The 144,179-nt window shown below is 41.7% G+C and overlaps 7 protein-coding genes across 7 annotated transcripts in view; 5 read left to right on the forward strand and 2 right to left on the reverse strand.

Annotated features, from left to right (window-relative positions):
• Positions 1 to 4,891: 4,891 nt before the first annotated feature.
• Positions 4,892 to 7,036, reverse strand: LOC137297377 (toll-like receptor 3). The gene is given in 1 exon segment (XM_067829380.1): positions 4,892 to 7,036. A coding segment is annotated over 1 exon segment (2,145 nt).
• Positions 7,037 to 19,144: 12,108 nt separating this feature from the next.
• On the forward strand, positions 19,145 to 25,267 carry LOC137296003 (universal stress protein YxiE-like). Its single transcript, XM_067827628.1, has 4 exons — positions 19,145 to 19,280; positions 21,770 to 21,850; positions 22,116 to 22,222; positions 23,561 to 25,267. Exons 1-4 carry the CDS (start codon positions 19,208 to 19,210, stop codon positions 23,798 to 23,800), a joined length of 501 nt encoding a protein of 166 aa, XP_067683729.1. The 5' UTR covers positions 19,145 to 19,207; the 3' UTR covers positions 23,801 to 25,267.
• A 1,287-nt stretch (positions 25,268 to 26,554) lies between these two features.
• Positions 26,555 to 33,880, forward strand: LOC137296128 (universal stress protein YxiE-like). The gene is made up of 4 exons (XM_067827827.1): positions 26,555 to 26,727; positions 27,797 to 27,877; positions 31,352 to 31,458; positions 32,872 to 33,880. Exons 1-4 carry the CDS (start codon positions 26,655 to 26,657, stop codon positions 33,088 to 33,090), a joined length of 480 nt encoding a protein of 159 aa, XP_067683928.1. The 5' UTR covers positions 26,555 to 26,654; the 3' UTR covers positions 33,091 to 33,880.
• A 3,361-nt stretch (positions 33,881 to 37,241) lies between these two features.
• Positions 37,242 to 60,083, forward strand: LOC137296208 (TRAP-T-associated universal stress protein TeaD-like). The gene is made up of 4 exons (XM_067827942.1): positions 37,242 to 37,553; positions 51,283 to 51,372; positions 57,802 to 57,911; positions 59,014 to 60,083. The coding sequence occupies exons 1-4, from the start codon at positions 37,475 to 37,477 to the stop codon at positions 59,218 to 59,220; spliced, it is 486 nt and encodes a 161-aa protein (XP_067684043.1). The 5' UTR covers positions 37,242 to 37,474; the 3' UTR covers positions 59,221 to 60,083.
• A 3,060-nt stretch (positions 60,084 to 63,143) lies between these two features.
• On the forward strand, positions 63,144 to 74,353 carry LOC137295878 (universal stress protein YxiE-like). The gene is made up of 4 exons (XM_067827441.1): positions 63,144 to 63,613; positions 72,556 to 72,648; positions 73,313 to 73,410; positions 74,083 to 74,353. Exons 1-4 carry the CDS (start codon positions 63,547 to 63,549, stop codon positions 74,278 to 74,280), a joined length of 456 nt encoding a protein of 151 aa, XP_067683542.1. The 5' UTR covers positions 63,144 to 63,546; the 3' UTR covers positions 74,281 to 74,353.
• A 23,811-nt stretch (positions 74,354 to 98,164) lies between these two features.
• Positions 98,165 to 98,962, forward strand: LOC137297378 (alpha-1,6-mannosyl-glycoprotein 2-beta-N-acetylglucosaminyltransferase-like). Its single transcript, XM_067829381.1, has one exon. The coding sequence runs from the start codon at positions 98,165 to 98,167 to the stop codon at positions 98,960 to 98,962; it is 798 nt and encodes a 265-aa protein (XP_067685482.1).
• A 2,984-nt stretch (positions 98,963 to 101,946) lies between these two features.
• The window catches only part of LOC137296768 (uncharacterized), a 46,370-nt gene continuing 4,137 nt past the window's right edge, over positions 101,947 to 144,179 (reverse strand). The window contains exons 3-20 of the mRNA XM_067828614.1: positions 140,414 to 140,480; positions 139,767 to 139,842; positions 138,495 to 138,590; positions 130,322 to 130,397; positions 129,375 to 129,558; positions 128,090 to 128,156; positions 112,167 to 112,233; positions 111,423 to 111,503; positions 110,674 to 110,772; positions 110,318 to 110,420; positions 110,028 to 110,081; positions 109,096 to 109,163; positions 108,748 to 108,932; positions 107,943 to 107,996; positions 107,085 to 107,145; positions 106,451 to 106,675; positions 106,018 to 106,095; positions 101,947 to 105,609 (exon numbers count right to left, since the gene is read on the reverse strand). Of these exons, the coding sequence (XP_067684715.1) occupies positions 105,530 to 105,609; positions 106,018 to 106,095; positions 106,451 to 106,675; positions 107,085 to 107,145; positions 107,943 to 107,996; positions 108,748 to 108,932; positions 109,096 to 109,163; positions 110,028 to 110,081; positions 110,318 to 110,420; positions 110,674 to 110,772; positions 111,423 to 111,503; positions 112,167 to 112,233; positions 128,090 to 128,156; positions 129,375 to 129,558; positions 130,322 to 130,397; positions 138,495 to 138,590; positions 139,767 to 139,842; positions 140,414 to 140,480 (1,721 nt within the window). The 3' untranslated portion in view covers positions 101,947 to 105,529. The remainder of the gene's footprint in view (positions 105,610 to 106,017; positions 106,096 to 106,450; positions 106,676 to 107,084; positions 107,146 to 107,942; positions 107,997 to 108,747; positions 108,933 to 109,095; positions 109,164 to 110,027; positions 110,082 to 110,317; positions 110,421 to 110,673; positions 110,773 to 111,422; positions 111,504 to 112,166; positions 112,234 to 128,089; positions 128,157 to 129,374; positions 129,559 to 130,321; positions 130,398 to 138,494; positions 138,591 to 139,766; positions 139,843 to 140,413; positions 140,481 to 144,179) is intronic.

Here is a 144,179-nt window from a genome sequence, read left to right on the forward strand (position 1 = left end):
AGTGGTGGGTGGCATTTCTTTTGGCCGCTAGTTTACATACAGTGCAGTAGATACATACGATTTCACAGCTTACAGCAGTTCTATTTTAATCAATGGCGGTTTCCGGGTCATTAGAATGTGTAACTTTAACAGGAAAACTCCTAGGATACGATTGTTGGTCACGCATCTCCTCGAGAGAATCCAGACGGCCTAAGCCGTGGTTAAGGTAGATGTCGTGGTGGCGTGGCCTAACAGCGTATCTCGTTGTTTATCATTATGTGAACAAAACGTGATAGATATGTAGTAACGACGTCGACGGGTATCTTACTATCGTGAGCAGTGTGTAACAACAAACAAAGTTATACTAATGCATGAGTGCATTTCAAAACAATAATACAGGAAATGTTAATAACATAACTGAGTATTTAGAGAAGAATTTAAACACATCTATGTATAACAAATCGAACCAAAACGTCATAGCATTTCATGGATGTAGCATTTCGAAAGTTTCGTTTCGCAATTTCTTCCTTATCATTAGTATCTTCCTTCTATCTTGGGATTCGCGCAGCGTTATGTAAGCATAAGATCAGCATCAACACAGAGGTGAACACTGAAGAGATGACTGTGTGTGAGTTGGGATCTCAAGCAGTAAGAGGTGCACGATCCAACCCGAGGCGGGTGGAGTGAGGCACTGTAACCTGTAACGCGAACCTGCGTTACAGGCAGCCACCTACATGTACAAAGTATCGGACCGTCCCCTTAGTGCCCACATATCACTTCTCTGCTAATCGTCTTTATATTTGTTCGGTTTACATTTGTCGTCTGTTAACGGTAGAACTGTCAAGTCAAACGCTGTTATGTTGAAGGGGCCAGAAAATATGAAACTAGATTGCGACACAACCAAACGTGGTCAGTGGAGAAGCAATAAGCAGGGACCAAATCTGTACATCGAGAAAACCGTACGCTCGACACATCAACGTTCACAACATCGTGCTTACCTTTGTACTTTCACTTTAGGAAGAGTTCCACCCGTATCCCCCACCCCTATCAAAAGCAAAAATTACAATCAACTGCTTCATAACGGCTGTTTAATAGCAGAGAGCTGTTTGAGAGCTGATTTTGTTAATGGGTATAAACATAGGAGGGAAATGTATAAGTGGAATTTTATACCAGAAAGCAATCAAATCAATGACAAATTTTCATTTGCCAACGGCTGTAGTCACATATCGCTAGAACACAATTTCTCACTCAATCACACTTCACACCGTTGGAAATGTCATTTCTTTGCGTGTCCAGGTTTAGTATATATACATTATATAGCCTTGTTTTTGTCCCATTCGTGTAATTTTGGAGTGTCGGAGACGTTTTTAAGGTTTGGTACCATTGAGAAGAATTCAGATTATGTTTTCAGATCAGTCCCCATACGTTTTGTCCCTCTTTCATAGGTCGTGGTGTTAAAGCGAACCTCAAGCCAACCACAAATCTTGATAGATTCGGCAGTAGATCTATTATGGCTACATTGGCACCCTTGGTTATGTGCTCGGCCTTTTTCTTTCAAGACGAAAAGTATCGTGGTCGCCGTGCACAAATCATCACATCCGATTTCCAAGTACCCCTTGGTTCGTATTTAATAAGAGTACATATGTCATACACGAACACGCTGCCACAATCTCACATGCATGCGCATGGACAGAAATAAGTATCCACAGATTGCATATCTGCTATACGTCTTCATTATTAAGGTCTGTATTTCAAGAATAGTAAAGGTGAAAAGAGATAGGCTCTCTAAGGGTGGCTTATGCCATTCAAAGAGGTATGAGACTGATGGGAGCCAAACAACAGTCATAATGCAAGGGTACTGAACTGTACACGTGGTACCATCATCAGGCTGTTCCAGCATTGCTGGCAGTTTGGCAGCACACAAGACAGGTCATGATCAGACAGACCACGTGAGACGACCCCGCAAGGAGACAGCCATCTACGTACTCTTCATCTGTGGGATCGACTCATCACGGCAACGGAAACGACGGCAACGGCTCTAGGACATGTGATCAGTCGACGCACCTTGCTATGACGCCAACATGCAGCAGGCATCAGAGCTCGACGTTCTCTGGGTGGATAGGCACTGACACAGGAACAACGTCGTCCTAGGTTACGGATGGCAAGGACTGTAAGTGACAGACTGACACCAGTTGGTAGTGAGTCGTTCACCATGTTCCATAATGATGATCGGGTGCGAGTATACCGTCGTCATGGGGAGGAATTCAACGTACACGATTGCTTGTTATACGTGGAAACTTGGACGGTCAGGGATACAGTGATGACATTCTTCAACCCGTGGCAATACCATTTCTTCATAGGGAACAGGAAACACTTCTACAGCATGAACAACGCCAGCGCGAATTGTCAAGAACTTCTTGAACACCCAGAATACCCAAGTTCTTCCACGGCCAGCACGGTCACCCGAATCGCCAGGTGAGAAGACTACCACGACGCCCTAGCGAACCGACAAGAACTTGCAGAGGCACTCAGACACGAGTGGAATCGGATTCTGAATGACGTCATTCGTCGGCTGACGACATTGAAAAGACGGCGAATATTGCTGCTAGCAGTGGTTACTAAGGATGTGTATGCGAGGAGAGACTTGTAATGTTTGAGAAATTGCATGGTTGACTCTTGTATCTGTGAACTCTGCTATTCCTACCCCTCTGGCCATTACATGTCCATTTCTCATAAACACTGTAAATGCATTGTCCCATGGCTTCATCAAATGTACTGTAACTGGATGGTTTGCTTTGATTTTATCGATGATTAATAAGGGTGTTCACTTTCTTCTGCCCACTAGATCAACCATCAACCATTGATCCAACGTGGCCAATTTCTGAGACCCCATTGTATGTAGTTTGCACTCAGTTGAAAAGTACGGAATGTAATAAGACGAGTCTGGCCATCTATGGACTTTGCGTTGTGTATTTTTAAAAGGTGTTATATGGAAGCTCTAAAGACCAAGCTCGTACTACTGACCCAGGTTCTTTCCAATCTTTGTTCTGGGGTGAAGGACAACTGAACACAATATAATTCTGTAGTAAAGAGACTCACTTGTTCACTGACAATACACCAATCTGTCACAATGTCTCGCAGATAATATTCCAGAATTACGTCTGGTGCCAACTTGGATGCTACAAAACAGCAACATGCATCAACTCTCAAATTCTACATGTCACATACGATGCCAACCCGACTAGATTCTGCAGTAAATAACTAACAGCTACAACTCCATGTGAGACAAAACGACTCACAACTGCTACAAACTGTCACAACTGATGCTAACTCGACTAGGTTCTGCAGTAAACATCTAACTGCTACAACAGAGGGGGTGAACCTCAAATAAAGCCTAAGAACTGTGTCATACTCTCATGCCAACTCGACTAAACCATGTAATACTTGCAATGCACCATGTTACAAAAAGGTGCATAGCATCCTCCTGCAAAAAAACCAACAAGATCGGACTCTACATGCGACTTTCTCCAACCTCTACTGTTTTATATATGAAACTGAATGCATGGAGTCACCACGCCGGCAGAAAAGAATCCATTCACTCTGTTTGGACGTAACTGCCTCACACTATTACAAAAAAGGTTTCGTTCTGATACAGAACGTACGAAGCGGGAGGCATTCCCCACCAACCAGCTACTGGTCGTCACGGACTCCTTTAACTCACAGGCGCTACAGCGTTTATATACCCGGCCCAGTGACTCCCCGGATGACGAAAGTTAGGCTATCAGTGATTGGCCCGCAATGCTGATACCTCTCCAATCAGAGCACTCCTAGTATACGCTCAACTGGATAGCTAAAACATGTGGCATTTCACCACAACAGACGAGCTGATGGACTGGCTGACGGACTGACTGACTGAACTAGGAAATATCCGAAGCTCTCAACACCGCCACCGGAATACACACGAGCTGCAACTCTCATCAGTACATGTAAGTATTGACGAGTTACAGAAACCGAAAACCCCTGTGTTACCATAGAAACAATGGCAATAACTGTCTTAAACAAAGGCGTGACTAAAGCTGTTCAATCTTACCCCATAGCTACCCAAAGGCAGTTTAATAACACTAAAATTTAATTAAAGAAAAGTCGACCAGGAGCTTAATGGAAATCAAGACATATAAGACAGAATCTGTCTTGTTGCATTACAGTCAGTACTGTCGACGTTAGCATGATCGTGTGGATATAACCAGGCTAGGTTTCATTCCCATATCAATCAAATGAAATAATGTATGCCCACGTAACTGAACACATGTTCACCGTGAAGAGTGTAACCTGCTAAATTGCTGTGCGCGGTAATCTGTACATAATCGAACCTGGACAAACATTCACGAACTTCGATCTACGCACTACAATGACATTTATTACATACACAGCAAAATGCGTAAGGTAAATGGTACAGCGCACTAACAGGTAGATTAGTGGGTTTCAAGCGAGAGAATGCACATTTTGCTCGAGGCCGACTTTCTACAGCAGATATATCATAACCATTCATGTGTGTGTGTGTGTGTGTGAGAGAGAGAGAGAGAGAGTGATTGAGTGTGAATGTGAGTGTGTGTGTGTGTGTGTGTGTGTGTGTGTGCGTGTGTGTGTGTGCAGAACAATTGGAGGAAATCCACTGTACATGGAAACGGCAAATTCCGGTACAAAAATGGCCTATAATGTTTAAAAGACTTTTGGTTTCATGGGTAAGCGTTGTGGTTTAAGGGTCCAGTCGTCCCGTCATGTCTGGGAGCAGTGTGGGAAATCGAAACATCCTGCCCCGGACTATGTCTGCAGAGGCAAACTGCCATGGAACTGTACATACAAAAACTGACTTCCACATACCAACCCCCGTATAGAAACTGTCTGTTTTGTATCACACTTCTCCCTTCACCCGAGCAGCTACTCTCTGCCAGAAGAGTTCCCTAGCGTCCACATCTTGATCGTCTGCCGGCCACACTATGTACGTCTGCGGATCCAGCAGGACCCGGATGCTACTAGACATAAACCTACTTGGGATCTCCTCTTTAAGTATCACAATCAGATATTCTGGGCCTTTAACCAAGGATTTTCTGTGAGCATAGGAGATGGAAAACTGGCACCATTCACTTTGGATCGAGTTTAGAGACAGGGCAATCAGAACCTTCCTGCTGTCGTCCACACTTTCCACAATGTTGTCAACAATCGCCCCTCCAACATCGAAATCTCTCTCGTGGACACAAAGGACAAGGTCATGTTTGTCCTCAAGGTTTGGAAGCATATGTTGAATGATCCATGTTGTGTCATCAGGAGAGTACACCACATATCCGTCGTAGGTGTGACGTTGTTCGTCTAGTATTCGTTGATCATGACGTCGGAACAAGTACATGTAGTACCGTAGGTTCCAGCGCCATCTGTACAACAACGCGCACACCACGAACACGATGACCAATGGTACGGTTCCCCCAAGAACAGCAATGTAAACTGTTTTCTCCAACAAACAGAATTGTTCCGAGAAGGAAACTTCTTTCAACGATTTATGCAAGTAGTCCCCAGGAGAACTGCATTTGTAGAAATATGGGAATTGCTGAAACTTTCTCTGGTCCCGATTAACCCACGAGAGGAGCCAACGAATGGAACAAGTGCAAGAAAATGGGTTGTTGGCCAGATTTACACTTGTCAGCCGATTCTGTAGTTCCTTGGGAAATGTTTCTTCATCAAAGGCTGGTATTTTGTTACCATCAACATAGAAATGTGTAAGTTTCGTTAAGTTTTGAAACAGGTCATTGCGTAAGAAGGTAAGTCTGTTGTTAAAAAGTCTCAGGTAAACTAAATTGTGGAGCATTACCGGAATAGCATCTGGAACTGACACGAGATTACAGCCACCCAAAGACAAACTTTCTAGTCCTCGAAGATCCTTGAATAACTGCACGAAAAAACTTCCACTGACACCGTACATGTCACCGAATGATAAGTCCAAGCTTTTCATCCTTGTGCAACCACGGAACGAGTCCGGATGAACGCTATTCAGGCGGTATACAAACCTAGTCCCTTTCATACTGATGCGTTGGATATTGCTATTATTGAAGGCACAATGCTTGATGAAAAATGTCGATGTTTTAAGATTTAATAGGAAGATAGTTTTGAGTCTGGATAATTCCGAAAAGGTGTCAGTTTCAATCCCTGCTAGAGGGTTATCACTGAGTCCTAAAACGTTGATATATGGTAAACATCTGAACATATGTGGCCTTATTTCCGTCAAAAGGTTGTGGTCTAAGTACAATCTCTTTAACATAGGATAAAAGCTCGAGTTGAAACCACAAAAGGACGGAACCTCTGTGATTCTGTTGCCAGAAAGCGATAGACTACTGAGATGCGGAGCGTGGCCCCACTTCAAAGACATTATGTTGTTCCCCCCTAATTCTATAGCACGTATATTCCTGAGTACTAGAAACGATTCTTGGCTGTATTATTCTAGATGATTTTTTTGAAGTTCAAGATATTTAAGAGTGTTGTTTCTCATCCCATGAAACATGTCCACTGGTATATGTTTCAGCTTCATTCCACATAACGTCAGACTTTGGAGGGGTATATTATCGAGACCATGAAAAGCCGTCGCTAGATCTGTCGAGGTAAGAATATCATTTCCTGTGAGATCCAAATGTTTCAGCTCACGCAGCACAGATAAAGCGTCATCAGAAATGTTCCTTATTTTGTTCCAAGCAAGAGACAGGAAATTCAGTTTCAAATTGGTGATGTTGGTGAACGTAGCCCTCGATATCTGATGCAAGTTGTTGTCTGTGAAGTTCAGCTGAGTAATGTTGTCCCACAAAGTTGGAATAAACGTCAGATGACCAAACCCGCAGTTAGCCAATGACCCCGAACACTCACAGACGTGCAGGAAGCAGAATGAGCCATTTCTCCCACTATTCCATGCGTCTGACCTGCTACCCCGGACAATTATTCCGTCAGTGTTGGTCAATACACCGAAACATGCCGTCACACATAATGACCGCAACAACATGGGTGTAGAATACTTCATACTGGAATCTGTGGATCGCAAGAAAGAATGGTTATAACAATTGATATCTAATGCCATATGACCTAACACAATGTATTATAAGTTCCAGGTTACAATTTGCCAGATATACAAATGAAAAGAATGATAAGTGTCAATGCCCGGTCACCACAAATGCTGGTAGCGCAATACAACATTTCCTTTCCCACGTGCAACTATAATTTCACTCGTCAGGTGATTGGTGTTTCATACCATATTTTGTTGTGACTGCATATACATCCTTTTCTGCTAATTTGTGATTTAGAGAACCAGCTTAGACCAGCTTACATAGAAGGAAAATGCTATGACAGTCCAAGAAATAGTGAATCCATAGGGAGCAACCTTTAGGGTCGACACAACCATATGTTCGACACATCGGTGGTTATGTGTAGTGCAAATCTTCATATCTTTATCATTGCTGTGTATTGGCGACCTGTTGATGTCACGTATGTACAGTGCAGTAGAAACATACGATTTCAGAGCTTACAGCACCCATATGCATGCAATACCCACGAATAGATAGTTAGAAGGTACACTTGTTTCTACGGGCGATACTGTTTTGCAAAAATATAACTTACCAGTGTAATGAAATCTCCAGAAAGGTGCTTGCTTTTCTCTCTTTACTGGACGCCAGTGGCTTGAAACTCATGTGCGAATATATGACCAGTTCTATTTCGATCATTAATTACCGGGTCATTTGACACATGTGACTTTAACAGGAAATCGTATAGGATATGAAAATGAGACACGCATCCCCCGTAGTGGGTTAAGTGTCCAAAGTTCGGCCTTTGGATGGGTATAAAAACGAATTGGTCGGTTTGCATGGGTTTGTCTTTAAAGTCGACTGGTTCAAGACAATTGGCAGTCAACGTTTTTACAACGGTGCGCTTATTGCTATCAATCAATCAATCAATCAATTCAGTTTATTGTATTCACGGCCACAGGCCCATATACAAATAAACATAATGTCATTCATATATACGTTGGTAATGGAAATATAACACATTTAGCATACATAGTTTACATTTGCTCTTTCATCTTTTCGTATCTAATAGAAATGGCGTGTTTACAAAATTTACATAAGTTCCACACAGTTTCACTTTTACAATCAGACATAAATGTACAAAACATTACAAGAGTACAATTCTTGATGTATTTCTGAGGAATATATTATTGTCTAATTTCATTATACAGTGGGAATTTTAAAATAACATGGAATTCATCTCCTTTTTCATTTAAGTTGCAAAGTTTACAAATCCTATCCTCTTTAGGTATATTATATCTACGTCCTATATCCAGTTTTAGTAAAGCTAAGTATGGCCTCATTGCTGAAAGTTGAAAATTTGTAACATATTTTTCTGGGAACATATTGTGTTTATATAAAGAATAACAATATCATATTCAAAAATAATTGGCAATGGTCAACCTCTTAACGGAGAGCTACTGGACAAGAATCATGGTGTAAAATGTCATTTATATTCTAGCATTCAGAGGGAAGGTAATTCCTATTGACTACATTATAAATAAAACACATGAATGAAACACACACGACACACACACAGAGAGATATGTATGTATGTATGTATGTATGTATGTATGTATGTATGTATGTATGTATGTATGTATGTATGTATGTATGTATGTATGTATGTATGTATGCATGCATGCATGCATGTATGTATGTATACACACACACACACATACACACACATACACACACACAATAGTTTATAGCACTAAAAATAAATAAATGTTATGTTAAAGGTCATAACATACAATACATAATCTAACATTAGTGATATAAGAAAGGTTTCAGCGCTACCAGTGGCCACAAAAATGAATTAAATTTGTTAGGAGAGTGTATTTTCCGTGATATGAGTTGTTATTAATTATCATTGCGGTAGTTGCAATTGCGTCACAATATTTAAGGTTTAGTGTTAGTTATTGTGGGTCACATTTCCTACACCCGTAAAGGACCCGGGGTAGATTAGGCCTTCTGCAACCCATGCTTGACATAAGAGACGACTATGCTTGTCGTAAGAGGCGACTAACGGGATCGGGTGGTCAAGTCGCTGACTTGGTTGACACTTGTGATCGGTTCCCAATTGCAAAGAACGATGTTCATGTTGTTGATCACTGGATTGTCTAGTCCAGACTCGATTATTTCCAGACCGCCGCCATATAGCTGGAATATTGCTCAGGGCAGCGTAAATCTAAACTCACTCACATTTCCTACAGATAATTATTCAAGCGGCCCGCCTCTAAGGCAGTACTTTGAAGTTATCTGCCCTTTGCTTTCTATTTGGTGACTTCCGGGAGACTGTTCTGGAGCATTCCACGTTAGTGGCGATATCGTTAGTGGCGATGGTCGTATGTGCTCCAACTTTTAGGAAATGACTGAATGTATAACATAAATGCCAGTCGACGGGCACGGACATACACATTTACTAGAGCAGCATCATCAATCTCCGTCAGCGCTTGATCTACATAACCGCTGCCTGACCGCTCGCTGTGTTACATGTGTTACATGTCCGTTCTGAGCATTTTCTGATAAACTCACAAAGGAAAGGCTGCATATGGTGTTTTGCTAAACATAAGCAATATTTGTCACATTCAATCCAAAAAGATTACGTTATATTTTCCTGCAAAATAATCCCTTTTTCTTTTTGAATATCAAGGACCAAATACTAAAAAGAAAATCCTAAAGACGACAATGTAATGTGATCTCGCCATTAGGAATAAACTACCGGGCGAAAGAAAGTTAAATTTATCAACGACTTCACTCGACGTATATGAGATTGATTATAATTGTTTCACAAACAGAAATCATTTCCATGTACTTTGACTGAAAATTCACTATAATTCTGTCGAACCTCTGCAATTGTTTCTCAAAAGACGTACACCAACCACACCGCATGTCGTAGAAGGACTGTTCGTCTGCTGGTGACATATTCTAGTGGTGTCACCACTGTCGCCGTCGTTGACGTCGCTGTAACTAAATCTGTTCCTGATGTGGATCTGCCGGTCTTCGGTCATATCTTTAATCTTGGTCTTCTCGATCTTGGGCGGACTTGGGTCTGACCTGTTTTCTGGTACGGTTTATGAACTTGCTAATGGTTGCCTTGCTACAGCTGACATCATGAAACCCCCATGTTGGCCGTACCGAGCGATCTGCTTCGAGGCGCTTGTCATGGCATATTCATGTGTTTTAGTGGTTACTGCAAGCCTTTTCTAACATCGGTATTTATGCCACAGTCATGTATGTGTATACGGAGCAATATTTTTCACGTTTTGCTTGGATTCAAGCGCGTTTTTTTTATACAATTACTTTAAAAGTGATAACCTACATTAGCCCGATAGTCCAGCGTTGTAGTTTTAGAGGAGACAGTTACCGATTGAATTGATTATGACCCTCTTTAAGAGCACCGTAAAATGGTGCAAAGGTCAGATCAAGGTCAAATTCTAAAATATGACAAAAGCAAAGCTGAACAAACAACAAGCAAGCCCTACCAAACGCCGTGATTACAGAGTGAACTGAAATAGCCAAACACAATGCACAAATGTCTTTCGCAAAATCGGGTTTGGAACTTCTGGAACAAAGTCTGGAACATCGTTAGGAGCTAGCATGTGTAATTGCCGCTTTGGTCTGGTGGTTCTGAGTAGGAGGTATGTACAGACATTCTCCTCATCGGAAACATGAGGCTATGCACTGGGCTTTCAGTGAGGTGAGCTAAAACGCTCATGTTCTCATCCTGCCGATCGTGTTTGAACTAAGCAAACGTGTGATGAATATGATGAGAAATCTTCATACCGCAACGTTCATCGATCGACGTCAAGGGAATTGACCACCCGACCAGTTTTGTCGCTGTTTGTGACAGGCATAGGCTACCGTGATCAATCCTGACTCGCAAAACGGAGACAACCAACGGTTACTCGAGACTATTTTGTGTGCCCGAACCCGCACGAGGAAGAAAGCATAGGCTATTCTGAACCAACTTCACAGCGGATTACAATCTATCGAGGAAAGGAGTCATTTCCACAGTCTCCTGCTTTGTTCTCACAACTATGACTGACTAATGGATGTACGATAGTGTGAGGAAATGGGTATTGTGTATTCAAGCTTCACTTAATAACTCTATATATGTGGCTACAGACGGCTACAGCACTAAATCATTTTCAAATTCTGTCTGAGGAGCTCCTATTTGTGACGCTTCAGAAATTAATGATTATGATGGTCAAATTGGGTCAGTCAGATGACATTTAGGTCGGAGGAGATTTCAAGAATAAAGGACTTATAGTTAAAAATATCATCGGTATGCGATATTTCCTGTTTGAAGTCGGTGTATAGTGCACACACAGCAACCATGACGTCTTTTTCAGTAGTTTTGAAATCGGGTCAGTGAGGGGACGTGATTTTCTATATTTAAACTTGTCCTGTATTATTCAGAGGTCAGGAAGCTTCTACATTGTACAACAGCAGCGTTCGAAATAACCGCCGGCCTTGAGGCCCAGTGTGGGTTGTGATTGCATTGGGTCGGCAGTTTCAAATATGTGCAGGCACTTATAGCACTGGGATGTCAACACCAGTCTAACACATACAAACTCCTGTGTGTGCCATAGGCTTCACGTGGTGTTGTAGAAACCGTGTGAAACTATGTACAATGTAGTGTACTTTGGCTTTTTTGGTGTGACTTTAAGAAAATGTGCCTGTAGATTCTGAAGCCTACAGGTAGCTGCAGACCCTAATGGCGAGCTTGTAAATCAAACTATTGCAAACACTGTACTACAACCGTACGGGCATTTCCTCTACGTTCACGACCCAGGGAGTTTGAGAACAGCCTGGAGGCGCATTCGTAGGCGTATATTGTAGAACTAAGCCGTTTTTAAGAAATCAAAGATATCTTCAATTGCTTTGAAGATTTCTTGAATTTAATTGAAGATGTCCTGAACTGAGACAATCATAGATGTCTCCAATAAAATTCATGATATCTCTAAATGAATTAAGAAATTTCAGGCAACATGAACCAAGGTCTGAGTTTCAAATCGCCTACATATATTGGATATGAAATGTGTAGCCGTATCTAGATGTAATGCCTGCTTAGGCGTTCACTTTTCAGAAAAAGACCCTCGGCATTACAGGGTGTCATGTGACGCGTGCATTGCTTGATTCCTAATTCAGTTCCAGATATCTTCAATACAATTCACGATGTCTTTAAAACACATTTAAAAATTGTGATTGGAAAAAGGTGACATGGGAGGAACTTGTTTTCATTTTTTCCCCTCGGAAATACAGCTTAGGAACTTTAGCACACGTTAATGAGGTGTAGATTCAGTCAGACTCGCTCTTACAGACACTCATTCTCGTAGTGGACAAATGGATGATCGGGACGAAGCCAAGTCAGTTTTATTTTTTTCAAATGGCAATAACAAATTCTCACTCGCACAAATAAAAGTGACGCGCCGATGCCGAGAAATATCACACTTTTTATTTAGCCTTACAATTATGTACACCATAATCGTAAATATTTTACAGGTATCTTTAACCCATTTAGAGATATCACGAAATATATTCTGATATCTCTGTAACATTTTGAGATATCAGTAATTCTAATTTGTTTTAAACATGCTTCATTCATGAGAAAGGGATTGGGTACACGTTATAGAACCCTCTCCGTAGTATTTACATAATATTATTTACGTTCATTATAGATGGACAGACAAGAACGGAAAGATGGGAAAGAGTGGAACAATAGCAGTAATTAAGAAAATCGTTTTGATTGACAAGCATATGTATGAACAATTTTAAAAATGTTTTGCTGATATGAACAGTCAAATCTGCATTGCTTTGTAATAGTAACCCACTCATTCCATCCTTCACACGCATATTCGAAATGGGATCTGATGAACATTACATACATTCTGTTCAATACAGAGTGCGGTAATAAAAAACTGAGTTTACGCAGAGAAGATATTATTTTTGAAGCTGTTTTTACGATATCATCAATGGGGTCGGACTAATTACAGTCTCTTGAAATTAACCACAAGCGTTTATGATTATCAACTGTTTTGACAAGAACGTCGTTGAAGTACAGCTTAAGTGCCTGAACATTCTTATGCAGGGAGAAAAGAATTGCCTCAGTTTTATCAGGATTGTATGTTATACGCCACTGCTTTGCCCAAGCCAGCAGCCTTTTCAAGTTTGAATTCAGTTCTCTTTCAATGCACAGACGACCATGAGAAGGTAAGCCTAGAGACGAATCATCAGCAAATATTCGTGTCAAGCAATCTATATCATCAGCAAAACATTGACTGATGCAAAACAAAATCTTAGACATAAACAAGAAATAAGAAAGGATGAAGGACTGACCCTCGACGGACACCAGCTTGTAAATACCTCGGTTTGGATAGGGCTCCATTTACAAAGTCTCTATGTGAACGATTACTTATGTCATCCAATTTAACAATGAACCATGAATTCCGTAGTTTTCTAACTTCAACTATAAACCTCTATGCCACACACGATCCAAAGCTGTAGAGACATCAAACATACAACAGTGTTTTAAATCATCTAAAGCCTTTCATATTTGGTCATTTATTCCAATTAACTGATGGTCAATTGAAAGACCAGACTGAAATCCTGATTGGTGCTTACACAATAACTGATTTGCATGAAAATAGTTGTACAAGATGTTTAACATCACTCTCTCAAACATCTTGCCCACACAACTGATCAAGGATATAGGTCGATAATTGGAAACCACTGAGCGGTCACCTTTTTAAATAAGGGCATTACATTTGCTTCTTTCCACACACTTGGCTATATACGAGTCTTTAATGACTGATTAAATACAAATGCAATATGCATAGTGGGACACTTATTGAATGGACTACATTTAGACATATACCTGAGTCTGCCCGGACCAGAAACTTTTTTAAGATGTATACATCGAACACTTAATTGACATCAGTAGTTACACAATCTAAAATAAAATCAGTGCGTTTGTCAAAGAATGCCATATTTGTGTTTCCTTCGTCAATACCAGATACAGACTGAAAATACTGATTAAGTTTGTCTGATTTTCATCATTTTGTTTCAAGGCCGGAGTACACGTGACGGTTCCTGATTCTTTAATCAAAAACGAAGTAATTTCTGTTATTACTGGAATATAAACGTAACTGACATAAAAATAATCTTTTGAATAACATTTCATATTTTTTACTTTATTTGTTGGTTTCTTGTAAGCCGAGATATCTACCAGACGGTGTGTCCTCTTGACCTTTGCTCTCATTCTGTTTCTTTTTCGACATTCAATCCGAAGTTCTGAATTAAACCCAGGTTTATCAGTTGGTCGAAAGGAATACACACCGAAAGAAAGCAGTTGAGATGCTTATAAACTTGTGCACAGGCGTCATTAACATTCCTGTAACAACTAAAGACATTATTCCACTTTGTCCTATTATTCACAGCATTGAGTTTCTCATAGTCACCTCTGCCATAACATACTACGTGTGTCTTATATTCTAACTTGGTATTTACATGAGCATCAACGGTGATATATGTACCTTTGTGATCAGTGATACTTTGACATAAATCTATAACACACCTGTCCTTAACATCATCACCTTTAGATTTAGATATAACGATGGCATTAAGCATTGTGTTCGTTATTTCATTTACGCTCGTTGGCTCTTTTATAACATTTTTCAGATTTATTCCTGGTAATTAGATCATTTAGATGTTGTTATTCCATAATTGTTTTGCATCAGATCTCCAACAACGCGTACGGTAACTTTATCCGAGATATCTAATGCTATCAATACTACTGTCAAGTGCTGCTACTCCAGTATTCTAAACCTTGATATTGTGGTCTGTAAGGGACACATAACACTAGCGACCTTTGTGGGATAAATAATTTAACCCATATAGATTCATCACAGGTGTAATCAAGATGACGCAGTCTCGTCAAAAAGAGATCTGATCGAGTTCTGACTCATCGTGAATCACACGAGTACTTCCCTCGGTCTGTTCGAGAATGTGCACACGTCCATGTCTTGTCCATGTTGACTCGGTTTGTTTTGTTCTCTGGCTAGCTTGTATAGGTGACTTCTATGTCTAGTTCAGTCGCCATTTGATGTACATCATGTATTGCGAAGTTTCCTCCGATTGGGAATTCCTTTGTTCCTATCGTAATAGTTCACAAACTTGACAATAACATCCCCGTGCTTGTCCTTATATGTCCTCCTCACACGATGGCACCTATCTACGTCAGAAGGAGATAAAGTCTGGTGTGGCCCTCTTAATACATCCATGGCGATGTTCTCGGTGTCCGTGCCCTCCTCCTGTATGTCCTCCGGTAGACCACTGATCCTAGGGGAATTCCTACGATTGCATTGCTCCAGTTCGTCTGCGTTCATCCTCTGCTCTGTCCTCAGTTCTTCTATCTCCTTCTTCATGGGTTCGATGTCTTCCCCCAATTTGAACGACTTTCTTTGCCACTGACATCAGCACCTGTTTTAATTTCTCAGTAATTTAATTTTGGATATGTGAAATTAATGAAAGATGTCATTATTTACAAATATCTTTAAAGCGTTATTGACATTCTTGAATATACTGCGGATATCTTTAAAACAATTGAAGATATCTGTAAAACTGTCAATAAATGTGAAAGCGGGTTGCCATACCAACGTGTGGATCTCATCTCACATTGCACCTCATGTTACAAGAAGACACGTGCATTGCGATCACCCTCCAGTGAGACATTTCCATCTTTGTCTGTATTGCTGCAATCACTGCCTTCGAATTACAGTATGGTTCAAAATTATTGAGAATAGCTAAAGCATTTCATATTATTAAACGAGAACAAATCAGATGAAATTGAATGTATTGTGAAAGTGAACTGACCCTTTTCATGTTGTGTAGGTAACAATGTAATATTTTATCAAGTCTCCTTGAGCTTCACGGCACAGTCAAAGACGAGTAGGCATACTTCCTATCAGAGAGGTTAGTGTCTCGTGAGTTATGCTGTCCCAGTATCGGACCACTTCTCTCTTCATGTCTTCAATTTTTGTCAACCCCTTTTGATTCACACATTCCTTCATCATCCCCCAAATGTTCTCAATGGGATTTAAGTCAGGACTATATGCTGGAAATGGTAATGCAGTCACATTTTTCTCCTGAAACCACTGCTTGGCATGTTTTGCGGTGTGTTTAGGATCATTATCTTGCTGCAAAATCCAATCATTTCCATAAAACACAAGTGCACTTGGAAGGAGAAAATTATCTAATATGTTAGTGTAGCGTTGACTTGTCAGATTTCCCTCAAACACACACAGCGGGGTCGTTCCTAATAAGGATATCCCTCCCCATACATGAAACTTTGGGTTGTACTTAGGTCTTCGATACAACGGTGCTGACGCAGACTTTGTCCATATTTTCACATTATTGGGATATACCCATATTGAGCTTTCATCAGTAAAAATCACATTTTCCCAGTCAAAGTTTTCATGTGCCAAACACCACTCAACACGCCTGTCTTTATGTTCTTGTTTCATGAGAGGAGAAGGAATTCCAGTCTTTTTCTCCCATCCAAGATCAATCAAATTTCTTCTAACTGTAGATTTTGATACAACTGTTGATCCCCTTTCTATCATTTCATACCTGATGTTGGAGATGCTTGCCCTTTGCTTTTTAGACGCTAAAATTCCCAGCCGGACGCCGAAGTCCAATTTTCTGGGTCTCCCTGCTCCTTTCTGGTGCCCAAAATCCTTTCCCTCTTTAAAATTCTTCCTAATCCTATACACAGTAGAAAGAGGAGTTCCTGTTCTCTCTGCCAATGTATTTACATCATCAATTCCTTGATTACACAACTCAAAAATCAACCTTCTTTTATCTTCAGCAGACATTGTTGACAGTGCTGAGGAAAATGACGTCTGCTACAAATTCAGGGGAGGTAACTCTAATTGTACTATACTCAGTAGGCCAAGATGAGTTACCTCCCTTATACCATTACTTAGTTTTAAGTATCAGTGAATCAGTTGAGGTGTTAAGATAGCTCAAAGTAAGAAGAAAAATTCTCAAAAATTATGAACCAGACTATATAATGCCTGTGTTGTCACTGTATTGTCTTTGTAGTGATTTGTCTTAACCTGTAAGCTCAGTTAATTTTAGAACATAACTGTCGTTCACATTACATTGCTTTGTTGTGTGTTGGTTTTTAACTGAATGATTTTCGGTTAACCTTTAGTCTCAACATGTAACAATATGTCTCGCTCATTGACCAAAGAGAAATGGCCACATTGACTAGCATGTATGTCACCTACCACAGTGGTTCACAAGTGATATATTGTCAGAGTCGCCTCGTGTAATGGAGACCCGTGAAGGTCCGGAGCCTTCAGTAACCCATGCTTGTCGTAAAAGGCGACTGTGCTTGTCGTAAGAGGCGAAAAACGGGATCGGGTGGTCAGGCTTGTTGACTTGGTTGACACATATCACCGGTTAACAATTGCGCAGATCGATACTCATGTTGTTGATCACTGGGTTGTCTGGTCCAGATTCGATTATTTACAGACCGCTGCAATGTACCGGGACAAACGCTAAGTCCGTCGTAAAAAAACTAAACTCACTCACTCACTCGTGTAATGAACATTGTAGTTGAAAGAAGTTTTCTTTACTTGTCAGAGAACTGGAGATATGTAGCTCAGCATGATCATTTTGCATGCATTGTTTTCATGCATGATCATATAACTGCACAGATCTATAATTAAAAAAAACATCACCTTTATACATGTTTTGTGATGGATGTACATTTATGTGCATGTGTGTAATGCTAGACTTATATGACAGCAACGTTGGAGTAGCCAGACTCGGTCACTGTACCATATACCGTACCATATACCCCGCCCAACTGAAACAAGAAATGCAATCAAATCAGGTATCTGCCGTAGAACTGCTGAAGAGGAAGAGATCCAGTTCAAAAGACCTAAAAGCTATTTATGACATATGACCAGTTAGAAAATAGAACAACCAAATACTGTTGCTCTTTTTCAGTTTCTAAAAATCAGATATGAAATAACAAAAATACGACAATAGAAGTCTTATTGGCTTCTTAGAAGTACTAAAACTCACTATAGATGTGGGTACCCACCTCACACACGTATCCACAGAAAGGGGGAGGCAAGCCATTTATCCATGGCAGAAGGCGGCCCCTCAAACACAGCATGCTAAAACAACCGCAAGCTTACATATGAGTATAGTCGAATCTGGGTCAGACAATGCAGTGACTGACATTGCAACATCGATCTATACATTTGGGACAGAAACGAATGAAGGGTACTTCATTCTTGAAAAATTCATTCTTAACCGTTGTACGTCCACGAACATATGTTTAAACTACACACGATTTTGTTCCATTTTGTGAACATCATGTGACCGATCTTTGTTCCCAAACTTAATCAAACATCGTTATTTATTACACTTACTCGTCTATAAGTATGACTAATGTTTATGTGTTAAAAGGTGAGCCGCGTTTTTAATATATTCGTGAGACAACTGGGATAACAACTGAAACGGACATAAAATATTCAGAAAATGTCCACGAACGGTTCTCGCGGTCTCGGTCGCCTATCAATCAGCTTGCTTGTCACATGGTTCAGAGTCCAAGTTCACATACTTGTAAATTACAGATGAAACCATTCATGTTGAGATCATAACGAAAAGAGCAGGCGTGTTATTGTGAAGTATAATGACAGCATAATGTCGTTCCAAGCAGACAAAGAGGCAGCGAGATTCCCCAGAACTGTGACAGGGCTTACTCACCGGTGATGTTCTCTCAACTTCTCAACTTCCCCTGTACATACACGGCTTTCCCTACATTTATAGCTGTAGTTTGATTCTGCACTTACAATCGCACCAGTCCTAGTGCGTCTGCACGAGTACCATAAAGTATATACTTATTACAAATGATCGGCTAAATTATGCCCCCCCCCCCCCCCCCCCACACACACACACCTTCCCCAGAGGGATCTATAAATAAACTTTCGTTTCCCTCCATTCATCTTGTCAAAACAACCTTCCTTGTCAACTCTCATGACAGATCACGTGACCTGACCTGCATCGTCGGGTCCTCGTCGACACTCTCGTCATATACAACTCGGAATATGTCGGCCGAGCAGTGTTGTAAAGTTCTGATAGCCATGGATGGGAGCGACCATTCCAACTACGCGTTTGATTGTAAGTACCTCGAATGCAATAGGTTAAGACTACTATAGGAGTACAGAGACATCCACAGGACACTTGCATGTATCTTGCTTGCTCAAGGAGCTTTAAAACAACAGGTGGGCGGTTTCCGATAGCGTCTACGTCTGATTAATAGTTTGTTATCTTTGTGTTTCTAAGTAAGTCTTATGTACATCGCCATATGAAGATACTTACGTTCAGGAAACCTAAGCGTCAACAGTATTTCATCCTGTATGCTTCTGTTTTATGTATACACGTGTATGGAAGTGCAGGTTTGTGCGTGCGTGTGTGCGTGCGTGTGCATGAGTGATACTGTGGTATCAGAAATATCCCAGGGTCCTTACTACACATCCTAAACACACATCTAGATATATTCTACATACAAACAGGCTGCTGGTGATTTAGGGGCAAGTTTAACCTAACACTTAGTCTCTGGAGATATATCATTTTAGTAGCAAACAAACCCATTTAGATTGAAAAGGAACCCCAGGGAAACCAGAGATTCAGAGGAAAGCTAGATTTGATTCACTCAATTAGGGCTTTTGCATTGCAAAGAGGGCTAGGCAGTAGGGACAATAATGTGGTTTAGGGACTGTGAGACAGACTAGGGCAGATTAAATACAGAGACCGTTATTTTGGAAAAAATGCCTGTGTAACAGACCATGTGAAATGTGTGTGTATGTATCTTCTTGGCAAGATTCAGTTACGAGGATTGCCTCTTCGTCAGTTGCGGTTCTTTCTCTCTAAGAACACTGTTGACGTATGGATTCTGTCAGTTATCGCATTATCATATACCGTTAGTCTCTCCTTTTTGAATTTAGCGTTGGAGCAGCCCAGCTGTATAACTCGCTCAATTCCAAACATGGATGCAACGAATATTTTCATATTGGTATAGATCTGTTAGTACTGGTATCTGATTCGCAAAGCCACACTTGTGCTGTGGTGATCGGGGCTCCCATATCGTTCTTCATAGACTGTACTGTAAAGTGAATAACGAATTGATTGCTTTTGTATTTGGTGCCATGACATTTTCTGTTTTTAAATGATAGTGAAATGAAAGTACATGTTTTTGAAACAAAGGCTTAAGCTCTTTTGGACCATGGACTTAGAATGGTAATACATGCAAACGTGATCTCGTCACTGTATGGCTGCAATAATGCTGATGTGAGGTAAAACCCAGCTCAACTCAACTCTTCGTAGACTCAGGCAGATGTGACGCGTAGACTGCTTCGTGGAACGTCAGTGCCTTGCCCGTCACTTGTGGCCTGCACTTCCGTGTCCTATGGTACCGGCGTACACCTATGATATTCTGTGTATCTTGCCGAACGGGTATCACCAGGCAACGGTTCCGACTTCCACTGTTGTTCCTATTCAGCTTTATTTCATAGTTTAGTTTTACTTTGTCTTACGAATAAATGAACATGAATTTTAAAAGTTTTCACGTTTGCATGTCTATATTTTTCAATTCTACATGTTCATTCTAACTTCGTGCATTCCTCACAGCAACAGGATGAAGCGTCTCTCACAACACTACTTCAATATTACTTTTTACCGGAAACCTGTGGAGCATGAGTGGAACAAAATCATTCATCCGCAGTGACTGCTTTGTGGCTGGGATGAAAGGGGCACTCGCACTTGACATTGTTCAAAGTGGAATCGAACCCCAGTACGCTACTTGGTTTGACCACCTTCCCACATCAAGCTGATACGCCATGAGAGAAATAAAACATGCTTCACAACAGATTTACCCCTAACACGCAGACAGTCTCGATAGTGTCGATAATATCTAGAGTATACCTACCCTGGATGCATCTGCGGCTCGATAATGTTTTATTACGCCCCTTTGCTGGCTCTGCCTTCTCCCAGTAGCCAATCAGATAAAGCGTTACAATTGAGTTTGTAGTGTCAACAAAGATGTCAACCGCATCCCTGAGTTTTTGATTGCCGTGAGACTCAGAGCCCCCCCCCTCCCTCTTAACATTACCGAAGAAGCGGAAGGGAGTTATGATAGAAGCCTTTTCATTGATATGCTCAACTCCCCAGACACCTGATTGCATAAAACGTCAGCAGATGGAGGTAACAAAATTACCGTAGATGCATCAAGGGTACAAGTGGAAATTTATCGTTATCGTGAATGAAACAGACATTGCGTGACAGAGGTAACAGCGGTTTTAAACAAACCATTCAAGTCCACGTGTCATGGACTATTGGTTTATAGCCTCAACCTTTTACCAATAATAATTTCTATTGTAAATCTAACATTAGTGATTCTAAATATATAAACGTTACCTTTGATTTCGTGTACGTGTGCACCTGTACACCTTCTCTTGTACCGCCTGTGAAGGTGGTGTAGTGGTCATAGCGTTCGTTCGATTCACCATTAGTGCATTATGTGAAGCCCACCGATTGTTTCAAACAGCGAAAAACCACCCACTCCCTCTCTTGTACCACTTTCATGTGTTTATCGTGTTGTATATCTGCAGGGTACATGGACAAGCTTCACCGGAAGGGGAATGACGTAGTGGTGGCGCACTGCCCTGACTACAGCGCCATCTATCACACACGTGAGTAACAAAGGTCCACCATCTATCCAACGATTTTTATTACCCATAGCTGAATAACAAATAGAGCCTTTATTGCGGAAAATGGGTTTCCTCAATTTTAGCAATATTTCAGCAGTACGCTAGGAAAGACCTCAAACTTAAAGTGAACCCGGAATTCATTCCTTTCATGATTAGGAGAAAGATGCCGAGATAATTTAGTGTTTATTTTTAAATGGTTAACTGACTACGTATGTAACCATACGATACTGTCCATCCTCATCTGCAGCCGGTATTGGTGGCGATCCGTCCCTAGTTGCCGAGCTCGTGCGAGAAGAGGCTGTCAAAATCGGCGTCATTATCGACAAATTGCGTGAAAGACTGACTCAAACCGGGGTAAGATTGGTTCTCAAACTCTATCGATATTATCCATGCATTGACCTTGTGTGCACATTAGTATTGCTGAACGAGAGTTACGATCTTTGTTCGAATACTGCATTTCTAAAGTTCCAATCGTACTGTATTAATTTATTTGAATTCATTCTGTTAGTTATAAATGCAGAGATAAGCATGACTACGCCACAGAAGCTCGGACACCAAACATGTAATCAGTACATATTACTCTGATGACGTCTTCAAAATATATTGGACAGCAAAAGAAACGTAAGTTGAGGAAATAAAGTAAGCGTTAATATTTATGGAACTGTCATTTTGCCGTCAGTACACGACTTGCTCAACGTCATGAGCAAATAGGGGATGTTGCTGATCGTCCCCGTACCGGACGGCCACGAGTGACAGTTCATTCCAATGCTCGGTTCATCCGATTCACTCATCTCAGGAACAGAACACAAGCAGCAACAGCAACAGCAACAGCAGCCTAGTTCATGGGTCTTGGGTCCTCGGGCTGCTGGAAGGCTCCACCGACGGTCATATGTGGGACCAGTTTTAACCTGTCAACAACGCCAACGACGTTTACAGCCCTCACACAGCAATGCTGCCGATGGCAGATATTATCTGCCTCAGAACAACGTTAGCGTTGGAAGTTGTGCAGTTGTGTGGAACCACTTGCTTCAGGCATTCTTTCAGACTCTAGTGAACACAATGAGCCGACTTTGCACGGCCTGTGTGGAAGTTCAAGTTGGTTATACTGCAGCTAAAGAGACTTTCCGCGTTCAGGGGTATCACCATTTGACTCATTGTGATCAATTTGACTTTATTGCAATTCATTGTCAACAGTAACTTACTTTCAGCCTTTAAAGTGATAGTATTTTCTATAGAATAAATGATTAGTGTAATCCTGGTTGCTTTTTATTTAAAAACTTGACGAAAAGGCAGACTTGCGTTTCTCTTGCTGTTCAGTATATGTAAATTATTAATTTTGTAAGTTTTTGTTGTTATGCTGGGTGGACATGTATTAAACTGACAGTTTTTTGTAAATTCGGTTTAACTGACAAAATGGTTTGGTTTTGGTTAATATCCGTAAATCAGAATGACATTTAGCTAACAGACATAAAGATATATAGATACTGTGAAGATCAGATGCTGTATGAAAAGGGTCATTCATTATGACTGACTGTAAGATATGGGCTTGCATTATAGCTTTGTAGCTTTGTCCATGGTATAAATGCAGAAAGCAGTGCAAGACTAGAATGACTGTGCAAGCCTATATTACATATGCTTATTAATAGATGAAATTGACGTCATTTGTGGGACTAAATCGGCCAGTATGTGCAGGTACCGGGCCGTATTCTGCGTCTGAATGGTGATCCTGGCCCGTCTCTGGTGAAGGCAGCGGAGGAGGAAGAGGTTGATTATGTCGTGACGGGAACGCGCGGACGGGGGATGGTGAGCAGGAAGTTACTCGGCAGCGTCAGCGACTATGTCGTACATCACTCACACATGCCCGTCGTTGTTTGTCAGAGGCCAAAGCAACAGCAACAGCAACAGCAACAGCAAGAGCAAGAACAAGTGTGACTGAAGAAGAACAAGATTGTCTTTGTGATGAGGATCGCATTCGATGACCTTGTGGGATGACGTCATCAATCTACTGGGAAGAAGAGAGGGAGGGAAGAGGAAATCAACTATCCTGGGGTTAAGGACATCCGTAGTACAGACACCGAGACAATATCATGGATATTGGAAGCTGTGATGGCGTCACTGTTCCCTTCGGGGTGTCTGCTAACAGTAAAACTAAAATTCATTTGTGTTGCTTGCGTGTTGAAAAGGCGCGTAGATGTTTCTGATGCTTAATGGATCATAGTTCCACATGATATGCAAAGACCAGTTTCCTGTGTCCATCGCCATTCTGAATTGTGGTAGAATACTGAAATATTTCCAGAAACGACTCACTCAACGTCAGTAGAAGAACCCCACTTACTCATGTCAAAGGAATACATGCAGTGTGCCAAATAGCCATTGGCCCGCTAGTTCATGGCTATTAAAATTGCACTTGGGCTATTAAATCTCCACAGCCGTTGGCCCGACTGGTTAGTGAATTTTCATGGGCTCATTTTGAAAATATATCACTCTCTCGACATATTAAGGTTTTATACACTTTGAAATCAATCAGGTAACATTATGGCCTGATAAATATGTTCATCATATGAGGAAACCTGGGCCTACAGAAGTGAAAACTTTGTGGGCTTGTAAGGCACTGCTTGTCCGACTGGCTAGCAAAATGTGGAAACTATTTCGCACACTGCATGCAAGGCCTTGCGAACACTCATCACAGATGTGTCATTTCTTTTCTGTCATATATGTTACACACACCCTTTCACATTTACGACGACTCGCTAGCTTGTTAATAAGAAACGTATTAAAAGAGAAATGGCCAGTGGGAATGGGAAGAGTTGCGTCCCTCGGGTAGCCAGAATTCTGTGATTGTAACGCAACCTCACATTCGACCTCATTTTGTTCTTGGCGTAGCCAAACCGTTAGCGTTAGTTTCCTCTGAACCTGACAATCCAGTGACTGATGCAATGAGCAGCATCCCATATCACCACGATGACACAATACCAGCCAAGTCCGTGAGCCTCGTGTGATAAGGTTTCTTATAGTTCTTCTAGTGGGCCGTAGTTTGCTATACATGGCTGCCTTTGATAGACGTTATCAGAACCCATTGATCCTGGATTGACATGAAGTATTCAGCCTGATGGTGATTTACCACTGTTCAACACTATTTCCTCGTTGGACGTGCTCCTCATAATTTTATCCATGAGACAACAGTCATCCCGTTCCAGTGGCGTTCATGAGTTGAGAGTTCAGTCCCACATTGCGATTTCAGCAAACACCGATGTATTCAACATGCAGTTAACTTGCTCTGTTAACTTTGTGGAATGTGACTCAGGGAGAATATGAGAAACGAGATGGTTTTTGCTTTTACGTGATTTAATTGAATGTAAACTGATTTTTTCATAAAATATATTGTGAATTCAGCCAAGAGACACCATGTTTATGCAAACTAGTCCTTTGGAACGTCTTTGGCATTCACCGTGGGGGACATATGCTGAACGCGATAGCTGGGAGGTGAGGTTACATTGGGTGCATACCGTCCTTGGGGTGTCGCTGGTTTCTCAGTGATCTTCACTGAACGTAAGGTTCATTGGAAGGATGATAATATAGACCGTTCTGCATCTATGCATAATTTCAGCTTTGGGGTTGCTTTAAGAAAATGACTAATCCATTAGTGGTTGGTTTGCTTTCACCAACCTCTTCTAGACTCAAGCAAAGTTTTATAGTGGCGATGTCCTCAAGCATAATAACTGAGCCACCATATTACTATTGTCGTTTGATTGGACAAATTTGTCATCATTCCGAACGACACATTCAAGTGAGCGAACCGGAAGTAGAACCGGACGAAGATCTTTCTATTTTAGTGCCATGATACTGGCCGTAAAGAAAGAATCTTTCAAGTGTTGTTTAAGAAAGTCCATATTATCCATGATAAAATACGTACAATGAAATAACGATTATACAAGCTGCATGGATTCTACTGCAATGTTGGAACCTAAGCCGTAAGGAAAGAGTGAGTGAGTGAGTTTAGTTTTACGCCGCACAGAGCTGTATTCAAGCTATATGTCGGCGGTCTGTAAATAATCGAGTCTGGACCAGACAATCCAGTGACCAACAGCAGGAGTATCGGTCTGCGCTAATGGGAACCGATGACATGTGTCAACGAAGTCAGCGAGCCTGACCACCCGATCCCGTTAGTTGCCTCTTACGACAAGCACAGTCACCATGGGTTGCTGAAGACATATTGTACCACGGACCTTCATGTTCAGGACTTGGGATAGAATGTGTCTGAAACAGCTCTTCTGCTAGCAGGGATGCTCGCAATGGATCGGGTTGTCATGTTGGACAACTCGGATGCCAGATGCTATGGAACTATGACGGCTCCTGATCGATGTTCCTGGCATCAAGCACTGACAATTGGTACGTCAGTACTATACAACATTCACTCAATGCTAAAAAGTGTTTTCTCTAGGTAATTTTATCCTCGAAATGGTAAGATTTAAGGCTTCGGGACTAGGGATGTAGAAATGTTTGGTTAATCAGCACAGCGATGACTGAGGTAAATGATACTATTTACTCCTTCACCCGCAGTGAAGTTCCCTCTTAACCTGTCCAGATTATCTCTTGAAGCAACGCGAGCCTCATTCACCCATCAACTCGGGGACTCATCCACTCTAACAGCGTTCGAGGGAGAAGTTAACAAAGCCAGGCGCATTGTAGCTCGCTACACCATCTGTACCACGTTATCTTGACCGGTGAAGTAGCTCTCCACACATCGTACCCTCTACGTACGTCGGGCCACGTGATCTACGACAAGATGTCGGCAAAGGAACACAGGAAGGTTTTGGTAGCGATGGACGGGAGCGACCATTCCGTATTCGCCTTTGACTGTAAGTAAACCCGCAATAACAAGATATTCCACCAGCTAGTCTAGACACACTCCAGGTAGTTGGAACGCTTTTAGCACGCTTTATACACGAGCCGGTTGATCGTCGTTTGTATTTCTTCATTAGAGGAAACAGCGCATTATTGCCATCGGAATGTATTTTTAGATCTATGGTTTTAACCTCTAGGTAAATCAAAACGCAGGTTAATCTAATATATCGGGAGTTGCCGGGACGCATGTTAGAATTACACACAGATCTATTTCATGCGTATTTCAACACTCATAAGCGTGTTGTTTACACTCTTACAGTTGTCGTGCACTACTGGCGTTAGTATGCACAGATATCACGGATATAAGTTGCCTTATCAACACAGTGATGGCAATGTACAATGTGTCGTAATATTTCCCTACATCATTTATTTGATCAATAATAATTGATCAAGTTCCTGACCTGACTATATATTGATACGTGCTGAGCGTCATGTGGAAGCCATTTTGAACCACAGGCCGTGTGAACTGACCCATTATCGCCCGTCACGTGCAGAGATACTGGTCGCGGTAATGCTGATAATGCACTTTATAATTAGGTGCGCATGTGAACTCGCTTCCTGTTACTAAGGTGATTACTTCAGTAACGGGACAGGTGATTTGGAAGCTTTATTTCAATTAACTGGAAATAGCTGAAAGTAAATGGTGAAGAGATTCCGTTGAATGCCTATGAAAGCGGACAAGCAAGTTCGTACATTTAGAGGATAACATATATAAGATGAAACGCTATATATGCACTAAATACAGACATTGGGGGTTTGAGGATTTAAAGCATAGAGTGAGTGAGTGAGTGATTGTAGGTTTACACAGCATTAGTGCTATTTCAGCTATTCGGGTGTAGACACCAGAAATGGACTTCACACATTGTACCCATAAATCCCCGACATTAACCAGGTCTTGGGCGTGACAGGCGGACGCTGTAACCACTAGACAACCACATCGCCAGTATAACGCCACGAACAGTGGCATAGTCAGTAAATGATGGCTTTGTGGCGTGTACATTCAGTGACCTTACTTTGCTTCAGGGTACATGGATACTGTCCACAGGCCAGACAATGAGGTGATCATAGTTCACTGTCCGGACTACAGTGCACTGACACATTCCCGTGAGTACCGAACATGACTCATATTGTGAAAAGTTTAAAGATTTGAAATCGGTTTGATTTTTGTACATTAACGTAACATCTTCCAACAACAGAGCTATGGTTCTTTCTAAGGTTGTTAGTTCTTGTAGCCCCCGGCTAGTAGCTGGGGATGGTGGAGAAAGGACGGAAGACAGAAGGTGTGCACTTGGTGTATACAGCAGCCAAATTTATTGTGGTTATTAAAAAAATGGTAACCACATGACAGAACGTACATAGAGTGGCCAATGTTCCCAGTGCGGAGACCCATTATGATGTTTACACACATATCGTCTGATGACTGTTCTCTCTCGTCGATGTAGCCGTTGGTGAGTCGACTGGTTTTATCTGCACCAACATTTGCCTTGCGATGATCTGGGCCCATCTCCTTGACTGGAAACCGTCTCTCTGACCGATCCTATCATTCAGATTTTGTAGATAGAGATATTACGCCATGTAAGATCTGCAGACGTAAGTAGGTAATAAGTGACATTTACAGATTGCATTCAAGGGGTTTATGATAAGAATGAATACACCGAATGTTAGCTGAATGTAAACTCATGGGCAAAAGAAACTTATCACTTTAAAATTTCCATTTACGCTTCTAAACAAAACTGAACTAGGTAAAACATACTGAGAAAACATTCGCCAAAACACATTTTTAAGCTGAGTAGCAAGCAAAAAACCCGAGATATTGTGATTTTCGTGAAAGCACGAAAAACAGTGAAAAAGGTTTTTTGAGTGTAACCAAAAGTTCTCGTGCACATTGGTTGCATAAATACAGCTGTTCGACAGTGCAATCATGCATTATCAAAAAGCATATCAAAGTTATGCCACGACTGTCATCGGAGCAACGCAATAGGGCCATCGGTATGGCCCATATGGGGGCGTCACAACGTCAGATTGCCAGAACATTCCACTGCAGCCAGGCAACAATCAGCAACCTCCTGAGACGTTTTCAGCAGACAGGTCAGACCACTGACCGTCCAAGATCAGGTAGACCAAGGGTTACGACGCCCGCCGAAGACCGCCATATCCGTACGATACACCTACGGAACAGATTCGTCACAGCGACGTCAACGGCGACCACAGCCTTGGGACACCGCATCAGCAGACGAACCGTACTAAGACGTCTCCGTGCTGCTGGTATCAGAGCTCGCCGTCCATTCCGTGGAATGCCCTTGACCCGCCAACATTGTCAACGTCGGCTGCAGTGGGCACGAACAGTACGTCGGTGGCAGCGACGTGACTGGCAGAGAGTGCTCTTCACTGATGAAAGTCGTTTCAACTTGTACAGAAATGATGGCCGAGCCCGTGTATACCGACGTAGAGGTGAGCGATTGGCGAGGAACTGCATTCAAGAGGTGCACCCATTTGGAGGAGGTGGTATCATGGTGTGGGGTGGGATTTGTGCTGATCAGAGGACACAGCTTGTCATCCTGCATGGAAATCTGACAGCCCAAAGGTATAGGGACGAAGTCTTGAGGCCAGTTGTTTTGCCCTTTGTGCGTCAACAGCCAAGAGGTGTTCTTTTGCAACAGGACAATGCACGTCCGCATACTGCCAGAATCGTTGAAGATTACCTCAACAACGCCAACATCAACGTTTTGCCCTGGCCAGCACGTTCCCCAGACATGAATCCCATTGAACACCTCTGGGATCATCTCGACAGACAGCTAAGACAACGACAGCAACCACCAGCAAATCGCCAACAATTGGAGCAAGTTCTCTTGGAACTGTGGCAGAGGATTCCTCCTGACGTCATCAGGCGTTTGACGACATCAATGCGGAGACGTGTACTAGCGTGCATTGATTCAAGGGGTGGACACACTAGGTACTGAGTGCTCAGACACTTCCAAGATTCAGTTTTCCACACACTCTGTGAATGCAATCCTCTGTGTAAACTTTCACGTCCACCCCATGTGTCATCTACCTCACTTCCTGCATGCATGAACATTGACAGGGCATCAACAAATACAGTTTTTGCTGTGTAAATGGCTTATCTTTCTTATATAAACATTCTTTCTGACATTTTTTTGTTTTTGTCGTTTTTAACACAAATAATGTCGGGTGATAAGTTTCTTTTGCCCATGAGTTTATTAAACCGGCAAAGCTAAGGAGACAGACATTCTTTTCCCTGGACCTGTTTTCAACACGACTTAAGTCATTTGAAGAAATGAAGTATCAAAGAAACCTTTTGAAATAGTTTGCACTATACCGGTATCGAATGGATCCAGGGTATTCATTGCCAGAACGGACATATAATACTATGGATTTTCGAAGATACAAAGTGACATTCACTGACTAGAATACACCGTTGTGTCGAATTTGAAGTGACCGAGGTAAATGCTTAGTGTTACCTGAGGTTCGATATAACCGTAACATGCGGAATATGCTGGTATATGTTTTTTCGACTCATCAAAGTTCCACACAACGATGTTTGAAAGTAATGTTATCTGTTACCATTAGCATTTCTTCATTGTTTCTACGACAATGGTGTTTGTTCTTTACTGTACAGGGTCACAAAACACTCAGGTGATCGTAGCTCCATACTTACACACAGACTTACGACAGTCGTAGTGCTCCACCACATACAAGTAGCTGGACTATGTTGAATACGGCATTAAACATCAATCAATCAATCAGTCGTAGTGCTCCACCACATACAAGTAGCTGGACTATGTTGAATACGGAATTAAACAACAATCAATCAATCAGTCGTAGTGCTGCGATTGCTTCGAGGAAACGGATCCCTGGTTCGTAGACAACCATATTCTCAACTTTGCTTCTGTTAAAGAAAACACACAACCTGCATACTCCAGTGCCATGTTGCTATGGCTACCGTCAGCATATTGTCTTGTTTCCATGACTGCCGTGCTACGAGCACCATTCTATTTCTGTAGCAAGGACACAGTCGTGTTTATATAGCTTCTTTGTCATATTTTTGGATCAACTGTTCATTCCTGTTTCCAGGACTACCATATATCATTTACGACCCCCAAATTATCCCATCCACTATTTTGTTGCTACGACTACCATCGTTCCCGAGACAAATGTTTACTCAGTTGCCCTGTTTAGTCAACTGTTTAGTGTTGTGCAGAGTTGTGTACTCTGATTATTTGACTATCAGTACAAGTTTAGTCTTAGGTAAGCAATTACAGTTACTTTCAAAATTACCGCCAGCACCGGTACGACATTGCTATGAGAAGGTTTGATAGTGTGTTTACGTGTTCTCATTTCGCGTCCACATGTGGACGTAATCAACACCGCTTATGATGTTGCACACTGGATTGTCAGGTCGAGACTGGATTATTTACAGACGGCCTCTATGTAGCTGGAATGTTGTTGGGTGCAGCGTTAAACACCAAATATAGAAACACATGTATGTGAATGTTTGTAAACTCTTACAAGCACATGAGTTGTACTTCAGCGTTTCCGTTACGTCGTCGTCTGTTGCAGCTGTGATGTCCAGCGATCCGTCCCTGGTGGCGCAGCTCATAAAGAAGGAGGAGCAGCAGATCAACGTCATCATCGCCAAGCTGAAGGAGAAACTCGCAGGATCCGGGGTGGGCTCTCTCACACGCTCACACTTTATTAAGTTAGCTAGAGTAGTCTCCCTTTCCATTGACAATCTTCCAGTCGACGTTCGGTACATACGGGTACAGTAAGTCAATGGAGAGACAATGACTGCAAAATGGCGGCTTGCTTGGGTAACTGATTTCAACCGAAAGTGATTCAGCACTCAGATTTGTAGACAATGTAGGAAAATATAAACTATATTTGTTAAGACAAATATGTTATTCGTCAAATATAAATGTGTGTTTTGTGTTTGCTTAGAAACGACACAACTTGTAACATCTGCAGACTTTGAACAACTATTTTAATCCTGTTTTTGTTCGGGCGTAGTTAGGATTTAATGTTGCATTTCCATCATTTTCACTACTGTAAGTTAGTATTCTTATAACTTTCCAACGCTGATGTCATTTAAACTCGAAATTATTTCTAATAAACTTGTCATGCCCAAGGGGGGTAAACGTTGTCTATACTCAACCGGAAGTTGGCGATCGTCAACTACCATTTCCCCAGTTACTCCGAGTGAGTCACAAACTTTATGAAATTTTAATATTTCCAAGTAGTAAATGTTTATAAAATCGACTTGTCTGATAAGCTGAATGGTCGTGGATTATAACTCTCATGTCATTTGGTCATGCCACTTGACAAATCAACCATTTCTTGACACGTCTGTCAACCCAGAATCAGAAAAGACAAGAAATCGGCAACTTGGGACGTATTTACACCATTATCAATTGAAATCATGTGACATACTGTGCTTTTTAGGCTAAATGGTTATGTAGCCATTGTGTTGAGGTGTTAGATTCTGTCAATACATACAACTGAGATATTCAGAAAAGCAGTGGTAGTTCAACTGTACGCGTTGTTGGAAAGGTACTGTACGGGTTGTTGGTGTTGTCTGATTTTTCAACCTATGATTGGATATTGGTTTGATGCATGCAAGTGTGTACTGTATTTTGTAAATGAATATTTGATCAGTTCATTTTCACCCGAGTTTCACTGCTTATTTAATAAAATGTCAGGACAAAAGGAGATTCATACCTCTGTAACAACCCCCCCCCCCCTCCCCGGATCCGCCCGCCAATGGTTAGCATCATTCCCTGGAAAGTAGGTTTCACCAAATTAGCTGATATTATAGCAAGGACGTATATAAATACCTCAGCCCACGTTAGCTGTTGAATGAAAATAATTAACCTGAAGTACTTATCTGCGCAAAGAATAAGGCGTTTAACAAGTTGGTATAGTGTCCACTACACCTCCTGCCTGAGTTATTGACGCAGACTCATTAATGTCTGACCTTAAAATCTGATACGACAGATCTTGGCCAAACTCCCTTTAAGATGGCCTGCCACATATACTGGTTTACCTCAAAAGCTCGTTCGTTTATCATTTGTATTTTTCCCCAGATCAAGGGCCGCATTCTCCGCTTGACTGGCGACGCAGGGCACGCCATCGTCAAGGCGGCATTAGCGGAGCACGTGGACGTCATAGTGACCGGGACGAGAGGTCAGGGCAAGGTCAGGAGGACACTTCTCGGCAGCGTCAGTGACTACATCATACATCACTCAAACGTCCCTGTGCTCATCTGTAAGAAACCACACGACGGGACAGAGGAGAAGCAATAGGGTGTTTAATGGGTATCGTTATACAACTGCTTCAGCGCATACAACGGCGGCAATAAACACCAGCGTGAGCAACAAGTTCAACAAAGAGAAACAAAAATATCTTGAGGATACAGACGCGTCTGCTACATCCAACGACGTCAGTGACATGAAACTACGTCAGCGATATCCAGCAGTGTAGCTAGATACCACCCCCAGCAACCAACACTAAAGAGTCAGCAATAAGTTGTCGTAACATACGCCACGGTCAGCCACAATTATCTTGGCTGGCATCAAACAACACTGTTAGTAAGTTTACACGTGTAGCAGTGTAAGCAATATAAACCAGCCACAGAAACACACAACAACATTAGCAATGATCAAGGGTACACCGACTTCATTACATGTACAAGTGTTTCCTTGTCCCTGAATATTCTGCACTGAAACTGTATGCTTGCCGATGATATAATCTTAGTTCAATATGGGCATACTTGATTAATTATGTAATCTGTGAAAATTGTCACCCATGAGGGTCGTAAAATACGTGATTTTCATTGTCAGTGTGTGCAGCAAATGAGCGAACCAGCCGATACAACAACGTAAAAGAGAGTAACAAACCGTGCCGGCTCTATAATCTGGCACAGTGTGTAAACCGGAGTATTTATGCAGTACCGACGAGTTACATCGTCGGTCCACTCTTATACTGTTTCTCGAACAGTTTATATCCATGTATTTGAATGTTTACTACTTGGCGTTGGTTTACCTTTCAAACCACGGCTTTATAGTTCTTTGTCATAATAAATGTAAATCTGTCCAGAAGGGTATTGTTCTCTGTACATTAGACAAGAGGCGTCATCATGACCCGATGATCACATCTCTTCTCGCCATTAACTACATACGAAATATCTGAATCTCACTACGATTGGATGGTAAATACACCATAACCTGTCATCAGAATTGAATACATTCTGGGGAACGACCATGGTATCACAAATGGGTGCTGGGTTTCTAAGAAATGCACTAAACCCATGTTATATCCTAAAATGGTTTCGAAACAGATACATATTCCATTGATCAATTCATAACAAAGGATCTTCATCGGTCACCGATCTGTGGTTCATTCAGAGACTAAGGCCAAACTTGGTTCTTTGAATAGTTTGGCACATTGGCAGATGCAGCTATACTGCAATAAACAGAGCAGTTTCATCTCCTCTGAAGTCTTTAGTTACATGAAAATAGTCTTTGAGCAACTTGACAAGACACAATCTATTGTCTAAATATCCAGGGATGGATATCTTCCGTGGGTGGTGACCAGGCCTTGTTTGTTTTAATAAATCCAACACTATATTGTCTACAATATCTACAGTCTATCAAATGGGAGGATGGAACACGTTGTCCGAGCAATAATAACAGTAACACAATCAACTTTGTACTAAAATCTTTCAAAACTTTGTCCGATTGTGCTTTCAGATATTGCAAAAACAACAGATACGTTCCATGTAACATTACATCTGTGAAAGCTTGACCTCAGATAGAATATACCCTTCATAAATCGTATGACAAGGTGATGCTGTCCACATTTGCACATAATCTACTTTTACTACGCATGATAACGCATAGCAGAATAAGTCAGCCCTTTCTAATAAAGAGACTCCAAAAGGCTCAAACCATTATTTAACGATGGTGAGATGGACTTAATACCCTTTCCCAACACAACTGCAGCCATCTTCAGAGATATGTCTTATACTAATTCTTTGTGGTACCTTTCCATGAATGAAAGATGATGTCTGCAGTAGAGTCCTGAATTCCTTAACGCTGTAGACCTTCCCTGAGAAGCGGATTGCTGCCAGTTTCAACTTGCCTTGTTTAAGGAGCGGATGTGATTTCAGTGCTAGGCGGCTGAGTATCAGGAGATGTTTGGACTTGGGCAGCAACCGGGCGCAGTCGATTGACAATTCGAGAAGCAAAATGAACCAGCTTTGTGTTGGCCGTAGAGGTGCGATCACGAGAGCTCCTGCTGCATGGTTTTCTAAATGAGCGGGAAACATAATTATAGCAACTTGCCCATGATAATATGAAAGCATCTTTTGCTGCTGCCCCTGGATCTAGGGGCCATGCCACATATCTCTCAACCTGATTATTTAACCCTGATGCAAATACGTCTCTTTCCAGAACACCAAATAGTTTAGCTAGTGTCACAAACACATCAATATCCAAGTATTGGAATTCTTCCCTAGTCTCTGGACCTAGTACTTGGAAGTTTTTAACCTGTGGCTACATTTGGGAGCTCAGTGTCATTCTCTCATTGGCGTATCGTGCCAGGTCTCTCAACGACTCTGGAGTATCGTCGTCTTCTTCAAAGAGCTCGTGAAAATCCGTATTGTCCTATTTGGTTTCGAACCAGTTTGACTGGAGGGAATCAAAACAATCCGACTCCGAATTGTCTCCAATAAGTCAGTCATCGTCACTGTTTACAGCATGGTTCCTGCCATCCTGGTTATCCCGGAAGTTGCATTCGCACGAATTCGGAAATCTCTGGCCATCACCACAGCTCGAAGTCGAAGCCATGATCGGTGAACATCGGGTCTGCTCGGTGCCGGCCGAGTCACCTTCTTGAGAAAATACTTTCCAAAACTAGAAACTGGCGTTCCAATATTTTTCTCCATGGAAGCACACTGAAACTCATACATTGTTACCATGAGTCTGATCGTCCACGGCACCTGTGGCTTCAGTCACTTATTAGTACCTTCCACCCCTTGGGTTGTCCAGTGCCCCAGGGACTAGAGTGTTGTTCACAATTAGATATACCCAAATCAGGAGAGGCTGAACTGATCAATGTTCCTCTCATACGACCACAACCAGGGCCCCTCTTGTTAAAACAACCGAGCCAGTTTCATCCTGGATACTGTATGTTTACCTCAGAAGGCTCGAGATTATTCACTACTAGGACCACACTCGTATTGTTCACTGGATTTCTTCCTACAAAAAACTCTTTTATCTCGAGCGCTGAGAGATAATATCAGAGAGCGAAGTAAATCCTTCTGAACTTAACAAGCGCGAGCGTACTGAAGCAATTGACCAAACATCTCATGGGATTCCGAAAGTACGGAAAAGGAACGTGGAATTAAATCTTCTCCATTTCTTCATGTCTGTATCTGAAGATGACAAGGACATCGACAATTTTAATTCAGCTTTATTGTGACTTTTTAGGAGTAGATGTCTGAAATTTGCATCTGGACAGGAGAAAATACCTGTTCCAAATATAGTACATTCTCTTCCTTTGGTATTTGGGAAATGAAAATATACAATGAAAATCACTTTTCAGATTTACGAATCCATAACATAGACTGCACTCAAGCAGTAGCAGTCGAGAACAATGAAGAGAAGCAGCCTAGAACATCAAAATTAATTGAATCAGATGCTAATGTCATAACTTTAGATAACTTTACCTAGGAAAACAACTCCAGAAGAGTCTCTGGGGCAGGACGCGGAAAAATTCATAAAGTAGTGTAATGTAGCCTATAGCAGCTCGCAGAACTCTGTTTAAATACATCACACGACTGAATATAGCGCACCCACCCCCACCCCCTAACCCCATTACAGTACCGTGTTATACACTTTGAACATTGTTGCACAGAGAACATACGCTTTAAGGCCAAGCGTCAGCAAGGGTAACAACAAGTATCTTCTTTTAACGTCTTTAGTTACACACGGCTGGGGACACTGTATCCACTAGACTGTACTTACAATCAAACTATGAGATTATTTGTTACTGACTGTGTTGTGTATTCATGTATTGATTATCATCACTGTGATTGCATAACCACAAGACTCCTCTTGTAACTGGTGAGATTAAACATTGAGAAAGTGGCATTACGACCTGTGGGTTGTCGCGAGCAATAATAATACGTATGTGTGATGTGCCGAAATACCAGAACTATCTGAATTTGAAAAATAGATCGATCTTTTCACAAACTGTGCCTGACCTTCGTTCAATCTGTAAGGCACGCGTGTGCGTGTGCGTCTTCGTGTTCGTGTGCGTGTGTGTTTAACTGTTAGTAATGGTGAGTGATATGTCTGATAATATATATATATGGCTAATGATCTGCGCGTGACAGACACCAGAAGCGTTTAATTAATGACATTCATATTCTGCACATCACCTCATAGCGAGCATATTTACACGCGAATACACCAGATTAGCGTCCTCTTCGTCTACCAGCAGTTTATCAAATTGAGTCATTCAGTTGCTCTGGCACTATCCATTGATACCGAACATTCCCCGTTAGACTGACGACGTCAGTCTGCACGGACTGCAGAACTCTTATCTCGGACAGTACACAGACGTTATCGCACCGTGGATTATTCAGGTCAGTTTGAAGGAAGCAGACGACATTTACCGTGAAACATGGCGGCACACCCACATCCAGCTCGGCGAGTTGTGATAGCTATGGATGGAAGCGAATACTCCGTGAGGGCATTTGAATGTGAGTACATGCTAGTCTGAATTCACCTGTTCTGTCTAGTGCTATACACATCTAGAGCAGTGGGTGTCCCGACCAGAACGTCAGTGTACACCTGCCTCGTCTACCTGTCTTCACGTGGTAATTATGTTTACGCTGTGAACTTGCTGCACGTAACAAGAGAAAGATGCACATTTGTGATGATGACACAAGGGTATCGAATTGCGGCGTGTGGTGGTGCTACCTTCAGACACCTTTACATTTATCGCGAACACCTGGTGTTATCACACATATTGACAGTCATCCATTCACAGATTAACCTTTGTTTTTTCTTTCACGAATGAATGCAGACAAGTACAAAAATATCATAGTGGTTGTACAAGTTATGCAGTCTGTTTTCCGGTTGTATTCTGGTGTTGACATTATATGTTTATGAATCATGCCCGGACTGAAATAGTTCATATTCTCTCGTGAGATTAGCCTGTAGCTGATTCAGTAGTTGACTCCCCTTTGGTGTGAGGAGGCCCCCCCATGCAGCAGTGTAGTATATATGTTGTGTATCAACATGGAACAAACATGCACTGTCTGGACCAGTCCCAGCGTTGAGGTAGTGTGTACGTTCGTGAAGATTTTGTCCCCTCGGTGGGATGCAGTACGTTTGGAATATAACACCCTACACGGGATGCAGTAATTACACCGTGTGAGGGTACTGTCAATGATACATGGTTGCAGAATATGTTTGAATGGGTAAGTGTGTTTAGCACCGCATTTAGCAATACTCCAGCGATATCATGACGGGGGCACCAGAAATCAGCTCACACATTGTACCTATGTAGGGAATAGAACCCGGGTCTTTAGTGTGAGGAACGAACGCTCTAACCACTAGTCTACGCCACCTCACGCCTCCAGATATCCTTTGAAAAACACAGGTGCAGCACAGTTGTATTTACAACAAATGAAAGAATGGACACCACCTGTAGGCTATGTCTATGCAAGAACACACACACACACACACACACACACACACACACACACACACACACACACACACACACACAAACACACACACACACACACACACACACAAACACACACACAACACACACTGTCCACTAAGTTTATTCCACTATTGGGCGGGTGAGATGTAGCTAGGCCTCGTGTAGAAGGGCACCTAGCACGTAGGGGGTACAGGCTAGCACGTAGGGGGCACAGGTCTAGTAAGAAAGGATTGCCTATGTATGGACGTACAGACATCTGTCAAGGTGCAGTATTCAGTCTCTGCTCTCTCTTTAACAATGATTGTCCTCCAGCTTGATTTGTTGTATAGCGCCTGGAACTAATGCATCAATATATCTTGTTAATATGTGGGCCACACTGCCTGTTATTTCCCAGCTTATCGATGTATTGTCTGCTCTATGAAGCATGTATGCTGATTCACAGCGAGCCTAATTGAACTGGATTCAGTCGTAACGGTTTGTAGCTTTCTGTTCGTGAAATCTCTTTTTTCCTGTCTGATGTGGAGATGGTTCGATAGTGTAGTGTGTTTATTAATCAAACGTTATGTCATACCGTGAGATCACACACCGTGACTGCGGTAATCCATAACTATATCACAAAACATTCTTTGTCTGCAATATCGACAGGAACGTTACGTAACGCTTGTAGTGAGCACTGCGGTTGAGCTGTTGCTCACTCATTATGGGTCACAATGACTTCTCTTGAAGAGTAAGGGGCGTGGGGTAGTTCGGTGGTTAAAGCGTTTTTCCGTCACACCAAGACCAGGTTCGATTACCCACATGGGTACAATGCATGAAACCTATTTCAGTGGGCCCGCTGCGATAATGCTTGAACGTTGCTTAAAGCGGCATAAAACCCAACTCACTCATTTACTTGGAGTATCTACCTGGCCTGGTTGTTTCCTGGTCTGGCAATCGGCGATACGTGAGTGACTTTGGCTTTACTCCGCTTTTAGCAATATCCCAGCAACATCACGACGGCGGACACCAGAAACGTTCTTCACACATTTTACCCATAAACAGAATCGAACGCGTCCGGATCCGAACCCGCTCAATCACTCTCACACGCAACCATGCACACAAGCACGCACTGAGCAATAATTCATTTCGTCCCACCTGACCCACATCTATGGAAGCTCAAGTTTCATATTTCCGCTGAGAAGTCCGGTTCACTTCTAATACAGCCTCAGACAAATTGATTCAAATCCAAAGTAGCCACATCGCCAACATTTTCTATGTGGTGGATGGAAACTTGTTTGGGAAAGGATGCTTAATTCTGTGGTCGATACACAATCAATATCCTGACGCCATGACACAGTGACGGGAACACAACAATAGACAAGCAGCTACACAACATGGCACAGGCGTTCCTGTCTCCTGTCGCTCATCACAGGTCTGTCACATCCTGGAAAGATCGCCATAGTACAGACAAGTGAGAGGGGCAGTGGGACAGTCAAGTAATTAAAACGTCCGATTATAACGAGGAAGACGCGGGTACGACAGCTCACATGGGTACAATGTGAGACGCCCATTTCTGGTGTCCCCTGTTTTGATATTACTGGAATATTGCGGCGTACAGTTCAATTCACGCACTCACTGACCAGAGATATATTCCCCCCTACTATCTAACCCTTTAGACAGGTTTTTCGGTTCTTCTATGCCTGAGCATGTACACAACAACGGTTTTGAACATGTTCTTTAACGCATTTGGTGTTTATTTTTTAAATAACTGTGCACCGGCTATACAAGCCCGACTTACAAAATCAATTTCCTGTATGTCCCACACTGCCAGTTGCAAGTGGAGGTGAGATGGTTTTCAGTAATAAAAAGATTTCTTTTTCGCAGCTTTGAACAACAATCCAATTATCTCCAGGCTGCTAAGCGTGTGTTTTCAACTGTATTTATTCAATCTATCGGGTTGACTTGTTTCACATGAATAAATGATTGTGTTGAAACACAGGGCAACTGTAGCTGTACAACAACTGAATGTCAGTGTTGATTACAAGCTGGCTATATGCTTGTTGTATGGAAGCTCTTTCCTGTGAAGAGCTATAGGTTCCATTAGGAGTAATAGGGGCATATTGATGGAAATAACATGATTGACAACTGCTCTTCGCTCGCGAGGTATACGTAGTGGTAAAGCAACTCAGCCAGACGAAGCTGAGACTCCACATATTGTCGTGTCCTGTTTTCTGCCTGGATGTCTCAATAAAGAGACTGATCCTGTTAAACGGGTCTAGAATATGACCAGAAGGAGTTGCAAAATGTTGTTTGTGGCTGACGGAGGCTCTGATTGACATTACGAATTGTTGTCATAGTAACACGAAAGCATGTATATTCTTCATACTAACTGTCATGATAAATTACATTGTTCTTGATATTCCATTTCCTGCTTGCGTGAAGGCACTCGTAAGGAAATGCATTTCATACTGTGTGAAGGCTGTGTCTTTAATCTATTTATAAATGCAAATCATATCTGTTTGATACCATGGAAAAAGCCAATTTTTATACGACTGTGAAATTTGGCAATGTGAAAATTGTAAAGTGATTAAATCTATTCATTTTAGAAGTTTGCCACAATAAGTTCTTTTTATAGGAAGTGTTTGGACATACATGTTATATTAAGAAATTGGGAGGGATTCCCTCTATCAAATGTCGTATGCTATGTTTTGGGGTGACCCCTTTCTTGGCAAAGAACAGAAGGTGTCAAGAATTCTCCATCAAATGTTATAGAACGAAGTCCGTGTAATCAAAACGCTTAAAAAGTGTATGCATTTCGCGGAGGCCATTTTAATTGCTCTTACTACAGCACTGTCGGAAACAGAACATTTATGTAGTTGATATTGAAGGTGTGCCATATCTGTTAAACTAAGTTCCGCCTAACCACAGCTCCAGTGGTAGAGACAGGAAACGTGAAAAAGTGACTTTACTGAAGAGAGATTAGTGCAGAAATGAGCAATGAGCAAAGCGACTTATTTGGAAGAGATCATGGCTTCATGCAAATTAGTGTGAAATAATATTGCATTATAAAGGGCACTGTTTAAATGCATACTTTAAAATTAGACTTAGTTTCATTATAAACGATAGCAGTCGTAAAAAATAGCAAATTTCATGCCACAACTAATAAGGATGTAGCTACCATGGAGTCTCGCTGTCTCGCTTCTATTTCCGACATTACTTTACGTAAAGGTCACATGCAACCAAAAAATCAAACCTAATTAAAACACATTCATCACTTATTCATGACATATAATATACATTGCTGCTTTTAAAAAAGCAAATAAACAAAGTTATAAGCGTGCAATCGCTATTCAAAAGTGCAATAATTTGTACTTACTTCCCCCGTAACGAAGCCCTCGGGAGACCGAACCCAGTCATAGCGGGTGGATATGCACTCAAGTGTAACGACGGCTTCCGATTGGCTGTTTCATTTGATGATATGCTGAGGGTTCATTGTGTGTACAGAAAGATGATCTGTTTGCTTGGCATTTTAGAAGTATAGCCAGTCACAAGAAAGTAAGATTCTTTATGGATAACAACTTCTTTTTGTGTACTTGATGCGTCGTTTCAGTATGGATTCATATACTGTTGTCAAACAAAATCATATACACTAAAAGAAGTCGTTATCCATGAAGAATGTATATAGAGATGTTGGGTTTGGAAAATACCTGTTCTCTGAATTTGCGCTCGATCCAATCAAAAATCATGTCAGTAGAGATGGTAAATTACTGCGTGGCTGGAATCTGTCATTCGTCCAAGTACAAAGCGGGACTTGAAACTGACAAGAGTTTGCACCAGTTTCCATCAGATCCAGTCATCCGAAAAAAATGAATGTAGTTTGTTTGCAACCCACAGACATAAAAACATGTCATGTGTATCACACGTGCCTAATTACATGATGTGACAGACACGGGACTCGGATGCACGAGTCATAAATCAACTTATTTTCTTTATGTCGTATAGTCTCATAGGTGTTAAGTTCAAATTGCACGTGGTCAATGATTGAAGCTGTGTACTGCATGTTGTCTTTAGCAGATAGGTAGACAGACATATAGGTGTGAATAAACCAGACACTGAGCTTTCTCTGTGACAGAGACTGCTTACCACAATCAACAAGCTTTTTTACGTAACGAGTTACTGTAGATTAATTACTTGTTAGTGTACACAACCAGGATTAGACTACTGCTCACGACCTCAGACGCTGGGCATGCATACTGTTTCAAGCTCCGCGAACCTATTCACTGCGCATGCGTTATGGACGCAGCGCAGCACAGCTGTTGAAACCAGTTTCCCTCCAGCGCTGGGGGGATTTAGCTAAACGTTTGAACTCCGATTTCGCGGGCTTTTTTATCATCGCGTTTTTTCAACTTTATAGGTTGAACTGGCATTTTTTATGATCTGTTTCGGTAAGTGCATACCGAAAGGTACCAGAATCTTCAAAGTTGTGTTTTACGTTGCATGTGACCTTTAATGTACAAGGCTGACTCTCCAAAGTAGCTTATTCTGTTATTCCCGTAACATTACCTGATATCGGTGCATCAACTCAACCACGACGAGCTGAGACTTTAAAAGGTACCACGCGCATATTCCCCTGAACTTGTGCTTGGAAATTCCTTAACATCCATGTACATCCCTTGTCTTTTTTGGTTGTTAAATTCCAAATTTTGTCTTCGTTGAGCTTTAGAACTAGGCGAGTGTTACCCCGACCCAGCCAATTTAAAGGGGCACTGATGCGGAGCAATTTCCGTGGACTGGTGTAAACTTTTGTTATTGTTTTTTTCCCGTGAGTACCCGGATGATATCCCAGAATTCGTGACTGGTTCGTGACCTCTGCTGCGCAGTCCCGTAAGCGCAATTGATAGTATGATTATAGACAGATCAACTGAGGTGAAGTCATTTGTACTTCATTACAAATGTATTATGAAAACAAATGAAACACTTTGAAGGTTAATCATCTGCCAGTGGTAGAAATGGTAAAAAACTATTAGGACGGAAAAATAACGAAGCCAATGTACGTCTCTATATTTTGTCTCATAACCCTAATTAGTTTATTGTCATATTTGTATGATTCTGAAAATTATTAAAAGAACACACGATTTGCTTATACTCATAGTAAATTTCTAACATAACAGCAACATTTATACATTGTATAGATTGCCAATGTGGATCCTATTTCACACACATACGCGATCTAGTGTGTGTTTTCTGTCATACAGATTCTGCTGAATGCTACAACAAATAAATTAAAACAAAATGCAAATAATGAATGTAAAACAGACTAATTTTATAGCAACAGTGTCAGGCTACTACCTTGTTCAGGAATGTATCCATCAATATCCACGTAAAAGAAATCGTATTCCATTCATCTGCAGCTGGTAAATCATCCTGCTCTGTGTCGCGTGTCTTACAACTGTCTCATTTGCGAAAAAGTAACACATCGTTTCACGTCTTTCGTTGGTGAAAACTAGATAAACCTCTCATTGGTCTCCCAAGATAGCACACCTGGCAACTAATTGCATGATGTCCACTATTCTAAGTAATTTAATTGACCAATATTGAGCAATCAATCAATCAACGCATGGGTGGTTAATTCTTTGAAGGGAGGATGTTGTTTTTGCACTCACACTTTACGACAGGGTGTAGTCATCTACACACACTGCCTTTTGACAAATCCGCTAGAAGATAAAAGTAATTAATCAATCAGTGTGTTATCGGTTAATCCTTTGATCGATGTTTGTTTTTGTAACTCAGCCGATAGACCCTCTTGCATCACTTACATGCACATATTACATAACATACAATACATTTGCCATTACAGACCTTAATTTATAATGTTGAGTATTTACTCCAGACAGGAGAAATGCCAAATGGGAACCTTTGTTGAGTAACCGAGTGGTGTTGCTACTAATTATACCTGCTATAAATTCATGAATTGACCATCCAGAGAATGATGACAAATAACACGTGTAGGTTTACACCATCAAACGCGAGTTACAGCAAGGAAGATGTAATCTCTGTGTCGCATGCAGCCTGAAAACACTTATGGGCCGAAACTGTTTTGAGGATACCGACGGAATTTCGTTACATAAGGAATACACACAGGCATTTGCTGTGTACTTTGGTAAATAAGTGAAATAAGGTGTTTTTTACGTAAGACAATTTTCAGATTTCTCTACCAAAGCCAAGGTCATCGTTTTTTTGTTTACGAATTCAAATAAATCAACTGTGTGTTTTATTATCATAAATAATAAACCATTGTAGCTACCATAGCTACCAAAATTTACGTATGCTATTTGCTATCACAGCTGAACCAACACTCAAAACTACCTAAATATAAAGCTTTGCAATCTTCCGTACTGAAACAAATGGCTTGCTACGTGCCTGTAGACATCATATTTTCATGTAACATGATTAAATATCGAGGTTAAAAACACAGAAATAGGATCAAATTGGATCAGTAAGTATACCATCCAAGCATCCGAAAAGAACTACACTGCTGGGATATATGGTTACGATCAGACAAGGAATACCATGAATATTTTTAAACAAATGGCATGTGATGGGCATCCGGCCTCCTGACTGTTTGAGTGAAGAAATTTTGCTAATATGGACAGGAGCCCAGTTCCTTTGTCCGTCACGGTCGAAGGAGTGGGCGCTGACCAATTTGCGGTCTGCTTTCGTAATTAGACCGTTGGCGAGAAGCATTATTCGCTCCGCATCAGTGCCCCTTTAACAGTTCGTGGTTCCTTGTTCGTGACGTCACTACCTATTTGAGATGTCGTTGGTGCAGAAGCTGTTGGAACGGTTGTCTCCACAAATAGAAAACGCTGCATGTCCGATATTTTAAAGTAAAAAGAATAATGTTGCTTCTCTTAATTGAATAATACATTCTTCTAGAAAATTCAGGTAGTTTTTGATGTCATGTCATACACGCATATCCAAATAACTCCTCGATGGGTGTGGCATATTTGCGTTCGAGGGTGTTCAAAAGTATTTAAAATATTCGTACTGTGAAAGTGTCTGCAATGACGGGTTTATGGAGCTGTCATGACGTCATCTGGCCTTGGAAGTGTATTCTGTGATGGATGAGATTCACCGATATGTAGAACGTGTGTAAAAAAGGCAACTGAAATGTCATTGTGCCATTTCCTTAAAGTGTTAGACATGACTCATGCCTAATGAAAAAATCTTGTAAGTCCTTATCTGAGTTGAGTGTTGGTAATGTGTCGTTCTTCCCTCCTTAAAGTGTGGTAATTAACTGTATGTGGATAACACAGTCGAATTGCTGTGCGTTCTCGTTATAACGAGGTTGTTGGATGATGTATGGGTGCTGTTTCACCCTGTGTAGATTTACCTGAGGACGACGTAAAAGCGTAAGGCATGCTTGTTATATCTGTCTGGATTGCCACAGAGCATATTTCCGACACAGCACGTTGGTATTCCTGGACAGATGCATCCTTAACCTCGTTAAAACACACAATATCCCTTCTTCGCACATCATATTTCTAGTGCCACTCATATAATTAACCAGTTTTGAACATAATTGTAAAACGTAAATAACTTTTCTCACGTTCCCCTGACTCTATATTTCCTGACCCTAGTGGAAACGATGTGAAGACAGTTTAATATTCCTAACCCATTTGATAAAGATATAAGAAATAAATCAACATCAACACTAAACATTACCAGATGTGCCTGGAAAACCAGTCGTCGAAACGCTTAAGGTCCCACACCGACACTATCGTACCAGTTCATCCCTATGGAAGAACCATTTGCTTTCTGTTTCATATTTGGCCACGGTCATAAAATCTGTACTTCTTTTTCCCGTCAGTTTCTAAGTATTTTCGATGACTGACCGCCAGGCCTGATGTGTCGACCATTCATCAGTGGGCTTTGAGCAATACATTTAGGTTCCCCATGAAAATGGGTAGATACAGTTCATGTATCAAGTTGCACATTATCTATTTGGGCATCAAGGCAACATGTAAAGACTCGCCCGAGTGCCCTTTGATACTTCAAGATCTCCTTCAGTTCTTGGCCAGAATAGATACATTTTTATTACCAATTACCTCGACTATCCTGAATGATATCACCCACTTGCAGAGGCTTGAGTTTCAGGTAATTCAATGCCCTCAAACATCGTTCTTTCGTATAGTACCATGTATTAAAGGGTAAGGTATGTTGAATGTACAATTTTGTTTCTGGAAACAGTTTTCCACGGTAACCGAAGTAAATGCAACATTTTCATCGGCTGAAGAACGCCTGTGGTATTCTGCGTGAAAACGTTTGCAATCAGTTGCGTAATAACTGAACAAAATATTGCTTAACTCTGTAACTGAGAATTTTAAAAATACGTTCGTGCCTGGTGTTGATATATAGTTCAGAAGAGGGGTGGTCAGCTAGTTACAGTGTTTGCTCGTCTTGTACTTGGCACATGTTTGCTGTTCCACGTATGTGCAGCCTTCGTGCCCTCAACACCTGCTTTCTGATTCCAAAGTACAGTGATAAATAATGACACAAATCGTAACCAGAGTTCCCAACACGAAATGAGTTCGTTGTACGCCGCTTTCCTTGCTTTTATACCCACCTTTGAATGATTGGAGTAAAATGTACGAGCTCACGTGATCTACCCTACAGCTCCAACGGCAGTAGTTAGGGAGAATATATACCATTCAAGAAACGTAGGGAATATTCCATTTAGCGATCATACCCCGAGCTAATGCCAATGCATATGAGAAGCGGTGATATATATCCAAACATTTCCAAAGGGAATGAACTAAATTGTCACATTTTCCCTTAATTTCTCTTCATGATCTGTTTCCTCTTTGGCTTCGTCATTTGCATTTCATCAGACGTGTAAATCCAATACCCCCTACTTTGTATAGCATACGGCATTGTATAAAGTAATCCTGAACTGCAGGGCAAGAAAACGTAGAAGGTATGTTTGATGGTAGGGTGAAAAGGATTGTCGGGATGAATTGTAAACGGATATTATAGTTTTGAGCATGAAGTTGTTGGCATTTAACACCTATTGCCATCTTATCAACAATCTGATAACATTTGTTAGTTTTGTAGGTAATCCATTTTTGATGAGTATATGTTCTCTTGACCGACATTGTAAACCAAAAGTTACTGTGTTCTGTAATCTGATTGGTTGAATAACATGATTAAATGGTATTAGATTCCCGAAAACTGAAAGACTATTCACCGCGTATTGACACGTAAACAATTGTTTTGTTGTGTCATCAACAGTGGTGACGTCATTCAAATCATATTGTGACGTAAAGTTAGAATGACGTCACAAATGAGCAACTCCAGATGCTACCATGAGAACCAGCTGAAACGGCCAGCTGATGACACTTCACTGCTGTGTCCGTATTCGATGTAAACGAGTGCAGACACTAAAACCCCTTTGGTTTACTTTTGTGTTTACAATGTCGATAAACATCATGTGTTGGCCAATTTCCGGGTGTTGTTGAGTATTTGAAGCACGGGAATATTTCATTTGAAACCTCCCGCTGACGCCGTCGGTTCCAAATGCATTCAGGTGCTTCAAATACTCAATAACACCCGGAAATTGGCCAACACATGATGTTTATCTCCTAAATGTGTACCAGTGATACTATCTTATAACGACAGTAAAGTCTCGAATCAGTGAGTGAATTAATATTTAACGTCATACCGTCAACATTTCAGCCATATCGTGACGAGGATGAATGGATGAATGGGACGATGCTGATGGATCATCAGTTGACAATATGTATATATAGACACACACACACACACACACACACACACGCACGCACACACACACACGCACGCACGCACACACACACACACGCACACACACATACACACAGACACACAGAGTTCGTATCAGGGAGATTCCAGTTGTATCATGGCAGTAGAAGAAAACTCCAAGTTCCGAATAACCAAAGTTATCACCCTACTCAAATATGACTCGGGGTCCTGATACATAAACGACATAGAATTCAAAGTCATTGTCATAGGCGTCTCTGTGCATTTCGGTTCCTACGATGACAACTCCTCCCTGACAAATTAATATAGGATGAAAATTATCTTCCAACTGACAGACCCCCATTTGACAGACAGGCGATTGGCAGACACTGAACAGGAAGGTTAACGGCTTCAGGTATAACGGAACAGCCCACTGTCACGTGATTGAGTAGGATGAGCCTGTAACAGGTTCGTTACTGAGAAGTAACTTCTTCACTTCTCAAAATTGTTTTTATGTAGTATCAATTACTGTCTAATATAGAAACAGGTCTACCACTCAGAGGTTTGATTGTCTTTTTGACTAAAACATATTTTATTCATTCAAGGAAAGGGTTGGGCACAACTTACGAAAGCCCTCTCCCATTCAAGGAAGTAATGAAAAACATTCTCACATCCATAGCCATATTGATACGATGCGGCACTTTTTTCATATTTATTCAAAATAAATCACATTTAAGCGAACTCATTAATCTTCTGTGGAAAACATTTAACTTCCTTAGTCCATATGTATACTGTTTAGTTTCACAATTTCTTTCACGTAGATATAAGATTTATGTAATGCAACAGCCATTTCTAACAAGTAAGGGAATATTATTCCACACTTCAACTGTTGGTGAGTCTTGTACGTGACTGGCTGAAATTATTGGAGTTTCTAAACTCACATAGCTTGTCTGGTTGCCTGCTACAGGTGGGAGTAAATCCTGAAGAAAAGCTTGTGTTGTTTGTTTAGTGTCCAGTCATTTTAGAAGTCTTTTTCACGAGAGGGATAAACCCAACTGCTTATGGAAATCAACTGTTTTTATATTACAGCAAGATCCTTCAAAGAAAGCAATTTAGCTTCAGTTTCTGTCTTGTGTTATTATTGGGACTATTCTATTATAATGTGTAGGTAACAGGTAGCAACTTATCTGTTCATTGAACCGTAAATCCTGTTGTTCTAAGACGCCTGCGAACTGCCTGTCGGCGTAATGGGGGGGGGGGGGGGACACCAGGATGGACAGCCGTAAGGTTAAACCATGTTCGCAAACATGTAATTGCATAATACCATCTTTTTACCAGCGAATGTAGAGATGGCAGATGCTGTGACGGACGTATATGAAAATCAAAATACGAAAACGAACACAGTTAATCGGTCAAGAGGACTTCTTTTTAGGTATATATTTGACTTTAAAACGTCGCTTGTATTTCTGAATGTCAACATAATGTAAGGTAAATCACAACATAACAAAGTCTGATGTAATTGAGGAGGGTTTAAACAGTGATTATTCCAAAATCAACGTGAAATCATGTTATATGACGAGAGACAACTTGAAGTTGTGAGCTTTTTGTCTCTTAAAACAGGACATGAATTTTGAAATGCGCCACTAATCACACAGTTTTATGCACTAATTCCACTGCTTGCTTTGCTGAGCTACAGTGTAAACTCAACTTTACCGTTTTTTATTCTCTCTTTAGAAATTTGGGTCTTTTTCTGACATTTAATTCACGACACACTTCAGTCAGTCGCGTTAACATATATACATTTGGGAACTGATAACAGATTACAGCTTTCACTCACTTACAAAATGGTAAAACTCAGTATCGAAAAATGCGACTACATTCAAGGCAAAGTATGCAGTGTTGATTCAAGCAAGCGAGAGAACAACCACAAATCAATTTGCAGAATCCATCTAAACAGATCCTAATCGAGAGCCTATAACAGTCACTTGACACTTGCCAGCCTCGAGGACGGTTTGGTGGGCGTAATTCAATAAATTATACATCGGCTGACACTGCCTCAGTGGACGTAGGTCGCTGACCGTGTAGTCGAGGTCAACGGGGAGTGAAGAATATACCAGCAGTCCATGTACTTGGCAGAAAATGTTCATATATTACCATGCTCCATCCATCATGAGACGACGACAGTCTGTAGTTAGTGGTCCGTCAACATCCCATGTGGCATTCAGGTTTATACCAGGGTTGTTATTTCTTCTACTAGTGGCATGTATGTATGTATCTTGAAGGAGAAAAGAACGTGTGTAGAAAGTGGTAACTTTTTGCAATTTTCTTTTCGACAAGTTTTCACCGCTGCTTTCACTTTCAAGTCTGTCCATGCAGATGGTTTCCATCTGAATAATTTTTGTCTAGGAGGTTGCATATAATACTAGAAATTATGCACTTTAATCTGATTATTTGCTAGTGTTTGACCAGTGTGTACGTGTGTGCTTGTTTACGCCAAGGTTGACAATACTCTACCATGACGTTTAGTATTCGAACCTGGCGAAGCAAGTCATAGGTATTGGGAACGTGATACATTCCACATGCGCGTTTGTTGAAAGTCGCGCGTGCTGAACGTGAAGCGAACGTTGATATGTTATAAAGAGTATTCACTACCAAGGTAGGCATACTCAACAAAGATGTAACGACACAGATCGTAATAGAGAGACGCATGAAATGTGGCGCTCGGAGCTACGTGTCCACGGATGCGGACTGTGCCATCGCGTATTCCTCTGTTTCCGTTGCGAACCTGTAAATCACCATCAGTCATCCCTCTGTTTACAGGGTACGTGGCTAAATGACAATTGACAATCATCAGCAGTTATTCCTCTGTTTACAGGGTACATGTCTGTACTCTAAATGACAAATGACAATCACCATGAGTTATTTCTCTGTTTACAGGGTACGTGTCTATACTCTAAATGACAAATGACAATCACCATGAGTTATGTCTCTGTTTACAGGGTACGTGGCCAACCTCCACACAACTAATGACGAGTACGAAGCAGTGATTGGCTACTGTCCGGAGTACGGACACTTCCTGCACTCTTCACGTGAGTAGATATCTACATGACACTGTAACCAATGATAGATTACAACTCCCATATGTATCCGTGTACTGGCCATGGGGCACTCAGTGTAATAAATCTCCTATCGCTATCACATATATCTCCACTCGTTAAAATTCAAATGAGACAATATTCCTACAACATACTGTAACCAATGAGGGAATACAACCAATGTGGGAATACAACCAATGTGGGAATACAACCAATGTGGGAATACAACCAATGAGGGAATACAACTCTCATAGTGTTCTGGTTATGGGGAAGTCAGTGTAATAAATCGCCTATCGCTATCATATCTGGTCAAATTTCAAATGAGACAATACTCCCATCTCTGCCGCGTTACGACATGTTCATATTGCACTCTCCATAGTGAGTGATGACGTGATCACAACAAACTAACCATCTCACAGTGTATCAACTCACAACAATGACATATTCTCAGTACATGCATATTAACGTTTTAATGACTGTGTTGATAATTAAACCTGTTGAAGCGATATGTTTGAACATCGCTGGCTTCAGTGTTGCGAACAATATGGCGTTATTACCACATATTATGAACACTGCAACCTGAAGAAGAAGCTGACTGTCGTGGAAAGTCTCTGTCGGGATTATGGATGCTCTCCTTCACCTGCAATGCTGCAAATGAATACTATGTATAATAACCTACTCGAAACGGTTAACCTATCCTTGCTGCTGTATATGTGTGTTGCTGATAAGCAAAAGGCCCCAAACTCTGTGGTTTCTATTCAACCACACGGTGGATTCGGGAGGGGATCAAGTATAACTCTCCCATTATTCCATTCCTCTCGCAAATCCGACATCTTGCTGTAAGAGAAAGGCAGAAGGGAACGTATTCTGGTTCAGGCAAAGTGAGAGAAACTACCTAAGAGCTATCTCCTGACATTAAGTCTAATCTAAGATCAAACAACTCTTCAAGTTTAGCATTTTGTCTGACTCTGTTATTGTCATGTAATGAGAGCTGTAGTCCTTCTACATGTGCCAGAGCGGAGTGGAATGTACGGATCTGCAGATCGCGGATCGTGACACAAGTGCGACTCTCATGCCGCGCGCAGAACATTTAACAGAACATTATAACACGACAAAAACCAAACGTAAATATCATGACATTCCATCAGTTCGCCGTGATGGCACACACCTGATATAACTGTGTTTTCTGGGTACTCATGTCTTCGTGAATGCAACATGAGTTTGCAAACACCGGCTAGCTAATTCCACATCGTTTCCAAAGACATTATTGTTAGTGTTCCTTACTTACCACCCACTCTTCACAAACAGCGAGATTACATTTGCACCAAGCACAAGCAAAACAATGGTCCCCATGGTATCTGCCCAGTTGTAGTCAAATGTTTGATATTAGTTACATATGGGGCCTCATGTCTATCGTACAGGTCTGGAACTAGTATTGTCACAGGTATAATTCCTCCAGGGATTCGAACCCAAACTCTCCGATCGGACCACCTGCCCAACAACACACAAAAACAGCGACCTAAGGGACTCAGCCAGCACGGCTACCACACTTACAACCTGTAGTCTAGCTGGCCCCTTCCCATACATGAAGAGAGCATTTTTTTGCAAGTGATAGTGAAGCAATGCCTGCTGTGGGCGAACACCATGAAGAATTCTTCAATACAAGTGGGATCTATCTAATGCAGTCCAGGTTCTGGAAATTAATCAGCAGACACTCCTTGAACGCATTCCATACTAGCCAGGGGGACCCAGAAGGAAAATGCAAGACCATATACTGTTTTAATGATGCAGCGGTAATGTAACTGAGATTCCGATAATTTAACGCCTGATACATAGTAACCAAAGAGATAGTGCATTCGCATCAGACAGGAATTTCCAGTTAAGTTTCATATTTCAGTGTATACCAAGTGCATTTGCTAAAAACACATAAAGACTAGTGAAAAACAGAGTTTTAAGCATGGATGCATACCACACTATGGCAAGCCGCACTTAAAGTTCAGTTCGTAAGGTGTTTACGGCTCATTAATGTTTCTCCATAGCAACAGTTACAACACTGCCGCTGAATAGTCGGATATGTCTGGATGCTGGATGATTTCGTGTTATGAACTGGTCCATGTTTATTTTATTCGCGCTCAAACGAACATTCAGCTGTGTGCATTTCATTTCAGATCTTGCTTTTCTGCTTATTTTTACGCATTTGAAAATATAACTTACTGGAAAAAAATGTACAGTTTTTTTGTTATTTATTTGGGTTGATAACCCACGTAAACTGAAAATGGCGATTTCGTGATTGAAATATTTCCTGGTGAAGATGTAGACGTATGTTCAGAAGAGGCAGAACCAGCGCGTGTTCAGAGTGATTGAACAAATATCGGCAATTTGAAAAAATATCAGAAGTATATATACTGATAGAAATACCAGTATGAAAAGCAAAATCCATGTCTAAATTATACAGGTGCATATATCCTACCATGCTGTGTTTTTATACCTATCACTACATGCACAATTATGTCACAAGATGCCTACGACATTTATTACCCATGTGGTCAACGTATGGGTAGTTGCATACTAATCTCGTACGTCACACGAGTGTCATATCGCGTTGACCTGTGCCGTAACTACTTGACCTGAGATGCTAACGATTTGATTGGATAACCGATGACCTCCCAATACGTCACGTTGGAACGGAACTACTTTTTCATTCATAACAAACACGCGAATTATTCATTGTATATGCATTGTGGGAATGTAAACATTACGAACGTTGCCGTGTCACTATTTAATTGTGTGTCTCAGACATTATAGCCGTTGAAAAAACATAAACGCAAGGTTTCCACCAGTGATGTTAGTCGAATGAAGCAACTGGAAACCAAGAAACGGGGTGCTACGGAGTGGTGTACTGTGGGAGGCTGTTTGAGGCGATGACAACTGGCATGCATCGTGACGTGACATAATTACAGTGTGGCGTCATGCAAAAGATGTACTACAGTACGAAATACTTCTGCAACATCTTTATGAAACCAGTTTCAGTTTAAAACCCCAAATATAGCAACAAATACATTAATTAATGCATGTAAGTCGTGGGTAATAAATAAACTATCACACTCGGCCTCATTACATACGGATTATACCAAACGAGTGTCATTCGTATAGTACCTGGCCGCGAGAAAGGGACCTCGTATAGTATTCTCTATTTATGCAACGGACGTGTACAGGAAGGTGGTAGTGGTTTGGTATTAAACTCAGATGTTGAGGTGACAAGTGGAGACGGAGACAAAATGTCGCGAAGGGAATTCGAAACTGAACTTTGTTGTGAACCATAAAGTGGTAATTATAAATTAAATTTTGAAATTAGCACATGACCAAATATGATCAAAGAATAATCAATGAAAACATTCAAAGGCGTTGTTTAAGGTTTGATCACTCCCCTGTGTCTTACACATAGTTACAGCCAGTTTTCTAAAAAAGGTCATCTAGATCGATTAAGGTACCTTTTTAACCGAATAAGAATCTGTCAATTAACGAGCAGATTTCGTAAGAGCTATCAGAGTAGGTTAAATCATCTGGTAGCTCTGGAAAGATATTTTTTTAAAAACGTTTTCTGATGGTGATGGTGTTTTGTGCGGAGCTGGGATTGGTGTGTTACTGTCCTTGGATAAAAATACTGAATTAACTAATCATGATTTATACTTTACAACTGAGGGTCTGTGTACACATGTACATGTAACATAACGTTACTAAGTCTGCTGGAAAACGCTTGCATTGTGAACTTGAGTAAGTTCAAACCTGCCATTTTCGCGACAAAACACCAGGATAACTCTATATGACGCTTCCTGCTCCACCATCACTCGACATTTGACAAGACAGCATAGGTTTTATCACTTCTAGCTGCTGACTGTGACTTAACATGTATTAATGACTGCCCTCACTGCCACATTACACCATCGAGTACAGGCAATGGTTACCATAGAGAGGGCAAATACCGATAAACAGATATATAATGTTTAGACATCGCATCGTGTCATTTACAACCATGCACCCCTGCTGCTGTGTTCAGCATTCGCTGTAAGCCTGCCTGCATCAGTTCTTGTTAATGTGTAATTTGAAGGAATTATTGATCACCCGCCCCATTAACTAAATTATTCACGGTTTATCTCAGTTTCACACGCCTAATATTCACTATACAGCCCTTTCTTTTACAAGCATAATCTGCTTGATTGTATGGGTTTCCTCAGACAAGACCCAGTGGTTAAAGAGTTTGCTTGTCACGTCGAAGACCCGTGCTAGATTCTCCACATGAGACACTGTACATCATTCATTCCCAATTCTGCTGTCTCAGTAAACGATATCACGAGTGGTATCAGCGAGTGGGAGGATGAGTGCGGTAGTGGTGGTGGTACAGGTCGATGTGACCCGTGAAGGTCCCGGGGTAGAATAGGCCTTGAGCAACCTATGCTTGTCATAAGAGGTGACTAACGGGATCGGGTGGTCAGGCTCGCTGAGTTGGTTGACGCATGTCATCGGTTCCCAATTGCCCAGATCGATGCTTATGCTGTTGATCACTGGATTGTCTGGTCCAGAGTCTATTATTTACAGACCGCCGAGTGCGGGGTGATACTAAACTCAGTCACTCACTCACTCACTCACTCAGTCACAGTCAGTGTGGCGGTACAGGTGATGATTCACAGAAGGGAAATGCTAACACGAAGACATAAATAATCACTGTTTAGCTGTTAACGGGATAATATCGAATTCCATATGATTTGACTCTAGGCATCGTGACATGCCCTTGAAGAGATGTCACTTTACAAATTCAATATCGTGTATGTCCACCATTGCCGAACAAATCAAGCTTGACAACGACGACGCACAGACGACACTAAGCGATTGAAGAGAGCCTGTAGGCTTACTGGGGAATGTTGTTCCATGTCTTGTCCAAATTCAGATAATGTCAATTGCTGATTCTGGGCTTGACGCAAATGTCTCTTCATTTCATCCCAATCGTGCTCGATAGGGGACAGATCCGGAGAAACAGCTGGCCACGGCAGTACCGGAACGTCACAAGACGATCGACAAGTGGGCAGGCATTATCTTGCTGAAGCGCGAACGTACGTCTCTGTCACTGAATGAACGGCTGCACATAATACTCATTGATCTCATCACTGTATTGTAGACTTGTCCGATTACCATTGACAATGACAAATTGTGTCCGGCCATACCATGTGACGATATCCTATAACATAACGCTTGCGCAATCACAATGTCCACGTTGAGCAACAGACGTACAGCTTACCGTTCCTTGCCCTGACATCGAGCTGTCCAAATAAAGACTCGTCTGTGAAAAAACATCACGTCTGCTGTACGGTAGATGCTGACTTCACCAGGCAAGACGTGTCTGTCGATGAAGTTGGGGCAAAATTGGACGTATCGCAGGCCTTCGTGGTCGGTCGGATGTTTAGCACACTCCGTCGGCACAGCACAGTCCTGAAACTGACTGGGTGTAAGCCGGGAATGACCCTGGAAGTCTGAAACCGACGTCTTGGATGGGTCAGCCGATTGTCGTTCTTTCTGACATGCTGTGTGGACGGCCTCTCTCTACGCGTATGCATAGTAACTTTTTTCGGTACAGTAAGTGTATTTCAAAAAGTTCTTCATATTCTCTCATATTTGCTGGACATCACAATACTGAATTATTTGTTGTTAATATTCAGAGAACAAAGATTGAATATTGGAAAGAAACAATTTGTTGGCATAGACAAGATCGAGTTGTTTGTAACCACCAGGAAATACTTGAGGACGTGTATAAACTGGTTCTGGGAGGGTTTCTGTTATCATGCATGTGTTTGGACGTCAACGTAAGTCGTAATGTAATGAAACGCATGTATTGTGATAAAGGAGTTCAAGTCGATCTACTGTATCGTGAATGTCGTATTGTGGCACAATACTAATACCACCATAGCTACTAACCACTATAATGACAGAGAGGGAGGTCATTGTGAGAGACAATGTGGGCGGTGATGCTGGCTAATGGTTGTTGGTGGTGAGTGATTAGTAATGCCCATCCAAACGCTGACATGACCACATTGTGCCTGAACGCATCGGGACAGCGACTGTAATCAGATGTTCGGGCAGCGTTGACTCCTATGGTCTATGTAATCCGCAGCCATATCTGCTGGCCGCCGCTCTGTACAACGATGTAAGACTTACGAGCATAAGATGATTATGTACTAGCAAGATATTTTCATTCCGGGTTGACATACGTTGACCAATGTCCACCATGACGGACTCGGCTTGTGTCCTCCTAATCCCAAAGGATGTAAGCTCCTTACATCAAGCTGGTATTCTGTGATTCAAATCAAACATTCCTATTTCTAGGCATCACACAGGATAGGTTCACTAACGATTTTCTTGTTCAATTTTCAGTATTTTCATTCCACACAGACGCCACGGAAATTGCCGAACAGTTCCGGAAGGAGGAGGAGCACATACAGAGCATCTGCGCGAGTCTGAATACCTGTCTGGAGGAGTCTGGGGTAGGCGGGTCAGATAGATCAGATAGAATACCTGTCTGGAGGAGTGTGGGGTAGGCGGGATTGATAGATCAGATAGAATACCTGTCTGGAGGAGTCTGGGGTAGGCGGGTCAGATAGATCAGATAGAATACCTGTCTGGAGGAGCGTGGGGTAGGCGGGATTGATAGATCAGATAGAATACCTGTCTGGAGGAGTGTGGGGTAGGCGGAATTGATAGATCAGATAGAACACCTGTCTGGAGGAGTGTGGGGTAGGCGGGATTGATAGATCAGATAGAATATCTGTCTGGAGGAGTGTGGGGTAGGCGGGTCAGATAGATCAGACAGAACACCTGTCTGGAGGAGTGTGGGGTAGGCGGGATTGATAGTTCAGATAGAATACCTGTCTGGAGGAGTGTGGGGTAGGCGGATCAGGTAGATGCGACTGTTTTCCAAGTGCTCTTATCAGATTGAGGGATGGTGGGGTAACCTCCTGGTGAAGCGTTCGATCGTCACGCCGAAGACCCGGGTTCGATTCCCAACGTGGGTACAATGTGTGATGTGAAGCCTATTTCGGGGGTTCCCCGCTGATATTGCTGGAATATTGCTGGAATATTGCTGGAATATTGCTGGAATGTTGCTGGAATATTGCTAAAAGGCGGCGTAAAACCATACTCGCGCTTTCTAAAATCGTTCAGGGATAATAAAAATTACAAATATATGTTTGGTTATTGAGAATCATTTGAGATCTATGACTCTTGTCTTGGATAGCCCGTTCATATTGCTGGGTGCCGATCACGGACCTGTCGTGGTAAAGTGACATAACGTTTGACTTTAAGTTATTTAATATGGTTTCATGTTTATTGAACTTATGTCGCCACGTGCGTGTACTAGTCCTGACTAATGCCGGTTTTAAAGTGGCCATCGACTGAGACACCATGCTGCAGATTAACACAGATATCCACTAAGACACATTAACTGTATTCCGCTCCGACTAGTTACTGTAATAGCCACCAGACATTGTGAAAACCTTCGCTTTTCTAAATGAGGCTGCACCAAACACAGATCCATTTCCCAACATATTCACGTTTCACGATGAACCGAACTGTGCCTTTGTCCTTCAGGTTCATGGGCGAGTGGTGAGGCTGGCAGACAAAAGTCCCGGGAACGCCATTGTGCGTCTGGCGGCGGAGGAGGAAGCTGAGTGTATCGTGACGGGTACCCGGGGACACAGCAAGCTGAGACAGACGTTGCTTGGCAGCGTCAGTCAGTATATCTTGCATCACGCGCACATTCCCGTATTTGTTTGCAAAGACAAGAAGGGAAAATAGATGATGAACATTTGGATTGCATTACATATAAACTGGGGACCGTCATGCCATCGTGGCTATATACGAGTCACGTCTCTCATTTACAAGACAACAGAGAATACCGTTATGTTTATGAAATTAATTATTTATATATATCATGTATGTTGTGTGTATTTTACTTGTGTAGATATCACCACTCACCTTTGACTATTTTCTGAGAAAGTGTCTGAACTCACGACTTCCACATTTTGAAAAGATATATACATTCTGGTAGTGTACACAAACTGAATCAACTACAACTTGTCCGCCAGTTCCGTCTAGTGGACAGAACATCTGTCTCGAGAGCCTCATTAAGTCCCAACTAGTATTTTTCCCGAATTTTTTTCCGGAACCGCTTTGATATGATTTTATTAAATCTCTGACTATACCTAAAACTGTTAACAGTCAAATACAAATATAACCATGTATTTATTGGCTGAGCAGCTATACTCCTCCGTCAGATAACACCCGTGAACAACCGTGATTGGAATTATTGATCTTCGGTACCCTATGCTTGTTGTAAGAGACGAATAACGTGATCAGGTAGGTGGTCAGGGTTGCTGACTTGGTTGACACATGTCATCGTATCATAACTGCGTAAATCGATGCTTGTGCTGTTGATCACATTATTCTCTGAACTCTGTGATTTATAAGCCCCTTCATGTAGCAGGAATATTGCTGAGGGCGACGTAAAACTAAACTCACTCACCCCATCAGGTAACAGTAAATATCAGCTCCGCTTTGTTTTACAGATATGTTGTTATTGTTGTTTGTTACGGTCTAGAGATTCACGACTATGTGCTGTCCTCTTCATATGTATATAATAAATATTTTCTCAATTTTAACATTTTGTTTTGTGAATACGTGGATAATCATTGCATGGTTCGCGACGTTTAGAATGGTCATCAGGTGGATTTTACAGACGCTTCACACAGATGTCCAAGATCTGTCACACCCGCCTGTACATGATTCAGCTATGATAGTGCTACAGTCCATAGCCAACTCATTCCAAGTTCGCTGAGATACAATGATTACAAAACTGCGTGTCTAACCAGGACCAACCATATTGTAGCCTATACCAAGCTGACAATTATCTTGTAACAACGTCCCCATATCTCTCTCACCTGCCTACTCTTAACGGAAACAAACACTGCCTTCGATTATCGCATCAAGTGCTTCTGTTTCTTCTCGAGTCAGGTCAAGTTGGTAAAATATATGGTACAAATACTAAATGATACACTGTAGGCACTTTGGTGGGATATTGGTTTTAACATTGAGTAAAGATTTGTTAGTATATTCCACGAGTTAAGTTAAAGTTGTGTATCGGACAGTGGCTAGTGGGCTGACGATCGCCGGTATGATGGTGCCTGGCAGTTGACTGTTGACATCTGTGTAATTGTACAAGAAGATCTCCAATAAAGCATTGTGGACTCATGGACAGACTCCGGCATGTGAAGAGACTGAGAACTCACAACACATGCAAGGTATTCCAGCAGCATCCGACTTTCAGTAATTGTTCTGTGTTTCCAGTTGTCCCACGCTACAGGGAAGTGTCCGATAAGTGTTTGTGCATTATATTACGTCTACCCTGGAGAGTCAGCTACTCGCTCTACCGCTACTCGCTCAGTCAGGAAATTTCAGAAAATTGTTTCAATTCAAAATTTTGCTGGTGAACATAGCCCCCTCCCCACTCCCACTCCCATCCCCACCCCCCAGACACAAACGCAAATCCAAGTGTATCATTTGCACAGACACCACTACAAATGTACCCGCTGTAGGTTTATATCATCTCAATGCTGCCATCACCCCATCATGCAGTTAGTTCTCAACACCACCCTGAAATGCGTTAAGGACGTGGGTCACGACTCATCCAAAAAAGGTACGTTTGACTGTGAATGTCACGAGTGTACTATGAGCAAAACCTTGTTCACACATGGACCTTGACCTCCAGGGTTTGGTAGTTAAACTGCGGTCACGCGTCACGCTCGGGAGGTCCTGATACAAACACCGTGTGCCAAGGAGGCGTCGTACCATAACGAGGTCAGGGTTAGGTGATCGGTATCCAAGTCACTAACACGACCTCTCGCCAAATGGATGACCGAGTTCTTTTCACCTCTTTGATTCATCATCAGTTTCATGAATAAGTGAAAGACTTAATGCCAGAAAGATATGCATACCAACTGACACCTTTATCTCCACAAAACGACTTTAATAAAATACATTAAGTATTTTGGACATATCTTTCATTTTTAGACCTGAATGTGTGAAGTTACTGTGGTTTTGTGGTGCTATTGCAAGACTGACACCCATCTACAGGCTGTTCGACTTCTTTGCTGGGATACACATTTATTCAGACTAAAGTTCTCCCTCACCCACTAGCCTACAATGCAAGAATAGTTTTACGGTGTGTATATTTGTATTTAAGGAAACTGACATTGACGGAACTGTTCTTCGTGAAACCACCAGTGTTATGGGATGTTATAGGTGTCAGTCACTGGTACGTAGTATTGTAGTTCCCCGGCGCAATCACGGGAAGGACGCAGTGTCGGGATTGTCAGTGTCCGGACTCTCAAGGTTTCACTGTAGGTATTCAGCATATCTAATACATTCAAAAGAAGACCTGCAAATAGGAAAACGTCTCCGAGCTGCTCACGCCATCGTCGAAACACACATATGTGCTTTTTGTTGTTGAACGTCAACATATGCCACTCACAAGCCGTCAGTCTGTGTATAATTGAGTCTGGACCAGACAATCCAGTGATTGACACGAAGCGAGCGTGACCAGTCAGTTCATGTCAATGATTAACTCTCCAGATATTTGTCTGACAACTGTAATGATATTAACATTCCACATTTAAACCCCTTGGCGTCACATTACGTGGTTATTGGGGTAGGGTGTGAATCGAGGAGTGTTGTGCGACAATTTCTCGAAGGTTTTTGATGAGATACAATATTCAAGGCATTGGTAAAGTTTTAAAAATATGACAGTCATGTTTGCATTTCCTAGTTTGACGGGATTCCATGTTGTTTTCAGATGAACATTTGACCTACCATCATGGCTATGTGTCTGTTATCCTTCTACATACGCTGTTATCCGTCTACATAAGATGCTATCCTCCTACGTACGCTGTTAGCCTCCTACTGACGCCTATAGTGTAGCTGGAATGGGCCTTGACACTGGCATCAATGTTCATCATTATCGAAAGGATTTTGTTCGGTATTTGGGTAGTCTGTTATGCGATGGAGATTAATTGAGTTACCGCGTGGGTTCCACGTGTCAGCAATACATAATATAACTTTTCACTGTACGAATCCCGCGGGCTGAAGTTCTGCAAGCTTATGGAGTTCAACAACAATGCATCATCTGGCTCTCTGAGTACAACCACACTCCATTTGCAATTATCAGCCAGATCGATCATCTTATCATTGATGGATTGATACAGCGGGAATGATTCACAATACATCGGAGTTTCCCAATGGAGTTCAGATTGATATTACGACGTGCCGATGAGACTGACATCCAGTGATTGGAGGGAAAACAAATACGGGTTTAAGATGAGCAGGATATCGACGCGGTACAAATGATCGTATAATATTATACTGATACTACAGCTGTCAAATACTGCAAGTTCAGACACAACAGTGACCCAAGCATGGTGGAAGGGCTGTCAGGTAGATCGCCTCATCTTTGGTATACGATTAAATAAATACAGGCTCAGTTAGTTAAACAATGTCATGTTTTTTTTCACCTAGAAAACATCATTATACTATCAGCTCATAAGCTGGATAGAATACTTTGGATGGCACTGTTTGCATGAAATGAATACTTATTACATCAAAATGTTTGAAATCCCTCATGGTTATCTTTACACACCTGGTTATTTCAACAGGTCAGTGTGACCAATACAAAACCGCGTGTTACTGCAACATAATGACAGCAGCCTAGTTTTATCGTCCTCCCATGCAGCGATCGTTGTAAATGTCTTTCGATTAGCCTAATAGACTGGACCCAGCTACTGAACCAGACATACGATGGCAGTCACGCGACTGCTTCCAGCAGCACAGCACAGACCGTGAGGATCTGTGTAGTGATGTTGGCATAATTATTTTTCAGAACCATCTACCGTAACCACACAACGTCCCGGGACAGTATTCCACACAAACACGCCATTACCATCAGTTTCCGCTCTAACGTCCATACAACCTTCAACCTTCACAAGGTCTCCGAAGGTCAAGGTCTGATTTCCTTGCGTCTGTGTGTTGATTCCTGGCTGTGAGTCTCGGACAGTCCGACACCTGGGAAATACAATGAGTGGACACAAGACGGTACTGATCGCCGTGGATGGGAGTGTGCACTCTGAACGTGCGTTTGACTGTGAGTATCAGTTGTTTCAAATGAAATGTTGTCAGTAGTGACCAGCTGCGATCAATGCAGGAGTAATGTGAGGAGTTATTTCACTGATGATCTATTAGTGGTCCGTTAACTGTTCTCAGCATTGACAGGTTGTTACAATGCAACACGGGTAATGTACCTGTTTTGTTGTTAGATCTCATTTATATGTGCAGTACTGTGTGCAAGGTATCACGCCATGTTCAGAAATTTTATTTTGTTTGTAGCATGCGTGTTAACGCGAGTCTAGTTTAACATTAGTCAATACAGTCCTTGCCTTGCCTTGCTTGTGGCATCCTGAATGGAAAATAGTTCTGATTATACCACGGTAATCCGAGCGTAGTCTCGTTTATGTGACGGTGGCCGAACAAAGTGCTCTTATGTCAAGATGGACAGAGTCTCGGGTGTGTAATGCCACAGTCTCGGGTGTCCAATGTCACAGTCTCGGGTGTGTAATGTCACAGTCTCGAGTCTGTAATATCACAGCCTTGAGTCTGTTATGTCACAGTCTCGGGTGTATAATGTCCCGGTCTCGGGTCTGTGATGTCCCGGTCTCGAGTCTGTAATGTCCCGAGACGGGACTCGGGTCTGTAATGTCCCGGTCTCGAGTCTGTAATGTCCCGAGACGGGACTCGGGTCTGTAATGTCCCGGTCTCGGGTCTGTAATGTCCCGGTCTCGAGTCTGTAATGTCACGGTCTTGGGTTTGTAATGTCATAGTTTCTCGGCTGTAATGTCACAGTTTCGGATTTGTAATGTCACAGTCTCGGGTCTGTAATGTCACGGTCTCGGTCTGTAATGTTGCAGTCTCGAGTCTGTAATGTCACGGTCTCGGGTCTGTAATGTCACGGTCTCGGGTCTGTAATGTCATAGTTTCTCGGCTGTAATGTCACAGTTTCGTATTTGTAATGCCACAGTCTCTGGTCTGTAATATCACAGTCTAGAGTCTGTAATGTCACAGTCTCGGGTCTGTAATGTCACAGTCTCGGGTCTGTAATGTCTGTTATGTCATAGTTTCTTGGCTGTCGTGTCACAGTTTCGGATTTGTAATGGCACCGTCTGTCTATAAAGCTGAACCGAGCATACTTCCGGTTGTGCCATGTGACGTGCGGACTCACAAAGTACGAACTAAATCGAGCACTGGCACCAAGTGCGCGGCGATTTTTTCTTGGACTTGTTTCTTCTTCAGGTATAAGAAGCCTGGAGTTGTAGAAGACTTTGTAGACGGCCTGGCATCCTCATGATGTTGACTGCTGAGAAATACGTGTGCGTCCAGCACCAAAAATGTTCAAAACACATAAGACAACAGCACGACTATGTTGCGTTACCACGAGCGTTGAAAGTGGGAGAACCGGAAGGATAACTCCCGTGCGTCGCACGTTCACCGAGCGGTGCTTGCTACTGTTGTGTCCTATGCGTGTCTGTCGCACGTTCACCGAGCGGTGCTTGCTACTGTTATGTCCTATGCGTGTCTGTGGCACGCTCACCGAGCGGTGCTTGCTACTGTTATGTCCTATGCGTGTCTGTCACACGTTCACCGATCGGTGCTTGCTACTGTTATGTCCTATGCGTGTCTGTGGCACGCTCACCGAGCGGTGCTTGCTACTGTTATGTCCTATGCGTGTCTGTCGCACGTTCACCGAGCGGTGCTTGCTACTGTTATGTCCTATGCGTGTCTGTGGCACGCTCACCGAGCGGTGCTTGCTACTGTTATGTCCTATGCGTGTCTGTCGCACGTTCACCGAGCGGTACTTGCTACTGTTATGTCCTATGCGTGTCTGTCACACGTTCACCGAGCGGTGCTTGCTACTGTTATGTCCTATGCGTGTCTGTCGCACGCTCACCGAGCGGTGCTTGCTACTGTTATGTCCTATGCGTGTCTGTCGCACGTTCACCGAGCGGTGCTTGCTACTGCTGTGTCCTATGCGTGTCTGTGGCACGTTCACCGAGCGGTGCTTGCTACTGTTATGTCCTATGCGTGTCTGTCGCACGTTCACCGAGCGGTGCTTGCTACTGTTATGTCCTATGCGTGTCTGTGGCACGCTCACCGAGCGGTGCTTGCTACTGTTATGTCCTATGCGTGTCTGTGGCACGCTCACCGAGCGGTGCTTGCTACTGTTATGTCCTATGCGTGTCTGTGGCACGTTCACCGATCGGTGCTTGCTACTGTTGTGTCCTATGCGTGTCTGTTGCACGTTCACCGAGCGGTGCTTGCTACTGCTGTGTCCTATGCGTGTCTGTGGCACGTTCACCGATCGGTGCTTGCTACTGTTATGTCCTATGCGTGTCTGTCGCACGTTCACCGAGCGGTGCTTGCTACCGTTATGTCCTATGCGTGTCTGTGGCACGCTCACCGAGCGGTGCTTGCTACTGTTATGTCCTATGCGTGTCTGTGGCACGCTCACCGAGCGGTGCTTGCTACCGTTTTGTCTTATGCGTGTCTGTGGCACGTTCACCGATCGGTGCTTGCTACTGTTATGTCCTATGCGTGTCTGTAGCACGTTCACCGAGCGGTGCTTGCTACGGTTATGTCCTATGCGTGTTTGTCGCACGTTCACCGAGCGGTGCTTGCTACTGCTGTGTCCCATGCGTGTCTGTGCTGAAGATTGCCATGCCCCCCATACCACCTCTATGAAGCACCAAGTGTAAACTGCCAGAAATGTTGCTGACAACTACTTACGTCAGTCTTGAGGGCAGCACTACACTCTTAAGTCGTTCCTACTCCCACATTCTGACTTGGACTTGTTTCTGCCTCTACAGCCTGAACGACCCTCACCTGTGGCAAAAATAAATAAATAAATAAATAAATAAATAAATAAATAAATAAATAAATAGAAGAAAATAACAAAATACTAACATGAAAAATGGCAACCCACAGAGGACGCAAGATTAAAAATTCTTGCTTCCTTTGTGGGCGAGATATGGTGCATCTAGACATGCTCATGTATATATGGCAGTAAGTAATCTTGAACATATACGTTTCCATATGTGCGTTCATATTATACGTACATATTATACCATGAACGAGACATTGTGCCTCGCTGTGCTTCAGGACATGAATTCATATCAAATGTCACGTCGTTCATATCCGCCTGCAGCAGGGAGTTGTACATGCAGATGTTCGTCCCAGTGCAAGCCATTAGGTCTCCCAGAAGATGCGAGCATAGCAGACAAAAATCGATACAAAAATCATGAAAGTGGCAATCTTCATATGCACATGTGTTTCTTGCACGCACAGTGTACCTGTCAGCAAACACAACACTTGTCTGGACTAGGACTTGGAGAGATGAGGGAGGGCCAAAATGGTGGCTAGAGATAGAGGAGTTTTGTCCTCTGTCTCTTTTTGTCTGCGACGGCGGTAGGTGTGTGACTGTCAGTGATTGGTTTGCTTCTTAACCTTGATTATTCATGAAACATCTTAGGATATCTTTGACTCAATGACTTCCCCAACTAAGGACTTCATTTGACGCGAAGGGGACTATGTATATTTTTGCGGTAATTCTACATCAATCAAAAGCCTTATATCTGAATATCGCTTATCGGTCTGCGGTCTACAGCTCTCGGTCTGTGATTGTTTTAATAAATCATGTACGCCTTATCATTGCCGAGGTGATTTAAGACTCATTGCGGTGTTAACCGACCAGAAGAGGCTGAGAAAGGGCAGATCAATCTACTGCAAGATCACGGAAGGAATTAATCTGACTTTTTCAGTCTTTTAAATGTCGAAGGTACATATTACATAGGGTGTAGATTTGGAACAATTTATTTGATTTTCCTGTCTCCGTACTGCAAATATCCTCCACGATCACCACACCAGTGTCTCTCAAAGTTGCAGATGACGTTCGTTTCTGTTTCTGGATCTGAGAATATTCTATTTCATGAGATAATGAATGACATCATCTGCCGACTCTAAATTTGAGATGTGTGAACTGACCGCCATTTTCCACTCCAGCTAACAAAATTCATAAATTGAAAAACTGCATCACAAGTATTGGTTTTGAAAGAGAGGAAATTCAATTTTTGTTAAACAAATAGGCCAGCTATCACGCTTCTTTAATTTCATTATCTCGATCCCTTGTTATTACATGCAAAAATAAATGAATCGCGGCATGTCAACAATCAAGTACAGCGCACTTAGAACATGCAGATGAGCCACTCTACAAAAGGTGCATTAGCGTGACTTGTTCACCCACATCAGAAGCGAAAGTGTGGCATTGGTGCACATGACTGAACGTTCAATGTCGTCCCGACATTTCGACATTCAGGTGCGCCTTAACAAAATAATCATTGGGTTCTTTGCTGCAGTCGTAAAAAAACAAAACAAAAAACACATGAGAACGCGCTCTGCCATCAGCACTGCGAAGAAGCAAACGTGACATATCGGCAAAGAGAACTCTTCTCTATCTACAGTATGGTTCAAAATTATTGAGAATAGCTAAAGCATTTCATATTATTAAACGAGAACAAATCAGATAAAATTGAATGTATTGTGAAAGTGAACTGACCTTTTCATGTTTTGTAGGTAACAATTTAATATTTTATCAAGTCTCCTTAAGCTTCACGGCACAGTCTAAGACGGGTAGGCATACTTCCTATCAGAGAGGTTAGTGTCTCGTGAGTTATGCTGTCCCAGTATCGGACCACTTCTCTCTTCATGTCTTCAATTTTTGTCAACCCCTTTTGATTCACACATTCCTTCATCATCCCCCAAATGTTCTCAATGGGATTTAAGTCAGGACTATATGCAGGAAATGGTAATGCAGTCACATTTTTCTCCTGAAACCACTGCTTGGCATGTTTTGCGGTGTGTTTAGGATCATTATCTTGCTGCAAAATCCAGTCATTTCCAAAAAACACATGTGCACTTGGAAGGAGAATATATCTAATATGTTACTGTAGCGTTGATTTGTCGGATTTCCCTCAAACACACACAGCGGGGTCGTTCCTAATAAGGATATCCCTCCCCATACATGAAACTTTGGGCTGTATTTAGGTCGTCGATACAACGGTGCTGACGCAGACTTTGTCCATATTTTCACATTATTGGGATATACCCATATTGAGCTTTCATCAGTAAAAATCACATTTTCCCAGTCAAAGTTTTCATGTGCCAAACACCACTTAACACGCCTGTCTTTATGTTCTTGTTTCATGAGAGGAGAAGGAATTCCAGTCTTTTTCTCCCATCCAAGATCAATCAAATTTCTTCTAACTGTAGATTTTGATACAACTGTTGATCCCCTTTCTATCATTTCATACCTGATGTTGGAGATGCTTGGCCTTTGCTTTTTAGACGCTAAAATTCCCAGCCGGACGCGATCTGAGAAGTCCAATTTTCTGGGTCTCCCTGCTCCTTTCCGGTGCCCAAAATCCTTTCCCTCTTTAAAATCCTTCCTAATCCTATACACAGTAGAAAGAGGAGTTCCTGTTCTCTCTGCCAATGTATTTACATCATCAATTCCTTGATTACACAACTCAAAAATCAACCTTCTTTTATCTTCAGCAGACATTGTTGACAGTGCTGAGGAAAATGACGTCTGCGACAAATTCAGGGGAGGTAACTCTAATTGTACTATACCCAGTAGGCCAAGATGAGTTACCTCCCTTATACCATTACTTAGTTTTAAGTATCAGTGAATCAGTTGAGGTGTTAGGATAGCTCAAAGTAAGAAGAAAAATTCTCAATAATTATGAACCAGACTATATATGCTGTTATCGCAAGTGTCCGCTGGAGACGCCGCCGTCTGGCGTCAGAACTGACCGTCGGGATAGGCGTCTTGGTCGGATGTTGTAGTCGCGTAGAAGTTTCCACACACATCTCTGTTGCCCAGAATGAGACGGACAGGAACGGTTGGCTTGCTGAAACTTGTGGTGCGTGGGTTGAATCCCGTGTCCTTCACGTTCGGTCTCTATTATGGTCGGTCACTATGCGGATGGTCTATAACTTGATTGTTTTGGTGGAAACAGCATCATAAGTTCCAAAATATGTTTCTACTGACGTTGAATCATCAGGCAACGCCACATTGTGAGGTTGCAAACTAAATATACCTCTCCATCCGTCATATTCCCCGAGGCATAGTTTGTCGGGCTTGTTGTAGTTCGGTTTTTGGTAATGAGTGGGTGATAAGCGTCTTGTTGTCTGGCCTTTGAACATTGCTTGCCATATGTCTCTAATAAACCTTGCATATTTCGTGCACTTCGAACGATCACTGCTGCGTAGCGTCACAATGCCACACTAAGGTCGCCTCTGAGATTGTAATTAGAACAACGCTGGCACAAGATACTGGAGAATTTACGCTGCAGGGCTGATATTCTGTTGCGCGCGAGAAATGCATTCAATTAAACTTCATGCTTTGAAAACTGCAACAGCCTGTTACATGATTGACTGACAGATTGTATTATAGTTGTTGCAGCTGGTGAAAAGTAATTTTCATGATAATATTCTTGACACAATGATACGTTTCAGTTTGGGACTTATCATCATGCTATGCATAGGACGACTACGCAACTGCCGAGGACAGTTCGCCTCGTAATGTTGCTGCCGCGATACAACCGAATCGTTGCTGAGTACAGCCAGCAACAATATGACTGTAATGTTGCTGTTGGGATATCACTGAATGATTGCTGAGTACAGACAGCAACAATATGACTGTGATGTTGCCACCGGGATACAACTGAATGGTTGCTGAGTACAAACAGCAACAATATGACTGTAATGTTGCTGTCGAGATATAACTGAATGATTGCTGAGTACAGACAGCAACAATATGGCGGCGATGTTGCTGTCGGGATGTAACTGAATTGTTGTTCAGTATAGAGCGCCAGAATATTGTTGCCACCAAGGTATTACGGAATTGGTACAGACAGCGATAATGTCACTAGTATTGTGATGTTGCCGCTGGGATATTACTGAATTGTTGCTGAGCACAGACAGCGATAATGTCATGATTGTATTGTGATGTTGCCGGTGGGATATTACTGAATTGTTGCTGAGCACAGACAGCGATAATGTCACTAGTATTGTGATGTTGCCGCTGGGATATTACTGAATTGTTGCTGAGCACAGACAGCGATAATATCACTAGTATCGTAATGTTGCCGCTGGGATATTACTGAATTGTTGCTGAGCACAGACAGCGATAATATCACTAGTATCGTAATGTTGCCGCTGGGATATTACTGAATTGTTGCTGAGCACAGACAGCGATAATGTCACTAGTATTGTGATGTTGCCGCTGGGATATTACTGAATTGTTGCTGAGCACAGACAGCGATAATATCACTAGTATCGTGATGTTGCCGCTGGGATATTACTGAATTGTTGCTGAGCACAGACAGCGATAATGTCACTAGTATTGTGATGTTGCCGCTGGGATATTACTGAATTGTTGCTGAGCACAGACAGCGATAATGTCACTAGTATTGTGATGTTGCCGCTGGGATATTACTGAATTGTTGCTGAGCACAGACAGCGATAATATCACTAGTATTGTAATGTTGCCGCTGGGATATTACTGAATTGTTGCTGAGCACAGACAGCGATAATATCACTAGTATCGTAATGTTGCCGCTGGGATATTACTGAATTGTTGCTGAGCACAGACAGCGATAATATCACGACTGTTGTAATGTTGCGACCGGGATATTACTGAATTGTTGCTGAGCACAGACAGCGATAATATCACTAGTATCGTAATGTTGCCGCTGGGATATTACTGAATTGTTGCTGAGTACAGACAGCGATAATATCTCTACTGTTGTAATGTTGCGACCGGGATATTACTGAATTGTTGCTGAGCACAGACAGCGATAATATCACTAGTATCGTAATGTTGCCGCTGGGATATTACTGAATTGTTGCTGAGTACAGACAGCGATAATATCACTACTGTTGTAATGTTGCGACCGGGATATTACTGAATTGTTGCTGAGTACAGACTCCAACAATATGACTGTAATTTTGATGCCGGGACACAGCTGATTAGAGATAGTTGGCACTGAACGGATTCTTTCTTAGTACAAACTGTATGATACAACTATTATGCTGTTGAGTACAGGCGACGTCGCAGTATTGCTGCAAGTACAGCCTGCCGTCAAATAGTGTTTCTCACTGCATGTGTATAACAGAGTTGCTGGTCAGTCAAAACCCCCAGGATATAACGGAACTGACTCTCCGTACTGATCGCAGGGATATAACTGTAACGTTGATGACTTCGACGTCAGACTCTCTCCACCTCTCCCTTTTTTGTAGCTACTGAAACGATGCAATCCTGGCATAACTTCGGAAGATAGTCTGCTGCCGCCAGGAATCTGATTCCTTCTGACTTGAAGCACTGGGTGTATGGGTGTGACTGTATCCCATACTAGGGCTGCTGTAACTGTGTCGTGTTCAGGGTGGAGAAGTGTTCACTGATTATCTGGAACTCCCTCCATGTAGCAGACATCAAGCAGACCCATGAATGTCCGGGGTAAAATATTGGCCTTCAGTAACCCATGCTTGTCAGAGGCGACTAACGGGATCGGGTGATCAGGCTCGCTGACTTGGTTGACACATCATCGTATCCCAATTGCGTAGATCGATGCTCATGATGTTCGTCACTGGATTGTCTGTTCTCGATTATTAGTATTTCATTTTATTTAAAACAAACTGACTCACCCAGACATCAAGCAAAGAAAATCTGTTCTCCCGTCATGATGTTGATACCAATCTGGAACAGTTGGCGCATTGTGGATCTATTTAGGTTACAGATTGGTTGTGTTACCTGTTTGATAACAGATCTGTCTGTAAAATGTCTCTTCTGTGATGGGACAGGAATCTAGAAGTGTGTTGTATTTAGGGACGGTAAACGATATGTAAACGTATCATATATAATCTGTGTATAAGTACAGAAATGAATTCACACTACGTTCACCAAATTGTATGTTTCAGGGTACGTGGCAAACCTATACAGGGAGGGAGATGAGGTGATTGGCCTGGTTTGTCCACAGATCGCCAACAGATTGTCGTCCATAGCAGAGGAAGGTATATCCTTGTGCCATGCGCTCAAACTTGTGAAGATCCGGGTTAGGATTGGTCTCCTCCACCCCGTGCGAGTCCTAAGAGGATGCTCGCAGGATCGGGTAGTCAGGGGACGTATTTGACTTATCGGCAAAGAAGCAATCGGCTCCCAATTGCGTAGGTCGATGCTCATCCTGCTGATCACCGGATTGTCTGGCCCGGAGTCGGTTTTATATAGACCGCCTCCATATAACTGGGATATTGCTGAGTGCGACTTCAACAAACGAACAAACCTTGTGTCTCTCCCTGGAGAGCTACACCCTATGAAGTACCATAAAATCTTCCTATCTGAGTGCAGTCACTGAACCTACGATTTGATGTTTTCACCGCATTGTTTTTCATTTATCACAGCGTGAAACCTATGCAAAGCAATTGTTTCTCTCCGTGTAAGCTCTGCATCACGTTCAAGTAAAGTCAATGTTAACATGCATTAGACGAAGCTGCTTCGGTGTAAGGAGATTACGGAATCCGTGTTCTTGTTCGTTTTGTTGTATTCTTCCTCTGTGCGTGAGAATGAAGGCGTGCTATACAACTCTGATGCGTTTTAAAAGTTATGTTTTACATGTGAGGTAAGACGAAACGATCCCCTAGATACGCCCTATTAATTAATCCGGTTTGCTTGTTCCAGAAAAAAACCCAGACGGCATCATGAGAATTATTGAGGATGAGCACAAACGCATCCAAGAAACAATAGATCGTTTTACAAAGCGCATAGAGGCTACTCAGGTGAGCTTCACCAATTCAACAGACAATGTACTGTGGACTCCCCTTGTATCGAACTTCGAGATTGTGAGACGTATTTCGAGTTAACTTAGTGTGTACGCACTGGATTACATTATCAGCTTGTATACCAATAGTTTTACAGACAGCCAGCTTGTATACCAATAGTTTTACAGACAGCCAGCTTGTATACCAATAGTTTTACAGACATCCAGCTTGTATACCAATAGTTTTACAGACATCCAGCTTGTATACCAATAGTTTTACAGACAGCCAGCTTGTATACCAATAGTTTTACAGCCAGCCAGCTTGTATACCAATAGTTTTACAGACAGCCAGCTTGTATACCAATAGTTTTACAGACAGCCAGCTTGTATACCAATAGTTTTACAGCCAGCCAGCTTGTATACCAATAGTTTTACAGACAGCCAGCTTGTATACCAATAGTTTTACAGCCAGCCAGCTTGTATACCAATAGTTTTACAGACAGCCCCATGACACTCAGCCTTAAAGAGCTTCTAACCCACCCTGACGTTTTTCCGGTCGCCTTTGAAACATATCTGGGCTTTCTGTGTCCCCTCTTATTATTTAGAGCGGGATGACGGACTTCCTGTTAAATGCTTTCACCAGACAATTATTGTTATCACTACTGTTGATCACATGGGTACTCTGTTTCAGGTCAAAGGAGAGGTAATCACAGCTAACGGGATATCTCCCGGGCAAACAATTGTGGAGATGGCGGCGTCTAGGGGTATCAGCTTCATCGTGATTGGTTCACGTGGTCGAGGTGTCGAGAGACGCACTCCCATTGGCCACGTGTGTGACTTCGTTATGAACAACGCCACAGTGCCTGTCATGATCTGCAAGGACGCATAGAGACAGTGCTGTAACTTGCAGGATGACTCAATTTGCTTTCACGTGTAAAATGGTTTATTACTAGCCATGAAAAGTGTGTTATGTCCAACAAAGATACCACCGACCATAGGGATAAGTCATCTGTTACAAGGGTTGTGTAATAGTCTAGTGGTTAAAGCTCCCGCCCGTCACGCTGAAGATCAGGTTTCGATTCCCCATATGGGTACACTGTTTGAAACCAATTTCTGGTATTCATCCCCGTGATAGTGCTGAAATACTGCTAAAAGCGACTTAAACACCATACTCACGAAGCCCCCTGTTATGAGCACATGAGGCGTCAGACAAATCCTGATGCCACCCAGGATTATATTATCACGCGTATAAACCACGCTCACTTCTCCCCAAATACATGTAACAAGTTTGTATATCCCCTCCTTGCTATAACAGATGTCCAGTCCCTCGATAATGGACAAAATTGAAACAAATACAATTGAAAAAAATAGAATACTGTCATTCTTTTATGTACCCAAAGTGTGTTCATCATCAGGATGTCAATAGAGGAATACTATGTTACCCCGCATACAGGCGATACCAATATAGCAATACTATGTTAATACGCGTGCACGGGATGTCAATATAAGAATACTGTCAGGCATTCAGAGGATATCAACATAGGAATACTATGTCAACACGCATACAGAGGATATCAGTATAGGAATACCATCTTACCTCGCATAACAGACGATTTCAAACAATAATACTATGTTATCACACATACAGAGGATGTCAATATAGGAATACCATGTTGCCCCGGATACATACGGTGTCAATATAGGAATACCATGTTGCCCCGGATACATACGGTGTCAATATAGGAATACCATGTTGCCCCGCATACATACGGTGTCAATATAGGAATACCATGTTGCCCCGCATACATACGGTGTCAATATAGGAATACCATGTTGCCCCGCATACATACGGTGTCAATATAGGAATACCATGTTGCCCCGCATACATACGGTGTCAATATAGGAATACCATGTTGCCCCGCATACATACGGTGTCAATGTAGGAATACCATGTTGCCCCGGATACATACGGTGTCAATGTAGGAATACCATGTTGCCCCGGATACATACGGTGTCAATGTAGGAATACCATGTTGCCCCGGATACATACGGTGTCAATGTAGGAATACCATGTTGCCCCGCATACATACGGTGTCAATCAATATAGGAATACCATGTTGCCCGGGATACATACGGTGTCAATATAGGAATACCATGTTGCCCCGCATGCATACGGTGTCAATATAGGAATACCATGTTGCCCTGGATACATACGGTGTCAATATAGGAATACCATGTTGCCCCGGATACATACGGTGTCAATATAGGAATACCATGTTGCCCCGCATACATACGGTGTCAATATAGGAATACCATGTTGCCCTGGATACATACGGTGTCAATATAGGAACACCATGTTGCCCTGGATACATACGGTGTCAATATAGGAATACCATGTTGCCCCGGATACATACGGTGTCAATATAGGAATACCATGTTGCCCCGGATACACACGGTCTCAATATAGGAATACCATGTTGCCCTGGATACATACGGTGTCAATATAGGAATACCATGTTGCCCTGAATACATACGGTGTCAATATAGGAATACCATGTTGCCCCGGATACACACGGTATCAATATAGGAATACCATGTTGCCCCGCATACATACGGTGTCAATATAGGAATACCATGTTGCCCCGGATACATACGGTGTCAATATAGGAATACTGTCACCACGTATACGGAACATCTGAATGTATAAAATCCAGCCATGAACACAGGACATCAGCAAGAAATTTACTTTCACCACAGCTGCTCTAAGACCGCTCCAAGTTCTAATCAATAACACGGCTAGGTTAAGCTTTAAGGTCTAGCGTAATAGATGCAGTTGAATTTGCAAACAAAGACGTGTAGATCTATTTAGAACCAATATGTTTGATGCTGGACAAAGAACAGTTAATCGAATTTTCGATGAATATTCAAAACACTGTACTCTTGGTCTCGAGTAATGCGTTATCACGAGTGCGAAGTGAACCCTTGTTCGTGAGCCTGTGTGCGCGCGCGCGCGCGTGTGTGTGTGCGTGCGTGCGTGTGTGTGTGTGAGAGAGAGAGAGAGAGAGAGAGAGAGAGAGTATGTGTGTGGGGAGGGGGGGAGGGGGGGTGTTCATGCGTGCGTGCACAACTGGTTTTGCTTCAAACAAGGACGGCTGGAACAGACTTATGTACAAAGTCTAGGTGTGGTGTCCTTACCCTGATGTTGCTTGAATATTACTAAAAGCGGTATATGATCCACAGCAAAGTATATCTATTACTTGTTTGACAGTGTGGAATATGGGGAAGGCATTATTTCATCATTGTGCTGAGGTGAGATTTGGACGTGAGACTGCCAGTGTAACAGTACTTACGCACCCCGTTTTTCCAACGTTCGTCAAGTCATTAGGGAAATGTGACTAAAATGATCTGTCACCGACTTGATCAGTGCTACCGTTGCCTCTCATCCTGTTACACTGACATGACACGGGTCTTCTTTTTCCATTCTGGTTAGGTCGATTACCACACGTATAGTGACACTTCAAGGACGATTCTCGCCCTCTGTCGCATTTTCCATATTCAGCAATAAAACATAATTACTATGTTTCTTGAGGTCAACGCATTTAGAAAAGTGCCTTACTGTAGACACACTCATCCAAGCCACACCATTAGATCCAGATTAATAGCTACACATGGCCAGTCCTTTGGACCATATAGGTTCTGTCCGCCATGGTTTCTGTAGTACGTGTCGACGTCAGGGCGTGATCGACTGCTTAAATACTCTTCAAAAGAAGGGAAAGCACAGGCCCAAAAAAAAAAAAATACGGAAATGTATCAAACCTATACAATTGTAGATAAGTAGATTTATCTTGAACGTAAATGAAGGAAATGCGACACAAAGATGAACAAATGCAATGTTGTCATTGTCAGCATTGATTCAGTTCACTCCTACACAAGGGGGCGTTCAGGTCAGTGCCTGGTGACAACACCCGAACATTGCCTTAAACCAGCATTGGTTCTCATCTTGCAGGAGGAAACTCGATTCATCCTAAACAAGTCCGCGTCACCTGTTTCTCGGGTTCCATGCCTATACTCTGTTGCAGCACTGGGCGCACCGTTTTCGGTGTAGTCGTGTCATGACAGATCCAACTTTGGTCGATATGCTCGAATGCCCACTTTTCTCAGACGGTTTCTGGTGGTTTGGACTGAAATTCCCCGAAGACCAACCAACTGTCCTGCAGTGTCCTTTGCTGAAGCAAATCGGTGAGACTGATGAAACACCCGGATAAATCGTTCCTGAGCAGGAGTGGTCACTCTTGGTCTTCCACTTGTGCGACGATCTTGGGTCAACTCGAATCGCTTCTATACATCTGAAAAACGTATTGCAACACCAAAATAATTAAAGGCTGGAATTTCTTTGATTTTGATAGTGATCTAGTTGTAGAGGAAAACTCGTACTTTTTCATCTCCTACATCTGTTGCATCTCCCAAATACACCCATGCAAGAAGCATGCAGGAAAAAATGCACGTTTAAGTCATGCACCAAGAACCCTATAAAACGACACTTTAAAAACTTGATCAGTTCAGTACCGAATTCAAAGAGAAGAACATTTCTGGGCACACGGGTGAAGAAAATGGGTCCTCCACAATTGTCGACAGCATAGAGATGGCAGGTAATTGGAATAACGAACGCTGGTATGTCACTGCGCCAAATTGGTGTTCAAATTGGTCATCACCCATCAACCATCAGCCGCATTTTGAAAAAGCATCGGGAAACTAATGATGTGAAGGACAGAAGGCGTTCTGGCAGACCTCGATGCACTTCTTACAGGGAAGACAGATCCCTTCTGAGGCATGTGCGGCGAAATCCTTTTGCGCAGAGTAATGTTTTAAAACGGGAATGGCTGCCCCATCGACGAATTTCCGACAGAACTGTCCGGAATCGACTGAAAGCAGCAGGTCCTCGTGCTAGACGGCCTGTTAAGCGTCCGCTGCTGACAACTGCTCACAAAGCTGATCGTCTGGGCTGGTGTAGGGACCGCAGGAACTGAAACTTGGCATCGTGGAGAAAGGTCCATTGGTCCGATGAGAGTAGGTTTTTACTCTTCATGACAGATGGCAGAGCCCGTGTTTGGCGACGGAGAGGCACCGCTTACACACAGAGGAACATTACGGAACAGGTCCCATTCGGCGGTGGATCTTTCATGGTATGGGGATGTTTCTCCTACGATTGCAAACTGCCTCTGGTGACTGTAAGGGGGAACCTCAATGGCGTTAAGTATCAACGACCTGTTCCACACTTTGACAACCATCCTTTCCGTACAAGGCCTGTTTTATGGATGATAACGCTAGACCTCACAGATCTGCCCTGGTTCGCAATTATCTTCGCCAGGAAGCCATTACAACATTACAGTGGCCTGCACGAAGCCCGGACATGAATCCAATTGAGCATGTGTGGGACATTTTAGGGCGTAGGATACGACAAAGACAACCTCCAGTTCAAAATCTCGCACAGCTTGATGTGGCTCTCCATCAGGAATGGAACCAATAGCCTCAAAGGCAAATCCAACGCCTTGTTCTGTCAATGAGGACGCGTGTTGCTGCAGTTGCTGCTGCTGACGGAGTTACACCAGATATTGATATTCTTGTCTGATTTAAGGACTTCAACAGTACTTCTAGTGACCTTAGTGTTCCATTAACTTCTGACCAATAGTACCTTACTGCTATGACTATAGTTATTCTGCAAACCGATTTTGTGTGTTTCGTGCGATTGTTTTCAAATGACAAGAATAGATTGAAAATATGACAGAATACATGCAGTTTTGTTCTCATTTTATTGTCAATAGTCTATTTATGTCACGATGATGGGTTTTAGTTCATTTTTTTGCACAACCATATCCTACAATTCGTATATGTCACAGCAGATTTCCAAAATCCTAGTGTTGCAATACTTTTTCCAGATGTATATAACCCGTATGTAGTGTTGTGGTGGACTTTGAATTGTCTTGCAACGGAGTCCCTGCTTCCAAACCTCAAATGGCCATATTTCGGTCAGTAGCATTCAATCCTGGCACATTTTTTTTTATCTTCGTTTACCTCGCAAATTTCGTAATGAAATGATGAATTTGGTTTGGTCTTTCATGGCACATTGCACGTGCATTGCAAAAGCTTTTCTGTATGCATTTTTTAACGTATCGTTTTCATTTTTCATGACAAACTTTTAACAAGCACATGTGTTGGTTCATATACAGGACTTGTTTAATGACGATTGCTGTCAAAATATATCAAAATAAACATCTGAAAACCCCTATCCGTTCGTTTTTGTAAGGAGAGTATTATCAACATGGGAGAAATGAACCAAGTCTAGAAATAGTACTCAAGTTATATTATGTTGTAAGTTGTAGAATTTAATATACTGAGTCAATAAAATAGAAACTTCATAAAATGTAATTTTAAAAATAATGAATAATTTTTCTTTGATGATACATCCATGTATCCGATATGGGATCACTATCTTTCGACTGTAGAAAAACGTTAGCAAAACCCACTCAAACCCATCCATTCGTCGTACAGATGACGTCAGTGCCAAATCAGGTTTTCCACGTGCAGTTTTCTTCATTTGCACGTGTTTGCATTGGACTCAGGAAATGAAAGAAAAAAAAACGCTTTTAAACCACAGTTCTAATGGTACTTTAAATGCCTCGATTGTCAAATGTGCAATGTGAACGTGCCGTTGGCATGTTGCAAGCGGGAAGATCAGTTATTGACGTCGCAAGAGCAATTGGATGCAGGAATTTCATCAACGTCAACGTCTTCTGTGGGCCCAACGTCACCTCCGATGGACCCAGAGAGACTGGAATCGAATCGTCTTTAGCGATGAATCCATGTTTATCCTCAGATTCGCGGACTGCAGGCCTACCTAGAGTCTGGAGACGACGTCGTGAACGGTATGCCCAATCTTGTGTACAGGAAGTCGACACATTCGGGGGCGGAGGTTGTATGGTGTTGGGTGCTTTCTGTGGGAACAACCGTGCTTACCGAGACCAGGTGCTCACCCCTAAATTCGTTCCTTTCATGGCGGCTCATGGCCCATGTCGACAGTTCCAGCATGATAATGCTCGGTCGCATACCGGGATGTTGACACGAAATGTCCTTCAAAAAGCTGGAATCAACGTCATGGACTGGACATCGATGTCCCCTCACCTTTATCCAATAGAACAAGTTTGGGATGCACGTGGGAGAAGGATTCGTGGTCAGAATTTGCATGAACTTGGCGCTGCCTTGCTACAGCAGTGGCACAGAATCCCCAACCACGTGTTCACAAGCATCAGGCAGTCGAATGTTTATTCTTGTGACTTGACATTCCGTATACCCATGTTTTGGAACGGCGGTGTAGCCTAATGGAACTGATTGTGGCACTGTCATTGTATCGAGTACATCACACAGATCTCATCAATGAAATAATAAGAATTTAACCATCTCACCATCTCCTGTTCTTTAATAGTGCCCTGAAGGAAGAATGTGAAGTTTATTTTTTGACTCGGTATATTATAGTCAAACCGACCATGTTCCACCTGGTTATATCTGCTGTTGGTCACATTGTTAAGAAGCATCGGACACATCCTGGACCAGTGTCTCTCATGAGATACAGTTCAGCAAACAGATCCAAGGTGTAATACATAAAATCTGAGTTTGCGGCTATGCTTGTATTCTATGTTGGTCAAAACACGCATATATACGTGAGTTACACACTCAAAACTGGTGATCCAGTGTACACCTTCATCGTCAATGCTTCGGTCAAACTAAATGATATAATTCTGTCGTGATAACGCACTTATGGTCATCGTAGGAGCTGTATCTGAATAGCAACTGAATATCATTTCATGTATACACAAGAGGACACATGAAACAGCTGCAATTACTGTTAAAACTGCATCATTTATACAAATACATTCTCACACCCAACCGTCACACCTTGTCACATCTAGTTACATAAGCTATACATACAACTGGCTACCTTGCCATACTTCACTTTGCTTCATCCAGCCCAAGATGAATGCATACCTGGTAGTCCTGACTGCTCTACTCCTCATGTCCCTTCCTCGAGTGGAGGGATTAAGGTGTGTCCGATGCAGTTTGTTGAGGGTCAGGTGTAAGCCCCTCCCCAGTTCCTGCCAAGCTACTCGGGCGCCCTGTGGATGCTGCGACATCTGTGCAAGGAAGACCGGTTAGGAATGCTCCCATTTCAAACCGTATGTTTCACTTTTATGTTTTCTTGAAAGGCAGAATTTTCTGATCCAAGTTTTGACACATGACCTCTTTGGCGATTTTCCTTCAGATACACCAAAACACCGATATTATATACGGGTGGGGCGATGTGGTAGCCAAGTGGTTACAGCGTTCGCTGGTCACACCTAAGACCCGGGTTCGATTCCCCAAATGGGTACAATGTGTGAAGCCGTGTCCTTTCAGTATGGCAGCATAATACAGAGTGGGGATACAAACCCAAAGGTAATGGAAAATATGGCAAAAAGAGACAACGTTGGGAATATTCACCATTTAGTAACAGTAATCAAACTTCTGAGATTTAGGTCTCGCCACGTGTATATCAGGGAAGAGAGGTATCACACAAAACGCTGGCCTTGGTTGAAGTGCAGTGTGAGTCAGAATAAGGTGGAAGGGCTTAAAACTCTTTCTCAATATAGCACAAGTCTAAATATTGCAGAGAGCAGCCCCTTACTGAAAGCAATATAACGTTAAAACAATGACAGAACATAACGTTAACATTCAACACTGATGTTGCGGCAGGACATCCCTGCTTGCCAATAACTTGCTCATTACGGCAAACAGTAGGAATCACACTACAGAACAAGAAGACAAAGTCATCAATGCACCCCGCAATGGCAAGATATTCTTCGTGAATATGTCTGTTAGTTATGATTATGTCAAATGTTTTTGTGTGTGCATAGTAAGTGGAAGGAAAGCACTGAAAAGTTTCAAGGTTCTGCTCCAGAAAGGAGCACGGCTACTAAATTCAGTTGAAGCCAAAATTGTTGTTATAGAAACACACAAAAAACAATTTATTCAGACATCCCAAACTACCAAAAGGCCAGACCTACCTATGCATGAAACTTGGTGTTGAAATCGTGAAGAGTTCTGCTCCGGAAAAGAAAAGAGCAAGAAAACAGATGTGCACAAACTGAAATTTCTATCCCTGAATTGGCACCCATAGCTTTTCAGATATTGTGCGATGCACTTGATTTACGTGTGAATCCCAGCATGTTTGAACATGATCGCTGCTTTGAATATATATTGGCTAAGCTCTCCTCTAATATTTTCAATGAACCTGGGTGTTGATCAGGTACAAAACGATTACTTATAGATTCGGTCGAAATCTTGGCACCGGTTTATGTTGAATTCCGTAATTTGATACTTGTAACAGGCACTTGCTCTAGATGTTGCCAAATGGGGATATATAAACAAATACAGGTGATACCAAAGATCCAAGCAATTACAGACCTATCACAATTTTAAGCTGCTTAGGGAAATTTACACGAGTACTTAATACGCGACTTTCAAACTTTCTTGACAAAAACGCGATTTTATCCTCTGCCCAGGCTGGATTTCGTAAACGTTTCAGGACAGCCAACAACATATAGGTTCTGCACTCACTTACGCAGTTCTTAAAGTTATCGAAAAGAAAAATAGTTTTGTGCCTTCATTGACTTCTCCAAGGCCTTTGACACAGTTTGGAGAGTAGGATTGTGGTAAAAAATGCAGAAAAAATGGTATTAAAGGTAAAATCCTAACATTGATAATAAACATGTATAAAGACATCATATCTCAAGTCCAGGTAAATAATACTTATTCAAATTACTTCCCATGTCTCACTGGAGTAAGACAATGAGAGAATCTTTCCCCGTTGCTGTTCTCTATATTATGTAATGATTTGGAATCATACTTGTTATCGAAAGGTTGTGCGGGAGTAAATTCCGTATCAAGTGTCTACATAACCCCGATGTCATTATGTGGATACAGTTCATTGCATTGCTAATGCTGATGACGCATGAGGCAAAATGTAAAGATCAGTAAAACTAAAATAGTCATAGTCATTGCTAACTCCTCGAAACTAACATTCTCTTACGGTAGGAAACTTTTAGAAATTCTTGATACCTATATGTACCTTGGGATGGACATTCATAGAAAGAGACGATTTAAAAGCGGAATAAAAACATTAATATGTAATAATGCACTAAAAGCAATGTATGCATTGCCCAAGAAAGCCCGCAACCTAAACCTACCTTTGGATATGGTATAGTTTTATTTGATACTCTAGTTGTTTCTATCCTGCCATAAAGCTCAGAGGTGTCGGATTTAAAAGCACTGACTTAACTGAACGGATTCACCTTAAATTTTCTTAAAGAAGCTCTATGGTATATTTCGAACTTGTAAGACAGCCGTTATATATTAAGATATACAAACGTATGATATCTTTCTGGGATAAGTTTAATATCCCAAATGAAGTGAGAAAACCAGGTAATATATAATTTTATCACAATAGATTCTAAAATCAACTGTAATGATTATCCCTGGCTTTATTTCATCAGGAGTACCCTAAATAATTTTGGACTAAACAATCCATTTTGGTACTCTGCTCCATGGCTAGTCTCAAATGTTGAGTGAATCCTTAAGGACCTGTTTATTCAAAATTGGAGAGAAAATACCACGGCAAGCTCAAACGGTATCTATTATCGACGATGCAAACACTCCCCGGATTTTGAAATATATCTTCTCCTGCCTAAAGTTATATGAGACTGACCGCTGGAGTGGAACACCCACAGAAGAGCGACTTTGTCCTTTCTGCAGATCACCAGCAGTCGCAGATGAATTTCCTTATCTTTTTAAATGGGAAGCCTTCATTTCCGAAGGACCCATTCTTATCCAAAATCAATTTCTAGAATGGCTGAATCTCTCAAAAAATGGCAAACCTTCTCAAATCTAAAAGAATAAACACTTTATAAAACCTAGCAAAATATATTAGAGGTGTTTTCAAAAGGCTCCAAATAAAATCCAATCTGCAACATCTACTCCAGCTCCAAATAAAATCAAATAAAATCCAATCTGCAACATCTACTCGTTTTCAGTTAGTTGTAACATATATTTGTATATGTATTATCAGCGTCGATGTACATCCCCAATATCTTGATATTTATTTCCATTAATTTGTCTCATGTACTATCGTTGGTGGGTTGTTGATAATAAACATGGCGCTGATGATGAAAGGGATTTACACCAGGCGACTATACTGACATCCCATAGTACCTGCCGGAAGAACAAAAGATTCGACACGTTTAATTCACACAGGTTGGCTGAAGTGTACGATCCGATACCAATGCTTGAAACAGTTCATAATTAACATTGAGGCGTTCGGTAAGATAAATAGGTTGTTCACTGTTCCCTCTGGGCACACGTTCCCCTCACCTCGTGTATTCTTGTATCCGGATACACACGCTGATGTGTCACCGGGTTGAGCGAGGTGAAGGCAACATCTGTACCCACTTCAATCATGTGTTACATCACAAAAACTTGTTGCTCGTTCTACAGCTCCCATGTGGCATCCTGGAGAGTACATGTGTCCACCGAAAGTGATTTTCTTTATATGAACAGGAAACGTTGAGCAGGCTAAAGTATCACAGCACTGTAGGAATCGTATCCACTAGTCAAGCACTCTGAAACTTCTTAGTGTAGTAAATAGCAACCTCGCCTAAGGTTGATATCAACCTAGTGGGAGGTTGCTATTTGCCACACACACAGGTAAGGAGGACTGTTTTGTTAAAATACACGCAGGTAAAATGGAGGATTGTGTTACCTAAATGAATCTAAAATTATGTAAATAAATGCAATATTGTTTCGAAAAAAAGGAGGTAAGGTCACTAAGTCACAAAATCTCGCAAACACCCCTCCAAATAAAGTGAGATCGTCCCACGGGAAAGTGCATATGCACAGACCAGAACGCAGGACTCGGTATCAGTTGCTGATACCTCGCCGCGGGTATCCTTTTCAAACATGGGATGTTCGCGAACGCTCATATACATACTGGGAGTTTTTCGCTTGACCGAACGCAAAACTGTATTGTTTGAGCGCTGCATGAACACGTGCCATGTCATTTGAAGTTACGATGTTGACAGAGTCGGACGAACAGTCGTCGCAAGTCAGGAAATAGAGGCCCTCACTGCTGTCCTTGGACCTGAGAAGGTATTCAACACTGATTTACCTCATTATTCTGATACTAGCGACGACGATGAAGGTAATTCTGCAAACAGCGAGGTGGACGTGCGTTTATTTCGTCTAAAACTGACATCAAAGACAGAGCCCGCACTGCTGTACCCGTGAACACCCGTCGTAGAAACAAATGGACACTTATAACACATGGGCAATATGGCGAAATAACAACAGACTCAACGAGGAGAAAATTATGAAAACTCTGGATAATATGGATACGGAAGAACTAACATTCTGGTTGAGTAGATTTGTACTGGAAGTAAGAAAGAGGAATGGAGAGACATACCCGCCGTCTTCACTTGTCTCTCTTGTTATGCGACTTCAGTCTCACATTCCACTTACCTCTAAGCGAGATCTGGACATTCTCAACTCTCAATAATTCGAGGAATTCGGGTAAGTGTTTGATGGTGAACTTAAGAGAATTACTAGTACTGGGTTGGGACAAAAGAAGAAACAAGCCGAACCTATTAGGGACGATGAAGAGAACCAACTGTGGAAACTAAAACTTCTTGGAGGTCACAACACCAGAGGGTCTCTAAGGGTCACTACATCATCGCAGCTGTATGAGAAAAGAATACCTGAACAACTGATTATGGAGTGAACGGGACACCGCAGTGTTGAGGGTGAGTTTTACACACTGTCTAACTTCTAAAATTAAACCTGAAATCTGAAAATACGACATGACGGCGGTTGTAACATGTACATAAAAACAATGGTAATTGGAAACACTATTGAATGACGTCTTTGGTAGGTCCAAAAGTTTTTTCTGCCAGCGTTGGTTTTACAAGTCGATCTGTTTTCCATCTTGCGCCATCGTCAAAAAACAGTAACATCTCTAGGGCTCCTTCATAATTTATGGCTAGGGGAGGGGGTGGTTTTGATGGAGCTGCATGTACAATGTGAATGACACCCCCCAATTAATCTTTAAACTAAGTGACCCCGCCCTGGTTGTCAATGCCCCCACCCCACCCAGTACATGTGTGCAAAACCGATGGCCCCCTACCTCCTCAGAACAAAGTGGGTGACCCCCTCCCTTAAAATCATCATCACACTCCTCCCCCGCCCACACCCAACCACACACACACCACCACCCCTAGTCATAAGTTATGAACGGTCCCCTATAGTGAAAGATTTCAGAGTGGTATGGTTCACATGTGGTGCACTAGTTCCTGGCGATGCTCGAAGGTTTCATCCCATCAGAAACCAGGCACATTGATGGTCCAGCCTTTCTTCCTCCAACAATAACAGGTGCGATATGAGTGAAACACTCTTGAAAGCTGCGGTAAAGTTCAGCTCACTCATTCACTGTTGTGAACACAATAGTTTTTTGCACGTGACAAATATACACAATGTTTACAAATCAAACATTCTGTTTTCAGGTGTGAGGACCTCTAAACGAACCTCGGAAGAGAGCATCAGCTCCATATTGAATGGAACAGAAGATGCGACTGTGGATGCTTCAGACGTTTGCAACACAACTGCACATGAGACTGTGCTCCTTGCAACCTCTTCTGGCGCAATTATCCCTACGAACTGTGTCATTCGTGTTGTGGTTAAAAAGTAATAAAAAGTATACTTTCTTATTTATTTTGGCATTTTGACAGAGGTAATTCTTGAATATTTCTCGTGACGTAAGTCGAGAGAAATCTTCAAGAAATGCCGATGTCGTTTTTTCACGAGGGAGAATATAGATAATCGAGCTCTAAGCATGGCCGAGGTTTTCCATATTCGCCCAAGTAAACAGTGTTATTGTAAGTCCCTTGGAGGACAAGATAATGCCCAAGGGGAATATCCGAAAACAACCTCTGGCATAAGAGGTTGATGTGAGGATAAACCAATACAAAGTGAATGGGAACATATCGCACCGAGGTGTGTATAGAAATGGTGAATATGTCTGTTTGATGTAAGGGCAATTCACGAATTAATGAAGGTCATGGAGAATCATTTGTTTAAACGTACGACGCGGAAACATGGCGCCTCAGTCCCGGCGTTCTCTGTCAGAATTATGATGTGTATTTTACAAAAACTTCTATAAATTCATGCTGCTGTACAAAAAAAACAAAAACGTCACAGACATGCTGACCAACGTGGGCGGACTCTGGGTAGGATGCAGATAGGATATCGTATCCCAGTCGATATCAGTCCCAGACTCGCTTATTTACAGACATCTGTCACAAAGCTGGAATATTTATTAGACCTGAGCCAATAATGTCTTCAGCCGTACAACCTCGCTTTCCCCCATGCTGCCCTGACTTAATGTATGTGATCGTTATCAAATCCATTAGCGAACCGACAAGAACTGATCCAGACACTACGAGAAGAATGGCGACGTATCCCAGATGACGTCAAATAACGTCAACAGACGACTAACTTTTTTTCCTGTGCAGCAGAGACTTTGAGGTTCCTGCTCCTGCCATGTCAATAATCAGTTGTTGATTGATTAACGCCACTCTCAGCAATATTCCAGCCATGTTGCGGCGGTCTGTAAATAGTCGAGTCTGGCCCAGTGATACGATGACGTCTGTCAACCAAGTTAGCTAGCCTAGCCACCCAAACCCGTTAGTCGTCTCTTACCAGTAAACTATACTGAAAGCCATTAAAAACGCAATTGGACCTTCATACTTCCTTTACTCACACAAATATCAATATATATAGATATAACTGGCAGATATGTTTTAAATAAACATCTGTGGATAACGTATTCGGAAAATGTCCAATCAACAACAACGTCAGTGACGCAACAACGACATCAAACAAGGGAGGGGTCACTTTGCAGTCAATATCGTGTGTGTTCACCGTGCACTGCAAGACAGTTTCCGGGGGCATTGGAAGAAACAGCTTTCTCAGAAACAGATGTGGGATGGTCTACCAGTGATGTTGAAGGACCGGTGTCAATTCAGCACTTGCCGTTGGTCATGACACCAGCCCTTCCAAAAGGATCATGTTCCAAAAAGGTTTGGAGCAAGTCTTTCTTCTCGACGTCGATAAATCAGTTGACGTCCATCTGCAAAGGGAACGTTAACCCTGCGTTAGCTGTCTTCCTACTCTTTGGGCGCAGACATGGCGGTGTCTTGTCCCAGTTGTCCCATTTGAAGTATCGGCAGCTGTTTTAAACACTTCGCAAGTGTGAGACACGGGTATTGCGGTCCTCTCGAGCTGTCGTCAAACGTGATGCACCAGGTCGTGGGCAAATGCATCACTTTGGGTGGTCCGAAAACAATATCTGAGTTGACTTATGGTGCATGGATGCTCATTACAGTGCCTGACAATAACCACATCTGAGGAAACGCCGCTAACCATAGCGAGAACCTAATTCTCGTCGTCTTGTGTCAAGCGTGGCATTTTCTCAACGTAATTCAGTTTCAAAATTCCCTGTGGCTTTATAGGGCCTGAGTGCAAGTAATGCACTTGCACAACGTGTTTCATTAATGTGGCTGTGTTCACGAGTAATGTCAAAGGTCCAGTTTTAAGCATCGACGATCATAAATGATGAAAGCTGTGGGACTCAAACTCGAAATGGGCAATAATATCAGACTTTTCTCCCTACATCCTCTGTATCTCAGGGAATACAATCTTCAACATAAATTTTGAGTTTTTAATGTCTTTCAGTATAAATTGATACGATCAAGGAATCAACATTGAAATGAATTCTTACGAAAACAGCGTTGAACCGTGACAATATTTCAATGAACGTTCAAGTCACATCTTCAATTACTTGTAACCGTTGTTCCTATGACGATTCTTTCTGATTTATAGACCCGTGAAGATCAACGTTAGAACTGATCTCCAGTAATCGATGCTTGTCGTAAGAGTCATACATCTTTCTGTTGTTTGTAGGCTAGGTTGATTTAAAATGTGTTAAAGATACTTCGATCGCCACTTTATTTAACAAGTGTTGGTAGTCATTGAAGAATGTTACAGAGGGAGTCAGTGTGATGTGTGCCAACCTATGTACAGTTGAGGGTGCGTGATTAACGTCGTCATACATTGTGGTGACACAAGATGACACATGGTGCAGCTGTCATGGCTAAACCCAATCATACATAAATGGATTCTCACACCCAAGCGTCACACCTCCTCCTACGTCACATCTAGTCACCCATTGCTATAGATACAGCTGGCTACCTTGCCATACTTCAGATCGCCTCATCCAGTCCAAGATGAATGCATACCTGGTAGTCCTGGTTGTAGGGGTCAGCGCCGTTCTACTCCTTATGTCCCTTCCACTGGTGGAAGGACTGACCTGTGCCCCGTGCAGTAAGGTGAGGGTCAGGTGTAAGCCCCTCCCCAGTTCCTGCCAAGGTACTCGAGCGCCCTGTGGATGCTGCGACATCTGTGGTCAGAAGGCCGGTCAGGAATGCTCCTATTTCAAACCGTATGTTTCACTGTTCTTGAACGGCAGAAGCTTCCTTCTTAGTCTGTCAGCTTTGGGCACTGTGATCACAGGGGATCTCCATAAATCATAAGCACTCTGGTCGTCTCAGACGCTTAAATACTTAAGGGAATACCGTTAAGCATAAGTGTTTTGGTCTTCTGAGTGCTCGAACTTGCATAAGTGGCTTGAAAGTTGGGTTTGTGCTTTTAGCGACCTTGGTTTGTCAGTACCTATGCTAGCGAGGTGGATTTCTCTGACATATCATGCGTCAATCCGAACAGCGGAAAATCGGTTTTTCGATCACCAAGATCACCAAACTCATCAGGTCTAATACAGACAATATCCGACATGATGTTTGTATCCTGTTACGGAGAAATGAAACGGAATTCTTAACTGATGTTGGCTATATTATGAAACATTACTTACAGCGTCAATGCTTTTGTTCTAGGTGTGAGAAAGGCCTAGTCTGCAAATCAAAGAAGCGGGTTGGGTGGTTTCCGTGGTGGCGAAAAGGAACTTGCCAGACGTTTGTGAGTATCACTGCATATTGCTATTATCTTTTTAGGCTGGTGTGACAGACCCATGGCATTCTCCCTTCAGTCAGACACGCTTTCTTTACACAAGCCCATTAGACGACCGCATTAGACACGTAACTTAAATTTAGACGCCAGCATCAAACAGGTCCATCAGAAACCCACATTACACAGATTTATTTGACGCCCACATTAGACGGGTTGATCTGATGCCCACGTTAGTCATTTTGATCTGATGTCCAAATTAGACAAGTTCATCTGACACCCACATTACTGAAGTTGATCTGACGCCCATATTACACAAATTTGTCTGACATCTTCATTATGTTGATCTGAAGCTCACAGTACACCAGTATAAGTAAACTTAGCCTCAGTGTTTTTCGTTAACTCCACTACTGAGTCTAACAAAACATGGGAGGTCGCGTCAGGTAACCTTCTAGACTGACCAATCAGGACGCAGCTTACCAAATCGCGAAAGTAGACATTCGCACATATCTTTTGAACTTTTTATCCCGAAAAGGTTCGTACCCGAACGATTCCGAATGCTATTTAGCCATTCGTAACTACTTGTGTCATTCCGGCAAGCCGTATGGCGGGTTACGGAAAAAGGCGAGTAGTTACGAATGAAGTTGCGGATTTTTGTTTGTGGAGATATCTGTGTGTTGAGAGCCCATCCGATCCCCAAGTAGTAGCCGTTGTCTGATCGGTTAAATCTATTTAACCGTCTCGCTATTGATAGGCCGCTCAAAGGTTACCTGATGCGACCTTCTACTAGGTTTTGTTAGACTCAGTGGTGGAGTATAACGAATAACACTGAGATTAAGTTTACTTAGACTGACATTCCACAAGAACCATGAAGGTCCGGGGTAGAATAGGCCTTCAGCAAGCCATGTTTGCTATAAAAGGCGACTATGCTTGCAGTAGGAGGCGATTAACGGGATCGGGTGGTCAGGCTCGCTGGCTGACACATGTCATCGGTTCCGAATTGCGCAGATCGATGATCATGCTGCTGAGCACTGGATTGTCTGGTCAAGACTCGATTATTTATAGATCGCCACCACATAGCGGCGTAAAACTAAACTCCTCTCACATCACAAGTTGATCTAACGACCATATTACACAAGTTCATCCGTTCGGCATTTTAGACGTTGATGTGATGCAAGTCAAGTGAAAATAAGTCATTATATTCAAATCTTACGACCCAAATACGAATATACATTTGCAAACAACATACAACATAGAAATAATATGTAGTAAATACCATGGACAGAGCAAAATGACAGGTAACTGTAACATTATGTTTTAAAATAGCATTGTAATTTTTACGCAGTTCACACTATGCTTGGTACTTAACCGCTTATGCAAGTTTTGTGCATCAACCTAACCTCTTGTACAAACAATGCATCCCCAGTTTATTGTAATAACAACTCATTAATATATCCTCTCTTATGTATCCTTTCTCATGTATCATTTGTTTTATAGCTCCACTAGAAACGCTGCCTTTCACAGAATAAAGAAATTGTATAACTTTTTTTATTATCTTTTAAATTATCATCATTCGACAAGTTGATCTGATGGTCACACTAGACAGCCAGACACGTACATTAGTATATCACTTCCCCTGAGGCCACCATTAGAAAGGTTAATCAAGTTGATCTGAAGCTCACATTAGACAAGTTGATCTGAAGCTCACTTTAGACAAGTTGATCTGAAGCTCACATTAGACAAGTTCATCTGACGTTCACATTAGACAAGTGAGAAACTCCAACAGAATGAAGCATCTAAGCGTTGGATGTGTGTGCCAACAATTACATATATAAAACGTTTCAACTACCCATGGAAGACATGCGACCAAATGCCCAACTCTCCAGCTGATTGCATGCAGTCCCCCTGTTACCTAGTTACTGATAACATAAAACACTGACATTGTTCCCTGTTGCAGATGAGGGGCTAGGTCTGGAGCATCGATCGCAAGTGTCCACCTCTCGGTACAAACGTGAACTGTACGAAGAATAAATTCAATGCCGAAAAACTCCGTTGTTCTTACTTACAACAACGAACGACATTGAATCCTAATAGTATAAAAAGCTACACTTTAGGTAGGTACGTGTTTGTACAACCAAACTGTGATGCGAGTGTTCAGTAAATGTATGATCAGCACCTGTGAACAGCCTGGGTGGTGCTGAATAGGTGTGCACAGAGTTTGATCTCTTAGACGTTCCAATTAAGATCCGAACTTAGTAGACTAGTCGAATATCTTTACATACTGTTAATGTGATTACACAATGCCATTTTGAAAGTTTTGAAATGTGTCATATGTCATATTTGGGATTGCCCTTTCTTAGTAAAGTACAAATTCTAGTATTTTTTTGGTCGAGGCCCATCTGGGATTCGAACCCGCACCCTCACAGTCAGACACCTAATCGGCAGCACACAAGATCAGCCGCCTAATTCCACTTTGATAAGAATGTGTAATCCCAAATATTACATATGGAGTTATCTGGAAAGCATACCATGGGAACCATAACTTAGAAAATGCATTCACCAAACCTTGTGATTCAACATTCTTATGAATTAATTATTGAACATATTAATGCAGATGGTACATGCGAATGCTTCTCTGAGACGCCATACTTTCGCTAAACAGAGTTGTGTCCCTTGAACAAGTCACCGCTCTTAAGCTTATCAGCATAGGTCAAACAATCGCTGCTCCCGAATCCATCTTAGAGTATTAAACGGCTGTGGCATACGCCACTAAGGGCACTAGTCCCGTACTAGCCCGTACTAGCCAGACACATTTAAGGTGAAGTCAAACCACTCAGTCAATGACTCGCTTATTCAAACAATGAATGTCCTACTGTCGGACATAAAAAAAACTGTGTTTCTTTATTTTATCTCTAAGAACTAAGCAGTTGATTTGAGAAAGTGTGCAATATCTGTTAAACTATATTCCGCATAACTACAGCTACAGTGGTAGAGGGATAGGGAACATGAAAAAAGGACTTTACTGAGGAGGGATTAGTGCAGAAATGAGCAATGCGGGCGTCCAAAGCGACTTATTTGGAATAGACTATGGCTTTATGCAAATTAGTGTGCGACGATATTGTATTACAAAGGGCACAAAATGCCCATTTTGAAGTTAGACTTAGCTTCATCATAAACGATAGCTGACGCAAAAATAGTAACTTTAATGTTGAAACTGTTAAAGGTGTAGCTACCATAGAGTCTCACTATCACTATAAACGTCTAAAAGCAAAACCATACCGGGTGAAGCATACAGTGGTTGGGGTTGGGCTGGTGGATAGAGATATCACCAAAGATATGATAACTGCACCGGGGGATCAAAGTAGGCAAGTACACGGCATGTCCTAACATATATATATTATACAACAATATCCAGTACTGTCGATCTTAGGGTAGTCACGCCACCTGTATATTTCGAGACGTTTAATACGATGCTTTTCTGTGGGTGTCAGATATCATACTATTTTACATATCCTAACATAAACTTCATGAAAGGATGAGGTGTAAGCCGACTTTCCGGCTGAGCGACCTAATTGCCATCTGTAGTGTGATTTATTATTGTCAGCAGTTATTCGTAATTTTTTACTGATCGTTTTTTCGATTTTACGTGTAAACATGTTTTTTCTGGATATCCTCTTACGCATTCGACTGAATGCCCAATTAGGCCAAAGTGAGTTATTACGACATATCCTATTTGCACTTTTGCAAATTTTAGGGACACAGAGAAAGAGCCTAAACAACTTTGTTTCAATTTCTTGAGAGTACTTTAATATCATAATCAGCGAACCATAGCCAATCGTATTATCTTGTGAACTATCAGACGGAATCGAATACATGAGATGCAACTAGTCCCCAGCGTGGACCACGGCGACACCTGACATATCATCCTCACAATCAAGGTAACCTAGTGGTAAAAGCGTTCGCTCGTAACGCCTTAGACCCGGGTTCTATTTCCATCGTGGACAATCTATGAATCCCATTTCTGGTGTCCCCCAGTCTAAGTAAACTTAGTCTCAGTGTATTTCGTTACACTCCACCACTGAGTCTAACAAAACCTAGTAGAAGGTCGCGTCAGGTAACCTTTGAGCAACCAATGACCTTCCTGTCAATAACGAGACGGTTAAATAAATTTAACCAACCAGACAACGGCCACTATTTAGGGATCGGGGGGACTTATTCAGGTCACTGACACAGATCTCTCCACAAACAAAAATCCGCATATAACACAGTTTTTTGATCTGCAGTATATACGCTTTTGGGTTTCTGTTGACATGGTTATCATTAGCTAATATTTCCGCAAGATAACACCCTTGAGTATTGCCAAAAACTCTATTTTCTGCGACTGTTTACTCACCGTTGTTATGGCTGTACGTACGCCGTGTGCATCACGGAAGCGTACGCTAAATAGCATTCGGAATCGTTCGGGTACCAACCTTTTCGGGATGAAAAGTTCAAAAGGTATGTGCGAATGAGCACTTTCGCGATTTGGTAAGCTGTGTTCTGATTGGTCAATCTCAAAGTTTACCTGACACGACCTCCCATAAGGTTTTGTTGGAGTGTAACGAAAAGTACTGAGGAAAAGTTTACTTAGACTGGGTGTCCCGCGCCGTGATGTTGCTGGAACATTGCTAAAAACGGTGTAAAACTAAACTCACTCACTCGATTATCACTGTCCAGTTTAGCTTTGCAAAGGCTTCAAAGTCAAGATTTACCTCTTGATCACCTTGCATACCGCTAGACTGGATATGTCTCGCTTATACCGTGCTTAACTAAATAAAATTAAACGTATGTACTTTATTACCATATTTCATATTACCATGAACCTGTCCCATGTGGGTAGTGGATAGGCTCCGTGGCTCCGGTGAGGAAAGTCCCCGACTGCGTCAAACCAAAACGCGTTAGAAGATGGTACTTGTTGTTTCCTGGCTGGCGTTCGGTACTGAATGAATTAAACCGTAGCCAGCTTGTTCTGAAATCAGGAAACGTAACTGGGATATCCGAACATCGATTGAACTTTTTGATTCCTGTGTAACAACAGTCCTTAACTATTGAAGTGAAATATGGGAAAGGAGACAAAATCGAGAGAATACACAGCAAGTACTTGGTGTGAAGGACAGTACAAGTAACATACAGTTATATGAAGAACTTGGACACTCCCCTTCCCTATCATCAGACAAGTGATATGGTGAAGTACTGGCTTAAATCTGTTTCTACAGAGAACATCATCTTACAAACAATATTAAACTCAATGACGCAAACCTCTTCAAAATAGACCTGCGAAATGCAATCTTCCCTGGAACCAAACAGGTTTGGATATATATTGCTAACTCTGACATCCCAGTGTTCCGATGAAGACTAGAAGATAATTACAGTACACTTTGGCAGTCCAACTTGGAAAACTCATCATCGCTTCACCTATATACAGAATATTAAAACACTTTTATTTTTGATGATTACCTCTAGAATATAAATAATCATAATCACAGAAAAGCTCTATGCAAACTGCGACTCTTATCCCACATACTCAAAATAGAGGCTGGACGCTACGGCAGTTCCCGGGTACCATGCACAGAACGTTTGTGCACAATGTGTAATCTAATGGAAGTCGAAGACGAGTTCCACTTCATGCTCGTATGCCCCAAATATGCTGAACTAAGAACTATTTCAAGAACTATTACATCACAAGGTCAACCTACTATAATTTCGTTTTATTAATGCAAACAAAAATGTTAAAGAAATGAAAATGCTGGAAAATATTGTTTTCAAGCTTTTAAAGCCTGTCAATAATTCCTTTTTGTCAGTATATCCTAGCTAAGCCTCCTGTACTTAATTTCATAATATATACATGTAATGGCCTGGGGCCAACGTGGCCTGTGCTTATAAAAGTATCTATCTGTCTCTCTGTATTGTGTTTGAGTGGGGCAGTCATGTTAAACTGTGGTATTGTACCTCAGTCGGGAAAGAATATATCTATTTTCGGTACCAGTAACACACACGCACACACGCATACACGTACAAACCGCGGCATGCAGGCATGCACGCAAACACTACCTTTCTATATTTGTGCAATTATCTTGAACATGACGTTAAACCACCTCTCGTCTCAGCGGACATGAATATGTAACAGTGAAGCGCATATTTCCCCCAGTTAATAATATTTTGTCAGTGTAATAACTGATAACTATTCAGTAAATGGTAACCCAGCTAGAATTACAGTTCTTAACAACAGACTCTTGCTGCACACTTAAACATGCCTTCACAAAAACTCAACACCAGATAATTTATTTAGCAATGTTGCAGTCGTCTCAGCATAGCTTGACCTTTAGATTAAACTCTGATCTTTAGTTCGGAATTTACGTGAACGTGATAGTGATGGGATTATTTACAATTACCATAGCGTATGTACCCTAGCATATTCAGTGCTGAGCATCACCGTGTCTACAACAATTTGATAGTAAGTGGGTACGAGATGCATTCAATATCAAGTGTAGACAGCGAGCGACCAACTGCAAAAGGTCACTCGTTCACAATCGTCGTTATTGTGACCGTATTCCTTGTTGGGTAAAGATACTAGTGATACCTTATCACGTTACCCTTTGAACCTATTGACTGGCTGAATCAGGTGTATCCAATATCAACACATGTTCTGAAATGAAATCTAAAAACGCCTCTCAACCCCTGTCCCATATAGTCCCACTTGCTCTGTAGGCAAGATTGTTGGGATACACAGCAATGCCGAACTGAAGTAATCTGTCTACAGCCCTGGTTGTCTGGGGACAGTGTCCTGTAGATGAAATTAGTAATTGACCTCTTCAAGAACCTCCTATCATGGCTTCTCCAAGGTATATTGACGCTTTCTCATAAAATATGCATCGAAATATTCACAGAGAAGCCAGCTGAGTTATCATCTTACGTGGTTAACTTCTGCGGCAGGATGGCTGCTCATTTTGGAGCCTGACAGTGTTGAATGTACATATATTTCAAGCCCACTGGCAGCTGACACCATCAGCAGCTGAGTTGTCGACGCCATGGCTTTGATACGAAGAAAATGTTATCAAAGAACAGTTTTGATTTGTTTGCTTGCATTTGTGTTGTGGGAGATGTACTTTGTGCTTAATTCTCTGGGTGCAGATGGATCTAGAGTCATGGATAAACTTATCAATCAAGTCCTTGGTGATAGCATTCAGGCAGGTGTCCGCAAGGTTACCTCCCCTCGCCCTCTCAACATTAGCAACCACGACGAGTTAAGAGAGCATATTGATAAACTTAACATACGACAATTTATTCGGAATGGGGAACGCCTTGGATTAAAATTGGACTCGGAGAGTGTTGTGATTGTGATACAGGTGCATCAGAGGATTGAGGAACTTCGATACCTCATTGAATCTTTAGAAAGGGCAAGGTATATAAATAAATGTTTGGTCATTTTCAGTCATGATGTTTATTCAGAGAACATAAATGCTATTATAAATGATATTAAGACGTTCCCAGCTCTGCAGATATTCTATCCCTATTCCATTCAAATTTATCCGTCTGATTTCCCCGGCCAACATCCAAATGATTGTCCCTGGAACATATCAGTCATGGCGGCCCGGAAGCGGATGTGCAACAATGCTTATAATGCGGACAGTTATGGCCATTACCGAGAAGCCAAGGTCGCTCAGATGAAGCACCACTGGTTGTGGCAACTGCATTTTGTGATAGAAGAGATTCGGATTCTCAAGGACTTTGAAGGGACAATTCTCAGACTCGATGAAGACTATTACGTCGCTGAAGACGTGATTTATATTCTAAAAGAAATGAATAAGATTAGAAGATCTGAACCAGATAGATATAAAATGATGATTCTTGGAGATTATGATGAAATACCAACCTGGTCGTACAGGGGAATGTCCGGCATTGTCAGACAAGAGAAATGGTATGTCGGGGTCGGCCGTGGAATGGCGTTCGGTAAAGAGTTCTGGAATGAGTTCAAGGCATGTTCGCACGTGTTCTGCACATATGACGACTACAACTGGGACTGGGCGTTACAGGAAACGGTGTTGAAATGCATGACGGGGTCGCTAAATATTCTTCAGCCATCTGCTGGTCGAGTATTCCACATTGGCCTATGTCATGGTTTCCATAGAAACGTTGAAGGTTGTTCATCGGAAAGTATTAAACATCAAGTAACCAATTTGTTGATAGAAAACGAGGAGTACCTGTTTCCCCAAAAAATATCGCTGATCCATAACCCAGAAGTGGGCTTTGAACCCGGACATGCTTTTGTCAATGGAGGTTGGATGGACCCGCGAGATCATCGACTGTGTAAGAGCTTCCTTGGTGGAAAGAAACTTACAGAACAAACTATTCTGTTGCTCAATAAAGGTGTTCGAACCTGACGTTGACCAGTCTTCTGAGGTGAACAAAACATAATCTCCACTAAACTTGCCTGACAGAAGGCAAGGCCTGGTGGGGTGGTGGTGGTGGGGGTGGTGGGGGTGGTGGTGGGGTGGTGGTGGGGGGTGGGGTGGTGTGGCTTTTTTAGAGAAGCATACACATTATGAAATACACTCATCCCCTACAGACAGTAAAATCAAGATTATAGGACTATGTAATGGGGAGATATGACCTGCTCGCCCTTCCCTTAACACCTGCTGTCATCACTTGTCTATGTCTTGTTATCACTTGTCCACTGGTAAATGTCACCACTGACTTTGACACCTGAAATATCTGTTTCGACCCCAAAGCAGGAACTATAATGTTAATTCTTTGAGGGAAATGTGTATACATACATATAAAACTGGGCAGTTGTTTGCCTCCATGGGAGTAAGTGTTCAGTGTATTTTTGCCTACAGAAATATTACTTTGTAATGGTTTGGCTGAGGAGTGCGATAACGCTGGATATAAATTACATCCCTGCTAGTTCCTGGAGAGACGCGCCAACAAAACCAATGATGAAGACACTAGGACGTGCAGAAATATTTTATGATGTTTTATCGACGGGAGATACCTATTAAAGTTTCATTCATAACATTTCTGTATTGATTACTCATAATGTGCCGGGATACTTCCTTCCAATATTACACACAATTAGATGTCTATTTATATATCTCAGTTATTGAAGTTTAACATTTGACGGTATAGACTGTGAAATGTGATGTGACTATCGATAATGGTGTGCATAGAATCTAGTAGAATATATGGTCGATTCCAACGAAAAGTGTACACAGCTAAGTACACGGTCTCCAAAATAGAATTGCTTGCGAATTGTCATTCCTTTTACCAAAGCAATGTCAATACATTTACCTCTTATGAAAATCAGTTACCATTAGTATTCTCGAAACGTGACAAGTTGCTGGATCACTGAAGCTGAAAGCCCCTTTTCTAAATTATCTACAAATACCAACAACATACCTGTGATTAGATGGATTGTGTGTTGCCGAACATCCAAAGTCATGTTTTTCTGCATGCACGTGTTAATGATTAGAGAGGTTCTGAAAGCATTTAATGGTTTCTTTCATGTTTTACAACCTCAAGCTTTACGAAAATAGAACCATTTTGGTTCCCTTATTTCATGCAATTGAGATAGCACGACTTAGTGTTCATTATTTCATATCTATCTTATTCATCCGAGAGACAACGGATGGAACTTTCGGTAAGTACAACAAATTTAAAAAATTTTCAAAAACTAATTTTCTTTGGAAGATTAAAAATGTCGCTGTAGGTAACAAATATCACATAAATCCTTGCATGTCATAAATGTTGAGTATCAAACAAAATCATAACTGGTTTATCAAAGCAGCGAACACTTTGGAAACTTTATTTAAATGCAAATGACATGTGAATAAAGATTGTTTACAACCAGGTTAAGGCTTTCTCTTTGTTTGTCTCAGCGTATGTCAAAAAGTAGCAATGGATCTCTCTCTCTCTCTCTCTCTCTCTCTCTCTCTCTCTCTCTCTCTCTCTCCGGTTACATCAAAGATTGATTTTTCCACTAACTTCATAACTTGCGGGAACCAACTACAAACCTTAAGCTGATGAATTACACAGGGATTATGGGCAAATATCGAACATGTGAACAGGAGCGTTTTGGCCTAAATCTTTGCATGTCATAAATGTTGAGTATCAAACAAAATCATAACTGGTTTATCAAAACAGCGAACACTTTGGAAACTTTATTTAAATGCAAATGACATGTGAATAAAGATTGTTTACAACCAGGTTAAGGCTTTCTCTTTGTTTGTCTCAGCGTATGTCAAAAAGTAGCAATGGATCTCTCTCTCTCTCTCCGGTTACATCAAAGATTGATTTTTCCACTAACTTCATAACTTGCGGGAACCAACTACAAACCTTAAGCTGATGAATTACACAGGGATTATGGGCAAATATCGAACATCTCTCTCTCTCTCTCTAATATATATAATTTTTCATACCCAGGTGTCACAGCCTATGGTACGACATTGAACCTTGGGGTGTAGCTGATGTGATATATAAGTTTTGGTATCCTACTCTCAGAAGTTATTGAACAGCTCACACTGACAGAAAGAGACACCCCCCCACCTCACGGCAGTGAAAATGAATAAAATTGAGTATAGAGCAGTAATTAAGTTTTTAGATCTTGATGGACACTCGGTGAAGAACATTGAAGAAATGCTTTCAGCAGTTTATGGGAAGTCTTCCCCTTCATCTGCTACCATCAAACGATGGGTCAATGAATTAAAGCATGATAGAGTCTTGAAGATGACCCCCGTCCAGGTCGCCCAACAACAATCGAATCACACTCCACGTGTTAGAGGAGACCACAGGCATTTCACACGGATCCATCGAGACAATTCTTCATGAACATCTCGTCAGGTCTAAGGTGTGCGCACGATGGGTGCCAAGAATGCTTACAGATGAAATGAAGCAAACAAGGGTCACCGTAAGCAACTCCATTCTAACCAGATACAAGAATCCAGAAGATTTTCACTTTAGGCTAATAACCTGTGATGAAACCTAGATCCACCACTATGATCCTGAGAGCAAACAAGAAGCCATGGAATGGAAACATGTCACTTCTCCCAGGACCAAAAGGTTCAAAGCCTCCAGATCAGTGCAGAAGGTAATGGCGACAGTCTTCTTGGATAGCAAAGGCGTCATCCACATAGATTACTTACCAAAAGGAAGAACAATGAATGGGGAATATTACGCTAACTTGTTGAGGCAAGTGCGACAGTCAATCAAGGAGAAGCTCCGGGGCAAGACGTGGTATTCTTCTACATCAAGACAATGCTCTAGTACACACCTCTCGCGTTGCAGCCGCTGTTGTCCAGGAATGCGGGTATGAAATCTTGCCGCAATCTCACATTTCTGAAGTGATGAAGAGAACAACACCACATAAAGGTCTATTGCAATATTTATTGTTGAGTATGTAGGAAATATTCATGACTTATTGATAATATGTAACAAAGATATTCAATTCTGTACAATAATGCCTTGGATGTGTGAGTACATCACATGGCCAGATCAGCTGATGGTGACAGATGACTGAACTGCTCATAGGGACACACATTCTCTTCCCACAGAGGTTACTCCTGTCATATCTTCCTACATAACTCATATCTTCCTACGTTACGTAGGAAGATATGACAGGAGTAACCTCTGTGGGAAGAGAATGAGGGACACAAGGTGAAGACAAAATGCAACCTCTAGCTGGGGGAAAACAACTTGAGGTGCAAAGCTCATCAAACCAAAGCAGGTAGGACAATGTCACCCTCTCTGGGTCACAGAGTCAGTCAGCCAGCCAGTCTTGAGGACTGGTTCCAACTCAGACACACAGCTACACTTTCCACAGTTGGTTGCAGGTGTATTTGATGCTCACATGCAGGTGCATTATACATATAATGGTAAGCAACAGTAAGGTCAAGATTTATGGATGATTGCTCCTTTGTTTATGATGATCCAACATTTCAGGAAACATCCTTATTGGTACAAGCCTGCTGCGTACAAATGTGGCAACTAAGATCAGCAACGGCCTATAACAGTACGCAGTTTACTGAAATGTCTCATCAAAAAAGAAACTCTCTCATCCATTGAAATATTTCCTGTTTCTATCCACTGTTCTCAATGCGACACTGACATGAAAAACAAATCCATCATATTTTTCAAGAACAAATTCCATAACAACTGGGAGTGGTCGTGCCTGTTACACCGGCCATGAGGTATTGTATTCAGATTAGTTTATCAGCTATTTAGATCATTAAACTGACAAATAAATATTTCCTACTATTACTGTACATTTTAATCAATGAACAAGTTTACATATGAATCTATGCACTGCTGATTACAATACCATGATGTTAAATAAGTATATTTTATGATAATGTATCTGAAAGATGATTTGCACAATGAAGATTATTACATATTAAATGCACTTTTTTCGTAATCACTGTATCAAATCAGAAAACAAACACTAACAGTAAGAAATCAACACCCTGTCTGTAATATAACAAAATATTTTACTTTAAATGAACAACCCTACAGCTGTGTCAATATGAACAACAGAACTATAAATAGATCCATCAAATGTTGACAGTCCAAACCGGGCAAATGAAAATACACACTACTTTGTGTATTCCTATCAAAGAGTATATTTTACATTATCAGGGTTAACGGTGAGTTGCGTATGTTAGTATATAAAATAATAAACAATTTATTTTGACCATTCACACACCTGAACCTGAATAACATAGCAATACTGTGTAATTTTCTGATATATCCTCGTTAACTGGCATGCTGTTATTTCTTTCAGATCAGCACTGATCGATTGAACGCCGGCCTAACACTACATAACATGTACATAACATGTACATAACCTGTACATTACACATATATAACGTACGTACACGGAACTGCAGTGAATCAATCCTACAAGGACACTACATGACATGTTCATAACACATATGTAACATGTGCACACACTGAACTGCAGTGAATCAATCATACAATGACACTACATACCATGTACATAACACATATGTAACATGTACACACACTGAACTGCAGTGAATCAATCATACAATGACACTACATAACATGTACATAACACATATGTAACATGTACACACACTGAACTGCAGTGAATCAATCATACAATGACACTACGTAACATGTACATAACACATATGTAACATACATACACTGAACTGCAGTGAATCAATCACACAATGACAATACATAACCCGTACTTAACATGTACATTACACATATGTAACTTGTACACACACTGAACTGCAGTGAGTCAATCATACAATAACACTACATTCCACTTCATGTGCACTAGGCATGTACAGTCCGACACAATTGTGTTGAACTTTGATATGTCAGATTTACTGTTGTCTCCAAACAAGAGTTTTGTCCCCATGTATTCCTTCCATATTCATCGTGTTTGGCTCCTTTGGGTCTGGGACTACGAGAAGTATTTACAAAGGTCTCTATTACTATGATGCAATGGTGTTTGAATACGTATAGCAATATCTGCTTCACTGTTTTGAGTAGCACAAGAATATGAACAATTAGAAGTTACTAGAAACTGCATAGTCAGCAGATTTCTATTCCATGCTTCCACAAACACAAGGAAGTTGAAAATTCATGAGTAAACATTGAAAACTTTAACACCTCAAGAAACCTTGTGAATACCTAATAACCTAAAATATAATCCTGAAGTCTTTACTGATGTCTATGAGCACCTTGCATTGTGACCAATGTCTACGTCAAACATCATCTGACAACTGACCAACTCAATTCTTTCATATTAATTCATACATATAAGTAGTAGAGTCTTGACAAAATAAGAAATTGTTTACATTCTCTAAAAGTCTTAAAGTAACTATTTCAGGTACTTATTCAACAAAAAATCTAAAACCTTGAGAATAAGAATCATAACAAAGTTTGAATCCCTGGTCAACAGACTTCATATCATGACCTAGACCACTGACCCACCACACCATCTCAGTATGGATATATATGTTCCCACATGCTAGACAGTGGTAAGCTGGTCAAGTCTGACACACTGCTGTTATGTTCCCTTTAATGTTTATACCCATCCAGTCGTCATGAACGTGTCTTCTATATGACACCTATATACATGTAGTATTTTGCACGACAGCATGAATGTATATTGAGAAGACACTCTGTACCATTTACTGTTCATGAAGTCGTCACATCATCTATGTTCTGACGGGATATTAACAAATAAAAACAAGGTAAATATAAGAAACATGGTATATAAATCTAATACGGCATAAAGAACAATCATGGTGTGTTTGAACGTAAGGGGTACACAAGAGAGATAACTGATCACATGGAAAACAGACCACAGCTGACATTTCTGGCTGTGTAAAGTGGGGAAAGTAGAACACATCTTAGGTCAGAGATAGTTTGACAATGAGACATGCAAAAGTAAATGACCTTGGAATGTACCCTCAAACATACACACAACTGTAGGCGACATTATACCTTTATACAGCACAGCACAATCATATTCCCACAGGTGTTTCACGTAAATGTACAGGTACACAGAAAATGACTTACAAACAGGCATACCATTGACTGGTTCCCATCATGCATACCGGTACCTGGACACATGAATACATATAGGTGTATTGTGCACATATGTACTCATTTTATCACATGTTAATACATAATCACGCAGGTGATACAATTTGTTGCCATTTGTTCTGGCTTTGACGCTGGAGGAAGTATCCACAAAGTGTGACTCCTGTCTCACGGAACACCAACTATAGTTTGTCCATCAAATCTTGAACAGAACCCACAGCAATCAGATAGCCTTTGATGACAGAACAGTTCATCTATAGCCATGTACATGTTGGTGTCGTGTTCAAGTTGGTGCCATGTACTAAAGACATACTGGAAGAGACTGAGGCACAACATGCTTACAAATGTGTCACATGACAACTGTTTCCTGTTCAGAATGTAAGATCATGTAGCATGCTCTGAATCTCATCAAATGCTGCATCAATTTCACTTGATGACTTCTTGGCAGGACCTGGAACAAAGACACAATGTGGTTTATTTGTATTTCAGTGTTAATGTAAAAAATAAACAAACTGACCACACTTCTGATATTACTCATGACTGAACTTGACATCACATATATTACTAAATTAACCTTTGTGAAGATATCACATTTACTACTGTCCTGTTCTGTGATATCACATGTCCCACAGACCGTTCTGTGATATCACATGTACAACAGACTGTTCTATGATATCACATGTACCACTGATTTTCCTGTGATGATATCAGTTTAATTCCTGAAATGACTTCAAATGATATCTTATTTACAGAACCAACCTACCTGCTGATATCACAGGTAACTGATCTATCACATGCTACAGAAGAACTGAACTGTCTGCACAATAACAAGCGATATTAGACTCTTAACACAACTTACGGACTTCGATCACTTCTGGAGCTTCAACAAATAGATCTGGATTGGCGACACTGCGGACTTTGATTGTAAAACTTCCAGCTGAAAATAGTTTGTGAGTGAGTAACATCACCATGGACAGCACATCAGTTGAAGCATGTCACTCTGTTACACAGTTGCTACACAGAACGTTGTTTGCTGCACTATTTATTCACCAATGCCTAGATTGCCCATCAAATATTTACAATGAAAACTGGTCTAGATCTACTCTTGGGAAACTCTGGTTTGTTTCCTTTAACACAGTTCTTATCAACATGACCTATTGCCACAGGGCAATACTTCGAACAGAAAAATTTGTAAATGGCTAATGGAAATATAATATTAAAATATAACTACACATGAATTCATAAGAAGACATATATAAAACCCTTCACTACCAGCTAACAGTCTAAAGTACCTGTTTTGAATGACACTTCAGAGAAGATGGCAATGGACGCTTCATCGTTGTCACTGGGTATAAGTCTGACTCGAGTGTTTCCTGCAAGCTTTCCGCCATCCACGTATGCTTCCACCATCTGGCAAACATCGGGGTCAGACTGGACACTAAAGTCTGGCAGCTGCTCCTCAGCCCGCGTCAATGTGATTGGCACTCGCAGCCAGTCAAGGGTGGACAGCGGAAATTCTGAAAGAAAAAGGAGTGATTTAGTTCCTTAAAAGAAATGTTGTTTGTGTGAACCTCAAGGAGTTGAGAATGAAAATCAAATTGATCAACTGGCTCAACTTATCATGGTTTCTGTTGTCATGAGCTGTCACCTCGTGAATGGAATTTGGTCAGTACAAATGGTCTTAGTAACACAAATTACAATAAGCATGTCTTGGGATGTAGGGGATGCATATCTGCATCTTAGGATATTAGGATGACTGTCCCTGTCACCTTGATATGAAATGAATACTCATCTCTCCAAGGGACTCGTGAAAATCCTTGTTAGAACTGATCTTCATTAACTATGCTTGCTGTAAGAGGCAACAAACAACTAACTGAAGGGTCCTGATTTCAATATTCCTTATGTCATGTTACTACGGTTACCTACCATTTTCTCTCAAATTCTGGAGTGTTTTCAGTAATTCTGTTGTGTCTTCAGAGCCACAGATCTGTAAATGCAACAACCATTGCATTAGTCTCACTAGACATACACTACAACAGAGCTGTAATTTTGACATCCCTGACATTTAGACATCAGGGCCTGGATTTTCGAAGCTGTTACTGCCAAGACAGGCACAAGTCAATGTTCATGTATGGCACTTACCACTATCTCAACGATAAGAGAGTCGTAAGTCAATGTTCATGTATGGCACTTACCACTATCTGCATGATAAGAGAGTCGTAAGTCATTGTTCATGTATGGCACTTGCCACTATCTTAGTGCTAAGACAGGCACAAGTCAATGTATGGCACTTACAACTATCTCAGTGCTAAGACAGGCACATGTCAATGTATGGCACTTACCACTATCTTGGCGCTAAGACAGGCACAAGTCAACGTATGGCACTTACTACTATCTTGGCGCTAAGACAGGCACAAGTCAACGTATGGCACTTACTACTATCTTGGCGCTAAGACAGGCACAAGTCAGCGTATGGCACTTACCACTATCTTGGCGCTAAGACAGGCACAAGTCAATGTATGGCACTTACCACTTAGCGGTAACAGAGCTTAAAAAATCTAGGCCCTGGAAAGGACACCAGTTTAAAAAGACACATAAATGTATACTTTATTATTCCTCACATTTGTATATATACCATGCTTCATTATGATATCACACCATTAAGGAGAGGATAAATGTGACCCACACTGCATTTTCAACAACACAAGAATATGACCGTTGCATTATCAGCGTTCTTGTAACTTTCACAGATCAAAGAGGCTAATATAATAAATGTCAGCACACCTTTTTAATAGCCTCATCCTCCATCTTCAGTAACTTGAGGTATGTGTTGGCTTCCTGAAAGTACAGAACAAACAATGGGTGAAACAGTCCCCAAAAATAACTGTTGTGGGCCTTTGGTGATATTGTACATCAATAAGTGAGAGAGTTTAGTTTTATGCTGCGCTCACCAATATTCCAGCTATATGGCAGCAGTTTCTAAATAGTTTCGTCTGGACCAGACAACCTAGTGATCAACAGCATGATCATCGATTTACACAAGGACATGTGTCAACCAAGTCTGCGAATCTTACCACCAGATCCCATTAGCTGCCTCTTGTAACAAGCTTGGGTTGCTTATAATCAATTCTATCACATATTTTCATGGGTCTATAAATCAGTAAGAATCATGACAGAAACAATAGTCAATAACTGAAGATGTGAGTTGAATATAGCAAGTTCTTTTGTGCAGTCCAGCATCTCAGATTCACAAGGCAGACAAGGATGTACCTGACAGATGATGTTGTCCTTGTCAATAACTGAAGATGTGAGTTGAATATTGATGGAAATATCTATCATAAAGACAAAAAAAAAACATTTAAAAAAAAAAAAAATCAGGAAAAAAAATAATGTCAAAAATGAAGAATTCAGGGTAAAAAGCCTTAGTATCATCTCACTGACCAACTGAAATTCTGTTTAGTTTGACAGCAAAAGAGTTGATTACAAATATGACTGCTGTTTGAACTTTCTAAACACTCTGTTATTAATACAGCAAGTTCTTTTGTGCAGTCCAGCATCTCACAGATTCACAAGGCAGACAAGGATGTACCTGACAGATGATGTTGTCCTTGTTTTCGACAATGTTGCAGTTGTCCAGGATTGAGGACACCTTTCCCTCCACGCCATGTAACTGAGCACCCTGAAAACAGATGCAGCTGCCACCATGGTTGTTGCGGATGTAGAGGCGGAGGTACTGACATGTCACCTCGAAACCCTTAAATGTCTGAGGGACCCCTGAAATGTATAGAGAAGTGTGAGAGAGTGAGTGAGTGAAGGAGGGAGGGAAGGAGGGAGCAAGCAAACATGGTATTGTTGCAAGGGATCAGTGATATGGTGAGTAACTGGTGTGACCAGAAGGTTGTTCTAAAGATTGGATGGAAATGAAGCTACAACTCACCAGGTTCTTTAGGATCTGAACTGCCCAGCAGCTGACAAACTCCAGACAAACATGTGGTCCATGGACCCCTGGTAAAACACAACGCAGATCAGTACAACATGCACACTCCGGACAGACACATGGTCCATGGACCCCTGGTAAAACACAACGCAGATCAGTACAACATGCACACTCCGGACAGACACATGGTCCATGGACCCCTGGTAAAACACAACGCAGATCAGTACAACATGCACACTCCAGACAGACATGTGGTCCATGGACCCCTGGTAAAACACAACGCAGATCAGTACAACATGCACACTCCAGACAGACACATGGTCCATGGACCCCTGAGGAAACACAATGCAGATCAGTACAACACGCACACTCCAGACAGACACGTGGTCCATGGATACTTGGTAAAACATAACACAGATCAGTACAACTATTTGATTCAACAACCATGACACACTAACACTCGATGCTGGTTGCAATATTGGAACCTTGTTTACTAACAACAATTCTGATTGGATAATTTGCCTGGCATCAACAATTGAAACTGCTTGTGTAAAAATTCTGGCTGTGTAGAAATAATTTCAATGGATTCTCAAATATCGAAATGAAATAGTGATAATGGATATCAAATATCGAAACTGAGGTGTCAGTTTAGATTTATGATGAATTGAACTGAATCGCTGCTGCCCTAACACTCTGACACAAACACAAGGAGGAACACACATACAGAGACAAAGAGGTACACACATACAGAGACAAAGAGCTACATCCACATACAAAGAGGTACGCACATACAGAAACAAAGAGGTACCCACATACAGAGACAAAGAGGCACACACACACACACACACACACACACACACACACGGGTTTTTCCAAAGCTGACAAAAGACTTGATGTTTTATCTACTATACCATCTACTGTCATCAACCTACTTGATGTTATCTGATTTCTGCAGTTCAAAATTCTTCACCATCTGAGTACTCTGCCTGTAATGCAAAAATTGACAATTTACAAAAATTATACAGCCAATCTGAAAATGGAAAGCTGAATCTAACTAAACTGAATCACCTAAATTCTGCGAAAGTGAGTAATCCTGATTAGAGACAATTAATGTGAAACAACTTAAAGCCACAGTTAAGTCTAATTAGCCCATGATTCCTTCACAAGAGTTTACTCCCTTGCAGGCAATAATTAAGACCATGCAATAAGCAGGTGACCTCACCAGCCATACAGCGTGATGCCTGTGATAGTGTGCTCCTGCTGTAGATCAAACACTGTCCAGGCATGGTGAAGACTTGGGATCACCCAGAATGTGAAGGGGTTATCTGGAAGGTGATCATAACAAAACATGAAGGACGATGTTTCCAGATGTTACTTGAGGCAATGAAGCAGCAAGTTCAGATGACCATTTCAGCTTATTCTTTAAATTAATTGGAGCAGCACATTTGATTCATTAGAATAATGCATTAGCAGAGAATCATGATTCATCTTGTGTCACACATGTTCACAATATTTTTCAGTTCTCCCACAATGATTTCACTGACACTTCTCGTGGTGTATCTTTGTTACATCACATACCATCTAACACATGCTCATTTGTGTTCTTCTCTGTACACGTGCTGCAAAAGTCTGGAATATTCTTGGTCCATTTGCTGTTGCTCGGCAGTAAGGGATAATCTGGGATGAAGATGGAAAAAAATTGATCCAGCTTTGAACAACCAACGATTTACTTTAAGCATAATTTGAATATTTGGTATTTATTCTCAAAATCAACTGAGAGGTGACTGGCAGCCAGTATCTTGCCTTGAACGTGCAATGCACATGCCCTGCATACACTAACCATCTTGTGAGTAACACATGGTTCATACTGACTATTACATGTACAATCTTCACAGCGATCCTTTGTGGCCTAGTGGATAAAACCGCCAAGCTAGTAAGCAAAGGGGTGAAGGTATTTTACAATCATATTCATAACTTGTGAAAGTAATATAATTCTAACTTAAGGGCTATTCCGCAGAAAATCCCTGGGGCCCAGGCAAATCTGCAGAAAATCCCCGGGATGTCTTGGAGAATGTCCCCAAAACTGCCTGTAGAGGTTTATTCCATAAAAGGAGAAGCTGGCAAGACAATAGAGTGAAACCACCAGAGGTTTATAAATTCCAGGACACGTTCACAGGGTTCTGTAATAACCAAGGTACACAATTCTGCAAATTGTGGGGTACCTGTTGCCAGCTATTTTATTGAAAGTCTTCGCATGTCCAGCTGGTATGGTGTATTAAGGCATGTTTATTCCCCATAGTGTTGTTATAATCACTTGTATGGTGTACCTTTCGTTACATCTGTCGTAGTTTTCTCATTGCCATTTTCACCATAAAAGCGTGGTAGTCGAGGCAATAACTTCTTATACTCTGCAACAAAAACAGTATAACAGCTAAGTGAGCGAGTATGATTTTATGCTACTTGTAGCAATATCCTGGGAACACTACCGCCAGGGACACCAGAAATGGTCTTCACACACTGTACCCATATGAGGAATCAAACCCGGGTCTTTGGTGTGATGAGCAAACACATTAACCACTAGGCTACCCCACCACCTATAACAGTTATGAGCCAGTGAGAGTTGGTCAGATGTTCACAATGTCAGTTCTGAATGTCATCATGTGATCAGTGAAATCTGATCCAGACTTGTAACACTTAGACATGCACGAGACCTATCATCGTCAGAACTGTATACACCAAGCTCCTTCAAGTACTTCCTCCTCAACCACATTTCGGTAAACACATGATATCTACGTTCTCCCATTGGGGAAGTATGCTCAAGTTGATATAACTGTGCAGTGTAAGAATGGCAACAAACAGGACAACAATAGCAGTGTAGCAAGAACAACACAAAAGAAAATATGAAAAGACACACGATTTTACAATATTCTTCTGTATACCAACAGATGTCTTTTGGATGATGATATTTGTGTTACAGAAATATCTGTTTCATTACCAATGAAAATCTATTCTGCTATAAGGCATATATATCATACAATGATTAATTTGAATGCAAAGACACTTTTGCCTACCTTCAAATAAATCTAGAAATTTATCACACATTGCTTTGGGGAGCTCACGGACGATACTTTCTGGGGTCTGCCAAACAATTGGATAACAAACACACATAAAGAAACTGCAAAACTAAAAGAATGTAACATAAACAGTGCATGCAAAGTGTATCAAAACAAACAAAAACAAACAAGGTGAATAACACTATATTAAAGACAACAGTTTTAATGGATGACAACTTCTTTTATTGTGAAGAGTTAAAGACTCAACATAATCTTTAAAAATTTGTCATAGACAGTATTTCAACAATGGAGTGTCACAGGAAGCACCCAATTGAACAGAAGTGAGGCAAGATCATTACAGAAGTTTTAACATCACTATAACATTGTGAAATCCCAATGACTTCACAGTAAGCATCACTTTGAGTGAGTGAGTAGTGTTTTATGCCACAGAAATGGACTTCATATCAACATGTAGAATCAACTCCTGGGGCTAGATTTTCGAAGCTCTCTTAGCACTAAGACAGTCGGAAGGTAACGTTAATATATGACTATCTTCGTGACAGTGAACAACTTATCTACAGTGGTTATATATAATTAGGACATCACAGACATATCACTGGGATATCATGTTTATAGATCTCAATAACACATATCAGTTATAAATAACTAGGACTTGACAGATATATTCCCAACATTGATTAATATAATGCTAGTAATGCAACAAAACCTCTACTCACTCACAGTAACACGACAAGGACGTCACAGTAACGTTACACATGCAACTTTGTTAGCACAACACACAGGAGACTCTGTGCATCATGAAGCAGTGGTTTTCAAAGAGGAAAGTTGATCGAGTTTGATCACTTCACTAAATAGACACTGATATACAATACCAAGAACGTCAGTAACAAAATGTCTTCACATAGACAACGAGACTAGGTCCCAGCAACTGATCCAGGGGCTCACCAAAGACAACAAGTGCAGTGGTGCAGGTGGGTTGGGTGGGTGACTGGCCTTGTTGGTGGGTTGGGTGAGTGATTGGAGTAGTATATACAATGACAGTTCTAAAACACTTTCAAGAAAAGTCTCTACAAAGCCTTATTTAGTAAATAAGGCTTTGGTTGGGCCCTTAGCTCTTGCTACTATTACCCCTACTACAAAAAAGTTGGCGTGCCTATGTCACGTTTACTGTGTGTTGGTAGGAGGTAACACTGTGCCGTACGGTACGATCAATACACGTTTATATCGATGAAACAGTTTAACGTGAACCGCCTACGATCTCTTTGGTGTTCATAATAAAGGCTTGTTGGGCTTTTTGTATCCCCTGTTCTATGTACTTTTTTTTCTCGTCCTCGCTGATAGCAGACTTACGAGACTTGGATCGAATATCTTGTTTCATTCCGTTATATTTTTTGAGTTCAGAGAGGATTGAACGAAACTCCTCTTCTGAGATCTTACTATCAGAGAGTGCCGTGGAAATACGCTCACTCACTGTGTTGAGCTTTGCTTCAGCCAGAACCCTGATCTCGTCGTGTTTCAATGCCTTACGATGCAGTCTGCGTGATACTAACTTAAGCGCCAACCCTGCCAACCCTGCCACCCCTGCCACCCCTGCCGTTATTTCAATACCTAGCACTATAGGTGCAGCCACGATGGTAGCCAACAATCCAACACCTGCCGCCCCTAGTCCCATGCTGGTTGCCATAAGGGTAGTGTCAGCCCCGTCCACGATATTGAAAGCTCTATTGTACTTTATACATAGTGCTTTCCGTGTGTCACGGTCTTGTTCTAGTTGGCGTTTCACATCACATAACTGCCTCAAGCGGAACCCATCTACGGTTTCCAGCGTCTTCGCTACTTCCTCTACGACTGGGTACAGACCCATACTATAATATATATTTTGAAAGATATTTTAATTGGGTTTCAGTTAATACTCTATAAATTAATTTTAAGTCTACAAGTTCTATACTAGTAGTCAGGGTAATAGGTGAGAGTTTAATAGAATTTCCTGTTGTAATAAAAACCCCACTGAGGTTTATTAAGCGGTTTATAGGACCAGTGGTATCCCGTTGTATAACAATACGACAATATTGACCATGGTGTTCGTCAAACCAGTGTATTGACACCCCGGGTAAAATTTGGTGTACTCTTGAGGTGTTTTCATTGTCTGAATGCAAGAAGACTTCTATGATGAGTGTGAAAGGGGAGAATATATCAAGACTTATGTTAAAAGAATAATTGATAAATGCTAATTTATTTTTTTCTCCAGGCTTTAACCTATTTTTTGCGGTCTCAGTAGTTGCTATGAATATCCTCTCCGGAATGAAATCCCCGGTCCAGATACCGTTGTTCCTAATCTTAGTGACAAACCCCGTATCTGTATCTACTGTGATATAAGTTAAGTTGTTAAGTGTTAAGTGTTAAGTTGATCAGCCATTTGGGCTCTTTTAAATCTGATAACGGCACCAGTCTGTACACATTGTCTTTGAAGTGCAGGATATATAATTCATCTTCCTCACCAGGCTGATCGAATCCCTCCGTATCTCCTAGGTCGTTAAGCGTAGTGTTGGGACGATGACTGGCCATTATTATACTATTACGATATAATTTCCAACTGGTTTTTTGATAATAATTCAGGGGTGAACTTCATACCCATGAAGTGTATGTTGGCAGGCAGGAAGATATTGGTTAGTGATATCTTGTTTTCCACGATCACGTTGACCCCCTGCAGACTGGTGTTGGAGTTGGAACCCACCCGCACGTAAACATTGCAAACTTGATACTGATGTTGTTTACCCCACCCGAGTTTGATCCCCTTCACGATCTCGACATCATTCCCCGATGGTTCCCCTAGGTAGACTTTAATGATCAGTGTTGAGTTTGCTGGTAGACTCTCTAGTATAGTGACCACGCCTTCGAATTCAGACACCAACTGCAATTTCACGTTTTGTATGGTCGGTTTACTCGATAGCATGTGGGCTGCTATAGTGTTGACTGGGCTGACGACTACGCTACGTCTCTGAGTTGGGACGTAAGCCACAAGCAGGGTTCCATTGTTCACGACTTTGTTTAGGTGGTTGTCTTTGTTATCAGTAAACACGTAAGGGGAGACGAGTCTAATATTGAGAAACCAGTCGTCGTTATCGGGTAACAACACCCACTTGTCATCTTCGGTGAAGACGAGCATATATGGCTTGTTTCGGGCGACGGTAGTGCTCTCAACATCGTCTAAGTCGAACAGTTTACCCCCGAACGATGGGTATATTATCCAGTTATCACCGGTGTTGACAAGGGCGTACTTAGTGTTGACTGTTGCTCTTGTGGTATCTACTATATCACTTAGGGTTCCACCGGAGACTTCAACGCGTTTGTAAATGTTGTTTTTCAGTTGTAAGACGTACGATTTACCATCTACTCCGGGAGCGTCGAAACCGCGCGTGTCTCCGAGGTCGGAGATCCCAATATTGACGCATTTTTTCACTCCGGGCCCTTGTGCGCTGGTCATTTTACATGAAGCGTTAAGCTGAGGTATCCTATATTTACAGGGTTATGATTTATATCTAACACCGATATTATCAGCTCAGGTATGTTACCCTGGGTTAATCTCTTATACTGCCGTGGTGAAAACGACTCGGTTCTACCGTCGTTGTATTTCTCAGTTTTCACCGGCACTGCTCTCAGTATAGTGGAAGGGTGACCTCCTTGAATGTTGTACGTTGTGCTCACCTGACCGAGATGAATGTACAGCTCTCGGTACGGTACTAGGTCGGGTAACTTCGTGCCTGTGACGGTTGTTGTTGGTTTTATCTCGTCAGGAGACATACCGAGTATCCTCGCTAATGGTCGGCCGAGCCTCAAGGAGGTTCTTCCGTTGTTGATTAACACCACTGTGCCGTTTGAGTCGTTCATCTTGAGTTCGGCTCCCAGGGGTTTGAAGACCTCGTCGTTTAGAGAGCACACACTGTAGTAGCCGTTAGTTATCTGACTGCGAGTTCCACTGACGAACAGCTTATTGTTGCTGGCGTTGATGTTAGTCCATTGTGGTAGGTAGGTGATATCGCAGAGTGCGACTTCGAGTTGACCTGACGTGTTATCGATCGCGTACGTCAGCTGAACGGCCTCACCGCTCGTTATTCCTGGAAGTGTTATGTACATATTATAATATATGAATTATATATTATAATATGGATTTAGCACACTTGAAAATTGTGGTGAATGCAGATGGTACGGGGTTTAAAACAACCTTTATTAATATCTTTGAAAACTATATCGTGACCGTTAATAACGCGCAGGCGGTGGTAAACTGGAATCAAAACCCAATGCAGTTTTGGCAGAACCAACTCAACTTTGCTGTGTGGTGTGCGACGACAGGGTCGGGTGTGACGCCAGACTACGGTATAGACGAACTGAGTAAGGCGGTCATTTTGTTTCATATTTATTATCAAACGAGACGAATATTGAAGGAAATAAGTGCTCCTCTTCCCCAAGATAAAGCGTGGAGTATGACGAATAACCCCTATGATAAACGCGCTTATGAACGTGTTTGTGGGGAGTTTGAGATTCCAACGAATAAAGACTTTCGCCTTCCTGGTGTTAACCATGGTCTCGGTATAGTTTACGTGTACTTCTACAGGTCAGGAACATATAGGGCCGGTTCTAAAGATGGTTCATACAACCCAAGCAAACATACATTTACAGGCCCCACAACGAATGAAAAGGTCCATGTCAGCTACATAAAGCAAACCAATCCTGATGCAGCCACAGCCTGGACTAAAATGATCTCAAAAACATCGAAAGAATTCACTCGTGCTGGTACAATACGCTTGAACGACTCGATTCGAACGTACGTGTGGGCGCTGTTGGGTGCGCAGTCGATGACGCGTTCCAACATCCTCGGTAAGGGAACTGCTTACGACGCTCAGACACAGTTCGTTTCCAACGTTGAGGATGCTATCAATGCGCCAGTTGATATCCCGCGGGCCATCGACCGTTACCAAAACGTGTTAGAATACGCCAGATCGAAAGTCAATTACGTGTTTGGCGTGGGGCTGTACATGGCTCCGAGTGATATGCAACTGATAGTAAAAAAAGTGGTGGGTTATAACAACAAAATAGTCATAGCCACGGCGGACCAATAGTTGGGTATCAACCCCGATATTAACGCCCCCTATATCCCACACATCCCACCACGTGAAACGGGTATAGTGGCGCCACCCCCGGAGCCTAAAGTTCAACCAACACCACAGGAGGTGGCCCCCCATATTCAGGCCTCCTATCAGCAGCATATTGATAGTAAAACGGCCCTGGTGGTTGGTGGGGTAACTTTGGGACTTATTTGGTTAAAGATTTCTTAGCCGCTACGTACACCAGACCCGCCACGGCGACGATGGCTGCCCACATGTTTTGACTGAGCCACATGGCAGTTTTAGCCAGAGCACCCAACAACCACGAGACGATGCTACCCAGGATGCCGGGAAGGGCTTCGGCGGCTTTACCAGCTAGTTTAGCTAGGCCTTCCCCGAGTTTTTTTATCCAGTCTTTAACCCCACCGCCACTTGGAGTTCCCCTGCCGCCAGGTGTGGGGGGGGTGGGGGTTCCCCCCACCAGTGACACCACCAAGGTTGATATGATGAAACCCAATGCAGTCAGAATGCTGGCGATGGTGATCCCTTGCTCCCGGAACAATATCCGAATCCTGTTGGCTAAAGTTGTATCCTCGTTCAGTATTCTATCGATTGTTTCCCGAATGCGACTGATCTGGGATCGAAGCTGTTCACGATTCGAGGAAGCGGCTTCCAATCGTGTACGTCTCTCGTCTTCTAAATCACGTAGTCGTTCATTGATACGACGCTTCATATCATCGTTTTCAGTTTCGTTGAGTTTGGTTTTTTCCTTAGCGATGTGCTCGTCGATTTCGTTCAGTTTCCCCATGTTGTTCACGAGTTCTCCACGCACGCGTTTCACGGCTTCGTCTAAGCCGTGCAGTTCCCTTACCGGAAAGTCAAACCCCGGTAACGGTTTGTCCCAGTAGGTGCTCAACAGTTTTTCTATGCTGTCCGAGGCTTCTGTAGCACGCTGTGGTGTCATTTCATCTCTAGTGGTGAGGTGGGATCTGGTAGCTTGCAGATCTTCAACAACGGCCTTAGGTATTGCACCAACGTAATCATGCATGTTTAGATGTTCACGGATAAATTCGACACCATGGCGTCTGGCTAGAGTTGACAAGGCCAGTGGTTTTTTATTGCGCTTGTTAACGAGGTCAACCTCTGGTTTAGACTTAAGGCGTAGAACACCCTTTGTATCAATAAAAAAATTATCAAGGTATCGGCCCTGTAGATCAACGTAGTATTTATCACTTCTTAAACTTTCGTAATAATCATCTACCGTTGTTGCCAAAAGTTCTTGGTTCAATGGTGAACTAGTAAATGAGGTCTCCTGCTCATCAGATGCCTGGGCACTAGCGCCCGACATCTCCGTCATATCTATGTCTTCATCCATTAGTATTAAAATATATTTTATTTATATATAACAATGTACGGTAGAAAATTAGAACCTTTCAGAAGATTGAGAGAGCCATTAGGCGCCAGAGCCGTGCGCCAGTCGGTGACCATCACCAACAATCCCAGCAAGATAGACCAGAATCAAACTCTGCTGGTTAGATTTCCAAACCTTGGTGAGAATGACCTCATTGTACCAGGCACTGTTCGACTGGCGTTCAATATCACGTTGGCCTCCGACAACGACAAACACGAGCTAGTGCGTAACGTGGGTCGAGCTATCATCAAGAAAACGACCGTCAAGATCAGCGGTAACGAGGTGCTGAGTATCAACGACAGCGACGTGTTTCACTGCTACGGGGATCTCTGGAAAAGCGAGGGAGAACGAGTCAATGATGTGTACCAGGGTATCAGCAAATCAACCCGGTCGCGCATAGGGTATGCCTTCACGCCAGACCAGCTAGACAAGCTATCGGACGGTGAAAAGGCCATCGCTCGAGCATACGGGAATCGATTCTGTGTGCCGCTCGACTTCGAGTTGCTCACGGGACACGCGCCGTTTTACCAGGCCGCGCTGGGTGATAGGCTCGAATACGAGCTCACGTTTAACGACTATAGCAAAGTAGTGCGTACGCCGAACGGTGATGAGGCCAGTTATGCCATAGACAACATCTCTCTGGCGTTCGACATGGTCACTAGCCCAGAGCTGGCCAGGCAGGTTCGAAGCCAGTACTCTGGGAAGATGGCTATCCTGTACGATCGCGTACTGAGGCATAGATCAGTCGTGCGAGATAAGAGCGACACTGTGTGGAATATCAACCTGAACGTGCCGGCGCGATCGATGAAAGGTATCCTGGTCGTCCCCGTGGAGGATTACGAGCCATTCCGGAGGGACAGCGAGAAGTTTTTCAACCCCGAGATTGAAAAGGTGAAGTGACCATCGAGCGCGTGCCCAACCAGCTGTTCAGTCATGGTATGAGACCACACCAGCAGTGGGATGAGATAAAAAAGCTACCAGTGGGGACCCCACATTATATAACAAAGGACCTGGACCTCGGCTCCGTGCAGATCGGTGAATACCTGACCACCAAGTACGCCCTATGGTTGGACATGCGATCCACGGATGATGATAAACTGCACGGTAGCGGGCGTCGTATAGATAACGGCAGCGAAGGGATAACCATCCAGATTACTAAGAAGGCTCAACCCGCTGGTAAGTTGAAATTATATCTGTACGTTATTATGGACGCGCAACTTAATATAGACAATGGGAGATTCGTGCAAGCCATCTACTGATGGGGGGTACCCCCCCACACCCCCCAACAATAAACAGTCCCCACTGCCCCACACCCCCCGGGGGTACCCACAACTACCCACTGACCCACACTGCGCCATAGTGTGCGGGCAGACTGGCTGTGGGAAGACCGTTTTCGTGTTGGATATGTTGGAGGGTTACTACAAGGATGTGTTCGATAACATCGTTATCATGTGCCCTATTCTGAGCATGAATAAAACGTACGCGCGACCTTGGGTGATGACGGACCCGGACGTACACAAAATCGACCCTGGAACACGCCTGCAGGACTGGTTGAAAGCTCTTCACGAGAAATTTAAAGGGGAACCGACGCTGTTTATACTGGACGACTGCAGCGCTAATCGCGAGATAACAAAAAAGAGAGACATGCTATCGTACCTGGCCTTCTCCGGCCGGCATGCAAATCACAGCGTCTGGGTGCTAACGCAGAAGTTCAACTCGGTATTGAAAGACCTCAGGGAGCAGACGCGATGGGTAGCCTTATTTCACTGCAAGGACAGGGATTCGTTCGAGGAGTGTTTGAGAGAGAACGATGTGATGAGCAAATTAGAACGGGAACGGGTGAAGAAACAGCTCGCTGAAACTAAACACGCTAAACTCGTGCTCAAGACCGACCAACCAGTAGCATATATAGTATGCTAAGCAAAGCTAAGCAAAGCTAAGCAAAGCTAAGCATATAGCTATGATATTTGAAGTGTTTGTCGTGTGCAATTTAACTTTCATTTCTCTGTGTTTTGTCTGCATCGGGTATTATATAGTTAAAACTAAATCTTACTTGTTATATTATAAGATGGAGTGTGAGGAATTGCTCGAACAGTTGGTACCTGGGGGTGTGGGGGGTACCCTCACTGGGGGTGTGGGGGATTCCCCCAAGCGAGAGAAACTGGTGGCGTTGGCTGTTGGCGGCAAAGCCAAACATTACTTTGGAGACTACACTCCGGATAAAATTCACAAAATGTCAGCCGAAGAAATCGATAAGCTGTACGCTAGATACGAGTCCCGGCTCGGAGCAGAAATGACAAAGACAATAGGATCGGCTATGACCCAGATATACACCGGTATTGTATCACACTTCCTTCCCATTCCACCAGAGCGCCGACTTTACCTGTGGGAAGACCTCGAGAAAGACCCTTTTATCGAACACGCCGTGAGTTCTATCAGCTGCGGGCTGTACCACAAATATGGTATGTTGTTGGCTCCAGTGACGGCGGCGATTATCACGGCAAAACATTGTCAATTTGAGAGAAAGAATAATAATAATAGTATAGATGGATGCTGCACAGGAAACCCCAGTGGAGGTACCCCCAACAGTGATGGAGGAGACCCCACCCCCAACAGTGAGTCCAGAGGTGACGGTGGAAACCCCTTCAGTGGGGGTACCCCCCACAGTAACCAGGCAGAAGAATCCTAAGAGAGTAGCTGCCGGTAAAAAACGGTGGTGTAACCAACATAAAGTGACCACCCCCCGACTGTTGTTGGCTGTAGGCGTAACTGCTGCCGTGGTTATAACATGGTTATACGTGGGGGTACCCTCCCACAGTGAGGGAAACTCTGGGGGTGTGGGGGGTACCCCCACGCCGCCGGCAGGCCCCACTGTCGACCCGCATATCATGTTATAATTTGAATATTTTATATCATATACATAATGTCTGAGGGGAAAACGTTCGTCAACGACGCATACCACGCCACAGTGGTAGCCAGTCTAGCCGTAGGGTACGCTCGGTTGACTAAAATGGTGCTTAAACAACCAACTATCAAGCTAGATTTCAACCTGCAGGATATGGGTATGCTCATAATGAACCTTGGTATGGCGATGGCCACAAAAGACATCCTAGTAAAACAAGGAATAATACCTGATAATATAATGAAATAAATATAGGGATGGCCACGTTAGCTATGATGGTCGGTGGGGCGTTAGTGAATGCCCTGGCATTTTCCGGGAGTAATTTCCTCTTCTCGAAACTACGAGATGATCACGCGGCTGAAATACAGGAAGAAAGGAAGCGGCACGATCTCGCTACTGAGAACTTACAAAAGGCACAGGCCGAGTACGCTAAAAAACGCCTCCAGAGGATCGATTTTAGTAACGAACAACTCCAGCATGAAAACCATGCCGTTCAAACATTCAACGATGTCGATGAAGCAATGAAAGAATACTACCTATTAACTGGTAAACGATTGGAACCGCTAAATAAACCCACACTCGCTCAGTACTACACACCATCCAAGGGACAAATGAATCGTGAACTGGGCTTCATAGTGTTGGGTATAGCAGCTACTGCGTTGGTTGCTAAGCAATTAAATTAAAATACCTATATAAGTAAACATGAGACCCGCTCCATACCGATGCGAATACATACTTATGGGGAAGACCGAGGCCTGTGGTAGGAAATGCAGGAATCAGGGGTTCTGTTGTTTCCATATGGGAAGTCCTAACTACACGTGTTCTGTGTGTGGTATCGGGGTTAAAGGGCACTACTGTCTATGTAAAGCTCACGGAGCGAACGTAGTCAGACATCAACTCATCTACGAGAATAAAAAGGACTACATAAAAGAACGTAGGCGACTGCTCAAGATAGACTCCAAATAAATACCACATATTTTTATCAAGGGTTACCTCCCTTTACTGTGGTCCAATTAGACATTGGTTATGTTAGGTGTAAACACTATGACTACTGTGCGCGAGCTCAAGCGGGTCGCAAAACAGAGAGGTGTCATCGGGTATTCTCGAATGCGGAAGTCAGCATTGTTGAGATTACTAGGTTTGAAGCCCCTCCTACGGTAACACAATTAAAAGCTCAAGCAAAACAGCTTGGATACACGGGTTATTCAAACCTGGGGAGAGCCGGGTTAACCGCATTGTTATCACATGCCCCCGTAGCACGTCCCACTGTAAAACAACTGAAAGCCGAGGCACACGATTTGGGTTTAGCTGGGTATTCTCGTATGAGAAAACCACAGCTTGTAGAATTATTACGACAGAATAGAGCTATTGACCTACAGTTCGTGCACACTGAGCGCGCTGTAGGCAACTATTTGAGAGGTTGGCGCATGCACGTTGATAGAAACAGACATTACAGATATCAAGCCTCTGATAGCTGATAAGGTCAACCAGGAACTAAATAACCTAGGAAGTATCAAGTTTCAGATCACAGTGAAAATGTCGCTCGATAAGCAGGTTGGGGGTCCCACAGGGACCACTGAGTATGTTCAGCCTTACTTCCGAGGTCAACAAGAGGTCGTCACACATACAGAGACCATTGACGCATCAATCGATACCAGTTTTCAGCAGATACGAGAATACCTAGAACGCTACACACACTTGGGGTCCGGGTGGGCTGTAGATAAAATCGATAATGTCTATCTAGACATAGCTAACTACGTGCCGTTCAGAGGCGGGTCATACCTAGCCTTGCCTCCCTACTATAAGAACAAGCATGCCATAGTAAACGTTAAGAATAGAGGAAACGATTGCCTGAGGTTAGCTATCAGGTCAGCCTTATTTCCAGCTGGCACTAATCCGAACAGGCCTCTATTTATCCTCAGGATGATGGGCTCAACTGGGATGGTATAGATGAACCCACCCCCATATCCCAGATCACTAAAGTAGAAAAACAGAATAATATGGCTATAAATGTCTTTGGGCACGAAGGTAACAAAACAATAGTACACAGGGTCAGCCCGGTGAAGGATCGCCAAGTTATCAATATATTCATGATCCAACGAGGTGAAAAGTATCACTACACGTGGATAAAACATCTCAGCCGGTTGTTGCACGATCAGTCGAAACACGATGGGGAAAAACACTTTTGTGTACGATGCCTACACGGTTTCAGTCGAGCTGATTTATTAGAATCCCACCAGGAGGATTGTCAAGGTGTGGGGCAGACGGTTATACGAGTCGACATGCCTAAGGAAGATAACAAAATCCTAAAATTCAGTAACCACAAGAACCAAATGTCTGTGCCTTATATCATATACGCCGACTTCGAAGCCTTGGTTGTGGGTGGGGATTCCCCCAGTGGTAGCTTTACCCACAAAACACGAGCATAAAGCCTGTTCGTTTGGATACATTGTCGTCCGTTGTGACGGGGAAACAAAAGCTCCGGTAGTATATAGGGGCCCTGACGCGGCTGAAAGGTTTCTAAAGTGTTTGCAGGAGGAAGAAAAAATTATTAGGAATGCATTGTATAGAATCGCTCCCATGCGTCTGACCCAAGACGACAAGCTAGCTCACGCTAGTAGCACTAACTGTCACGTGTGTGACTCACCACTTAACGGTGATTCGGTGAGAGATCACTGCCACATAACTGGTAAGTATAGAGGCGCCGCTCACAGCGCGTGCAACCTCAAGCTTAAAATCAACCCTAAGACAATAAACATCCCCGTTGTCTTTCACAACTTGAGAGGGTACGACTCACACTTGATCATGCAGGCCATCGCGAAAATCGATGGTAATATAACGTGCATCCCCAACAACATGGAGAGATACATCTCCTTCAGCTTAAACGGACTTAGGTTCATTGACTCGTTTCAGTTCCTCCTGTCGTCACTCGACAGTCTGGTCAAGGCCAACAATACCTTCCCTATCACCGATCGATACACAGACGCCGAGACTAGACCCCTGCTTATGAGGAAGGGTGTGTACCCCTATGAGTACATGGATAGTTGGGCCAAGTTCACCGAGACCAGACTACCCCCTATTGACTGCTTTTATAGCAAGCTGAATGAGGCGTCCGTCTCACGAGATGATTACTCGCACGCGACTAACGTATGGAATAAACTGGGTTGTAAGAACCTTGGTGATTATCACGACCTGTACTTGAGGACAGATGTACTGCTGTTAGCCGACGTGTTTGAAACGTTTAGGCGGACGTGTTTCAAGCAGTATAAACTCGACCCCGCATGGTATTACAGCAGCCCAGGTCTGTCGTGGGACGCCTTGCTTAAAAAGACCGGAGTTAATTTGGAATTGCTCACAGATTACGACATACACCTATTCATTGAGAAAGGCTTGCGAGGTGGGATTTCCATGGCATCCAAACGATACGCGAAAGCAAATAATCAATACGTGAAAGGTTACGATCCTAACAAGCCAACCAATCACATTCTCTACCTCGACGCAAACAACCTGTACGGCTGGGCCATGAGCCAGTATCTACCTACAGGGGGATTCGAATGGGTACCCAACGTTGATGTTATGGGGGTTGCACCAGATTCGAACAAAGGGTATATCCTCGAGGTTGACTTAGAGTATACCAAGGAATTACACACATCGCACAACAGCTACCCCCTGGCCCCCGAACGTATGAGAGTTAACCCAGACTGGATGTCTGAGTACCAACATAACTTGTTAGGTGGGCGTGTGACAGACGTTGAAAAACTCGTGCCTAACTTAATGAATAAGACCAAGTACATCGTTCACTATCGCAACCTACAGCTGTACCTGTCGTTGGGTATGAGGCTGACCAAAATACACAGGGTGCTCATGTTCGACCAGAGCCCATGGATGGAGCCCTACATCAGAATGAACACAGACCTACGAAAAAAAGCCACCAGTGATTTTGAGAAAAATCTCTACAAGCTCATGAACAACTCGGTGTTTGGTAAGACTATGGAGAACCTGAGGAAACGCGTGACCGTGAAGCTGGTTCGGTCGAGTGAGGAAGACAAGCTCAGGAGATTGATAGCCAGTCCGGCATTCAACCGTAGTAAGATATTCACAGACAACCTGGTTGCCTTACACATGAAGAAAAGCCACATAAAATTCAACCGGCCTGTTTACGTGGGGATGAGCATCCTCGATTTATCCAAACACCTGATGTACGATTTTTACTACAACGAGCTCAAGAAACAGTACGGCGACAGGTGCGAAGTGCTGTACACTGACACGGATTCCCTGCTGATGGAGATTCGAACCGAGGACGTGTACGACTACATGAAAAAACACCTCGATTTATACGACACCAGCGACTACCCTAAGACCCATGCCATACACTGTACGGTAAATAAAAAGGTCCTAGGTAAGATGAAGGACGAGTGTGCTGGCACGCCCATAGCCGAGTACATAGGTTTGAGACCTAAGATGTACTCCATACTGAAAGCCGACAATAGTGAGATCCGGAAGGCTAAGGGGGTTAAGAAGTATGTGGTGAAACAACACATCAAACACGCCAGATTCAAGGAAGCCCTGTTCAAGACCCGTACCTTTAGGCATAAAATGAACACACTTAGAAGTGATGGACATAAGATATACGGACTGACTATAAACAAGACGTCCCTGTCACCTATGGACACTAAACGTTGGATAGCTATTGATGGGATAAACACATACGCGTATGGACATGAAAAAATTTGAGGCTATTTACTACAGCCCGCGTGGGTACTGGAAAGGAGCTAGCGCAGTAGATAAGCTAGCTAAAATAGCGCGAGTACCCCCGGAGGAAGCCAAAGTGTGGCTTGAAAAACAAGCCCTGTGGCAGATCTATTTGCCGGCACCACGCTACGTGCCTAGAAGGAGGTTCGGTATTAACATACCTAATAGCGTTCACCAGGCAGACCTACTGTTCCTACCCCACGACAAGAGGTACAAGTATGCCTTAACCGTAGTGGACGTAGCCAGTCGTTACAAGGAAGCCGAACCCTTGACCACGAAAGATTCGGCCCAGGTAGCCAGAGGATTCGAACGCATATACAAACGCAGCCCGCTGACGTGGCCAACAGAGCTGCAAGTTGACCCCGGACGGGAGTTCATGGGTGCCGTGTCACAACTGCTAGCCAAACACGATACAAAGGTCAGGCGTGGCACGGCCGGAGCCCATCGCAGCCAAGCCATAGTTGAGAGATTTAATAGGACTTTGGCTGAGCGCTTGTTCGGCCATCAGTATGCTAGGGAGATGGTCACCCCTGGAAAACGATCGACTGAATGGGTCACGAGGTTACCCAAGGTGGTGTCGGCAATCAACCATGAAGTCACCCGTCTCACCGGTAAGAAACCGGCAGACTCTATCAAACTAAAATCAATAGTTGCAGAGTCGGCCGCTCCATTGCGTGGGAAGGAGAAACAGATACCAGATAGGGCCCTAGTGAGGTATCTATACCAGCCGGGGGAACACGAGGGTGATAGCCGTAAGCGGGCCACCGATCCTATATGGTCAGTCAAAACTTACAACATAGATAAAGTGGATATGAAAGCCGACGAACCTAACTTGTACTACTTGAGGGATGGGCCGGGTAGGGGGTTTGTAAGAGAAGAATTATTGATCGTACCGTACGGCACAGTGTTACCTCCAACACACGTTATGTAGTAGGGGTAATAGTAGCAAGAACTAAGGGCCCAACCAAAGCCTTATTTAGTAAATAAGGCTTTGTAGAGACTTTTCTTGAAAGTGTTTTAGAACTGTCATTCCCTATACTACTATTGGCCTTGTTGGTGGGTTGGGTGGGCGATTGGCCATGTTGGTATGTTAGATTTTAACTGGTCCATGGCCATGTTGGTGGGTTGGGTGTGTGACTGGCCTTGTTGGTAGGTTGGGTGAGTGATTGGCCATGTTGGTGATTTGGGTGGGTGATAGGCCCTGTTGGTGGGTTAGATTTTAACTGGTCCGTGATTGGGTGGGTGAGTGGCCATGGGGTTTAGCACATTTAGAATTCACACCATATTGTGTGCTGCATTTTACCATGGCCTGTAACAACCCCCAAAGAAAACCACATCCCTAAAGAAATGACCAATCCTTGGAAAGTGCTTACAATAACACATTTTTAATTTGAAAAATAGTAAGTGAGTATGGTCTTATGCTGCTATTAGCAACATTCCAGCAAATACCACAACTGGTGACACCAGAACAGACTTGACATATTGTACCCATGTGGGGAATCAAACTCAGGTCTTCAGTGTGATAAGCGAATACTGTAACCAAAAGGCTACCTCATGGCACCTTGAAAAGGTGTCATGCTCCATCAAATATCGACATTAATGATGAATCACTCCTTAATTTGTTCAGGAAACATCATACTTATCCTTAAACAAGTACATATTACATGGCTCACATATCCATCACGTAAGTAATTAAAAAAATGAACACGTGTAGATTGTGATTTAAAGAATGCAGACGCTCCCTCACACCTACCTCTCTGTTGGTGTTCTGTAGAGCTGGTGAGGCACCAAACGCTAGTAACACTTTCGCCACTTCAAATCTGGTGTCAAACAGGGAAATAATTGTAAGATTCTGTAGTTCAGATAAACATAGCTGTTGCAGCTTTATCTAAAATCTAAAACGATATAAGGAAACAAACCATTAGATTTTTGATACATTCAGAAAGCATTGGAATTACTTCTTGTGTGAAGATAGTGGCTGAACAGTTTTCAGCAACCTATGATTGTCAAAGCAGTTAAAATGAGAAATAGGTGCTCAGACTCCTTCATTAGGCTAAAGCATGTGACTGTATCCAAATCACACAGTGATGCTCAAAACGTTAATCACTGGATTGCCTGACCCTGACTTGATATTTACAGACCACCATAATATGTTTGGAATATTGCTGAACAACATAAAGACAACAAAACTTCAAAAATGGCAGTATAATTGGAAAATGACAGACACAATTATATCCTACATATGAATATGCAACAGATGGTTTGAGAAAAATTCATTCATTCCGTTAACCATAATCTGTAGATTGACAAGCACTTTAGTGGTGTTGCCTTCAGTGCAGACTGACTGTCTGGCAGCTGTGCAGCTGTGATTGGGTGATCTTATGTTGTTTAAATGTACATCCATCCAATATCTAAAACTATATTTTCTCAACATTTAGTGATATCTTTTTGATGACTTACACCTAATGTAACCACAGGTATTTTCAAACCACTGACATTTTCTGCAGGACTGGGGTTGTTCAGTCTAGCTTCCTGTACTCGGGGCAGTAGCTGACTGATGTGTTTTTATCTGATATTGTTATTGCTTCGTTAAGGCCTGACTATGAACACATATATCTGTAATAGCTGTTGATGGCTACTTGATAATATAACATTAGGCCAGACCAATTTTATTTCTTGTTTTACAGATTTTTGTCCTCAGAAAACCTAAAGGCAGGAACGTAAAAAAATAAATATAAAGTCACTAAAGAAATATTCCATCTAAACTAAAGGTAATTTATGGAGTGTATATAGGGGAAAAAACAATCAAATATGTTTACATTTTTGGCCAATAAAAACATTAGGATTTGACTTTTCATTTTTTTTTATTCTTGCAAAATATGATTGGAGGATCTGCAAAATATGACATAAAATTGGCCTGGCCTTAACACAGAAATCACTGGGAACACTTTTTGTTTTGTGTAGCCTCAATACCCCTGGAAATGGGAAGTGCCAGTTAGAATTGTTGCAGGGCAGGTATGATGCAAATACATAATCACCTGAGGAACCTAACTGCCTCATGCAGAGGAGCTGTACACTTTATGACATCGATGCCGTTGGGGCTTATACCATATTCCAGCAGAATCTCCACGATTTCCTTGGTTCCCCGTGTCGCTGCCTCAATGATGGCCATGGTGTTGAGTCGGAGACGTGGATCGTGGTCCAGGAGGAGTGAGACAGCATCTGTGACAGACATGTTGATAATTAACATTAGATCTGGATTAACTGACATTACCAGATTTTGTTAAATTTGGTCCTAAATTGTTAACATCCTTTCACTGTGGTGTGCCAGGATTTTGTAATCAGATCATATCCTCCTTCATGTATAGCATGTGTATAGTCCAGCATCCTGTATACAGACCAACTCTCACAGTAAATGCTTGTGTGTAAAAAAACCTAGATGCCATGTCAGAATCTCTACTGAATGGTAACGAAACACAAGTTCATTTTTTTTGTCAAGATGTTAAATAAAAGACATAAACATGAATGCTTACTTTTATGAGATGTTATTTCTTAAAACTTGTGCTTCTTTTGTTGTTCAGTATATTTCGGTTCATTAATTACCAAACAATGAAAAATTATACTTCCATAACCTGAAATAGACACTCAATCTGAATAATGATTGCTACGTTCACAATCTCTGACCCACGAAGTAATGAATCCATGTTATGGGAGACACATTTGCTGCCATGATTAAAGCATAATGCCTTGCTAAGAAGTGACATTTTCTGTGAAACACATACTATGTTGAAATATTCAGTGAAAATGAAATCAATATAGACTTTTCCTGTTACCATGACAACACATGAAAGTATTGAAACAGAACAGGATGCTGTGTTGTGTGTCCTTCCTCCTTAAATGTTTATTATTATCTGTGTGAATTTCAGCCTAAACATCTCTACAGGGAATGAAATCATGGCTTTCACTTCTACATCTAGAAACAAACCTTTCTTATTGAACATGGCAGCAGCGTCTAATGGCCCAACGCCTTTCTTGTTTCTCTTGTCACTGTCTGCCCCGCCCTAAGAATACAAGAAGACAATATAATGTATATGGGAAAGTTGCCTTGATCGCATCATTAAAGTTCTGCAGACAACAGAGTTCTGGTCATACAACCTCAATCTGTAATCAAGTGACTGATATTATGAACACATCTTAAGCCACTTGTATGATCACACACAATGACCCAGGTCACCTTTCCCCCTGAAGTTTCTCTTTCAGACAGCAAATAGTGTTTGAACCTTCATTGGTCTTAAATATGAAAAAAACCCTTCTGCCTTTAATCCATAAGAGTGTTGAAAACATAATAAATACTGTAAACAGCGAAATGTTTGCGACCATTTAATTTTCGTGACGCCCCTGTCAGACTTCATGACGCGAGAATAAAAACACACGATAATATAGATATATCATACACTCTATTCAGGTAAGTCAACAACACAAAAACAATACTGGTGTCATTGCTCAATCATGTGTCTGGGCTAATCTGGATTAACACGGCTCAGTCACGTCCTGTTTTCATTGCTCTAACACCTCATTAAAAAGGATTAATTCTGAAATCACTTACATTAATTTGTTCTTAGATCACTTTACAAATCTGTTTATTTTATAACAGCTCGATGGTCACGCACCTATGTGTCATGTAAAAATATTCAGAGACGCCCCAGTAACAAGATCACCTTGTGATAATAAGAAGGCACGAAAAGGTTTAGTGACCATCAATCGTGAAAATTTAAAGCCGCGGAAATAAGACAGTTTACAGTAACTTAATTGTGAAATGATCACATTATCTTATACAAGTAAAGTGTGTAGAAAACACTGAGTCAGTATTTTAGAAAAAGATGTACAACAAACACAGTGGTGTAGGCACATGTATTGCTTAATTGGCCATTTTGAATAATCAAAAGAAGAAACAAGTCAAGAGTTCATTCATTGTGTTTAGAAATTAGACCATTCTAATTAAGGAAAATGCCCCTTGATGTCTGAGGGGGAATTTCCTTCACTTCAATGAGACAATCAGTCTCCCCCATGATGGCTGACTTGGTGTGTAACAGTCACAATGGATTGACATGATAACATGTCAGCATGCAACCGAGGCAGACAGGCTCCAGGTATCTCTCTCTATAAAATGTTGCACACTTCACTGGAAATGGTGTGATTGGTCAATGATTGCTTTGACCAGTCACACAAATGTCCACATGTAGCAGGGAATTAAATGTATTTAAGTATTGTGCTTTAGTTATCACTGACGTTTCACGCCCTAATAAACCCCCACTTCGTCTTGAACTTCCACAGGTTGGACAAATGAACACAGTATAGATATCCCTAATAGGCCATTCTATCATGATGTAATGTATAATCAAGGGTGGGATATCAAGTTCTTCATAGTATTACGAGGATATAAGCTGAGGAGAAACAAATAAGGGTCATGTTAAGTACATGTGTGCCTATCTATCTTTTATAGTTTTCTTCACAAGCCTTATAATATATATTGCACTGAATGAAGATCAGAGAATATATACAGGAACACAGAGATGAAGTGATGGATTTTTTCTTTTTTTTCAAAAAAGAGGAACATTTGGCAGCCTAAAGTACATCATACTTTGTTTTGAAATATAGGCCGTCATAACTACCAACACTCACTGTAAATGTTTGTCTACTATCAGCTCCACCTGGTGACCTATCTGCAGGTGCAATAGTATATTATTATTTTATCGGATGTGTTTGACACGGGTCTCTCTAATTCCACAGTCAGATATTCCCCACTTCATCATTTGGCACTTCATTTGGCTCTTCATCATTACTCACTTCATCATTTGGCACTTCATCGCCTGAACTCATGCATCTGACATTAGGCAAACATTCCATCAGTTCTTCCTATTACTACACTTCCCTGAGCTGGGACTACACATATGGGTTATCTGTTTTCCCCTTCAAGTAAAAGGATTTTGGTCTGTTGTTCACCACTGCACTCATCAATATTTCATCTATATGAAACCAATTTATAAACAATGTCCATCAACAATCAATTTCAATTGGACAATCCACTGAGTATCATCATGAGTATCGATATATGTAAATGGTCTGTGAGGAAATGTAGGAGGTCAGTCAGTGAGTCTGACAAGCCTATCACACTGGTTATGCATTTAAGGAAACTGTGGACAATGGCTGACCTTCATGACGTATGAATTTAAATTCAGAGATATACAGGGTTAATGTCTCCCTCAAATACAGATACAACAAAATTATGTACACAATATAATACCATATGCTGTACATGCAACAAACCATGTAAAATAACAGAGTAACAATACTCTATATTTTGTGCGTCAAAATTGCACAAAACATCACTATCACCTTACAATGAGAAATACTAAGGCATAGTAACACAACGTAATAAAAATACTGAGCCCAACAATACTTTTCCTGGATCACATTTTGCAGTAAATGTATATATCTGATAAGTGCACCGAGTGTGGTTCAGAGCACTTATCTCAGCCAGTTATCAACAACAAACTGACCCCACGTCCTAAGTGAGAGGTCACCTGGGTTGTTCCTACCTAAACTGAGCATACCTGAGTATATCTGAGGAACAAATCAGGTATACTCAGTTTAGGTAGGAACAAATCAGGTATACTCAGTTTAGTTTGAAAGAAATCAGGTATACGCAGTTTAGGTAGAAACAAATCAGGTATACTCAGTTTAGGTAGGAACAACTCAGGTATACTCAGTTTAGGTAGGAACAAATCAGGTATACTTAGTTTAGGTAGAAACAAATCAGGTATACTCAGTTTAGGTAGAAACAAATCAGGTATACTCAGTTTAGGTAGAAACAAATGAGGTATACTCAGTTTAGGTAGAAACAAATCAGGTATACTCAGTTTAGGTAGGAACAAATCAGGTATACTCAGTTTAGGTAGAAACAAATCAGGTATACTCAGTTTAGGTAGAAACAAATCAGGTATACTCAGTTTAGGTAGGAACAACTCAGGTATACTCAGTTTAGGTAGGAACAAATCAGGTATACTTAGTTTAGGTAGAAACAAATCAGGTATACTCAGTTTAGGTAGAAACAAATCAGGTATACTCAGTTTAGGTAGAAACAACTCAGGTATACTCAGTTTAGGTAGAAACAAATCAGGTATACTCAGTTTAGGTAGGAACAAATCAGGTATACTCAGTTTAGGTAGAAACAAATCAGGTATACTCAGTTTAGGTAGAAACAAATCAGGTATACTCAGTTTAGGTAGAAACAACTCAGGTATACTCAGTTTAGTTTGAAAGAAATCAGGTATACTCAGTTTAGGTAGGAACAAATCAGGTATACTCAGTTTAGTTTGAAAGAAATCAGGTATACTCAGTTTAGGTAGGAACAAATCAGGTATACTCAGTTTAGGTAGAAACAAATGAGGCATACTCAGTTTAGGTAGGAACAAATCAGGTATACTTAGTTTAGGTAGAAACAAATCAGGTATACTCAGTTTAGTTTGAAAGAAATCAGGTATACTCAGTTTAGGTAGGAACAACTCAGGTATACTCAGTTTAGGTAGAAACAAATCAGGTATACTCAGTTTAGGTAGAAACAAATCAGGTATACTCAGTTTAGGTAGGAACAACTCAGGTATACTTAGTTTAGGTAGAAACAAATGAGGTATACTCAGTTTAGGTAGGAACAAATCAGGTATACTCAGTTTAGGTAGAAACAAATCAGGTATACTCAGTTTAGGTAGAAACAAATCAGGTATACTCAGTTTAGGTAGGAACAACTCAGGTATACTCAGTTTAGGTAGAAACAAATCAGGTATACTCAGTTTAGGTAGAAACAAATCAGGTATACTCAGTTTAGGTAGGAACAACTCAGGTATACTTAGTTTAGGTAGAAACAAATCAGGTATACTCAGTTTAGGTAGAAACAAATCAGGTATACTCAGTTTAGGTAGAAACAAATCAGGTATACTCAGTTTAGGTAGGAACAAATCAGGTATACTTAGTTTAGGTAGAAACAAATCAGGTATACTCAGTTTAGTTTGAAAGAAATCAGGTATACTCAGTTTAGTTTGAAAGAAATCAGGTATACTCAGTTTAGTTTGAAAGAAATCAGGTATACTCAGTTTAGGTAGAAACAAATCAGGTATACTCAGTTTAGGTAGAAACAAATCAGGTATACTCAGTTTAGGTAGGAACAACTCAGGTATATTTAGTTTAGGTAGAAACAAATCAGGTATACTCAGTTTAGGTAGAAACAAATCAGGTATACTCAGTTTAGGTAGGAACAACTCAGGTATACTTAGTTTAGGTAGAAACAAATCAGGTATACTCAGTTTAGGTAGAAACAAATCAGGTATACTCAGTTTAGGTAGAAACAAATCAGGTATACTCAGTTTAGGTAGGAACAAATCAGGTATACTTAGTTTAGGTAGAAACAAATCAGGTATACTCAGTTTAGTTTGAAAGAAATCAGGTATACTCAGTTTAGTTTGAAAGAAATCAGGTATACTCAGTTTAGTTTGAAAGAAATCAGGTATACTCAGTTTAGGTAGAAACAAATCAGGTATACTCAGTTTAGGTAGGAACAACTCAGGTATACTTAGTTTAGGTAGAAACAAATCAGGTATACTCAGTTTAGGTAGAAACAAATCAGGTATACTCAGTTTAGGTAGGAACAAATCAGGTATACTCAGTTTAGGTAGGAACAAATGAGGTATACTTAGTTTAGGTAGAAACAAATCAGGTATACTCAGTTTAGTTTGAAAGAAATCAGGTATACTCAGTTTAGGTAGAAACAAATCAGGTATACTCAGTTTAGGTAGGAACAAATGAAGTATACTCAGTTTAGGTAGGAACAAATCAGGTATACTTAGTTTAGGTAGAAACAAATCAGGTATACTCAGTTTAGTTTGAAAGAAATCAGGTATACTCAGTTTAGGTAGAAACAAATCAGGTATACTCAGTTTAGGTAGGAACAACTCAGGTATACTCAGTTTAGGTAGAAACAAATCAGGTATACTCAGTTTAGGTAGAAACAAATGAGGTATACTCAGTTTAGGTAGGAACAAATCAGGTATACTCAGTTTAGGTAGGAACAAATCAGGTATACTCAGTTTAGGTAGAAACAAATCAGGTATACTCAGTTTAGGTAGAAACAAATCAGGTATACTCAGTTTAGGTAGGAACAAATGAGGTATACTCAGTTTAGGTAGAAACAAATCAGGTATACTCAGTTTAGGTAGAAACAACTCAGGTATACTCAGTTTAGGTAGAAACAAATCAGGTATACTCAGTTTAGGTAGAAACAAATCAGGTATACTCAGTTTAGGTAGAAACAAATCAGGTATACTCAGTTTAGGTAGGAACAAATCAGGTATACTTAGTTTAGGTAGAAACAAATCAGGTATACTCAGTTTAGTTTGAAAGAAATCAGGTATACTTAGTTTAGGTAGAAACAACTCAGGTATACTCAGTTTAGGTAGGAACAACTCAGGTATACTCAGTTTAGGTAGAAACAAATCAGGTATACTCAGTTTAGGTAGAAACAAATGAGGTATACTCAGTTTAGGTAGGAACAAATGAGGTATACTCAGTTTAGGTAGAAACAAATCAGGTATACTCAGTTTAGGTAGGAACAAATCAGGTATACTCAGTTTAGGTAGAAACAAATCAGGTATACTCAGTTTAGGTAGAAACAAATGAGGTATACTCAGTTTAGGTAGAAACAAATGAGGTATACTCAGTTTAGGTAGGAACAAATCAGGTATACTCAGTTTAGGTAGAAACAAATCAGGTATACTTAGTTTAGGTAGAAACAAATCAGGTATACTCAGTTTAGGTAGAAACAAATGAGGTATACTCAGTTTAGGTAGAAACAAATCAGGTATACTCAGTTTAGGTAGGAACAAATCAGGTATACTCAGTTTAGGTAGGAACAAATCAGGTATACTCAGTTTAGGTAGAAACAAATCAGGTATACTCAGTTTAGGTAGGAACAAATCAGGTATACTCAGTTTAGGTAGAAACAAATCAGGTATACTCAGTTTAGGTAGAAACAAATCAGGTATACTCAGTTTAGGTAGAAACAAATCAGGTATACTCAGTTTAGGTAGAAACAACTCAGGTATACTCAGTTTAGGTAGAAACAAATCAGGTATACTCAGTTTAGGTAGAAACAACTCAGGTATACTCAGTTTAGGTAGAAACAAATCAGGTATACTCAGTTTAGGTAGGAGCAACTCAGGTATACTCAGTTTAGGTAGGAACAAATCAGGTATACTCAGTTTAGGTAGGAACAAATCAGGTATACTCAGTTTAGGTAGGAGCAACTCAGGTATACTCAGTTTAGGTAGGAACAAATCAGGTATACTCAGTTTAGGTAGAAACAACTCAGGTATACTCAGTTTAGGTAGAAACAAATCAGGTATACTCAGTTTAGGTAGGAGCAACTCAGGTATACTCAGTTTAGGTAGGAACAAATCAGGTATACTCAGTTTAGGTAGGAACAATGTGTTTAGGCAGGGGTATCAGAGGTATACTCAGCTTAGGTACGAGCAACTCAGGGACTCAATTCAGGTGGGACTACCTTGGCCTGTGTCTATATATATATCTGCGGTTACATACATTATCTAATGACAACAACGTTGGTTACACTACAACTCTACGTAAGCGTTGGAAAGGAAAGTCAGGATAAGGGAATATCAGTAGTTTCACATTGTTCTCTTTATATGTACACATATATTGTGACTTTCATATGCTTTAATAAAGATAATGCTTCAGTCAACTTACATGTCTGCATGATTAGATTACCTGAGATGTATATCTGAATTGTTTAGGCCAGTCCTTCAGTAAACAATTTCCATATAAGAATAAGGACTATTTTTATGGATATACAACTTCTTCATTCCGCACATGCAACATTTTGACACAGATTCTAATGTTGTTGTCAATGAAATTAGAATCCATGTCGAAATGCCACTTATACAGAAAAAAGAAGTTCTATATCCAAAAAGAAAGAGTCCTCATTCTTCATCTACCCAACTTCTAGAATGCCAATCAAAGAAATTTCTATTCATGTTTTTGTACTCAAACTTAAAACCAACAGGGGTTCTAAGATACGGCAGAGTAATTCTGTGCAATACACAAGAACATGGACAATATACTTCATAGTTACAACACATATATACACACATGGTGACTGGAACATCCTCAGTTATACCAGTCTCGCATTTATTCATGTTAATTTAGTAAACTTGTATAATTGTAAACAGGTATTGATTGAGCAGTCTGACTTGACAGCTACCTTAAGCAGTGTCAATCTGGTAAAGCCGAAAGTGGGGCTGTGGTAAATTGACCCTAATTTTTCTCAAACAAAACAGGGATACATTATACTGAATACTTGTGTATGATACTGATACACCTGTGCAATGCTGGGTACTTACATTAAGGAAGCAGAGCAAAACATGGCGGACCAATACACTGCATTACTTTATTGCAGTCTAAGTAAACTTAGTCTCAGCGTATTTCATTACACTCCACCACTGAGTCAAAACCTAGTAGAAGGTCACCAGATGACCATCCAATCAATAGCAAGACGGTTAAAATAGATTTAACCAATCAGACAATGGCTACTATTTAGGGATCGGAGGGACTTTAAAAATATTCAGGTCACTGACACAGATCTCTCCACAAACAAAAATCTGCATACAACACAATTATTTGACCTGCAGTATATACGCTTTGGGGTTTCAGTTGACATGGTTACTATTAGCTAATATTTCTGCAAGATGATGTCCTTGAATATTGCCAAAAACACCATTTTCAGCGACTGTTTACTCACTGTTGTCATGGTTATATGTAAGCCGTGTGCATCACCCGGAAGCGAGCGTCACCCGGAAGCGACGTCCCATAAGATTTTGTTAGACTCAGTAGTGGAGAGTAACGAAAAGTGCTGAGACTAAGTTTACTTAGACTGTACTTTATTGGCAACTGATTTGTTGTAAATAGCTTCTGTAAATATGAACATCTGAGATAAGCATTTATGTAAGCCACTGAGCTTGTTTGCCAATCCCTTTTGTTTAAAACAAGGAGGCAGAGGGTACTAATACACCTATAGAATGTTGTGTACTTACGTTGAGGAGGCGAAGGATGATTGGTACGTTGTTTTCAGCATCACTCTGGCAGGCTATATGGAGGGGGGTGTTGCCGTCATTGTTCTGACAGTTTACCTTGGTTGGGAAAAGATATCAAATTAATCAAGATGCATCCTCCTAACCACCAGAGTTCCACTTCACACATGACCTATGCAGGATCATAGCCTTGTGTTAAGGTAACACTGTGGAGTCACGTTTGTCTACATGGTAAGTGCAATAGAGGAGGACAGTTTGCTTCCAGTAGAAATGACAGTATTGGTAATCAAATAACATCTGAGACAAACTATTGTATGATGTGGTCAGTGCACTGCCAAACACTTTACAGGAATCTTTAGGATATATAAATTAACTTGCACTGGGGTAGTAGGAGGTGATCAGTTGTGATGTAGTATGGCTAGACAGTATGAAGGGAAAGGCTGAAGAGATGCAGTTCTATTTCAGTGAAATCCACCATAACATACCTAATCCAACTGAAACACTGCAAACAAAGCTAGATACCCTAATCAAAGCAAACACATAATCACCAATTCCTGGTGAGGCTAAGGGAAGTAACCTCTGCACACCTCTAAAAATGACTGGGTAACCATATTAACAAGCAACAAAGTTCACCGAGAGTGAGTTTACGTTGCTCCTAGCAATATTCTAGCAATATCACGGGTGGGTACACCATGAAATGCACTTAACACATTATACCCAAGTGGGGAACTGAACCCAGGTCTTCAGTTTGATAAGCGAATGCTATAAACACTAGGCTACCCAACCACCCAAATACAGTTCATTGAGTGCTGGGGTCATGGTCCCTCCCTGAGTTTTCAGTCATGTAACCATGGTAACTACTTCTGAGTGTTTCAGCACAATATAGCTATATCCCCTTCAAATGTTGAATATATAAGCACCAAATGTCTCTGCAAAGTGCTTATAAAATATCAAGACACATCACATACATAATGCCTGTCATTTTAAGGAATTCATGAGTGATGTTTGTTTTCATTTGGGTGAGTTAACAAAGATCCATATTTGTACAGTCTTCAAGTCCCCATTGTGAGAAGACTAATGTATCCAATCAGTACATGCAGGTATGTGGGAACACATGCTGAGTGTGACACAGCCATACAGCCAACAAAAACAACATATTTCAGAAGGTCAAATGCCATTCACTTCTCATGATTGCCGCACTTAGTTTCACATTTCCCATTGTCATGGCTGCCCCACATCAACAGAAGCCATTACCGAGGTCACAGGTCAACTCACAGAAGCACCATTCTGTAAAAACATCTCCACAAACTCTGTTTCCCCTGCGAAGACGGCCATGTGTAGGGCGGTGTTGCTGGAACATGACAGTGCACATGTAGTTGAATCAGTCTCTCAGCATGTGAAGTTGAACCCCCAGGGGCGCTATCGAGGGGCATGGTCACATATTGTGTCCATGTGGCTGGGTGGAGGACGTGAGCCAAGTGTTTGGATTAACCACTGGTCATGTTTACTTTCAAACACTGACAAATAATGGCTAGTGACTCACACATCACAAAATAACAAGAATAATAAGTATTCAAGGATGATCTTAAGAACTTTTGAACAGTTTAAAACACCACTGAGATATTGTCATATTATCATACTAATTTGCACATACTGTTTGAGCAACTATCACACTAGTTAGCACACATCTCTCTTGAAAACTGTACTTAACAATATCTCAGATGCAATTCCTAATCTGTAAATGTGTCAGTCTGAATCAGATAATCTAGTGACTGACATCGTAAGCAGTATATCCTGCTTGTCCTCTCTTACAACAAACCCAGTTTGGAAAATATCTTCACTGAAAGACATGATGATAATATAATATCACAAAGTGCTCTGAAAGACAAATAATAGTTGTCCGGGAAATGTTGTAAACTTACCCCTTTATGTCTCTGCCATCAACATCCGCAGAGTGAAAGATAAGTGTTTCTGCAATATTCTTACACCCTGAAAACAACACAGAAAACGTCTGTTACATCAATCTGTATCAAACAATCAATGGGAAATAACCGAAGATAGGTACAGAATTACAGATTCTTCTTGATCAGGGAAGAAACAGTGCTCAGACTCAGCCAGGGATCAACATTTATTCCTTCACAACACATTATCGCATACTTCTCAAACACTGATCTTTTCATTATTTCTTCATGACAAATTTGTCCAGAAGCAGAATTAATAAATTTCTGGGTTTTTGCTTTTTGTTTTAGCTAGACATCCAACAAATGGGCAACAAGAGGACTTTCGATCTTTTCATATGATTTAATGCAATTCTGAAATGGTTTCAAGGAGTTAAGAACAAGACATGAAACAATAGAAACTAAAGTAAAATGTGTCCCACCCTTTCAAAATTAAGAAATAAAAAGAACTTCTGAGACACAAGGACTTTTAATGATGCCTTACAGCAGGTCATGTACTTAGATTATTCACTGCAGGAGTGTTTTATATCTACTTCCTGTTTTAATCTCCCACAATCCCCCATCCCCACAGCTCATCATCCTGATTGATGACTGTAGGCACCTACAGAAGCCTTGCTTCATAAACAACCACCTTGGGGTAAAACCATTGAATCGTGTCAATTAAGCATGTCATCAGTTACACCTGTCACAATACTGACATTAAACATCTTAAACCAAAGAAGAGATTAACACTAAACTAGAAATTCTTGGACCATAATTGGAAGTGTGTAGAACAATTACATTTCCAAACATCGTCACAGTTCAGGTAGACTAACAGGGCACTGGCGTAGGCAATTACATGCCAGCTTCTTCAAAAACAACCTACTCAATCATGTGGGTTAAGCTTTAGGGAAAGTTTCAAGATGGCTGATGTTTGTAGACAGATTAAGCTGAGACCGTCTGGGTCATGATCAGCACAAAGGCTATCAGTCAGTATGTGATATCGATCAACCGCATACAGAAAAATACAAGGCACTAGCTCACTGCAATGCAGAGAAAATATGTATTGCCGTATACTCTGTACTTTACAGCGTATATCTATCAAGTCACAACATGATCACAAAGTAGCTTTCTTCACTGGCTCCTACTTTCAGACTTGAGAATGAAACAGAATTATCTTCTGCATTATTTATTCAGTCTCTCATCTTGGTGATGCTGGACAATTGTGTATTGGGGTATACATAGGCATCAAGTGAATGGTGCCAACATAGTCCTACTCATATCCTGGATGGCACTCCTGCACTCCTTGCACACTCAGTCATATCTAAACCCTAACTGTGATAAGGTAACATTTCAAGTTCAGGGGTGGCCGAAACATGGTTTGAGATCACCATGTGTGTTCACTATTTCAGAGCTCAAACAGATGCTCAAATACAGTTGTACACATGTATAGTTGAGGTAAAATACATTTATTTTCAGGGGCTATAGTTTCCAAGAAAAATATTTTTGGTTGTTTAACACCATACACAGCAATATGACAGCTTTATGGAAATGGGCTGTACATAATAAAGTTTGGACCAGAGACAATCCTGTGATCAACATCATGAAAATCGATCTACACAAATAGGGCACAATGGCACGTTCAAGTAAGTGAACCTATACCCTGTTCCACAAAGCGATTGGAGTCGACAGTCATAGCACTACGATTGTTTTGAGGAATGGACCCTGACCACCTGATCACACCTCTGTCACCTCTTACAACAGGCATGGGCTACTGAAATGTGGATTTTCATGGTTTCCAAGAAAATGTGGAACATTAGTTTCCCCACACAATGCACACCACATGTGAAAGATTCAGCTGTCTTCTCATCTCTAGAAGAAGTCCCCAACTACTGCCCCCAAAAATATCACAGTGTGAGTGAGTGAGTTAAGTTTTATGCTGCTGTTAGCAATATTCCAGCAAAATCATGGCGGGGGACACCAGAAAATGGGCTTCACACATTTTACCAATGTTGGGAATCGAACCCGGGTCTTCAGTGTGAAAAGCGGACACCTTAACCACAACGTTACCCCACTGCCCCAAAAATATCACAAATGCAATATTGGTTGCTCCCTTAGATTACAATGATGGCATAGTAAGTGTCAGAACAAACATATGACCCGTGAAGGTCCTGGTGTAGAATAGGCCTTCAGCAACCCATGCTTGCAATAATGGGCGACAAAGCTTGTCGTAAGATGCGACTAACAGGATCGGGTTGTCAGACTCGCTGACTTGGTTGAAACATGTCATCAGTTCCCAATTGTGCAGATCGATGCTAATGTTGTTGATCACTGGATTGTCTGGTCCATACTCAATCATTTACAGACTGCCGCCATATACCTGGAATATTGCTGAGTGCGACGTAAAACTAAACTCACTCATTTACTCACTCACTGAAGAAATCTATGCTTCATACAAGCTTCTCTAAGGAGAGCTATTTTGTGTATATTTGCACAATCTCCAGCTTCCTGGACTCACCAGGGAAGTATTATAAGCATAGCCTGGCATGAAACACAGGTTTTAGCTTTCATTTCACCATTCCCTGATTTCAAACAAGATATTCACAAATGTTTTCGGTAAAATCTTTGATCACATATGAAAGCAGTTCACTAAGTATACCATTTGAATGTTACTTTAGGAGACAATATTTACATACCTAGAATATTCACATTGCATAATCAACAATCAGGTCATAATGTCAGTTATGAGTTCTCATAAGGAAACAGTTAACGTATTCAGATGATATTAATGAAGTTAGTAAATATGGTTTAGTGATATTACATCAACACAGGGTCAAGTAGCTACACTGACGTGGGAGAAATCAGCAACACTTGGTATAGCAATAAGCATTGCTCTCTCATAAAAATCACACACATGACTTGAACATCTGATTCCGAATACTGTCAATCAAAAAAATTATGAACAAGTAACTACTTATATTGAAATATTGTTATGTTATCCAAATATCATTAATACTGCTTGTCAGAAATGAAAAAAATCTAAATTAGCTTGGATAGTATCGAATAATCAGTTCTTTTAAACTGTTTAGCCTGAGGGTGTCAACTTGTGTAGGAGGCACTCCCAAAGTTTCATCATGTTCATCTTCTAACACCCCTCAGTTTTGTTGTATATCTTAAGCATGGCTCCTCAACTGGGTTGCTCTCTTCAACAAGATGAGGGCAGTGGGGTAGCCTAGTGTTTGAGAATGATGCTGAAAACCCAGATTGAATTCTTTACATGGATACCATGTATGAAGCCCATTTCTGGAGTCCCTCGCCACCATATTGCTGCAATATGGTGGCAAGGGACCAAGAAGTGGAATTACACCACGGTAACTTTACTACAAAAATACCTGCAGGAAGATCACCAACATGCAAGATTCAAATCATTTGAGATACACATGTTAGCTGGTGTGTATGATCCGATACCATTGGTTCAAACAATTCAAAATTAATATTGAGGTGTTCAGTAAGATAAATACACTGTTCACTGGTCCTGGGTCCCATGGGTTGATGTACCCTTGATGCTTTGGTAACATAAATAAACATCAAGGGTACATCAACTCATGTCCCCTCGTGACCTGTGAGTTAACAACTTATAATGTGTGTAGATTTGAATGATCTGGGTAAGATCAAGTCCCATCTCAGAGAAATCTGATCGCCTACTGTTTGATAAATCTGTGCATCAAGTCGTGAAAAACATTCCACAAGA

Source organism: Haliotis asinina, chromosome 9, assembly GCF_037392515.1.
Source record: "Haliotis asinina isolate JCU_RB_2024 chromosome 9, JCU_Hal_asi_v2, whole genome shotgun sequence".
NCBI classification, from domain to species: domain Eukaryota; kingdom Metazoa; phylum Mollusca; class Gastropoda; order Lepetellida; family Haliotidae; genus Haliotis; species Haliotis asinina.

Bases quoted from the DNA above. Each gene is read 5' to 3' on its own strand.
- LOC137295878 (XM_067827441.1), top strand. From the start codon at position 63,547: ATGAGTGGACACAAGACGGTACTGATCGCCGTGGATGGGAGTGTGCAC. The intron at 63,614-72,555 runs GTGAGTATCAGT...TGTATGTTTCAG, and splicing joins CTCTGAACGTGCGTTTGACT to GGTACGTGGCAAACCTATAC. The intron at 72,649-73,312 runs GTATATCCTTGT...TGCTTGTTCCAG, and splicing joins GTCGTCCATAGCAGAGGAAG to AAAAAAACCCAGACGGCATC.
- LOC137296128 (XM_067827827.1), top strand. From the start codon at position 26,655: ATGTCGGCAAAGGAACACAGGAAGGTTTTGGTAGCGATGGACGGGAGC. The intron at 27,878-31,351 runs GTGAGTACCGAA...CGTCTGTTGCAG, and splicing joins CAGTGCACTGACACATTCCC to CTGTGATGTCCAGCGATCCG. The intron at 31,459-32,871 runs GTGGGCTCTCTC...ATTTTTCCCCAG, and splicing joins AGAAACTCGCAGGATCCGGG to ATCAAGGGCCGCATTCTCCG.
- LOC137297378 (XM_067829381.1), top strand. From the start codon at position 98,165: ATGGCGGCCCGGAAGCGGATGTGCAACAATGCTTATAATGCGGACAGT.
- LOC137296208 (XM_067827942.1), top strand. From the start codon at position 37,475: ATGGCGGCACACCCACATCCAGCTCGGCGAGTTGTGATAGCTATGGAT. The intron at 37,554-51,282 runs GTGAGTACATGC...CTCTGTTTACAG, and splicing joins CTCCGTGAGGGCATTTGAAT to GGTACGTGGCCAACCTCCAC. The intron at 57,912-59,013 runs GTAGGCGGGTCA...TTTGTCCTTCAG, and splicing joins CCTGTCTGGAGGAGTCTGGG to GTTCATGGGCGAGTGGTGAG.
- LOC137296003 (XM_067827628.1), top strand. From the start codon at position 19,208: ATGTCGGCCGAGCAGTGTTGTAAAGTTCTGATAGCCATGGATGGGAGC. The intron at 19,281-21,769 runs GTAAGTACCTCG...GTATATCTGCAG, and splicing joins TTCCAACTACGCGTTTGATT to GGTACATGGACAAGCTTCAC. The intron at 21,851-22,115 runs GTGAGTAACAAA...CCTCATCTGCAG, and splicing joins CAGCGCCATCTATCACACAC to CCGGTATTGGTGGCGATCCG.